General features: G+C 41.5%; 2 protein-coding genes across 2 annotated transcripts in view; one reads left to right on the top strand and one right to left on the bottom strand.

Annotated features, from left to right (window-relative positions):
• The window catches only part of LOC126210579 (uncharacterized), a 178,180-nt gene extending 141,920 nt beyond the window's left edge, over positions 1–36,260 (top strand). Inside the window, exons 4-6 of the mRNA XM_049939844.1 lie at positions 495–580; positions 12,867–13,023; positions 35,701–36,260. Coding sequence (XP_049795801.1) covers positions 495–580; positions 12,867–13,023; positions 35,701–36,125 — 668 coding nt within the window. The 3' untranslated portion in view covers positions 36,126–36,260. The remainder of the gene's footprint in view (positions 1–494; positions 581–12,866; positions 13,024–35,700) is intronic.
• Positions 36,261–69,316: 33,056 nt separating this feature from the next.
• LOC126210193 (D-erythrulose reductase-like) lies at positions 69,317–141,005 on the bottom strand. The gene is made up of 5 exons (XM_049939370.1): positions 140,908–141,005; positions 116,696–116,960; positions 87,235–87,349; positions 86,938–87,148; positions 69,317–69,520 (listed from the first exon to the last, which is right to left on the bottom strand). The coding sequence occupies exons 1-5, from the start codon at positions 140,957–140,959 to the stop codon at positions 69,417–69,419; spliced, it is 747 nt and encodes a 248-aa protein (XP_049795327.1). The 5' UTR covers positions 140,960–141,005; the 3' UTR covers positions 69,317–69,416.
• Positions 141,006–144,179: the final 3,174 nt, after the last annotated feature.

Here is a 144,179-nt window from a genome sequence, read left to right as displayed (position 1 = left end):
ATGTAAAGCTTGGTACAAAATTTCATTGCCGTATCTTCAAAATTGTGGATTTGGTACATTTTTTAAATAGCGCGTTTTTTTCCATCAACGTCCCCCCTTAAGGTACTTCATAAATGAATTATTTAAAAAATTTGGTATGTAAAAGAAAGAAAATGTGTTAAGTGTCTTGGACGCGTGTTAATGTCTCGAATTTGCTGTGTCACTACAGTGGGTAGTGGGTGCTACTCTGGTCCCTGGGAGCCGGCCGAAGTGGCCGCGCGGTTCTGGTGCTGCAGTCTGGAACCGCGAGACCGCTACGGTCGCAGGTTCGAATCCTGCCTCGGGCATGGATGTGTGTGATGTCCTTAGGTTAGTTAGGTTTAACTAGTTCTAAGTTCTAGGGGACTAATGACCTCAGCAGTTGAGTCCCATAGTGCTCAGAGCCATTTGAACCATTTTTTTCTGGTCCCTGGAGTGTCAGGGGATCGCTGACAGGTGACCGTGTGTGATTGCAGAGCTGCAGCCGGTGCTGGTCGCCTCCCTGGTGGTGCTCGGCCTCAGGCTGGTCTTCTCCTTCGTGCTGTTCGTCGCCGAGAAGAGCGTGAGTACTCCCGTGCGTGTGACACCGAAACCACGCAGTATCTTACGAATTAATGACGTCATAAAGTGTTATCACAAATGACAGCAGCTCGGCTGTGCTGTTATCAAATGTTATAAAGAATGTAGCAACCAGTTGCGGAAACATAATTTATTCATCTTGTTGCATTTTTCTAACCGATACATGCCATAACTAGAAGCACTGTCCTTGGCAGATTTCTGTCATGAAGATTCATGCTCTGCAGTCACTTTAGCCGCCGTAGTTTTGTGTTGTTTTGTCACAATTCGTGTTAGCGTGCGACTATCTCTGTCAGATAGTTTCGATTTTGCCCACTATTACTTGTATACGATGATGTCTTTCCATGTTTTCTGTAAGCTGTCATGAGTGTTGTAGCAGTTGCTATTGAATCATTCAATAAGTTGGCTGTCTTGGTTACTGGTCCTGCAGGCAATCGGACCCCCACAATCTGCCCTTTTTTTAGAACTCATTGCACGTCGACCTCGGCCTCTGAATACAAATACGAAGTGTGCATTACTGATAGACAACCTGCACCGATGCCTAGTCCGTATTGAACACGCACACTTCAGCACGACAGATGCCTTACCTGCGTTATTGGCCGCCATTACTACCACTGTTCACATTACCTTGCCTATCCCCTGTATATTGCCGTACAGAGGAGACATTTTAATTAAATGTCTCTTGCTCAGTATCAGCAGATTTATATGATATTGCAGTGCGGGCATGTCCAAACAAACAGACGCAACCACGACTATAGTTCTTATGAAACACATGAAATGTATTCGCAATTGCGAATGTGGACGACCTTCATGTGTATAATAGAATGACGACAGCGAAAATTTGTACCAGGCCTGGGTTAGAACCCAGATTTCCCGCTAGTCATGCACTGCAATATCATAGTTACACGCCGATACTGTTCAAGCGACGTTCATTTAAAATGTCTCCCCTGTACGGGAATATACAAATGAATGTACGACTGCGCATTGTAGACACACGGACGATGAGATATGTAAGTTTGAGTCTGGCTGTGCAGCTCGCTTGGATAGCGGAAGTAGCTAAGGTGATCGTTCGTGACAATTCGGAAATCTGTGTTCGATTCTCGGTCCAGCAAAATGTTTCAGTGCCGTCATTGCATTATACAACTGAAGATTGTCAATATTCGCAACTTGAAATACATTTCATGTATTTCACAACTGCTGTAGGCGCCACACTACATGTTCCTTCGAACATACATGCACTGCAATGTCATATTTTGCTAAGTCTTGCGCTGCTTGAGACGCATTGAGAACACAGCCTAGATAAACAATGGAGAATAGTTTTATTGAAAAGTACATAACCAAAATACACTGTGTGATAAAAAGTTTCCGGACACGTGGCTGAAAATGACTTACAAGGTCGTGGCGCCCTCCATCGGTAATGCTGGAATTCAGCACGGTGTTGACCCACCCTTAGCCTTGATGACAGCTTCCACTCTCGTAGGCATATGTACAATCAGGTTCTGGAAGGTTTCTTGGGGAATGACAGCCCATTCTTCACGGAGTGCTGCATTGAGGAGAGGTATCGATGTCGAATAGTGAGGCCTGGCACGAAGTAGGCGTTCCAAAACATCCCAAAGGTGTTCTGTAGGATTCAGATCAGGTCTCTGTACAGGCCAGTTATGTTATTGTCGTGTAACCACACCGACACAGGCCGTGCATTATGAACAGGTGCTCGATCGTGTTGAAACATGCAATCGCCATCCGCAAATTGCTCTTCAACAGTGGGAAGCAAGATGGTGCTTAAAACATCGACGTAGGCCTGTGCTGTGACAGTGCGACGCAAAACAACAAGGCGTGCAAGCGCCCTCCATGAAAAACACCACCACACCATAACACCAAATTTTACTGTTGGCACTACACACGCTGGCAGACGACGTTCACCGGGCATTCGCCACACCCACATCCTGCCACCGGATCGCCATATTCTGTACCGAGATGCGTCACTCCACACAACGTTTTTCCACTGTTCGATTTTGCTCTCTCATGATATCTAATGAATACTCACGTCGCTGATATGGAGTACGTGGCAGTAGGTGTCAGCACAATGCACATACTATGAAAAACGTATGTTTTTGGGGATGTGTGGATACTTTTGATCACATAGTGTACTTTCTCCATCGGAGAAAAGTTAATCACTACAACAGTCTGAAATTTCATAATTAGAACTAAATTTACGTGAGTTTGAATTTAGACTGAAAGGTGTAATGATGAACCTGTCAACATTTGAAATTCACTCAGAAGGTCGTGAAGATTCCGGTTCAAATGGTTCAAATGGCTCTGAGCACTATGGGACTTAACATCTGTGCTCATCAGTCCCCTAGAACTTAGAACTACTTAATCCTAACTACCCTAAGGACATCACACACATCCATGCCCGAGGCAGGATTCGAACCTGCGACCGTAGCAGTCGCGCGGTTCCAGACTGAGAAGATTCCGGTTGAGACTCTGAACGAAGAACTGTGGGTGCAGTTACCGCTTGTTTCGTAGGTCGACGGAAGATGCCTCAGAGCGGATTATCGCCGTTCTAAGTACCCAGGCAGCATAAAGCTACCAGAGGAAATGTCTGTGATCACATGGCCCACGGAGGCAAACAGGTGTGTTGGGCCGGCGACTCTTGTGTCTCCTACATTGCCACCTGCCGGCGTAAGCAGCGTGTAAGCGGGAGGCTCTTTCGTCTGCTGATGTAACACCTTTGTGGTATGTGAAGGGTTGCCAGACTTCGAGGCACAGGGCACCTACGCAGCACATTTTCTTCTCAGAACGTGTTCTCTAAAAGCCAAATTATTTTATTTTCATTTTTAGAGAACATCCTATCTCACTACAAAGTGTTCATAATCCTTCCTTTTTAAGGCACACTGTCCATGTGTCAACTATGTTTACACATTTCACATACAAGTAAAAATTCAAGCAAGACAAAATTATGTTTATTGTTTTTTTCTAGATTTAGAGAGAGCTTTTGGACTTTTCACCGAAAAAATCCGGCCGTGGTGTCCGAGCGTTTCTAGGCGCTACAGTCTGGAACCGCGCGACCGCTACGTCGCAGGTTCGAATCCTGCCTTGGGCATGGATGTGTGTGATGTCCTTAGGTTAGTTAGGTTTAAGTAGTTCTAAGTTCTAGGGGACTGATGACCTTAGAAGTTAAGCCCCATAGTGCTCAGAGCCATTTGAACCGAAAAAAATTAGTCGTCGGCTCCACAGTAATTTTTAATTTCACGTTACTGGCTGCAACAGATTTATCTGACATCACGAGAAATCTGACACAGGCTTAAACCATAGGTAAGCCAACGTCAAATAAGGATCGAATGAAACTGTTTCTGTTTTTCGTATATACATATGTATTTGCAAAAGTTCAAACGTCTTTGGAAAAACAATCTTTTATATAGTTACAATGGTGGAGTTAGTTACTGCGCCACCTTCTATAACTCAGTACTTTCGTCATAATAGTTGAATATTTCAAGTAAATTGGTTTGATTGCTCTCTGTTTCTATAGGCATCAAATATACACAATAATATGTACCAATTTCTTCTTATTCCCTTATTTTATTTCTATAAATTGGGTTATTATTTACATTTTAACGCTTTCTTGAGGAACCGGGTGGAAGTGCGTATGTCCTCTGATCCGTTTTTTCTTCTGAACTTGGAAGAAACATGGAGCAGTAATTTTATGACATAACTGGTACTAGGGTTCCCTATCCGTACCACAGTTGCCCACCACATCTTAGCTATCATGAAAGAGGAAGCGGGATGGAATCATGGAGTCACAATTTATAATTAAGGCAGTTTATTGACATTATGCCTTTTAAGTAATTTGACAATTAGAAATTGTGGACGAGCCACTAGATAAAGCTTCACAAATACAGTGAGAAACCCAACGTACTCAGTACTCAAATAAACAGTCCCTTAAGAGAAAGTTATAAAAAACTTAATGAGCCAAGCATTTATAGAAACCTGAAGCATAGCAGTTATCAATTACTTCACATAGCCACTTCATCAAACTCCTTAAAACCAGTTATTACATTGCCACACTTAAAACATTCTTCACTAAAATACCCTTATAACTTACTATTTCAATTCGTTAAATAAGCAATTATTAAAAGGTCAATTACAAACTTAATGTTGCCGGGCACAAACACCACTCGCTTTACTTTCCCTAATTAAGAAAACAGAATTACCAACAAACTTCAAAAATTCAAACTCCCAAATAGGATTTCCCTCAAAATACATACGAGAGCTATCCACAAAGTACATTACGTTTTGGAATTAAAAATAAATAAAGTATTGGAATTTTTTTTATTATATACAGATGAAAGCCACGCTTAAATACTACTTTTCTACATAGTTGTCATTTAAATTAAGGCACTTATCGTAGCGCTGGACGAACTTGGAAATTCCTTCGTCGCAAAATTCGGACGCCTGCGCCTTCAACCACGTGGTTACCTCTTCTTGAAGCTGTGCGTCATCATCAAAACGCTGCATAGCCAACCACTTCTTCATTGCTGGGAATAAGTGGAAGTCGCTCGGTGCCAGGTCGGGACTGTACGGCGGATGAGGAAACAACTCCCACTTAAAAGGTTCGAGGACTTCACGAGTGGCATTTGCCGTGTGGGCCCGGGCGTTGTCGTGAATCAGCAAGATCTTTGAGCCCAACTTTCCCCTGCGCTTGTTTTGTATTGCTCTTCTGAGGCTGTGCAGAGTTTGGCAATACCTTTGAGAGTTTATTGTAGTGCCTCTTTCCAGGAAATTCACAAAAATCACACCTTTTCTGTCCCAAAAGACAGTCGCCATCACCTTCCTTGCCGACATTGTCTTAACTCATGTTTCGTCACCAGTAATGATGCGATCGAGTAATGAGTCGCCATCTTTCTTGTAAGCGTCCATAAACGTTAACGCTGCAGCCATTCGCTGATTTTTGTGAATCTCTGTCAAGATTTTTGGTATCCATCTTGCACAAAACTTGTAGTAACCAAGCTTTTCGGTAATGATTTCGTGCAACAAACTTCGTGAAATTTGTGGAAAACTCATATAGAGTTCCGTTATTGTGAAATTACGGTTTTCACGGACCGCGGCATCGACTTTTTCGACAAGTTCGGCAGTCACTAGGCTGGGTCCTCCACTTCGCTCTTCGTCGTGAACCTTAGTTTGGCTATTTTAAAATTTTATGACCCATTGACGCACTCCACCTTCAGTGATTATGTTGTCCCCATACACTTCACAAAGCTGCCGATAGATTTCTATCGGTGTACAGTTTTTTGCAGTCAGAAACCTTATTACAGCATGCACTTCACACTTAGCGGCATTTTCAATTAACGCTGAGATTTCAAACTGTCACAGTAACTCATCGGAGTACAGCACGAACCTTTCACTAACACGGCAGGATGCCGACTCAGCGGCGGAATGCCATGACACCAAGATGGCCGCGCTAGCCCCGCCACTAACGGACACAAACGAAAACGTAATGTACTTTGTGGATAGCCCTCGTATAATGAAAACAGCTACCAATAAAGGGTGACTTAATTATACTTCAACACTAGTGCCCAGCTAAGATCCAATTACATAACATGATAGAAGCACTTACATAAAAAAAACTACAGCAGAAAACTAATCTTCAAAAATAAATGTCCACGTGTTCAGATGTGTTAATAAAAGACTACTAGAAAGACTACTGCACAAGGAACTCAACAGATGCTATGCAATTTAAAGTTTAGCCAGTTGCCAGCCGCTAATATTTAAGGAAACAGGTCCGTATAAGAACAGGTTACATACAATTTATATATCTACCAGCTTAACCCGCCTTGGCGGAAGGAAGATAAATAGTTAACTAAAGAAGGTGGTATGTGAACAACTCCCTGTAGTGGCCAGGTTCTTAAACACTGCCAGGCCTAGACCTTGGATGACATTTCACTTCCTGCCAAGGCGCTGGCACACTCAAAGGTTTTTGCGCGAATCACAAAGACATTCCAATAACTCTGAAACATAGAAACACTCAGCAGGACCTTTGACTAAATATATGGGTAAGCGTGTAAAGGAACACGTTACACTACTGACAAATTCGCAACTTTGACCTTAAGCTTTTTACATATGGGCAACAGTATTAATAGAATGCAGGCGTTGAAAACGCCAACATAAAATCACTTGATTACAAGAAACAAGAGCACTAGTAAAACTTCTGAGAAAGCTTTCAAATAACGGCCACCATTTAACTAGGCCAACTGAACACTTCCACACCATCTTGAAGTTCGACTATGAAAGTCTCACCATCATAATAAAATTTAAATTCCTCTGAGTGGGTCGGTCAACAAAACACAATTACGACCACTTACTCATATCAGGTACACAATACAATGGAGCGGTTTCCACAGCTTCACCACTTCACTTCCAATTATGTTCCCAGCGAAGTCACAGAACTCATATCTCCAAGCTGCCCATTTTGCCAAAACGCCCAACCAATTTGACACCACAACATATGATGGTCATCACGCTCATTCGGCAGCCGTTGACACTCGTCTCCCAGCGAATGTCACGAGATCTCGAGGATTACCTGTCGAAAACAACCTAATCGCTTCGCCTGCCAACCTGGAACATAAGACATGCAAAAAGCAATGATAGCTTAGCTCACCCACAATCGATCTCAACGATACATGAACAAAATAACTGGTACCAGCTCGCCACGGCTCAATAACACTGATAGTTTTTAGGGTTTTACTTACAAAACTATTGCAACTGATCTCAGTGTATCCATTTAATAGTTGGTCGGTCCTGTACATGACTTAATCAGTACTTTGCATTGTTTAGGCTGGTTCAAATGGTTCAAATGGCTCTGAGCACTATGGGACTCAACATCTTAGGTCATAAGTCCCCTAGAACTTAGAACTACTTAAACCTAACTAACCTAAGGACATCACACACACCCATGCCCGAGGCAGGATTCGAACCTGTGACCGTAGCAGCCCCGCGGTTCCGGACTGCAGCGCCAGAATCGCACGGCCACTGCGGCCGGCATTGTTTAGGCAGTCAGGGATTTAACTTTTTAATGTATTCTTCACTCAGTACATGAAACCACACACACATACCCACCCACACACATTGTTATGTACATAGTTCCGCGTAGTCAGCGCGTACACAACTTTCCCACTAGAGCGCGCCCCGCTAAGCACAACAGTGCAGGCGCAGTGCTCGTCCGTCTCCGCACTACGAGATGGCGCTGCCATAGAGACGGACCAAATTCTGCTTCCGCCGATCCGCGTATTAATATGTAACGCAGCCAAGGAGATTGTTGCTAACGTAGAACCTTTTTCCTTGCGGATCACACTCGCGCAGTGATACCTGAACGCATGAGGTATTATAACGAGTGTAGAGACCTCCGATTAGTTAGTCTGCATTAGTCTGCATTTATCTGCACCTGCCTGTACCAGTCTGCATTAGTCTGCATTAGTCTATAGTCAAGTTTCAGTCTGCACTTAATAAGATTATCATATTCCTGTACATAGCCATGAAGATAAATGAATAGACACTTTGTCAAGTATCAGAGATATGCGAGAATAAGATTAACGTACCAAGACCAAAGGAACTTCAGATTGTCAATTGTAAACAGCATCCAGAATCAAGTTAAGTAATTTCTATGCTTTTTATTATTTTAATAAATGTGTGTGAAAATTAATCAAGTTCTGTTTAAAGTTGGTCACCGTCAATCTGCTACTCTAAGCATGCAAGTGGTATTTCTATCATCTGACCTAACGGCAGAAGATAAACACTCCACGATAAGACCACGAGACATATTGCTGACACTCGCCTAGTTCGCTAGAGTGACAAGTCAAATAATCTGATGGTGTGTGTACCAAAGGTCTTACAGTACACTCACAACACACTCATACACACACACACACGTCGATGCGGTCGATACAATTTCATACGACACTCGTCCGACCAGGCAACATGTTTCCAGTCATCAAGAGTCCAGTTTCAGTGTTGATAGGCCCAGGCGAGGCATAAAGTTTTCTGTCGTGCAGTCACCGGGCGTACACGGGTCGGCCTTCGGCTCCGAAAGCCCATATACGAGGGCGGTTCAGAAAGTAACCTCCGATTGGTCACAGTGCGGGTTGTGGGGGGAGTAGCGACGCCATCTGTGCGTTCACGCACTCAACAGTTCAGTCGGCATCAAGCCGTGGTCGAATGAACGTCGTACCTGCGCTAGTTTAGTTTTTGTGGCAGTTTGAAATGTGTGCTGCAATAGAAAACCCCGCCAAATGTGAAGTGCATGCTGTCATAAGGTTTTTTACAGCCAAAGGATATTCTGCAGCAGCTATTCATCGTGAGCTTTGTGCCGTGTACGGACCAAGAGTTATGAGTGAAGGAGTTGTCCGTGAATGGGTACGTTTATTTAAAAGTGGACGAGAAAACGTTCAAGAGAGGAGTGGTAGACCATCATTGGTGACTGACGAACTCGTTCAGACGATGCAAAAGTTCGTGAAAATCGACGTTTCTCAATGTCGGAGTTGTCTACTGGTTTTCCACAGATTTCTAAGACTCTTTTGTACGAGATAGTGACAGCAAGACGACGAAGAGCTCAAAGATGCGGTCACAGGCTGGCTCCAGGCACAAGCGGGTGATTTTTATGCAGAAGGAATTTCAAAGCTTGTGAAGAGATACGATAAGTGCCTCAATCGCTATGGAGACTATGTAGAAAAATAGTGCAAAGATGTAGTTGTAAGATGTATATATTAAAATATTTTTAACTTGGTGTATTTTTTTAAATCAACCGGAGGTTACTTTCTGAACGGCCCTCTTAGTTGAATGTTTCACATGCTGACACTTGTTGATGGCCCAACATTCAAATCTGCAGCAATTTGCTGAAGGGCTGTCACGTTGAACGAGTCTCTTCAGTTGTCGTTCTTGCGTTCTTGCAGGATCTTTTTTTGGCTGCAGTGATGTCGGAGGTTTTGTTTTACTGGATTCCTGATATTCACGGTACATTCGTGAAATTGTCGTACGGGAAAATCGCCACTTCATCGCTACCTCGGAGATGCTGCATCTCATCGCTCGTGCGCGGTCTGTAACACCATGGCTTTGTAGCCGCAGCAACCGATCTAACAAATGGTTCAAATGGCTCTAAGTACTATGGGACTTAATATCTGAGGTCATCAGTCCTCTCGACTTAGAACTATTTAAATCTAACAAACCTAAAGACATCACACATATCCATGCCCGAGGCAGGATTCGAACCTGCGACCGTAGCAGCAGGGCAGTTCCGGACTGCAGCACCTAGAACCGCTCGGCCACGGCGGCTTGCTCCGATCTAACAACTTGTTGTCTTAAAAGAGGCGATGCCGACTGCGGCGCTGTATTCTGCCTGTTTACATATCTCTGTATCTGAATATGCAAGCCTGTACAGCCGGCCGAAGTGGCCGTGCGGTTAAAGGCGCTGCAGTCTGGAACCGCAAGACCGCTACGGTCGCAGGTTCGAATCCTGCCTCGGGCATGGATGTTTGTGATGTCCTTAGGTTAGTTAGGTTTAACTAGTTCTAAGTTCTAGGGGACTAATGACCTCAGAAGTTGAGTCCCATAGTGCTCAGAGCCATTTTGCAAGCCTGTACCAGTATCTTTGGCGCTGCAGTGTATATGGTTTGGATGTGAAATTTTATATCTTTTTGGTGCCTTTCGGATGTACAGGATGGAGAAAAATTGTGTTACCAAATTGTAACCCTGGATAGCTGATGCCAGTGGGAACCAAATTTATTAATTTTGTATAGATCGACAACGCTCCATTTTTAAACTTCAGAAACTTGGCCATGGAATTGCCCTGTTGCCGTTCGTCAGTTGATGGGCAGTATTGTGCTCGTCGATTCATACACACAAATGTCCCTCGCCCTGCCACTGCCCCAACGTGATACGCACACGTGTCGAATAGGCCTTGCTGTTTGTCTCCACCTCACATTGGAGGCATTCACATGTAAGCTTCACTTCGGATCACACACACGTCACCTGCGATATAGTCATACAGTAAACATGGTGGCACAGTATTCGTTTGAAGAAAATCTTTATATGGTTTTTGTTTATGGAAAATAGCCGACGGTAATGCGCATGGAACTCGACAGTTGTATGAGCAACAGTACCCAGCAAGACGCCAGCTACACCCACATACCTTTACAGCAATTCACTGGCAACTTGGCGAAACAGGCTCGTTAGTGGAATATCATGGTGCTGCTGTAAGACCTCGAACACGACGAGATGCTGCATTTGAAGAGACCTCGAGCGCTTCGAGGAAGCACCTCCAACAAGTAATCGAGCAGTTGGACACAACATAGGGGGTCACATGTGTCTGAGAGGTTTCGAGGGAGCCAGCATTCATTTAGTTTCCAACCTGTCCAAAACGTAAATCCTGTCGTGGACTATGAACACATGCTAGGGTTTTGCCGGTGGTTTATGACGACGTATTACACGAGGTCCCAACTTCCCAGCCATGTTGTTTACCAACGAGTGCACCTTCCATCTGGATGACCTTCACAACACTCGAAACGTTCATTACTGGGCAAGGGGAAATCCTCAAATCATGTACTTTCACGGACACCAGGAACGGTTTTGGGCAGGCATTGCAGGTGTACATCTGATTGGATCAGTCCATGTACTTCCTCGACTTAGTGGGGCAAATTACCTTCACTTTTTGCAAGAAACTCTACCTGGCCTACTGGAAGATGTTCCCCTGGACATACGCCTACGCATGTGGCTATTGCGTAATGAGGCGCCAGCATGTAACAATCGTGTTGTGCACGGATATTTAAATGAACCTTCGACAGCTGATTAATTAGCAGGGGTGCCCCCGCGATCATCAGACCGCACGCCACTGGACGTTTTCCTATGGGAATTCTTAAAGGTTCTAGTTCACCCACCGTGCGCGAACTATCTAGAAACGAAGAGGAATTCATATATCGCATTCAACACACCGCCAATCATATCAGGGCAATGCCAGGAATCTTTGAAAGACTTCGGCTAAACACTGTTCCACTTTATCAAGCTTGTGTGGCGTCAGAGGGTCGCCAATTCGAGCAGCTGCTTTAAGTAAACAATATCAAGACTTTCTGTACGCGAACTAACAGCTGTTGACGGGTTTGTCCTGCTACTACAAAGAATGTACAATTTTGGTAAACATTTTTGGAATACAGTGATCAGTATATTATTATATTTTGACTAAAGTTCAGTCTTGATCACACCATTTATGTTTCAATGACATAGGTAACCGGTTTCGGTTATTTTTACACAACCATCATCAGACCCATCGCTCCCTTAGGATGGTATGCGGAGCTCTCCTCAGCTGCTACAAAGTCAACTGATCATTGAAACAAAAATGGTGTGATCAAGACTGAACTTTAGTCAAAATATACAAAGAATGTGTCGGGACCATGGCGGATTCGCCCCCAGGCTGGATCACTACCGCTTTGGATACATCGCGATCTCCAGCAGGTAAAGCATTCGAGGTCATGGGTTGTCCAGAGCATCTGGCAACAGGGCAATCTCGCGGCCTATCGGAGCGCGTGGCGCCAAGTTTCCGTAGTTTAAAAATTGTGCGTTGTCGACCTACACAACATTAGTAACTTTGGTTCCTACTGCCATCAGCTATCCAGGGTTAAAATTTCGTGACAGAATTTTTCTCCACCCTGTATTTTAACGTACTTCCGCCACCACACGTAACTGAGACGTCGTATTTCCTTCTGAAGATGACGTTCCTATAAACGTCGAATTCATGGTCAAGACCATTAGACCCAGAAGAAGGCCGCTGCAACCGTGCCCAAAACATTGGCTTTCTCCATCAGCAGTAGTAGTTTTTTACATTATGATGCGTTACCATACCCAGAAAACTTTTATGTCGACTGACTCATGGTCAAGAGGTTTATAGAAACATTCTATGTTGCAACTGACTGTGTGTATATTATTTCTTCAAGAAGACAAAATTTTGAAGTACTAACTGGCGATGCAATTCCACGACTGCATAAACTGTCACACATACTGTGTGGCCCTTCTGTTCCGTCTTAAGCTGTCTGGCGACTACCTAGAAAGCTGGATACCAGTTCACAATGAGCTATAAAATAAATATTATTGTGGAACACCAATACCGTGAATCTTATTGTTTTTAAACATTTTTACTTGTGCGGACCTCCGTGATGTGAGTGCTATGAAGGCCCAGTGCCTGCTAGCGATCGCACGCGGGTCGCTCACCAGCGCTCTGGCCCGTGTGTTGACAGCGCAGCGTGGTGCTGCTGAGGGTGTGGCTGGCGGCGCACCTCCTCCTCTCGCTGGCCGAGTGCGGGCTCATCACGGCGCTGTCGACCGTCGTCTTCGTGGTCGACCCGGACGTCTGGCCCTTCGTCGGCACGCTGCTCGGAGGATTCGCCCTTCTCGGTACGTCTGCAGGCCAAACGCTCTCACACTCCTGGAAAATGAAAAGCGAACACCATGAATTCGTCGCCCCCACGGCGGGAAATTTTATTGACTCACTTTTGAGAACGTATACAACAAACGACCACAGAAACAGAGCCATACGCACCTGACTGCAGTGAAGAGAGTGCATGCACAGGTGTACCCTTCTTTTGTAGCTATACACGCTGGAATTGTCCCAGGTATACGATCGCAGACGCGCTGAATGTAGTCTTGCGGAATGGCCTGCCATGCAGGTTCCTCCTGGTGCCTTAGTTGGGCCATACTTCGAACCGGGCGTTCAGAGAGCGCAAGATGACGTTTCATCCGGTCCCAAACATGCTCAATGGGGGACAGATCCGGGCATCGTGATGGCCAGGGTAGTTGATGAACAGCTTCGAGAGCACGTCGGGTGGCACTGCATACGTGAGGAGGTGCATTCTCCAGTTGGATGACGGTTTGAATGCACCACGCACTGTTCCATGTTCCCTCAGCGATCACCAGAGGAGTACTGCCATTGTAGGATAATGCTCCCCACACCATGATGGCAAGTGTCTGTGCCTTTGTCGTACACACTCCTGATTTTGGCGCTCACCTGCAAGACGCCACACACGCGTACGGCACCGAGGCAGAAGTGACTCTCATCGGGACACATCTCCATTCATTCTTCCATAAACACCTCTCGTGACCCACCGGAGGGGGGCTGAACGATGTTACGGCGAGAGCGGAAGACGCCGTGACGGTACGCGTGATCGTAGCCCTGCTTCGTGGAGACTGTTTCGAATGGTTCTCGCTGATACCCCTGGAGCTAGAGGGCACTTTGTGGGATGCGACGGTCTCGGCGTCCATCGGTGCGTCGCCGCTGTCCGAACCCAGGTCGACGCGCACATGCACCTTCTGCTGACCACTGGCGACAACACTGACGCACTGTGGAGGCCTCACGCCCCAAGTGTTGCGCAATTTTCCGGTACGTCCACCCGGCCACCTGCAGGCCCACAATACGCCCTCTCTCAACTTCTGTCAATTGCACGAACGGTTTACGTACACGCTGTCACAGTATGCTAACAGTGTGCACACACAAACGGCCTCCCTATTCCACAGCAAACTGTCAGCCACTGGTGTGTCCGCAGCGCTGCGTGTTCCATCATCGCATGCTCTGCCTTCTCGTACTGTCCAGTACAGGTATGGTGGATCTTATTCACTTGCGTCAGTGCGTTCGTTTTTCATTTTCCAGGAGCGTGCTATGCAAAATCTAGCAAATGCTTCGCGCCATAGTCGAGGGTTGCCCAGAAAGTAATGCACGGCAATTTTTTCCCAGCCGAAAAAAATGCTACGAAAGCAAAATGTCACGTATGTATTATTTGCAGTCTCCTGACTGAGCGTTCCAAGTTTCCGTCACTTCCGACGGGTAGCGTACCAGCACCACAGTTTCAAAATGGTGTCTGTAGGTGATGTACGTTAGAATCAAAGCACGGAATTGAATTTCGCACTGCAGAGAAAGAAACTGAGGGGAATAATCACAAACGCTTGCGCAAAGTCTATAGAGCATTTTCAGTCGCGATAAGTACAGTTAGTCGCTGGGCATATAAGGTTAGATAACCAGAAGGCGGTTTGATGGAGCTCCACGATTTGCAGCGGTCGGGAAGACCATCCATGGCTGTCACACCTGACATGTTGCACTGAGCTGATGATATCATTCGCGAGATGACATGGGAGAGGTGATGTTTACCTGCAACACGATAATGCTCGGCTCCACACAAGACTGAGGACTGCTGAACACATTGCAAAACAGGGATGGACAGTGTTACCCCATCCACCCTACTGCCCTGACCTAGCCCCCTCGGACTTGCACGTCTTTGGGCTGTTAAAAGATGCCGTTTGTGGAAGACATTTTGAGGAGGTGATTGACACAGGGAAGCACTGGTTTTGCCACCAGTGCAAGGATTGGTACTGACAGGGCTTACATGCCCTTGTTTCACGCTGGAGGAAAGCTATAGAACGGGATGGAGATCATGTGGAAAAATAGGATCTGTAGATAAAACGCCATTCTTTCATGTAATTCTCATTATGTTCAATAAAGAATTGTCAAAGCAAAAAAAGGCCGTGCATTACTTTCTGGGCAACTGTCATATGTTGCGGCTATCTCTCCTATTCTACATACCTGGCTAAGTCGACTCGGATTCATCAGTCGTTAGTGCAAGCTGCCTGGCACACTCGCGGACTCAACACACAAAAGGCCAAATAATCGATTCTGTGCCCCGGTTGATGATTATTCACATTACTATGTATTAATGCCACTGAAATTTCATTAAAAAAGATCCAGATAACTTTCAACATTAAAAGTAAACTACATGTTTCTCGTTATGACATTTGTATAATATCGAAAACACCTTCAGAGTGAGACTCCAGTTCAGTGACAAGAATCCTCAGACGATTGTTTTTATAAGAGTCACCTCATCAGAATGTTGTGAGAGGAGATGATGGCCTGAGAAAAGTTATTTTCAGATACCCTTACTTATTTGGTCTCAGTCACTATGATTGAAGTTTTGGCTGTATTGAATCAAAATTACTTTTATCAAAAACGTAAATAGCAATATGCTAACAATTTATGGGATTTTCTGGATCACCCGTGTGATGCTAATCGAATTAATGAAAATTTTATCTGTGCAGGAGGCACCTGACTGCTTCCTAAGAATAGCTAGTAGAATCAAATGATTCTACTTTCCCTTTTACCTAATAATAATATAATATAATAATAACTATAATAAAACATTTATTTTATATACATTTCCCATAGGTGAATGTAATTTAATTAAATAAATTAGAGAATTAACTATTATTATAAAAACAATTTTTAAAAAAGCATTTTGTACAACTTTTTCTTAGCCCAAAAAAAGTCCTATTTTTGACTTCTGTGAAAAACGCGTTTTTTAAAATTATATTAAAGAATAAGTACATAAAATTATTTACTTTCTGCTTTAGCAGCTATAAGGTTAAATGAAACAAATCAGAAATCATTTAAAAAAGTAAGATACTAAACTCTTCAGTTTTATTTTTTCTATCTTTCTTAAAATGTTTCAGAAATGTGTATAAGCATGAAGTTAACACTTTTATAAATTTTTAAAGTTTCTCATTATTCATGTAGAAGCAAATGTTAATAATTCAAAATTTTCAGTAAGTAATCAATGTTGTGCATCATAGTAAGTTTCTTTTTACCATACATAAATACATTACTTACATAAGCAAGTGTATCATTTCGAATTTTATCATTACAAGTTGCACAAAGTTTCATAGTAGTTTTCTGTGTAGTTAGAACATTCTTTCTGCATGTTATATTGATCACATAAATTGGAGAATTAGTTATAAAACTAAATGGATTAATATCAATATCTGATTTTAGTAAAGTAATTCGTTTAAAATCTAGAAATGCATCATATGCTTTAAGAAAATTATTTGGCGGATTAATATTCCACATTCCTTGAGGAAAAACTTCGTTTCTACCATTTTTTTCTGTAGTTTAACATGATAAAATAATGACGAATCAACTAATTGATTGTTTTTACGATTTGTTTGAAATATAACAAATACGAAGTATGGCATATCATATTCTGTAGAGTTATAATAATTTGTTATATCTAGTTCAGAACTGTTTTTACCAGATAAACCAGTAGCAACTACTTGTGTTTGAAGTTCATAAAAAGAAATAGAAATTTTCGGATTTTAAGAATAATTTCACGTTGTTCAATTTCATAATTTGGTTCATATTTAACAACTGGTACACGAATTTCCATAGATTCTATAACTATTTTTCCTTCTTTAGGAAGCATATCTTTTATTTCAATTCCAGCATCATTTTTATCAGCCCAACGAAGAATTACGTCTCTAGAAGATGTACTAGATGTAAAAACTAGAGTTAAGTCTCTTTCAATCGTAATTTCTTTATAATCTTTATAAAATCCACCAAGTAATGATAATGGATAAAGGACTTCATTTCATTTACTATTTATTTTTCCTGTATTAATTATATGTCCCTCTAAACTTATTTTGTCAGTAACAGATGAAGTTAGATGAAGTAAAACAGATGAAGAAATAAAAGGATGTTCAGTTCTAGATAACATATTATTTCCTTTCTCTATTCTTATAAAATCAAACAGTTTTGCTACATAATTATCAATTAATTTTTTGTTTGATTTTCCATCATAAGTTGGGTAATCTATACATTTCCAATAATAGTAAAACTCATGTATAAATGTGCATGATTTGGATGAAGCCAAGTATCACCAATATGTATTTCAATTTCTGTATCTTCATTACGAACATTTAAATTATTTTTTGTTTTCTCATTCACAGAGAATGAGTAAAACTGATAACTTTCAATTTTATTCACTATGCAGTCTAAGATTGCTTTAGGTATCGCTGATTTATTAAGGAAAAAATTTATTAAGATATTTCTAAAACAACTGTTACAGTAGCACCATTAAAGTCAATTAAATTATCATTTTCATCAGTTATAGTAACTTCTAAATCTTGAATTGTATTAAAAATAGGAACATTTACAGGATGTTTTGGTTCATAAATTATTGGTCCACCAAACTCTGCATTATGTTTAAATGAAGCAATAATATTAGTTTCTTTACGATAATGATCATTATGTTTTACATACATTCCAACAGCAAGATTAAAATTTATGTTTATTAATTCAAAACGAATTATTTTATGAACATCTTTAGCTACAGCTATTTCATTAGGTAAAACAACTTGATTACTAAAACCAAGTAAACTTCCAATACAATCTTTTATAACTGTATATAATTTTACATCACTTTCAATAGCAAGTCTGTTTAAAATTTCATCTGCTTTAATTTGTATATTGGGCTTTTTCGAATAAATAAATATTTTTAAATTTTTAAACTATATTGACCTACAGGAATTTCTATCGTTTCTCCATCACAATTAAGTTTTTTATTTTTGGTTGTAATATTGGGTGTTAAAAAGTCGAATAAAAACCAACTAATGAAATATTAGTATAATTATCATGTAATGAAACAGTTAATCTTTTTCTAAGTATACTAGATTTATCACTAAGTTGAAAAAGGCGGCTTATTTATTACTGAAAAAATTATTAATAAATGAATAAAACAGATTGGGAGCCTAAAGTAAGAATTCCAGAAAATAACTTAAAAAACAAACATGGTAAACTTTTACCAAATTCTATAAGATGTGCAATAATTGGACCAAGTGGTTTTGAAAAACAATATTAATGATTGATAATTATATTTTAGCTCCAGGGTGGTTAAACTGGAATAAAACTAAACATTTATATCTTTATTGAAAAAGCTTAGATCAAGAATTTATAAAACAACAGAAAGAAATTGAAGATAAAATTAATGAAAATACTGTTAGTTTTATTGGAAACAATGAAGAAATTATTCCATTAGATGAATGCAAAAATAATTCAGTTGTGGTATTCGATGATTTTATTCTAGAAAATCAAGATATAGTTAGAGAATATTTTACTAGAGACAGACACATAGGTATAGATTGTTTTTCTTTAGCTCAAACAATTCAAAAATACCAAAGCAGTTAGAGACAATTTAAATTTTTTAAATATATTTCAAGAAGATGATACAAATTTAAATCATATTTACCATGAGATTGTTGGTGGAGATTTAAAGTTTGATAATTTTAAAGAAATGTGTAGCAAATGTTGGAATGATGAATTTTTATTTTTCACAATACATATGACTAGAAAACCAAATGAAGGTAATTTAGAATTAAAATACCTCATTTCTTAACAACATCAACATTAAATAAAAACATAAACATTAATGTTAAGCATAAATGTTAAACATAAACATAAACATTAACGTTAAACATAAACGTTAAACATAAATGTTAAACATAAATATTAAACAAAAGCATAAACGTTAATTATAAACCTAATCATAAATGTTAAACATAAGCATACACATTAAACATTTAAACATAGTTAATATATTTCTTCCTTAATAAATGTTTGCAAAGTATAATGAAGAAGTTGTTGAAGAAGCTAAACAAAATAGAAGGAAAGCTGAAGAATGAAAAGAAAAATTTAAACTTTGGAAAAAGCAACCAAGAACAGAATATGATAAAATATAAAAAGGAAGATCAACCTGTTGTTGATGGTATTGAAAAAGTAAACAAAGTATTGAAGGTTTAGGTGATAATGTTTTAAAAGCAACTGAAGAAAATAGAGAAGTTGAAAAGCAAAAGATTCCATATCATCATCATATAGAAGTTTTTGGAGATTTATCAGCAATTAAACTATTAAAAGATTGGTCTGATGATATTCCTGGAATATATAATTACATGTTAAATGAATCAGAAATCTAAGAAGAAAATGAAAATAAAAATATAAATGAAAGTAAAAAGATAAATGAAACTAGAAAGATAAATGTTAGTGAAAGAATGTTGCAGTATATTAATAATAGTGAAGATAAAGTATTTGGTTTAAAACCAGTAGGTATGTTTAAATATATTGGTAAATTACATGTTGAATTTAATGGTGATAAACTAAAAATTGGTGTTAAAACATATGACGGTACAGATGGATAATCGAAATTTTAACAAAAAAATAACTTACTGTGTAAGATTTAAATTAAAAGTTTGATGGTGTAGATTATTCAAAATATGTGGATATATTATTTAATTCAGGAGCATTATATTCTGATCATAATCAAAATAAAATCATATAAAGTAATGGTAAAAAATATAATTACATAATAACAGAAATTGTTGATGTTTATTTTCCAAATTTAAGAAGACGAACTAGTGATTATTCAGAACCAAGCTATCCTGAAAAACAACAAAAAATTGGAGAATGTTTAATTACAAAATATACAGATAAATGATGTTATACAATTAATTGGTAGATTAGCAGTTATGCATGGTGAAGAACTTGCTGGAAATAAGAATTATCATAATGAAAAGGTTAGTATAGCACTAATGTTAACAAATAAATTTAGTGATTTTATAATTGATAATCCAAAAGGAATTTCATATTTAATTAGATTTTTGAATAATCTTCCACATACAATTTGGAAAAGTGATAAATATGGAAGAGGATTAGTAAATTGGGTTTTAAATAATGTGCCAATGCCTGCGATGCATCTACCAGGATATAATTACTGTGGACTGTTCACTAAACTTGAAGAAAGACTAACACGATGTGATCCAGGAATTAATCCATTAGATGAAGCTTGCAAAGAACATGACATTGCATACAGAGAGCATAAAGATTTACAATCTAGACATGAAGCCGCAAAAAAAAGAATGCATGCAACTTATGCCAGTTTGAAAGAGAAAATTGCAGCAACAGCAGTTAGAGGTGTAATGTACGGTAAAAGGAAACTAGGTATGGGAATTGATATTCATTCAAATGGTTGGGGTTTATGAAATGTTTGTTATTACTTTTTCTCTAATTAAATTTCCTGTATTTAAATGAATGTACTCCATGGTACAATTTACAAGATTACAATCAGCATTGACAATAAAATATACATTGGAAGTACAACAAAAAGTTGTGTTTAAGAGTGACAGGACATCGATGCAAGAAACAGAAATCGAAAACCTATTTCAATTCATATGAGAAATTTAGGAATTGTAAATTTTCGAATTGAATATGTAAAATCATCAAGAAAAGAACTCAGAATTGAAAAGCAGAATAGAAAAATATGATAAGTCAATATTATTGAATTTGCTTTTAGCATATTCTTACAATCGTGAAAAACAAGGGACCAAGAGAAAAAACGCAAAGTTAGAAGAGATTATTATCATAAACATATGCAAGATCCAGAATGGTGTGAAAAAAATAGAAATAAACTTACAATGCAAATAAAACGAAGTAAAAAAATATTGAATGAAGGTTTTATGGAGTTATGTAGAATTGAAGTTAGAAAAATCTTTATTAAATTTTTAACTGTGTAAACGAATAACTTTACAACTGATTATACTTTGCTACCTAGTGGCAAAACAAAACCAAAAGCAATTAAATTAAAGTTAAATAATGAACAATTAAATGCAATTGAACCATTTTTATCAGATGTACTAAAAAGAAAGAAAGAAAAGAAAGTTGGTGGAGATTTACTAATTACATTAGGAATTCCTGTTGTTAAAAAATTATAAATATTTTACAAAAAAGAAAGATGGTAAAGGACTAACACAACATGAAGGCGGATTTTTACCATTATTATGAGCTGCATTACCTTATTTAGCAACAATTGGTTCTTTAGCTGGTGGACATGCAGCAATTGCAAGTGCAGTTATAAATAAGAAGAAAGCTGATAAAGAATTTGAAGAACAAAAAAGATATAATTAGAAATGGAAAAGGAAACACGTAATCTAACAAAGAAAACAAAAAAATTTCGAAAAGTAACTGATAAATATCCTAATGCATTTAGTAATTTTGATATGGAAGAACTTGCTAAACAATTAAAAATTAAAAACTTTCGTGGTATATATATGATTGATGAATTAATAAATAAACCATTAAAAATTGAATGTGGTACAGTTAATTTAGATATATCTGATAATCCTGGTACACACTGGATTTGTTATTATAAAAGTAATTCTAAAAAGTATGTTTGTGATTCATTTGGTAGTAATAAACTAAAACAACTAGTTAACTATTTAAAAAAAATGAACTATACTACAATACAGAAAGAATACAAATTTTGATGAAGAAATATGTGGTCATTTATGTTTATTCGTTTTAAAATTGCTTTGTGGAAAGTATAATTATAATGATATTTTAGATTTAATAAATGGACATTTTTGGAAATAAGTTAATTTAAACAAAATGAACAATACATCTACATTAAATTTAGAAAATATTGAAAATAGTATTAAACAACTACAATCATCAATAGATCAAAAGATAACTAATGTAATTAAACATTTTTAAAAAGAATTTAATACTATATTTAAATTAAGTAAAGGTTGTATTAGTTTTAAAAATAGAAGAATTGTTAATGTAAATGATCCAATTAATGCAAAATATGTAGTTAACAAACATTATTTTGTTAATGAACTATTAAATTTTGTTAGAAAACCAGAATATACAAGTATTTTAACACAATTTAATAACTATGCTAATGTAGAAGATTATAACAAGATTTGAGCAGATTTAAACAATATTCTTTCAGATTTAAAGCAAAGAAATGGTATTATCGAAAGTGTTTTGGAACAATATAATGATAATAAAATTGAAATGCAAAAAATCGTCATTGAATTATTAAATTTAGTTAATCTGCAAGCAAGTAAATTTAAATCATTAGAATCAACAATTAAAGAAAGAAGGTGAAGATTTAGAAGAAATAGAAGATATGTCATTGTTAGATAAATCATAATTTTATCCTTAATAAATTTTTCAAATTTAAGAAATTTTTCATCTATGTAAAGGGAAAATCATACTTCACATGATTATCATATATATTGTTTGAAGTGTAAAACCTTTACTGATACACATAATCCATATAGAGTAACTACTAAAATTCCACATAGAGTAACAACTAAAAATGATAGACAAAGAATTGAAGGTCTTTGTACCATATGTAAAAGTAAAAAGAGTACATTTGTTAAAAAAATTTGGTAAGTGCTTGTGAAGGTTTAAATAATAATAATAATCTTCGCGAAAATATAATTAATGAATTACATAAACCAATGAGAAAGAATTTTAAAAGAAGAAATGTTGTTTCTTTTGGTATAGATGAATTATAGCAAGCTGATTTAGTTGAAATGGATTCTGGTAATTTAAAAGGAATTTCTAAATTAACAAAGGTTATAAATATTTATTAACAGTAATTGACGTTTTTTCAAAATATGCATTTGTTGTTCATATTAAAGATACGACATCTAAAAGTAAAGTTGATGCTTTTAAAAAAGAATTTATAGATAGAAAGCCATATAATTTACAAACAGAAAATGTTAAAGATTTCTATAACAAAGAATTTAAAGAATTAATGAAATAATACAACATTAATCAACTTTTTCAGAATTAAAAGCATCTGATGTTGAACGATTTAAGAGAACATTTAAAGAAAAAAGTTGGAAGAAATTTGCTTTACAAGGAAATTATAAATGCATAAACTTAGTTAAAGATCTAGTAGCTGAATACAATAATACAAATCATTCTACAATAAGAATGAAAACAATCGAAGTAAATGAAAAAAATTAGAAATAAGTAACGTTGTACCTAGTGAGCAAGCTAAATCTAAAAAAGTTGATAAAGTGAGAACTAGTAAATTTAAAGGTTTTTTTTGAAAAAGGATATACAGTTAATTGGTGAACAGAAATATTTAAAATTGAAGATGTTATTCATTCTAATCCAGTTACATATAAAAGGAAATTTTTATGAACAAGATCTACAAAAAACAAAATATCCAGATGTATACTTAGTTGAAATAGTTTTAAGAAAGAAAGGAGATAAAGTTTATGTTAAATGGTTAGGTTTTGATAATTCACAAAATAGCTGGGTAATTAGAAATGGAGTAATTTTATAAAGATAAAGTAATTTTATACAGACGCAGTCTGAAGACAGCTTTTTGCTGTCACAAAGAAATAGTTTACTATTTTAGTTTAACAAACAATTTGTTTAACCATCAATTACTTTGCAAATTGCGATTTAACTATTTCCATCACTTTTTGAATTTGATCATTTTCTACTTTAGTTATTTCATCTCTGACTTTAATTCTTTCATCCTTTACTTTAATACTTTCATCTTTCATTTTAATTCTATCATCTTTTAATTGAATTTGTACTGGGTCTAATTTATTCATTTCTTCTAATTTTTGTAAACAAACATTTTTATGTTTTATTATATCTTTGTAAAAAGTTCCCATTTATATAGAAAAATTTTACATATTAAAAATTTAATAAATTTTATATAGTAATAATTTTACATACAAATAATTTTATTAATTAATAACTGATAATGGCCGTACAGTAATATATCTATTTTATTTTCCAATACATATCTTTTATTATCATGACGACTTAGTGCTTTTTTGTTTACTTTAATTGTATAGATTTCATGTTTTTCACTTTTACTTAAATTAAATCTTCTATATTGTTCTTTATTGTCAAATAAATAAGCTTTATATTCTTCTAAACCTTTTTTGTTTTTAACAACACGTTTTTTAATTCCTTTAGATTTGTTTTCTATTTTGTCACCAACTTTATACACACACATCTTTGCTTTTAAACCACAAAATTCTTCTATTATTTTTCCATTACATTCATCTTTCATTTTACCAACAACTTTTCTGTTTACTTGTGGAATATTATCTATATTATCTTTCGTAAAATCACTTGTATCAAAACAATCAATCATTGATTTCATATCTTCAGATAAATCTTGTGTTTTAATATTATAAATATAATTATCTGTATCTTGATATCATAATTCTATATTTTCTCCATATAGTGAAAATCGTACATCAGTTCTTTAGATAGATCAAGTATACTTAATCCAACATATATAGGTTTATTAATGACATGTGGAATAATCAGGTTTTCTGCCAGATGTTTGTGTCGCCCTGGCACAACATTTCGGCCATGTAACACGTTGCCTTCTTCAGGTGCTACCTGAGACTGCTGTGTTGGAGGATCTTGTCCAGTATTTATGCCCAGAGGGCGTTGGATGCTCTCTTTGACGTCTGTGCCCGCCAGGCGCTGCTTGTAAGGTGTTGTTTCTTCCCCGGTGCTCCCTCGGACGTCGCTGCCCGACTTGTCTCCATCTGTGGCAGCTCTCTGAGGCCTGTATTTGTTGGGCGCTCCATTCGCGGTCCGCATTCGCCTGGCGCTGCTCCTGCGGTGTTACTACTTCTTGAGGAGCTTCTTGTTTCATTTCGTTGGCCGCTGATAAGCTCCAGAGCCGGACTCCACGTCGAGCTGAGCTTGTAACTGCTCTCTCGGTTTATTAGGTTGTCTGTGACCTTGATCTCGATGGCCTCCTTTATGACACTGTCCCAATATCTTGGCGTCTGAGTCACAATTTTGGTGTTGTTGTAGTCCATTGAGTGGCCGAGCTCCAGACAGTGCTCTGCTAAGGCAAATTTTGTTGCCTGTCCAAGTCTGGTTTTCCTCTGATGTTCTTTGCAGCTGACGTCCACCGTCCTGTTTGTCTGGCCAATGTATGACTTTCCACACTGGCACGGTATGTTGTAAATACCTGGTTTACATAGTCCCAGGTCGTTCTTCACACTCTCTAGCATTGTCCCAATTTTGGAGGTTGGACAGAAGATACTACTCTTTATATCATTTTTGGAAAGAATTCTGCTGATCTTTGCAGAAATAGGTCCAGCATATGGCAGGTATGCCACCTTCTTCGCCTCCTCTGGCTCCTCTTGTGTATGCTGTGGTTGGCTGGTAGTACGAATGCCATTTGGATGTCTGTGGAGGAGTATCCATTTCTACTGAACAGCAGCTGTAGATGTTCTATCTCTGTGGCCAGACTTTCCATATCCGACAGAGCTCGAGCTTTGTGAACTAATGTTTTCAAGACTCCCTTCTTCTGTGCCAGGTGGTGGTAGCTACTGGCTTGATGGTATAAGTCTGTCAAGATCTCGCCGGGAAAGCCTGAAGAGTTACATCAGGTTTATTAATTATTATTTTAGTTTTACTCATATGGATAGGAGCTAGATTTTCAGTAAATACAGTTCTATGTTTAAAGTTTGGTTTAGCTATAAGTTTATCACACACTTTACTATTTGAAACTAATTTTATATCTTGTCTGTTTCTTATATTCTCCATTGTTTTACCAAATACAGAATTATTCATTAATTTATAGAAATCTTTTTCAAAATAATTTTTAGCTTTAGTTCTGAACTGTGTTTGGATCTATACACTTCTTTAACCAATCAGATTGTTTAAATTTTAAAACTTTATGTATTATGTAAGTTTCATCCCTAAAGATAACTATTGTTTTAGATTTCTGTAATCTACTACATAGTTACACTTTTTATCTAAAGTGGTTATTAACTTACTTTCGTTTGTACCTAGATCAAGTTTTGGTTCAGGAGCTAATGGTAAATGTTTATGTAAATTATGTAATCCTTTTGGATATTCTAGATCTACTTCAAGTCTATAAGCATCTCGACTATTGTTTTACATTTCACTTATTCTTGTACAATTAAAATGATTTGGTTCCTCCCATTTAAATCTGCCATATGGTAAATATTGATTCTTAGCATAACCATATAAATTATTTGCATCTAGATATATTATATAATTTGATATTTCCATATCATTATAATCTTTTAAATATTTATTGTTTGCTTTTACATATCTTTTACAACATTGGGAAATTTCACCTCATATTCCTTTTTAAACCATTAGAATCATTTCATAATCATGTAATAATACAAGATTTTGATTAGTAATTTTTAGCATTCCATCCAAAGATAAACCTGGTACTGTAAAATACCAAGAAGGCCCTAGATTATATGTTTGTATACACGTGTTTCTAAAATTTTCAAAAACATCACTTAACAATAATACATCAGTTTTAAGATATAAATCATGATATTCACCAAGATTTTTTTGACTTTTTCCCAAACTAATGTTGCATGTTCATAATCTTCATCAGTTATGTCACTATCATATAATTCACTATAAAATTTATCTTTTGTTGGTAATTCTGTTTCTTCAAATTTTTTCGAAATATCCATAAACAGTTTTTCTAATTACTAAGTTAAATAATTCTGGGGAAACATACTTTTTAATATAAATAAATTGATTTTTCTTTAAATTTGATGAACGTTTATAAAGAGAAGAGGCCATAAATCTAACTGTATCAGCAAATCTCATTTTTAACTTTTTGTATATTTACCAAAAGTAATATATTTATTTTCATTACTTGGTATTAGTTCTATTTCTGTATCATCATAACCAACTTCTTTTACAAAAAGATAGGAATCATAAATTACGTAAATAAATAGGTATAAAATCAGGTTGTTATTGTTTTAAATTACACATATTACATAATGGAGCAATATATTTTCCAGTTAAATGATCGTGATGATGTGCTTTGTTATTCTTTTTCTATAATGACATTTACATAGTGTACAAACTCTAGATTTACGATAATTTTGTATTGATCAAGTATAAGTTGTTTCATTTCTTCAATTTCAGAATAAATTTTTCCTATTTCTTCAACTTCTTGTTTTATACATTCTATAAATTTTTAATGACAATTTCATCCTCTATAAACAACAGGATCTTAGTAATTTCCATATATATATTTAATACAATAACAAACAACAAGAAACAAAGCTGATTTTATACCCCACAGAAAACATTATTGATCATTATTTTTCAGATTAACACATGCTCTTTTATTTTTAATATTATTTGCTAAATCAAAATAAGACGGTCGTCTTAGAGTAACATATTTGTTAAATGCTAATTCTAAACCAAGTATTCTATTTAATGATCATCCTGATCCTTGTGCTTGAAATTTTTTTGTAAAATATGTCTTTTACCATATTTGAATTTTTTATTAAAATCTTTTTCCGATAAAATAGTATAGTTTGATGTTTGTTGTCAAAAATCTTGAACTTTTTCATTTATTTCATTTGTTTGTAGTTTATATTCACTATATAAATTAAAATTTATCTTTACACTATGATGTACTTTCAAATAGTCTTTAAGAATGTAAATTTTTTTTGTTTTTACTGCATGTAAGAAATGATTAGGATCAAGCACATGTATATTTTTTCTAAATTTATAGTTTGTAATCCTTTTGAAAATGCCTTTCCAACTAAGTAATCTTTAATTGTTTTTGTATCTTTTTGTTTTACTAATATATTTGTAGAAAATGGGAATATTCTTTTCGATGGTCTGTCTTCTTTAGTTACAAAAACATCATTAATATCATAATATGGTAACTTTTTCCAAAGATTATCACCTACTTCAAATTTATTATTTTTAACAACATTTGTTTGATTCACACTTACTTCTTCAGGTATATAAATATTAACAGTATTTTTATATGTTTTACTTACTTCAGTTATATAGTTTTTATGATTTTCAATTAATTCAGACATATTATTTTCAAGAATATTTGTATTATTTTCACTTAATTCAGTAACAACTGAAGCAGTCTCAGTTCTACGATTGATTTGCAAGTTGTTCTAGTTGAGCAGCACTGAAACTTTCCATTTGCTCTTCTATTTATTACAAAAATAATTATTAGTTTTTAAATAAATATTGTTAGTAATAAAATTATAATTATTTAATAGATGGATAAGGATTATTATTTGATAAATAATTAATCAAAAAGAGAATTAGTTTAACTATCTATTAGTTTTTATAAGAATTAGATTACTATTTAGTTTAACAATCAATTAGTTTGTTCTTCTATTTATTACACAAAGATTTATTAGATTTAAAAAATATATTGTTATTAATAAAATGATAGTTATTTAATAGATGAATAAGGATTATTATTTAATAAATAATTAGTAAAATTAATTTAATCATCAATTAGTTTTTAAAAGAATTAGTTTACTATTTAGTTTAACAATCGGTTAGTTTGTTCTTCTACTTCTTACAAAATTTTTTTTAGATTTTAATAAATATTTTTAATAATAAAATGATAATTATTTAATAGATGGATAAGTAATATTATATAATAGATAATTAATCATAAAGGGATATTATTTAAAGTCAAAGTTTTCTTATTCTTTATATATTCTAAAGTACATTTCTTACATTTATTATATGTTTATCTTTATGTGATGGATTTACATAAAATCAATTTAAATCTTTTTTCTTGACAAATATATATATATATATATATATATATATATATATATATATATATATATATATATTTCTTTTTTTCTTCACTTATAACTTCTTCATTATTCATTGTAGATTCATTTTCCATTTTCATATGTTCTTCTTTTTTATTTCGTCTTACATGTTCCTTGAAATAATATTTAGCAACACTTTCTCCACATACACAAGGAATTCAATTTTTATTGCAATTTTCTACATGATATTTATTTAAACATGGTCTATGTATAGTTCTATAACCATTTTTGTGTATTTTTGTTAAGTAAAATTAGCAGTTGATTTCTCTGTATTACAATATTTACAAAATTTAGTTTTCACGGAACACATTGTTGAATTTAATGCACACTTAAGCATGCTTCAGCTCGTGCTTGCTCCATTTATAAAGAAAAAAATTATTAGAATTGTAAAAAAGGTATTTTTTAAATTTTTAGTTATTCATATAAAATATTTTAAAAATAATCATCACCAATCTTCATCATCATCATAATCGCCATAATAAGCTACTTTATCTTGAGTGTCAAGCACAGCATAAATATTAGTTTTTTCAATTTTTTCTGGTACTTTATTTTTAATAATAGTGCTACAAAGTTGACAATTTACTTTTTCCTGTAACCATTTATCAATACATTACTTATGAAAAATATGTTTGCAATTTGTTTTAATAAACTGATTATTATTTTCGTCACATAAACAAATAGGAAAATCAATATCTTTTTCCCATACCTCAATTAGTTCATACGTATCTTTTTCTTTATCTTGCATTTCGTTTTGATTCTCCATTTATAAGAAATAACTTTTATTACATTTATAAAAAATAAAAAATTATCATTTAGGTACAATTTCAAAATTATATAATCACATTGAGAACTCTATATCTTGTAATTCATTATTTCTGTTTTTAAGTTTCTTCATTCCTTAATATTTTAATTTCATTTGTCCTCTTTTAATTATATCAAAATCAAAATCGTCAATTAATCTAGAAAATCTATTTGGTAAAATAACTTTAACATCATTATTAAGTTCTAGACAAAGTTGTTCTCCAAATCTAGTATTTAAATATTAACAGTCTGTAATATTATATACTACATTTATCTCTAGCTCATTTACTTTTATAATTTCTTTAGAAATACTTAAATTATTTAGCTTCTTGATTAAAGGAGTCTCCATTTATATAGAAAATTATTTATTAGTTTTTACAAAAATAAATTTGTAGTTTATGTTAAAAATAATTTTTTAAAAATGTACTTTGTTAACTAATTTCTTTTAATTAATTTACTTATGTTCACAATGTAAAATTTTAAAAGTAATTTATTTTTGTGTTCATTAATTTACTTACATTCAAAAAGTAGCTGAAATTAAAGCAAATTTCATACCTATATAATTTAGATTTTTTAAAAAACCAATGTCTAACTTTAGACCCGGAAATCATATTTACTTCATCTATGTAATCTTATGGCTGCTAAAACAGAAAATAAATAATTTTATGCACTTATTCTTTAATATAATTTAAAAAACGCGTTTTTCACAGAAGTCAAAAATAGGACATTTTTTGGGGCTAAGAAAAATATGTAAAAATGCTTTTTTAAAAATTGTTTTTCAAATAATAGTTAATGCTCTAATTTATTTAATTACATTACATTTGCCTGTGGGAAATGTATATAAAATATATGATTTTTATTATAGTTATTATTATATTATATTATTATTAGGCAAAAGGGAAAGTAGAATCATTTTGTAGGTTCTGGATCATTAGATCAATCTTATAGAAAATAAAAAATACGAGTGTTAAAGAGTAATTTCTTATTTTTGATAAGATTGGTCTAGTAGTCCAGAAACTACAAAATGATTCTACCATAGCTGTATTAAGTAATGGAATTTGTATAGGATTGAAAGGTTGAATTCCTATTGGAGATTATACCTGGAAAACTGTAGATTGATGTGCAAATCACTTTCCAAAGTCTAGGCAACTCACAAAATGTACATATACTGAACGGCATCCATTCCAGGTCCCAGTATGATAAAGAAATAACGATAACACACAACCACAAGATTGAAAATTGACAGCTATGCAACGAAAAGACAAACACCAATGCTAAACGTGAACGATACTCAAGCAGGCACCGTGTGCTTGGACAAAAATCGACACCTTCACACTCCAAGCTAACACATATTAGACCGCTCTCACTCTTACCAAACTTACCATAGGAGGGGGAGTAAATTGCAAGGTTTGCAAATGAAAATTTCCATCTCTCTTCCCGGGTACAGGGAAAGCCTACAAAATTTTCTCATCCAGCATTTGTTGTATTCTCTGTTATTACAGCTTTGAAAGTCGCTGTTGTAGAACTCTGGATTAAGAGACACTCAAAGCGGCTTACTCGTATGACCGCTGCCAGTGAGAACATCTGTTGGGAAATCTTTTCCGCTGTTGTCAGGATCACAGGTTAATTGTAACTGTGAGGTAAGCAATTGTGGGATGAAGTTCCATGCCTGTTACATTTGGCTGCTTAATATAGGCACGCTTAATGCTGTTTGACTATGACACTGGAGTTGTTATCTGATGGTGTGTGATATGTGCTGGGCTGGAGACAGATTTGATGATCGAGTAGGCCAAATTAACATGTCAACACTCTGTAGAGCTATTTGGTTCACAACAGCTTCATGTGGGTGATCGTTATCCTGTTGGAGAAACATCTCCTCGAATTCCAGTCCTGAAAGGAAGCACAACATGTCGAATCACCAGACTGAATTACAAAATTTCAGTCAGGGTTTGTCGGATAACAACGAAAGTGCTCCTGCTGCCATATGAAATTGTATGCCAGACCTTAATTCCAGGTGTCGGTCCAGTGAATGTAACAGACACGCATGTCGGTCGAAGACCCTTAACTTGCCTCCTCCTAACCAATACATGGCTGTCATCGGCACTCAGACAAAAGCAGCTTTCGTCAGAAAACACAACAGACCTCTAATGAGCTCTCACTTGACACCACTGAAGTCACAGATGGCTGTGTTTTGAAGTTAATGGAATGCACGCTGCAGGCCGCCTGGCTCGGAGCTGTCCTTGAAGTGACTGATTTGTAACAGTTCGTTGTGTCACAGTGGTGCCAACTGCTGCTCAAATTGTTGCTGCAGATGCGGTATGATGCTCCAGAGCCATATACTGCAGACAATGTTCTTCCCTCTCCGCGATGTTGCATGAGTGTTTGGAGCCCGGTCTTCTTGAGACAATACATTCTGTGACCATCGCTGCCAGCAGTCATGTACAATGGCTACATTTGTGCCAAGCATTTTTGGAATATCGCTGAATGAACGTCCAGATTCTCCTAGCCCTATTGCAAGACCTCACAAGTCACCAAATTAAATCTCAAAGACTGCTCACAACACTGCAGCGTGTATTTCCAAACCTGATTTGTATCCTCATAGTACCACTACTAGCGTCACTCTTATGCGACAGGCACTAAATTGGAATAGATATCGTCTATCAGACATATGAGGGGCGTTTGAATGAAAAGTCCTTGCAAAAATAAAAACTACTTACGTTGTTGGAGTAAACCTTTTTTATTTTTCGACATAGTCTCCTTTTAGACTTATACACTATGTCAAACGCTGTTCTAATTTGCTGATCCCTTCCGAATAATAGGAATTGTCCAAGTCTGCAAAACAGCTATTAGTTGCTGCCATCATCTCTTTGTTTGAATAAAATCTTTGCCCCGCGAGCCATTTCTTCAAATTGGGGAACAAATAGTAGTCCGACGGAGCCAAGTCTGGAGAATAGGGGGGATGTGAAACGAGTTGAAATTCAGTTTCCATTATTTTGCGATCACAGCTGCTGAGGTGTGTGCTGGTGCATTGTCGTGATCGAAAAGGACTTTTTTACGGTCCAGTCGCCGGCCTTTTTCTTGCAGCTCGGTTGTCAAACGGTCCAATAACAATGAATAATATGCACCTGTAATAGGTTTACCCATTTCTAGATAGTAGATGAGGATTATCGCTTGCGTAGCCCAACAGACAGTCGCCATAACCTTTCCGGCTGAAGGACTGGTCTTCGCCTTTTTGGGTGCAGGTTCTCCCTTGGTAACCCACTGTTTAGATTGTTCTTTGGTCTCAGAAGTATAGTAATGTATCCATGTTTCATCCACAGTGACGAAACGAGCTTAAAGTCCTGCAGATTCTTCCTGAACAGCTGCAAACCATCCTTGCATCATTTCACACGATTCCGTTTTTGGTCAAGCGTGAGCAATCGCGGAACCCACATTGCGGATAGCTTTCTCATGTCCAAACATTTATGCAAAATATTATGTACGCATTCATTCGAGATGCCCACATTACCAGCAATCTCACGCGCCTTAACTCTTCTGTCATCCATTAAAGAAATGGTTCAAAAGGCTCTGAGCACTATGGGACTTAACATCTGAGGTCATCAGTCCCCTAGAACTTAGAACTACTTAAAACCTAAATAAACTAAAGACATCACATACATCCGTGCCCGAGGCAGGATTCGAACCTGCGACTGTAGCAGTCACGCGGTTCCAGACTGAAGCACCTAGAACCGCTCGGTCACCGAGGCCAGCTGTCATGCATCACCATAGCATGGATTTTATCAATGATTTCTAGAGTCGTAACCTCAACAGGGCGTCCAGAACGTTCAGCATTACTTGTGCCCATATGGCCACTCTGAAAATTTTGTAACCACTTATAAACTGTAGTCACCGTAATGTTTATCAAGCTTCTCTTTAGTCTCACGAGGAGTTTTGCCTCTGATAAAGTAATGTTTAATTACCACACGAAATTCTTCTTCGTCCATTTTTTGACAATCACTCGACTTCCTTGATTCACACGAATGCCAAACACAAATAAATAGACCAATATGGCTGAAACTTGGTGTGCGTTCTTTCCAAAGATGCTACTAACTAAACATGACCTCGACAGGTGACGGTGGTGCCATCTCTCGGACTTTGCACGGAATTTTCAAATGCCCCTCGTAGAAACACGCTTACCAACTTTCGTTTATGTTCCACAAATCCTTTTTGTTTTTGAGATTTTTTTGCGAATTTTTTGCGAAGTGATATAGTCACTTAGCTTACAAACAGATGTCACAGGATGTTTTGCAGCAATCGTTGGCTGCTCGGTAGCAATTGGCAGATGCCGCTTAGTAAGTGTCAGTTGTTCCTTAGCAATTATCAACCAGTGTATAAACACATCTGCAGGTGTCATCCGTACCACATAAAGTGTGAAAAGTATTTAAACCGACAAGCTCTGGTAGGTTGTAGGGAACATCAAAACAAATATTTTTCCTTAATGTCATTTTTTCCTATGAGGAATATTTAAACCAGTGGAGGCCGTAGTTGTTAGAGGCCGTAGTTGTTAAAGGCCATATTACGATCTTCAGTTGTTAGAGGGCGTATTACGCTCTTCAGTTGTAGGCAACTGTTGGCCACCTGTGTAGTAGTGCATTGTCTCTGTTTACTAATGGAGCGATACGCTTGGAGTGAGTACACTGATATGGTTGGTGCGTTCTACGTAGCGCACCACAACGGACGAGCTGCACAGCGGGTTTATCAACAACAATATCCGAATCGCCGTATCACGCACCATACGACCTTTGCTGCTGTGTACCAACGTCTGCGTGAGACCGGGTCATTTAGCAGATTACCTGGACAGGGACTCCGTGGCACGGTAAGAACGCTGCAATTTGAGGAAGCTGTCTTGCAGCATGTGGAGCGAGATCCTTCAATCAGCACTCGTGCAATTGCACGTAACATGGGGACGAATCAAACGAATGTAAGAACAGTGCTTCGAGAGAAATTGTTAGTCCATTTCAATTACAGCGTGTCCGCAACCTGGAACCAGTTCATTATCCACCCAGAGCACAGTTTTCGCAGTGGTACCTGGAACAGTGTGAAATGGATCCTACATTTCCATCCTCTGTGTTGTTTACCGATGAAGCAACGCTCAGGCGTAATGGAGTTTTCAACATGCACAATTCGCATCTTTGGAGTGAGGATAACCCACATGCCACAGTTACTAGCGCTCATCAAGTGCGGTTCTTCGTTAATGTGTGGGTCGGTGTTGTTGGGGACTGTTTAATTGGGCCATATCTGCTAACTAGGCCATTAAATGGGAGGCACTACTACAATTTTCTCACCAGAGCATTGCCAGAATTGCTGGAAGACGTCCCACTCCCTACAAGACAACGCATGTGGTTCCAACATGACGGGGCGCCGGCACATTTCAGTCGTCGTGTGCGTCGATTCCTGGACCGACGGTTCCCAGAAACGTGGATTGGCAGATGTGGTCCTGTACCATGGCCTGCTCGATCCCCAGATATGTCCCTTCTGGACTTTTTTGTGCGGGGAGAGATGCGCAACCTTGTTTACGCAACTCCTGTTGCATCAGAAGAGGATCTGGATGCACGGATAGTAGCAGCAGCAGGAACAATTCAGGATACTCCTGGGGTTTTGCCCGTGTCAGACAGAACATGATCCGACGGTTTAATCTTTGTTTACGTGTCAATGGAGGCATTTTTGAAAATCTACTGTAATTGAAATTGCGTTGTGTTAATGTGTTGTCGCTTGGTCATAAAAAAATTGAAAAGTGGTTGTTGGTTTAATACATTTGCCGCCAGAGAAATATTCCTCTACCGGTTTAAATACTCCTCATCGGAAAAAATGACATTAGGGAAAATATTTATGTCCCCTACAACCTCCCAGAGTTTGTCGGTTTTAATACTTTTCACCCTGTACAGATAATCTTGATCATCTTGATAATGTTGGAAGTTCCACGCCTGACTGTGTGCTTACTTGTGTGCCTGTGTGGTTTATGCGCAGGTCTGCAGACCTACATGCTGCACGTGGTGCTGTGTCTGCACACGGGACTCATGAAGGAGTGGCTGCTCCGCCGCCAGGTGGCGCAGCTGCACAGCCAGCTGAACCAGCTGGCCGTCAGCACGGGCTACACCCACCCCCTCACCTACGCCACGCTCAGCCTCAGCCCCCAGATTCTGAGGCCACCAGGCAAAGCGGGTCTCAACAACGGCGTCACCACGCCACCCGTCGGCAATACCGCGCAGTCACCACCTGTCGGTGACACCGGAGAGACACAACCTGCCGCCGAGGTTCTGCGACCGCTCGGCAAGGTGGATCTCGACAGCGGCGTCACTACACCGCCTCCTGCCGACACCAGGCAGTCACCACCTGTCGGTGACACCGGGCAGTCGCCACCTGACTCCCCTAGTGCCACACTCCCTGTCTGACGCCATCGGGACTGTGGAATACCGGCTGATGTAGAGACCTCTAGAGTCTCAGCTTCCGCTACTGGCAACAACAGCGTTGGAAAATGGGGACCCCAAAAGGGCGAGATACGCTCTTGGGCTCCTACCTGATGACTCGACCTGCTCCAATGACTGGTCATAAATGTAGCGATCCTGGTGTCCTGTACTCTGCAAGGTTTCTCTTCCAGCTACGTAATGTTCCTCTCACTTTACAGTAACATCGGTGTCATCAGCCAGTAAAGATGATGGTAAACATGATCTCAGTTTAACGTATTGGATCTGTAATGAAGAAGTAGCAAATGGGGGGAGCCATAATAGAAACTGCAGTGGAAGAATAATTTTGCACTATTCCTAATGAACTAATACTCCAGTGCTTCAAGGAAAAGCCTTAATAGCTTGGGAAAGGGTTTCACAAGAACAACATTGGACTTTGTGAATTTCCTACCACCTTCATAGATCACTGAAGAGAATACAAGGACTGCTGAAGAAGACTGCTGAGCCCTTGTTCATGTCTGCAGCCTAGGTCTCTCGCCATCCTGACCATATATAAGACGCAATCTTCAGTATGAGACAACAACCAATTAGAAACTAGTAGATGCACATGATATTTATAAATACAAAGAAATAAGAGCATAATTTGCGAATTAACAATTCGGCTACGTGTGGCATGATGGATAAGTGCAATTGCCAAACGAACCTCATAAAAATTTATCTGCTAAGTGGTTTCGAAAGATGAAGCGATGTAGTATAGTGGAAAGCGTTTTGAAATGGCAAAGACAATGTGAATTGCCCTGCTCACGTCGTTTTATATTGAAACTGCTGTACTAAGCAATGTGAAGCCAGATGTTTTCCACTCTGATAATCATTTGTATGAAGCAAGGCAGTACATTATCCCTACCTCTAAATGAGCACTTTGGTGCTGCTCTGTAAGAATCTGGAGACAGGGGGACGTCGTCCATTTAGTGCGAGCACGTTGAAAGTGATTCGTTATGGAGTACCCTGCACAATAAACTGTCCAGTAGTTTCTGGGAAACATTTCTAAATATGAAATCTCAACTTACGATTTCGCTCATCTGCTGCTATGTCGATAAATCACCCTGAAAATCACCGGGCGCTGTTAAAGAGCTGGGGTTTTGGTCTGTAGAACATTCAGAGCTACCACGAGGGGACGATAGAAGCTTTCAGAAAATACTTAGTTCTACTCCATACTGGAAATTTAGTTCTGGTGTAACTATTGAAACATCGACAGCCGAAGCACTATGTCAAGAACGGTATAGTGATCTGAAACACAAGGTCTTTGTGAATTGAGCCGTCAGCGTTGAAAGGTGTCTCTCTGATGCCAGCACATTGTAGATCTGTAGCTGCTTTTGTGACCCGTTTGTGTATGTTGTACGATTTTCAGAGTAGATAGAATCATAGTAAGGAATCGACATCCGCTTCCCTTACTTAGTATCCCCAAAAGAAATTTGGCAGATACTGAGCTGGTTCCTGCCGTAGTTTAGCATGCTGGCAGAAGAACGGCTGCTGGAAACCAGTTACCAACCATTTTGTGGAAAAAAGGTTATTAGTAAGCGACGCCATATTTCCTTTCTTGAGCTGTATATAACATGGCCATCTGACTTCGATCTCTGTAGCCATTGTCAAGTGACGATGAAGACCTCTGAAACAGAAAGTGAGGAAAAAAATTAACACCGGTGCTTGTTTGCATGACAATGTCATGGATAAGAAGATTAACGATTGGAAGAGCACGCTTACAATATGTACAGATAACATACAAGAATTCAGAGAGGACATATGGACTGAATGTGCCGATGTATTATCGAAATGTCACTGTCCGAAATAATACGAGAAAAGCACCTTTCTTTCTTTTTATCATATGAATATTTCTCATAGAGCCACCTACGTAAGTAATTCATAATGAAGTCTAATTGGTATAGACACAAAAGAAATTGCTAAAGACAAACATTAATGATGATGACATAAAACAAGATACAGAAGAAACTTCAAAAAACATTCTGAAATTAACAAAGTCATTTAGTTTACGTAAGTGGGTTCATATTTTTCTTTTCATTTCCGATGGAAAAAGAGTTAAGTTCTGTGTTTACTGCAAAATCTGTGGTTGCCGATAATGATGGCATTTATGGTGGTAACTGATACTTCTTGCTCAAAACATTAAGCACTCCTCTTAGCTCGCCCTTCCATGCGATATATGGGCGACTAATCTAAATAAATGCCCAGAGGGACAACGGTGGCTTTTGCGACAGTTGGATGTTCGGCACTGTGAAGACAAATTTATGAAAGAAATTCCTAGTCCCCCACCAGAGAGGCGGATAATAAAACTTGTAAGTGAGGGCACTAGGTGGGCTCCGAGAACCCACATGTCTGCATTTGCTTCCCTCAGAAAAACAGCAGTCTGTGTAAGCATTGTCTTTATCGTCTGGACACACTTCACGTTCCCAGGTAACACAAATGCACTGATAGGATTTTAATGCAGTTGAGTCCCACTGCAGACTGTAAAACATGTCGCTTTCTGTACTCTGATATTTTGAGAGTATGAGAGAAAAGTAAGTTCTGTAAGGTTACCTTCATTTGTATCTTACTTATGGCTAAGACGAACTGAAAAGTCAAATGTGTAAAACGTTTTTCTTTCAATAAATTGGATATCTACTGTCTTGTTGTGAACAAAAATAGCTTTGTACAAATCTGAAAATTACTGTTGTGCTATTTTCCAAGTCTTAATACAGCATGTAGAGCAGTTGGTACATCGAACACAGTATTTGTGCCGTAATAAATGTTGTTCTTTTATTACTTATTGTAGATGAGTGGTTTACATTTTTAACTGAAGTGTGTTTGCTTGTAAAATTGTGATGTGTACTCTCTTGCACTAACTTTTAAGTCAGTCTGCCCTTGGCCAAATAGATGCTATTTGGCTTGGTACTGCGAAAACCAAATGTCATTCTTTGCCGAATGTTTAATTACGACTAATAGTGGCGCATTTATTAGTGAAGTAGACACAGTCTGCAAGTTGCCGCACTGCACAACACAACAGTCGATAATGTTTTACATTGTCGAAAATTTTAACTTACATGCTGTAAAAGAATTAATTCCAAGTTCGCTCCATCCCTGGTTCAAAGGGTCAATAGAGGAGTGAGATGCAGTAAATAAATATATAGGGATAATATATATTGATTTCACTGTGGGTACTTGATGGAACATTATTGTATGGTACAAGCACACACTTCTTTTTCTTTTATTTCACTAAATTTTGTACATGGCTGCACGTTCAGAGACCGTCAATAGTTACAATTGAAAGAAAAACAGCCCTTACTCACTATTTTTAACAAATTAACCTGGTTTCAACACTGCTAGGAGTGTCTTCCTCAGAATTTATATCAACGAATGGTCTATATTCTATAACACGGTCACAGAATTCTGCGATCATGTTATAGAATATAGACCATTCTTTGATTTAAAATCTGAGGAAGACACTCCTACCAGTGTTGAAACCAGGTTAATTTGTTAAAAATAGTGAGCAAGGGCTGTTTTTATTTCAATTGTTATTTCACTATTCTTTTTATTTTTTGCGACCTACTTTTAGGGTTATTAGCCAATAGTCTGGCGTTTCTTACAAGGGAACCTCCCCATCGCACCCTCCTCAGATTTAGTTATAAGTTGGCACAGTGGATAGGCCTTGAAAAACTGAACACAGATCAATCGAGAAAACAGGAAGAAGTTGTGTGGAACAATGAAAAAAATAAGCAAAATGTACAAACTGAGTAGTCCATGCCTAAGATAGGCAACATCAAGGACACAACGAGCTCAGGAGCGCCGTTGTCTTGTGGTTAGCGTGAGCAGCGTTCACGGACGTCTCTGTTCACTGTAATCAGTTCAGTGTCTGTGTTTTGCGACCGCACTGCAAAACCGTGCGATTAGTAGACGAAGGACGCGTCTCTCCAATGGGAACCGAAAACATTTGATCGCAAGGTCACAGGTCAACCGATTCCTCCACAGGAAAACACGTCTGATATATTCTATACGACACTGGTGACGTCATATGCGTCACATGACAGGAATATGTTGTCGACCCACCTAACTTGGCGAATGGGTAAAAAGATTCTTCTACCTTGCCCGATTTAGGTTTTCTTATGGATGTGATAATCACTCCCAAAAACGTGATGAAAACATAAGATTTTGTCACATAAACTGCAACAAAGCAACAGTTTCACAGTCGCACTGTTTTCCCTGTGCTCTGTCATAACATGTTTTTAACGTTTTCAAATTTTTCCGTGTGTAGACCGTCAAATCCTGCATCTGTCCAAGCAAATCTGAACATGTCCTAGAATTTTGGAGAGGGAAGTTAATTATGTGTGAGTGCCTGAACTGAAAATTGTCTGAAAATAAAAAATTAAAACTTTTCACTCGAGGGAAGATTCGAACCAAGGACCTCTTCATCCGCAACTGCTCACGCTAACCGCGGGACCACGGCACTTCTGAGCTCAGGTTAACCTTGATGTTGCTTATCCTGCCCATGGACTACTCAGTTTGTATATTTTGCTTATTTTTTTCATACTTCCATACAACTTCTTCCTGTTTTCTCGATTGATCTGTGTTCAGTTTTTCAAGGACTATCCACTGTGCCAACTTATAAGTAAATCTGAGGGGGGTGCGATGGGGAGGTTCCCTTGTTAGCTGCACTAACCTGCTCCATGTGACGTACCTTCGCCCGCACATCTTCCTGTTAACCTTCGTAACGGCTGCAGTAAAACTGGCTCATGCACACTAGGAATGAACAGGCTTACGAAAATTCGTGAGCAACATTTTGAGAGCAACTGATATATTGTTTAAATAAACACAGGTGGTGTGGCTGTCTGCTCACACTAACAACCACTTACTGCTATTAATAGTTGTTGTGGGGCAGTCTGCTGTGCTGCATTCTCGACACTTTGTGTAATTTGCGGAAGTGTTCGGGAACGCTATACCCGTCCATACATACTGGAAATTAAAGTCCCCTGCCGCAGTTGTCGTCTGTGTCTTCAGGCTAATCCCAGGAACTACTGTACAGATTTTGACATGGCTTTCCCTAATAGATAGACAGATTCAGGGTGAAAATTTGTGTATATATTATACTTACCGCTACCAGGGAGAGGTCGCCAGCAGTAAGATAGACTTTTTGAAACTATCTACACCGTTATCAAGGTTACTCGTTTGCGAGTAACTGACAAAAAAGAACTGGGAAATTCGTGTGACTCTGTGGCATAAAAAAGTTGCAGTGCATAGTCTGGTAGCGTGGTATATTGGATAGGAAAACAGTTACGCATGTAGGTGATTGTGGATTCAAATCTCATCAACTGCGCAATTTACTTTTTATTTTTAAATCGTTATTGAAATTACTTCGATTACTATTTTATTCAAGTAATTGCTTTAAATGTACGTAATTTTTTTATTTCTATTCCTTTGTCGCATTATTTGAATCACAGTATGAACTTTTTGATTTGTTTAATTTTTTCTTTATATCATTCTTTTTCCAATCGGAATTTTTGTGAATATGAATTTAATGATATTTATGTATTATAATATTCAATTATTTGAAAATTCAGATCGATCAGTTAAAAACAAAAGAAATTATCTATTTACGTTTGTGCAATAGTGTGAGAAACGTATTTTTGTCACCAGATGTGCAATTTTTTTGTACAGTAATTGTCAAACATACATTTAAAACATAACCTAAAAACCTATTGCACTATGGACAAAATAAAGCATATGACAATTTAAAAGAAGACAGGTTTGTAAGTAAAATTCAAACGAATGAGAAATAGATATAATGAACGCTATCATGTGGGCGAAAAAACAGGATGATATAACAAAAGAAATTAAATCGCAATTAATACATAAAATTAATTAAAAACACGTGAAGAAAGATTTCAAGTGGAGAAAGAATGATAGGAGAAAGAATGAGAACAAATGAAGAAGTTGGTATTGTGATTAAATTGTATGACATAGGAATAGGAAAAAAAATACATTTAAGTCAGTTATTTGAATAAAAAGGTGATGACTCATTCCGATAAGGATTTAAAAATAAAAATAAACTTCTTTCACCGAATGAGATGCGAACCCATCACTTCCTGCACGTAAGAAGCTATTTTCTTATCCAATAGACTACGCAGCCTTACTGTATAACAGCACCTTTTTAATGCTACTGACTGCCACACAAAATTCCGAATTTTTTTCCGCCAATTACTGGTAAATGAAAGCCGACTAGAGTAAATGACTGCAGTGTGTGGTACCTGGGGTCTTAAGCTACAGCACTGTATAGATAGTTCCAAAAAGTAGATCGCACCGCTGGGTTCCTCTGTAGATGTTGTTGCTGTTGTGGTCTTCAGTCCTGAGACTGGTTTGATGCAGCTCTCCATGCTACTCTATCCTGTGCAAGCTTCTTCATCTCCCAGTACCTACTGCAACCTACATCCTTCTGAATCTGCTTAGTGTATTCATCTCTTGGTCTCCCTCTACGATTTTTACCCTCCACGCTGCCCTCCAATGCTAAATTTGTGATCCCTTGATGCCTCAAAACATGTCCTACCAACCGATCCCTTCTTCTAGTCAAGTTGTGCCACAAACTTCTCTTCTCCCCAATCCTATTCAATACCTCCTCATTATGTTACGTGATCTACCCATCTAACCTTCAGCATTCTTCTGTAGCACCACATTTCGAAAGCTTCTATTCTCTTCTTGTCCAAACTAGTTATCGTCCATGTTTCACTTCCATACATGGCTACACTCCACACAAATACTTCCAGAAATGACTTCCTGACACTTAAATCTATACTCGATGTTAACAAATTTCTCTTCTTCAGAAACGATTTCCTTGCCATTGCCAGTCTACATTTTATATCCTCTCTACTTCGACCATCATCAGTTATTTTACTCCCTAAATAGCAAAACTCCTTTACTACTTTAAGTTTCTCATTTCCTAATCTAATCCCCTCAGCATCACCCGACTTAATTTGACTACATTCCATTATCCTCGTTTTGCTTTTGTTGATGTTCATCTTATATCCTCCTTTCAAGACACTGTCCATTCCGTTCAACTGCTCTTCCAAGTCCTTTGCTGTCTCTGACAGAATTACAATGTCATCGGCGAACCTCAAAGTTTTTACTTCTTCTCCATGAATTTTAATACCTACTCCGAATTTTTCTTTTGTTTCCTTTACTGCTTGCTCAATATACAGATTGAATAACATCGGGGAGAGGCTACAACCCTGTCTCACTCCTTTCCCAACCACTGCTTCCCTTTCATGCCCCTCGACTCTTATAACTGCCATCTGGTTTCTGTACAAATTGTAAATAGCCTTTCGCTCCCTGTATTTTACCCCTGCCACCTTCAGAATTTGAAAGAGAGTATTCCAGTTAACGTTGTCAAAAGCTTTCTCTAAGTCTACAAATGCTAGAAACGTAGGTTTACCTTTTCTTAATCTTTCTTCTAAGATAAGTCGTAAGGTTAGCATTGCCTCACGTGTTCCAACATTTCTACGGAATCCAAACTGATCTTCCCCGAGGTCCGCTTCTACCAGTTTTTCCATTCGTCTGTAAAGAATTCGCGTTAGTATTTTGCAGCTGTGACTTATTAAACTGATAATTCGGTAATTTTCACATGTGTCAACACCTGCTTTCTTTGGGATTGGAATTATTATATTCTTCTTGAAGTCTGTGGGTATTTCGCCTGTCTCATACATCTTGCTCACCAGATGGTAGAGTTTTGTCATGACTGGCTCTCCCAATGCCATCAGTAGTTCTAATGGAATGTTGTCTACTCCCGGGGCCTTGTTTCGACTCAGGTCTTTCAGTGCTCTGTCAAACTCTTCATGCAGTATCGTATCTCCCATTACATCTTCATCTACATCCTCTTCCATTTCCATAATATTGTCCTCAAGTACATCGCCCTTGTATAAACCCTCTATATACTCCTTCCACCTTTCTGCCTTCCCTTCTTTGCTTAGAACTGGGTTGCCATCTGAGCTCTTGATATTCATACAAGTGGTTCTCTTCTCTCCAAAGGTCTCTTTAATTTTCCTGTAGGCAGTATCTATCTTACCCCCAGTGAGACAAGCCTCTACATCCTTACATTTGTCCTCTAGCCATCCCTGCTTAGCCATTTTGCACTTTCTGTCGATCTCATTTTTGAGACGTTTGCATTCCCTTTTGCCTGCTTCATTTACTGCATTTTTATATTTTCTCCTTTCATCAATTAAATTCAATATTTCTTCTGTTACCCAAGGATTTCTATTATCCCTCGTCTTTTTACCTACTTGATCCTCTGCTGCCTTCACTACTTCATCCCTCAGAGCTACCCATTCTTGTTCTACTGTATTTTTTTCCCCCATTCCTGTCAATTGTTCCCTTATGCTCTCCCTGAAACTCTGTACAAGCTCTGGTTCTTTCAGTTTATCCAGGTCCCATCTCCTTAAATTCCCACCTTTTTGCAGTTTCTTCAGTTTCAATCTGCAGTTCATAACATAAAGACACTTTCTTAAAATTTATGTATTTGTGTTGATCCGCAGCCTCTACATGCTTAATAAACGTAAATGGGGTCCGTAGTATGCTGTAATGCGATGTTTACTTAATCGTGCGATTAGCTAATTTCGACTAAGCGTCATTGTCAACCACCTGTAAAACCAACATGGAAAAGCTTTACATTTCCTGCATTCATCACCATGTATAAATAACACTTTGCACACCTCACATTAAGATAAAACATTATTGTACAAATTTCTTACTTAAATTGTAACATCCGTATTTCATGTAATTGTCAAATCATTCCTAATTACAAACAAAAAGTACCCATATTCCATCATTTTACTTCAGGATTCAGAGGCGCCTTTTATCTGTACCTTGCTTTATGTACAACAGCACAGTAACTGACAGCAGCTGGTAATTTATTGTCATAGATACATATTCATCGAAAGAGTGTAAGACTTTCGATAGCACATTACATCTATTTCTGGCGTGCCAGACTTAATTGATATCATGCATAAAAACAGTCAGCGACCAAAGACTACATTAAGGGCATACAAATGGAAATAAAATATTATTATGGTATATTGAATACAGTACATGGCGTATCACCGGACAAACTATTATTTTTAACATCATATTGACAAAAGTGTATATGAGGTATGTACAAAATTTCACAAATAATTGAAACAGAATACTCCATCAATTGCTGGCGTACCACATATAACAACTGCCTTACGTCGTATGTCATCAGTGTCGATAGCTATTTCTAGACACGCAGTACATGGTTTATCACCGGCCAAACTATTATTTTAAACATCATACTAACAAAAATATATGTGAGGAACGTACAGAATTCCACAGATAATAGAAATAGAATGTTCCATCAATTGCTGGCGTACCAGGTATACCAATTGCCTTACATCCTATGTTATCAGTGTGGAAAGCTATTTCTAGACACACCGATGCCAGACCTGACTATTGGTACAGAAAGATAATCCACAGAAGTTTTTATTTTTATTTTGAGTAACACCGATACTCAAGGCGTGAAAGGGTGACAACCAGATGTCACTTGCGTTATAAAATTCATCAACAGACGAGCTAATACATACTTCTTATGAAGAATAAAAAAGGTGTCAACAATTGTAAAACGTAGGGAGGACAGCAAACACGTAAAACATCTAACAAGAAGTGTAGGAACAACCATTGGGTATATAATATAACAGGTATACTGTTGTTATTATATAAATTCCGTTATAAAATTTCAAAATACTCTAAAAACATTTTGGTCATTTCACTAAAATACATCGTATTGCAAAATGACGTGGGAAAATAATGGCAAAATAAGAAACTGTCAGAAACTAGAAATGTTACAAGGCCAGTTTCAGTGAGGTGTCTGAATGTCTGCGGAAGAACGCCAGTTCATTGCTCGTCAGGAACTAAAACCAGGGAAGGTAATGATGTTGGATGCTGGCGACTGGCGCAAATTCTATGTTTTAACTCGTCCCAGAGGTGTTCCATTCGGTTCAGGTCTGTACTCTGGGCAGACCAGTCCACTATAGGAACGTTACTGTCCACAAACCATTGCCTCAAAGATGCTGATATCTAACAGGAGTTATTGTCATGCTGATACGATCAACCTCACCGAACTGTTCGTCTACTTTAAGCAGAACACGATGCTGTAACATGTGTCCTTATCCTTCCACATTCAGAATTTTCTCAGCCCGACGAAGAACACCACCATACTTTGACACCAGCTCCTCCGTTGGTTGGTTTATTTGGGGGAGGGTACCGATCAGCAAGGTCATCGGTCCCAACATATTAGGGAAGGATTGGGAAGGAAGTCGGCCATGCCCTTTCCAAAGGAATCATCCCAGCAATTGCCTGAAGAGATTTAGGGAAATCAGGACGTGGGTTGGAACCGTCGTTCTCCCAAATGCTAGTCCAGTGTGCTAACCACTGCACCACCTCGCTCGGCTTCACTGTTGGCACTACACACGATGGCAGGTAATATTCTCCAGGCACTTGCCAAATTCGACCCCTGCCATCGGATTGCCAAAGCCTATAGCGTAACTCATGATTCCAGGCCAGTCCTTTCCAGTCATCCACTGACCAGTGTCATTCCTCCCTACACCACATCAAGTGTCACTTAGCACTGCCTGCAGAAATGGGTGGATCTTTGGGAGCTGTTCTACCACTGTAACCCAGCGCATTTGTTTTAACTCCATACGCACAGTCATTGTGCTAGCTCGACTGCTCGAAGCCAATTGGACCTCACAAGTGACTCCTCATGCGTCTTTTAACAACTGTCCTCTGCACTACTCAATATTCCCTGTCCGTCAGTACGTGAGTAGTACCTGGTCTTCATTTTAGCAGTGGTTGTTTCTTCGCGTTTCACAAACACATCATTGACAGCCGAATTGTGTAACTTTAGATGGGTTCAAATGTCCCTGATGGATTTCTTACTCATGTGGCATCCAATGACTGTTGCACAGTCGAAGTGACTGAGTTCTCCTGAACGACCCATGCTGTTGTTACTGCTTCTCCACTGACATCTACATCTATAGCTACATCGTACTCTGCAAGCCACCTAATGGTGTGTGGTGGAGGGTCCTTCTGGTAGACAAGACTAAACTTCCTGCCTCATTTCATACTAGCGGGCCCAGCCCCTTGCGACATCTAGCGGTCTATTCCGCATGACACAGGGGCGTTCGGATACGTCTGATCGGCTAGTGTTCCTAGAACGAGATTTTCACTTTGCAGTGGAGGTGTGCTGATGTGAAACTTCCTGGCAGCTTAAAACTGTGTGCCGGACCGAGACTAGAACTCGGGACCTTTGCCTTTCACGAGCAAGTGCTCTACAAACTGAGCTACCCAAGCACGACTCACGCCCCGTCCTCACAGCTTTACTTCTGCCAGTATCTCGTCTCCCATCTTCCAAACTTTACAGAAGCTCTCATGCGAACCTTGCAGAACTAGCACTCCTGAAATAAAGGATACTGCGGAGACATGGCTTAGCCACAGCCTTGGGGATGTTTCCAGAATGAGATTTTCACTCTGCAGCGGAGTGTGAGCTGATATGAAACTTCCTGGCAGATTAAAACTGTGTGCCGGACCGAGACTCGAACTCGATGCAAGTGGTCTACCAGTATGAGAGCTTCTGTAAAGTTTGGAAGGTAGGAGACGTACTCGCAGAAGTGATGCTGTGAGGACGGGGCGTGAGTCGTACTTGGGTAGCTCAGCTGGTAGAGCACTTGCTCGCGAAAGGTAAAGGTCCCAAGTTGGAGTCTTGGTCCGGCACACATTTTTAATCTGCCAGGAAGTTTCATATCTGCTAGTGTTCCTGTTTCACTCGATCAACAATCCAAAGCTGCTTGCATTGCGTGCTGTCGGCTCTAAGGTGGCCGCCGGGGGGGGGGGGGAGTTCAGGTCGAGACTTGCGATTTAAGTGTTATCTGTTTCCGAAAACGAACCAACGTGAGGTAGAGGCGAGTGCTACTATTGAAGGAGACGTTCGGAAACAGGTTATTGTCGCGTTTGGAAGTATTCTCTGTTTCCACCTTGAGTGGGTGTTCCTAAGTAGGCCAGGCTACTTTTACTAGCGAGTTCTTAGGGATACTTACTGATCATGTGACATGACCATCAGATATGACTATGTGATATCAGCTCATTTCAGGGCCAGCATGTTTTCCAATTGTTAAATTGGTAGTCTGTTTTGATCTGTGTGTAAGGCAGAGGAAAGCGTCGCATATATCAGAGCATCCTGCTTGAGCAGCCCATTGGTTACTATCCCTGTGTGAACCATGCCTCCACGGTGGGTGGCCGAGCTTTTGGCGTCCATTTCAACCCCACACTCTCCCACTTCCTGTGCGTTGGCGAGCGGCGTCACGGGTGCGCCGGTCGCAGCCTGCCCCACCATTCCTTGAAGATAAATCAGTGTTACATCTTATAACTATATTTTTCCCTGAGACATTAAAGTCTCTTCTTTATCTACGATAATGATTAAAGCAGAAGCAAGGAATTAAAATTTGTGCTACAGCCGGCATTCGAAACCGGATGTTCTTTCTTGCTAGGTAGAAATGCTAACCATTACACCACCTTTCTTTCTTTCTTTTTTTTTTTTTACACCACCAAAGCACTATGGTTAATAATGCTGCACGAACTACCCAAGTTCAGGACCCTCCCCAACACATTGTTCACATCTTCTGCTGTAGTGACAATGTGAGGGAAAATAAGCAGAAGATACGAAGTTTGTGTTGGGGAGGGCACTCAACTTATGTAGTTCGTGCAGCAACATTAACCAAGTGCTTTGGTGGTGTAATGGTTAGCATTTCTGCCCAGCAAGCAATAAGACCTGGGTTCCAGTCCCGGCCACAGGACAAAATTCAGTTCATTTCTTCTGCTTCAATATCGTAGATGAGTATGTTAACCAGGCTGCTCTGTGCTGGCGTCTTGAGGACCTACACTCTTGCAGAGAACGTTGGAGCAGCGCCTCTGTTTTGCTCAAAACTCATTATTCTGCCAACGAGTTAGCGTCAGTTCACCAAGCGTTGGTCGCGAACGAACCGGCCAGTTGAAAATAATTTGGTATCATCCAGTACCAACTTTGTGAAGGAAATAGCGCGTGGTGTACACAGAAAGGGGGAAATTCGCTATCTTTTCCCATATTTTTATAAAATTTTGCGTAATTTCTCGGCCATCATGTTGGCAATAGTATAGAGTTAGACCCCAACTGTGCGGGCAGAAGGAAGGAATTTTTTCGGGAGTCGGGAGTCGGGGACTAAGGTTCGAGCGGCTTGGATACTTGTTATCAGAGACAGTAGCGGCCAACAGTGGCTGTTTTGCACTACTCTTCTAACCTGGAGCAGAGGTGAGTTTTCGCAGTCCGAGGTAACGTGATCCTAAATGTGAGCAATTTGCTTTTCATATCTCTCAATGTGCAGTCTAAGTTGCTGCCGTAACTGAATTTGGAATTTAATTTCTTTAATATTGCATTATCGAACTTGTACTGTTGCTTCCCAGTCTTCTTTCCAGAGGTGCTCTCACACAATGTTACCGTAATCCAGCTTGTTAAGCTAATTCGAAGGGGAATTGATTTATTTCTGTCATTGTAAAAGTTTGGTACATATTTGAGCAATTTAAGAGAAAAATCAGATCGTGCAAAATTTTAATTAACTGTACATTACATTGCCAACGTTGATCTAATACTTGCTCAAAGTAAGGGAAGAATCAGATTTTGTTTACATGGGAAACCCCCCTTCGCATCCACCCCCCCCCCCTCCGCCCCCAACTGCCCCCAGATTTAGTGGTATGATGGCCCAGTGAACAACCAGTCAAAAACTGAACACAGATCAAGCATGAAAAAAGGAAGAGCATCTACTGAAGTGCCAAAAAGAAGCAAAATAGAAACACTGAACGGTCCAAGCTTAAGTTGTGCAACATCGAGCCCATTGCAAGAACCCTGGCTTCGTAGTTATGTGGTCACGCTGTTGGACTGCCCACTGGGAGATCTGTGTTCGAATCTCCCTCAACAGCCCACTTTTTTTTTTTCAAAAATTTATGAACTGTCCGTCCGGACATTGACGTGTCTGTCCTCCTTGTGTAGCCTTGGCAACTGTCATACTGTACATTTGTTACAGAGGATGAGCTATGTGGTAGAATATATTACCGTCGCAAGGTAATGTGGTGAATAGTGAGAGCAGGCGAGATGCCGCATAGACTTCTCATAGAAATGAAAACAGTAAATAAATGGGTGCGAACTGTGTTACAACAAAGAAATTCAAGAGTCAAAACTTCCAAAACTATCAAGTCGTGCTTTGCTGTGTTAGTGTTGTCTGTTGTGTACAGTGGCCAGACTGGAGGTTGGGACATTGTCGTCTCATCACCTGATGATGTTTGGTTTGAGTGGAGCTCAACTGCGCGGTCGTCAGCGCCCGTACAAAGTCCCAACTGCTACACAGTCCAATCTAGCCACTGTCACGAATGATGATGATGAGGATGAAATGGTGAGGACAAGACAAACACCAAGTCCCCAGGCAGAGAAAATCCCCAATCCGGCCGGGAATCGAACCTGGGACCCCGTGATCCAGAGGCAACAACGATAGCCACCAGACCACGAGCTGTAGACAGAAGCAGCTTGAGCACACGCGCTATACCAGAGCCGTAAATTTTGACGATCCCCCTTCAGTCATTATGTGTCACATCCCAACCAGCAAATGTCTCTTCCTTCAAACAATACAACCTATCTAAGGGTCATCGCTGTCTTACTAAAAATTGATGATTATAAACTGCGTGGACTTACACAAAAACAACATTACCCAAAAAATGCACACATGTATAATGGATAATACAATCTAACTTCCGCCAAATAAATAGTTACGCAAACTTTGTACACATTAATTACAATCATATGATCTTCAGTTTAACCTTCTGTGCCGTACGGAGGATGGTGCACTGTTTCCGAGCAAATCACTGCAGTATAGCCTTCATCCAACTGTCATCGTGAGAATGGGCGTTATTCTTCTGCAGCTTATCTGAGCTTGTGTGAACAGCTTTGAATATCTTTGACGGGGGAGGGGGGGGGGGGAGATTACGTTGTATGTTTCCATAGCTGGCTTTGCTGTTTGCCCTTGGGCTCGAAATGCTGACACCGACGACTGCCCTTCTGCCTCCACTGCAAGGGCCCTCTGCCCGTCGAGTTCTTCCAGTGTGGAACAGCAATCAGTGTGCAGCGCTATGAAAAAAGTTTCCAGAAACTGCGACGTGCCATAATGTCAAAATGCCCTGGACTGCTGTCGACAGTACCATTCTGTTGCACAATAATGCCCTCCCCCACACTGCTAATCTTACAAAAGCTACGCTTTAGCGATTTAGCGATATGTCGCTGACATAGAAGATCGCAAACCTTCTTTCCTTCCGGTCTGGGCGACCTGTGCAGTGACTAGGGTACATGTAAAGCTTGCTGGGACATATTAAATGCTAGCTAGAATGAAGCCGATAATTCGTTTGTAATACTGGCTTTTAATTTTTATATTTCCAATAACTGACAAAAATTACAAAAGTGTGAATATTTTTGCGACCACCCACACACTACTGAGAATGGCACACTAACTACACTCCTGAAAATTGAAATAAGAACACCGTGAATTCATTGTCCCAGGAAGGGGAAACTTTATTGACACATTCCTGGGGTCAGATACATCACATGATCACACTGACAGAACCACAGGCACATAGACACAGGCAACAGAGCATGCACAATGTCGCCACTAGTACAGTGTATATCCACCTTTCGCAGCAATGCAGGCTGCTATTCTCCCATGGAGACGATCGTAGAGATGCTGGATGTAATCCTCTGGAACGGCTGGCCATGCCATTTCCACCTGGCGCCTCAGTTGGACCAGCGTTCGTGCTGGACGTGCAGACCGCGTGAGACGACGCTTCATCCAGTCCCAAACATGCTCAATGGGGGACAGATCCGGAGATCTTGCTGGCCAGGGTAGTTGACTTACACATTCTAGAGCACGTTGGGTGGCACGGGATACATGCGGACGTGCATTGTCCTGTTGGAACAGCAAGTTCCCTTGCCGGTCTAGGAATGGTAGAACGATGGGTTCGATGACGGCTTTGATGTACTGTGCACTATTCAGTGTCCCCTCGACGATCACCAGTGGTGTACGGCCAGTGTAGGAGATCGCTCCCCACACCATGATGCCGGGTGTTGGCCCTGTGTGCCTCGGTCGTATGCAGTCCTGATTGTGGCGCTCACCTGCACGGCGCCAAACACGCATACGACCATCATTGGCACCAAGGCAGAAGCGACTCTCATCGCTGAAGACGACACGTCTCCATTCGTCCCTCCATTCACGCCTGTCGCGACACCACTGGAGGCGGGCTGCACGATGTTGGGGCGTGAGCGGAAGACGGCCTAACGGTGTGCGGGACCGTAGCCCAGCTTCATGGAGACGGTTGCGAATGGTCCTCGCCGATACCCCAGGAGCAACAGTGTCCCTAATTTGCTGGGAAGTGGCGGTGCGGTCCCCTACGGCACTGCGTAGGATCCTACGGTCTTGGCGTGCATCCGTGCGTCGCTGCGGTCCGGTCCCAGGTCGACGGGCACGTGCAACTTCCGCCGACCACTGGCGACAACATCGATGTACTGTGGAGACCTCACGCCCCACGTGTTGAGCAATTCGGCGGTACGTCCACCCGGCCTCCCGCATGCCCACTATACGCCCTCGCTCAAAGTCCGTCAACTGCACATACGGTTCACGTCCACGCTGTCACGGCATGCTACCAGTGTTAAAGACTGCGATGGAGCTCCGTATGCCACGGCAAACTGGCTGACACTGACGGCGGCGGTGCACAAATGCTGCGCAGCTAGCGCCATTCGACGGCCAACACCGCGGTTCCTGGTGTGTCCGCTGTGCCGTGCGTGTGATCATTGCTTGTACAGCCCTCTCGCAGTGTCCGGAGCAAGTATGGTGGGTCTGACACACCGGTGTCAATGTGTTCTTTTTTCCATTTCTAGGAGTGTAATTTGTAATAACACACGCCAATTACCGGCAGCTACGTTGATGAATAATCGGCACCTCGCAAGGATAACTACAAGATCAAGAATACCAGATAAGTTGTTGCAAGTGGTTAAGCGTTGGTGAAAATCTCGCTTCTGAGCACACGAAGAGTTCTATGGGCAGAACTCTGCATGGAACGTGTGTCGGTGCAATGCTGCGATGCAGACCGTTTATCTCCTGCACTGAACCTCGTCGTGTAGACCTAAAAAAATGCGCAATCCTAAATCTATAGTGAAGGCAATCACTCAAACTGGCCCTGTGGTAAAGACAGCGATTATTCGGATGGCTCTGCCGTCTCCGAATCACAGCACATCCAGTCTGAACCAATCTGAATTGAAAGTTGCTTCACAAACTTGCACCGGTCAGGACACCACAAATCCTGCAAGTTAGAAATCACATGCCAACTTTTTTTTTTGACAAAAGCCATAACTCCAATACGAGAAAAATCCCTCTCTGCACTATTCTGCACAGACGAACAATTCGCGCCTTAGATCGCGCGGGATGCGTTCTACCTAGCCGACGTCCAAGTCGAAGTCCGCTCCCTTCGAAGACGTCTCCAAGTCTGTACCGCTCGATGGCTGAAGGCGAAGTCCTCTTTCTCCACAATTTTCCTGTCTCCCACGCGTACGAAAACGAGGCGGAAGAATCCTCAGTTTCGGCCACAGTCGAACGCTCTAACATCGCCGAAATCCCTCCGACGCCATTTTTGAGATTCTACCCAATGATCGTGTCGGTCATATAGGTAAACGAAATTCCCGTCTTCGCCACGTGCTGCCCAGCACAGGTGGCTCCGAAGGCCGGGCTTCCCCCAAAGGCGGCGTATTGTCCCGCGTTTCCGGCGACCACTACCTGCCGGCCACGGCGGCTCGCCTATATATGGCCAGCTGCAGACTATATATTCTACAATTCTCAACTTCGACACTTTGCACCAACGCTTTAAGTTGGTAATTTAATCACGTAGACATGCAGGGAATACTTCTCGAGAGTGCCTCATATTCATTATAAGTCAATAAAGTCATGACCTGATGCCCTTGCCAATCCCTTTATTATTAATACTAACGTTGACAAGCTAACGTGTAAGTGCCCAAATCCTGGCACCTTACAAGTAAACACTGCAACATCCTCTGTACAGTGCATATCTTGTACTGTGCGATTTTCACGTCTTCGGCGACCTCAAGAAAGACACGCACGGACGTCGGTTTCAGTCAGATGATTGGGTGTAGTTGTGGATCCATCAACGGCCAACTATATCCTACAAAACAGGAATTGACTGTCTCGCCTGCCTGTGGGATAAATGTCGTGCAGTGTGTGGTGATTATTTTGAATGTAACCATTCTGTGATCCTATTGTGGTGAGAGTTCAGTTTTCATTTGACCGGCCCTCTGGGGTGCTGCTGCACTGGCATGGCATAGCAGAGGCTCCAGACACAGTACAAGGGACACAACGGAGCCCCCGGCACCTGGCATCCACCTGGCTACGGCAGCTCTGCCAGTGGAACCACTGCTGTGAGAAGATTCTGCCAGCCCGGCAGCACAGCCAGTGGAGTGCACAGCAGCTTACGGCTGGTGGTGCACAGGGCGACACCACAGCTGGCAAGTACTGCATGCTACTCACCAGTATGTAGTTTTCATTTCCCTCATGAGTGCAATGGATGATTTCGAAATTGAATATTTCAACTGCTAGACTCAGATGAGACCATCAGTTTGGGACTCTTAATCTCGGAGCTCTTCAAACCACAAATTAAAAAAAAAAGAGTGTTTGCAATCATGCGCAACATAAATGAATCTCATTTCACATTTCAAAGAAGATGCCACACCACATTACAAGTGTATTTAAACTAGTTACAATAATACTTTTTCCAGGCACTGGCTGGTTGGAGAAACGGCACAATTATCGATCTTCAGTTTCCTCACAGGCTCTTCCTGATGTTCCACTCTAATCACAATTACTTTATTATCTGAGATGTATAAGTTTTCCTCAAAACCTACTTCCTGACCAAAATAGCACAGCTGCAACTCATGGTGCAGCAAGTGATTGGTCTGAGACATCATACACAGCTGTATTATTTTAAGAAATGATATGTAAGTAAATGAGGTTGGTTTCAACCTTATTGTCCAAAATATTTATTTTTAATACTGAATTTGCTTTTGTAGTAAAGTACGGGGTGTTCAAAAAGCCTCTACACAGTGCCGTATGATTGTTCACCTGACGTAACGTTAGCGACAGCCCCTGGCGGTGCGCAACTCCCTCCCAATCACACCCCTCCACACCAATCCATATCCTAAGCTCCGCCCATGGTCTGCCGCATGTTCCAACATAAAAGTTGTTCGTATCACAGATATGCCAGTCATAACAAGGGAGAAAATCAGTTGTTAGTACGAAATACAGTTTTTCCGGTACCATTGTGAAAAGAATTAGAAGTATGTTCATTGAATATGCGAGATGAAAAATCGTCAATAAGGAAGAAAAATAAAAATGGTATCCACACTGTCTTTTTTATTTCATGGGCTTTCATCTGCACTGTATCAAAAAATCTGATATTTGTTAACTGCAGTGAGCGCAAATTTCCGTCACCTCGCGTAGTGTAAGAAATTCTGTTGGGAAATATTGCCAAGGATGCTGTCCATTATCTCGATTGTCTAAAGTCAATGTTGTGCATAAACAAGGCAAAGTCGATGTCTTGGTTTGTTTCTGATTACCTCATTAAGACTAAAGAATATAAGAGTAGGATAATGTAGAAATGCGTAATGCAAGCAGTCAGACATTTATACAGTGACATTCTTCATTAATATTTGCCTGTGTAATGGGTGAATTTTTACTTGTGAACTCTTATGACTGCTTGCTTATAGCAGAAACGAGATTACTTTGAGTTCCTCTTCAGTGTTTGAGAGCTTTAGAGCTGCCTATTGTTAAACATATGTACATAATTTCGTCAGTGTCATTCCAACACATCTTATCGCACTTTAATGTCTGTTAGATATCAGTTTTGACAGCAGTTGGCCACAACAGTCAAGATTAGGTACCTTGTGTATGATAACTTTATTGAGAGTGCATATCTATGTTTCATTTTGACAGTATTACACAAACTGCTAAGAAGTTCTAACAGCACAACACTGCTAGTATGAACAACAGCGGTAAAACCGGTAAAACAAAAAGCAACGAACAAAAACACGACAGCGACAAGGACTACCAAAGATCATATTGATGCACTCTTGGTTGGTATGGCGGGGGGTAAATGGGCTGGGGGGGGGGTAGGTGTGGAGGGGGGTAAATGGGCGGGGCTTGTGCAAATGTCCGGGGCTGTCCCTAACGTTTCCTGTTCGCCTGCCTGGATTACTTCCCTTCAAGTGGACTCTCCCAACATTCCACTGTTTCGTTTATCTCAGCCAGCGTCAGTAGTATCGTTGGTGTGTCGTTACGTGTTGACGTGAACGCTCCTTTGTTCGTTTGTTTCGTTTTTGTCACTGTTGCAATGCTAACCGTTGAACAACGTGTGTTTTTAGTCGAACAAGTGTGCAAAGCTGGCGGTAAATACACAGTTTCAGTTCGTCAAACGTTTAATTCATTTTTCCCGCAGACAACACTCCCACAAATGTGCAAGATTTGATTAGCAAATATCGAAGTACGGGTTCAGTGACAGATGCACCGAGAAGTGGTCGTCCTAGCGTTTTGCCTGAGGATAAACTACTCGATATTTCCCATAAAATGTCCATCAGTCCGAACAAGTCACTAAGAAAACTCGCCCAGGAAATCGATGTTAGTGTCGGAACGGCCCACACAGCTGTAAGGCAAAAATTAGAAGTTTTCCCATACAAAGTGACAGTCGTGCAAGAACTGAAAAATACTGATCATGGCAAGAGACTGCATTATTGTCAATGGTTCAAAAATTCCGTTCAACAAAATGGAACGTTTTTCACTGATGAGGTGTGGTCTCGCAAAATTCTGGTATGTGGACTACTGCAAATCCATTGTGTATTCGTGAGGAATCACTTCATTCTGTGAAAACAGAAGTTTGGATTGCAATTTCTAGACGTCGGATTGTGAGTCTCATATTTTTCACCGAAACGATAAACGCACAACGATACTGCAGTGATATTCTGTACCCATTCATAGGAGAACTTGTGTTAAGTGAAATAATGAACGGTTATTTCCAACAAGATGGTGCAACCGCGCATACAGCTCGTGTTCCAATGTCACTGCTTGCTGACGTTTTTGGTGATCGCGTAATTTCACAGGGACTTTGGCCTCCACGATCGCCTGACCTAACACCACCTGACTTTTTCTTCTGGGGTGCAGCGAAAGCAACTGTCTATAAAAACCGTCCAAAACCCATCGATGAATTGAAAACTCCAATATCCACTTTCACTGCTTCTGTTACAGAAGAAATGTTTCAGCTTGTGTTTGGTAACATGATTAGACGAATTGAATCGTGTATTCAACAACAGGGGGGGGGGGGGGGGGACAATTTCAACATTTAATGTGAAAATCTGTAAGTAAAAATGAATATTCAGTAAATTAATAACTTTTATTTCACTGAGTTTCATTTCGGTATGTTCACTGCATACGGCGTGCGCGGCTAACAATCATAGGCACTGCGGAGAGACTTTTTGAACACCCCGTACATTCAAACAGAAACTGAAAAATAACTTCTGTACATACATTACAGTTACAACTGATATTGTAAGTAAAACTGTAAACAAATAAAAGCTACTGATTATACAGGCAGTTTGCTCAGCGTCATGAATATCTTTTCTTCCGGTTAGACGACCTGCCTAGAACTGTGTCCTCTTTATTGAGTTCATCACATTAGATCTCCACCAACTTTGACATTATCTCACAATTGAAAATTTATCGCTATAATTTGTTAGATCATTGTATAATGTGCGACATAACCTGTTTATGTCATGATCATCAATAAATGGATGTACCTAGAACAGCTACTTCTTCTTCTGCATTCTTTTTCTATTTTGACGTCACACACAAAGCGTAGCTACTAGCTCCTCTACGTTGATTTCGATACTGCGTGGGAACTGAAGAAACTACGCTTGGGGTTCTGCTGCCAGATGTTGCATGGTTGCCACATGAGCCCTAACTAATAGTGGGGCATGCCGCTGAGCTGTCCGAGTGGCCACAACAGCCGTTTTTCTTGAGGCATTCAGTGCGTAGCGCGCTCCCGAACAGAACGTTTTATCGTTGATGTGCAACATAGACTATGTGGACAGTGAGGACTTAAATGTCAGTACCAAAATACACGTGTATTTTTGGCGGAAGGTACCCAACTATAATAGGAGGTGCAATGCACTGTTATCAATAGCCATACCACTTAATAAGACAGAGTGGGAGAAAATGAAACTACAAGACAGGAAGATGATAGACACAGAGACAATGAATAAGTTTGATTTTTCTACTTCTCTTATATGTACAAGCACATTCGTCTTCATATTCATAATAGGAAAGCCATTTAAGATTTATTCCTTGCAGCAGTTTCTCCAAGGCACTGTCATGACTAGAACACAAACACTGCAAAATCATCTGTGACAAATTTTCCTTTGTGTTCCTTCTAGCTCCACATGCAGACATACGTATGCACATGTTAGGGTCTCCTCAGATCTTTAACCATCAACAATCTTCACATAATTGCGATTCACACAACACATTGCAACTATGTAACATTTATCAGCTACTGTTATATCCGCCACTTACTTGCTGAAGTACCTTCAACAAAACTGCTAGATCCTGATAATTTTTTAAAAAAGATTAAGTGTCACATTTTTTTCTGGAAAATGTCTTGAGAGATTTTTTGGTTGGGGCAAATGTCTCATCAGCCATAAATACAAACAGGGGTCCGGGAAGGACAGATTGCAAGACTGATAGACCGATAGCGAAAAATTTCCTGTGTGTGTAAATTCTTTTCTCTCTACCAGATGCCTTGGAAAATTTTTACCCCTTCACGACCATAGCCTCTCACATTAATATATGTAAAAAAGTAACTAAGGTCACTCGTACTAGAATGATCGGAAAGAATAATCCCTAACCACTGTATTTGTTACACTTGGAAGGAGAGACAGCATTGGTCGTATTTTGTTGTTTTATTATCCGCAAAATCGATTTTCGGTCACTTAGTGACCATCCTCAGTGCTAGAATTTAAAACGTTTCACATAACGATCAGAGAGTATAAAACAGAAAATCACAACTACATCTGCATATGAACAGAACAGTTGGTAGGAACATACCTGTAATATACAATTTAAATTGGTAGGCACTGCTGTCAACAAGCTTAGAATGACTGAGGCCGCTGTTTACATGCACTTGTTCAGCAGACCTCGGTGTGACAGGGCTTGGAACGCCCTCTATGTGACATGTGTCACGTGAAGACTTAATATTACTGGTTTTGCGAGATATTAACACTAAATAACTCTTGTGAATTTGTGAATCATGAAGTAATTCAAATTTAAAATGTACGTAAAACACATAGCAGACGAAGGGGGAAGGAAACATCTAAAATACATTGGCGTATTTTCTGGCGCTGCAGTCCGGAACCGCGGGACTGCTACGGTCGTAGGTTCGAATCCTGCCTCGGGCATGGGTGTGTGTGATGTCCTTAGGTTAGTTAGGTTTAAGTAGTTCTAAGTTCTAGGGGACTTATGACCTAAGATGTTGAGTCCCATAGTGCTCAGAGCCATTTGAACCATTTGAACATTGGCGTATTGTTTTTTAAAAAAAAAACTTACAAAACATAAAACAGATCGATAATAAGTTGTCAGAGTGCAGGACAGGTAAAAGAGAAAAAGACAATGAAAAAGAATAATATATGAATAACATGAAATGAGGTATAACACAGGTTTTTAAAAAACATAATACCCACCATCTGGCGTGGGAAGTTACAAGACTAAGGAGTCAAATATATAAGAAATAGTAATAGTACTAAACTGCCATTACGTAATAATTAAAATGCCGTGAAACACAATGTTCATTACAAAAAAGTTTGTAGGTGCGTATAAAAAATTTTGTTATCATATTTAACCGACATGCTGATGTACGTCTCGTTTATCCCTTTGGACAAGCTAGCATTGTTATAACAGTGGTTATAGGCTTCCGCATAAGCACTGGGTCAGAACCCATACATACATGACATCAAATATACACGGTTGCTTACTGTAAAACATAGCACCCAACCATTTGGCGTGGGAAGTTAGAAGTATATCGTTCTTGATTTACGTAAATATTACGTTAAAACTGAGAAGTCAAATATATAAAAATAGTAATAGTACGAAAATGCCACTAAGTAACAATTCAAATGCCATTAAACAATATTCATTATAACAACAAAAAAGGTTTGAGGGTGTAGAGTAACAATTTTGTTATCATATTTAACGACGTGATAATGTACATATCATTTGTCCCATCACTGGTTGTATGCTTCCGCATAAGCACTGGGTCAGAACCCATACATACATTCACAGGTTGATAAAACAGTAATAAAATTGCAAAGCAACCGGTTTTGAATATTAATAAAATAATTTGGTTTTACATAACTTATAGTAGCAGTGGGACCCATATGAAATAAAAGCAGACTTAAGAAGTACCTATAATTCTAATTGTGTTATTGAAATAAATTTGCGGAAATGTCAGTTTTGACGACAGATAATAGTTTTTTCGATTGAATTAACTGACATTCGATAATACTCAAAAAGATATCGAAATATTCCCTCAGTTTCTAGTTTATAGGCTGTATTCACCATTTCATCCGCTGTCTTTGACTTCGACATTGCGAGTAATGAACAAAGTACCAGAGCTGAATTGCTATCCAACGGATCACTGTGAATTGCTATTCTCCGGACTTTGCTTCATGGCCCTAACAAGAAAATCACCGTACTATGGGTAAAGGGGCACCATAGTATCAGAGGCAATGAACTCGTCTATGCTCTTGCTATGACTGCTGTCCACCATGAGGTAAAGAAGTGTGAACACATTCCTCACAAGGACGTTCTGCCTGAAAAAAAAGAAATGGAAATGAGCCTACTGCATTGTCTGACGGGTCCCCCATTCGGAGAAGTTAGGCCGCCAAGGGTAAGTACTTACTGCATTCGACGCCACATTGGCCAACTCGCGTGTCGGGGATGTGGATGTAATGATGATGAGGACAACACAACGCTCAGTCCCTGAGCGAAGAAAATCTCCGGGAGTCGAACCCGGGCCCCTTGGCGTGGCATTCCGCCGCGCTGACCACCCAGCTAACGGGGGCGGACTCAGCTTGACGTGTGGCAGCACGTAACTACCTTATGGAACAATACGTAGCACCTGTCGTCTCAGCTAAGTGTACATTATTATGCAACAATACTACCGACCATAGCTGTGTGGCCGTCATATCGCCTTCGTTGTTGTTGTGGTCTTCAGTCCTGAGACTGGTTTGATGCAGCTCTCCATGCTACTCTCTCCTGTGCAAGCTCCTTTGTCTCCTAGTACCTACTGCAGCCTACATCCTTCTGAATCTGCTTAGTGTATTCATCTCTTGGTCTCCTTCCACGCTGCCCTCCAACACTAAATTGGTGATTCCTCGATGTCTCAGAACATGTCCTACCAACCGATCCCTTCTTCTTGTCAAGTTCTGCCACAAGCTCCTCTTCTCCCCAATTCTGTTCAATACCTCCTCATTAGTTATGTGATCTACCCATCTAATCTTCAGCATTCTTCTGTAGCACCACATTTCGAAAGCTTCTATTCTCTTCTTGTCCAAACTATTTATCGTCCACGTTTCACTTCCATACATGGCTACACTCCATACAAATACTTTCAGAAACGACTTACTGACATTTAAATCTATACTCGATGTTAACAAATTTTTCTTCTTCAGAAACGCTTTCCTTGCCATTGCCATCTGCTTTCAGTACAAATTGTAAATAGCCTTTCCCTCCCTCTATTTTACCCCTGCCAACTTCAGAATTTGAAAGAGAGTATTCCAATCAACATTGTCAAAAGCTTTCTCCAAGTCTAGAAATGCTAGAAACATAGGTTTGCCTTTCCTTAATCTTTCTTCTAAGATACGTCGTTGGGTCAGTATTGCCTCACGTGTTCCAACATTTCTACGGAATCGAAACTGATCTTCCCCGAGGTCGGTTTCTATTAGTTTTTCCATTCGTCTGTAAAGAATTCGCGTTAGTATTTTGCAGCTGTGACTTATTAAACTGATAGTTCGGTAATTTTCACATCTGTCAACACCTTCTTTCTTTGGGATTGGAATTATTATACTCTTCTTGAAGTCTGAGGGTATTTCGCCTGTCTCATACATCTTGATCACCAGATGGTAGAGTTTTGTCAGGACTGGCTCTCCCAAGGCTGCCTTCGTACATGCCACAAAAAGTTTCTGGTCATCATGTTCCACCCGCACATCAGCCATGGACTGTTCTGGCACTCCCTTGGTACATACTACAGAAAGTTTGTGGTCACCATGTTCCCACCTGCACTTGAACCATGGACTATACTGAGTGCATCTGTATCGCCTACACCTGTGTGTTTGTGGCGTGGAGGAGGACATCGACCGCATTGTGTTCAGCTGTCCACTGAGAGAACGAGTGGTGACCAGTTTCGTGCAGTGTTTAGTGCTTCATGGCCAACAGCTCCCCAAGAGAATAACGACGCAACTCACAGCGCATAATGCGTATCACTGTATTAACATATACACAAGATGTCTCTCCTAATGTTTTTCATGCACACTGTCTCCAGTGTTTCGGCTGGTATTTGATATTTAGTTATTGCTGTGTGCAGCTGGAACAGCCCAGACAAATGCTGGTCGTCGCGTCTGCCATGCGACTCCCAGCATTGATGGAAAAAGCCTGTTTGTTTCCATTTACAATCAAAATGAATTTTAAAGCGGAATTTAGTTTTACATACTCGTTCGACTGAGGCGGTCCAAATTTAGTCTGGGGCGATATTTGTTGTATCGATACGTATTAACAGGGGCAGTAAGGCTCGAAGAATAACCAGTACTCTAGCAGCTAGCCCGTGCTGCCTGCGACCCCCATGCAGCAGCGCTGCTCAGTCGGAGCTACAGTACTGGCTATTCTTCGAGCCTTGCTGTCCCTGTTAATACGTATCGATACAACAAATATCTCCCCAGACTAAATTTGGACCGCCTCAGTCGAATGAGCATGTACAATTCCGCTTTAACCCTTTCCTAGGTCCATTTTCTGTAGCAAATCAGCTAAGACAATTTTTTTGCTATCCTGTTACAATTGTGATCAACGGACTATATTTATTTTTTTCGTAATTTTATTTTCGGGATTTAGGACCAAAAACTATGGTGGTACATATATCACCACTGCACCATTTTGAGGTATTAAAACTGTGGTGGTAGATGGATTTCCGATACTAAAGTTTACTTACCACAATGTGAAAACATTCCTTGAATTTTTATCACACAAGAAAGGTATGAGTTGATACGGGTCACAAGAATCTGTATTGCAGAAGCGAAGCAATGTGCTCCGACAACAGTAGTGATCCAACGACAAACAGAAACTGATTACTGTAGTAGTTTTCATACACCTGGTTTAGTGTACCATCACAAGATGCGTCATAGACAGAGGTGGCAAGACGTATTCCCAAAAGCTTTGGGTACCCCTAAGTTGGTGGTAAGTATACTTCCCAAGGACCACAAGCGACAAATTAACTTTGTGGTAAGTATACTTCCCAAGTCCCTTCCTGAGACTACTTTGGTAGTAACCATACTTCTTAATAACCATTTCGACACCGTTGTTTGGTGGGATATATAAATCCCACAGTCCTTGAAGGCTATATTTCGCAACAATCAGAAACTGCAACAGATGCAGCGGAATTCCACTAGACGCCAGGAGCGTACAGAAGTGGTAACACATATTCCCTTAAATGCCGTACAGAAATACATTTATTTGTAAGTAAATCCCCCAAGCCCTGCGAAAGGGTTAACTCATTTTGCTTGTAAAGGGAAACAAACGGACGTGTTCCATCGATGCGCGACGTCATCACCAGTATTTCTTTGAGCTGTTTCCAGCTACCCACTGCAAAAACTAAACTACAAATACCTGCCGAAACACCAGAGATGACACGCGTGACGAGTCTTAGCTGTATAACTTTTTAGTGGCTGAGTGTAGAGACGTGCTAAGTACCATTTTTTTGAAAATTTATTTTTTTCATTCTAAAGGCGCTGCATCCATGCGAGTCTATTATACTAATAGCGCTCTATCATATGCCGAAGGTAACGAATCGTAACAGTGATGAACAGGTGTCGCTGGTGCCAGCTCCACGGCCATGTTCATTCTAAGCGTGCTTCGGAATTGAATATATCAGTTAAACGTATTGGCTGCCACTTTGTTTGTCGTGTTGTGTTGGAGTAACACGTGTACATTTGCAATCGATTTGGAACAAGTATTGTTTGTGCCGACTCTTACGCACTCGGGTAGGTTCTACTTACTCCAGCTTTCATATTACAACTTCTGTATTCTTGCTAAGGTCGACAGTGATCGTGGCGTGAGGATGAAGTGTCTCGTGGAGCTAACAGCTTAGCATCATGTCTATGCCATGTCCTGAACTGCGCTAAAATTACCGTCAGTGCAGTTGGTAAGAAAAGGAAACTTGTTATTTGGAGTGACAACTGTTGTGGACAAATCAAAAACCGTGTACTTATATATGTGTGTACATGATCACAGTGTCTTGCGAGATATTGGGCTGCATATAACCCAAGTATCTGGTTTCAGACCACAGTTTTCTATCTTGTGATAGGTATTTTGCCATAATAGAAAAGCACGAGAAGCTAGTCCAGTATTGAGTATCTGATGATTAGCAGGAAGTAATTACTTCAGCACGCCCTTCTTTACCATTCAGCACACTCAAGACGGACAAAAAGTACTTTACTGACTTCCAGACTGCTGCTGATAAAATCATCAACACAACAAAGCTAGAGAACAGTTTTGGTGCACAAATTAAAAGAACCTTACCTGAAATACTGCACATCGAAAGGACATTCCGTGATGTTGAACAGCGGGAAACTGTAAACATCGTAATGAAATGCAAAGCGATATCATTTATACCCAACTGTCAGCAGAGGAAAATATTTCACGATTGTCTGCTGAAAAGAAAGAGGATTTTCTTGATATTGTACCCGTTATGCCACATCACCATCGGCAATTTTTTACTGTTTTGTTTAATGGTGCTGCAAGCTGATGATTTTTGTTTCGTACTGTTCACATGTCTTAAGATATTTGTATTTAAATATGTTTTGTCAATGCTATATTGTCTAAAACTGACATGGTGGGACCGTAGCTGTGTTCAGTTAATGTAGGTTGATGTTTACAAAGAAGAAGACAGCAACCAGTCGCTATTAATAATGCTATTTATTTAAGTAAATAGCGCCGTAACCGGTTTCGAACTGACAAGTTCATCATCATATAAAGGCACATTTGCATGCCGTGCGTGAGTTTCCTCGGAAACGCGAAATCTTAATTAAATAATTAATCTCTGACAAATAAATAAAGCCTATGGCACAGAACTGCAGCGCTATGCCGCTGATAAAACAAAATACAATTACGACACTCTTATGTTTCATTAAGAAGGAGGAGGAGGTCTTGTAGAATAGCTGAGGCTGGAAGCACGTATATTTTATTAACTGGCACACGGCCATTTTTGATGTTATATAAGAACACTGCGAGTTGCAATCTTACTAGGCACTCGATTCTGTAAAGAATTTATATTTATGAAAGTAAGTTGAATTATTTAACTGTAGGTTTATTCGTTGAATATATCTGACTTAACTAACTGTGTAAACGTTTTTATGTTTAGTAGACAGTCACCTCTGTACGACGTATTGACATGGCTGGCAAATTATTCTAATATTGAGATTTAGATTTTGAGTCCGCACCTACCGCAGCAGTCTTTGGAAATGATTTAAATACGAAGTCCGATTATTTGAGTCTTATTTCACGGTCAACTACGAATAACATTGCACTTACGAAAAAGCCATTGTCAAGCGTCTGATACCAAATAATTAAACGTCCACGTTCCAGATAAGCAAATATTAATTACAACCAATCACTATAATACATATTTAATAATTAATATTTTATTTTATTTTATTTATTTACTTATTTTATAATCAGACTGCTGTTCGCAAGATTCACAAGATGCACTTTACGTAATCGTCAGTTTTCGATTTTTATTCTCCCACTGTAGCGAAATATTCTTGGTGTGTTTGCGCCATCGAAAATTCCGCGAAATTTTGCTGCAAAGTTAAAGGATTGTATTTTTGAGATATTGCAAAGTATATGGAGCACTTATATGATTTGAATATCACGATATTGTGCAAAGCACCACACAGACACACACAAACACACCGAAAAGTATTTGCCGCATCTATTTGCCGCATCTTTGTGTCAACTTCACACGTGGCAAATAATTTTTGGTGTTTCCAGAATGAGATTTTCACTCTGCAGCGGAGTGTGCGCTGATATGAAACTTCCTGGCAGATTAAAACTGTGTGCCCGACCGAGACTCGAACTCGGGACCTTTGCCTTTCGCGGGCAAGTGCTCTACCATCTGAGCTACCGAAGCACGACTCACGCCCGGTACTCACAGCTTTACTTCTGCCAGTACCTCGTCTCCTACCTTCCAAACTTTACAGAAGCTCTCCTGCGAACCTGCAGAACTAGCACTCCTGAAAGAAAGGATATTGCGGAGACATGGCTTAGCCACAGCCTGGGGGATGTTTCCAGAATGAGATTTTCACTCTGCAGCGGAGTGTGCGCTGATATGAAACTTCCTGGCAGATTAAAACTGTGTGCCCGACCGAGACTCGAACTCGGGACCTTTGCCTTTCGCGGGCAAGTGCTCTACCATCTGAGCTACCGAAGCACGACTCACGCCCGGTACTCACAGCTTTACTTCTGCCAGTACCTCGTCTCCTACCTTCCAAACTTTACAGAAGCTCTCCTGCGAACCTTGCAGAACTAGGTTCGCAGGAGAGCTTCTGTAAAGTTTGGAAGGTAGGAGACGAGGTACTGGCAGAAGTAAAGCTGTGAGTACCGGGCGTGAGTCGTGCTTCGGTAGCTCAGATGGTAGAGCACTTGCCCGCGAAAGGCAAAGGTCCCGAGTTCGAGTCTCGGTCGGGCACACAGTTTTAATCTGCCAGGAAGTTTCAATTTTTGGTGTGTTTGTGTGTGTGTGTGTGTGTGTGTGTGTGTGTGTGTGTGTGTGTGTGTGTGTGTGTCGTGCTTTGCACAATATGGAGATATGCAAATCATATAAGTGCTGCACATACTTTGCAATGTTTCAGAAATACAATCCTACAACTTCGCAACAAAATTTCGCGGAATTTTCTATGGCACCAACACGTCAAGAATATTTCGCTGCAGTGGGAGAATAAAAATCTAAAACTGACGATTATGTAAAGTGCATCTTATCAATCTTGCGAACAGCCGTCTGATGATGAACTTGTCAGTTCGAAACCAGTTACTGCTCTATTAACATAAATAAATAGCATTATTAATAGTGGCTGGTTGTTGTCTTCTTCTTTTTAAGAATCAACCTGCACTAATGTTTTGTCAACTATTACTGTATGATATCTCTATTGGACTTTGCTCATTTAGTCTGAATAGGGCAATGTTCAAGACACCTTGTGCTCTCAGGTTTTTAATTTTCTTTTTCTACACAGTGTAATGCAATTTTCTCTCGCCTTGCAGCATAGTTGATATTTCAGGCTGATAATAAATGTTTAATTGTATAAAAACGTGGATGCTAATGTTGCGTATCAGACAATATTGCGTTTTTGTTATACCTTAAGAAATTAATCTTGGTCCTTAGCATGTTTAAAAGTTAGGTCTTCAATTACTCTATACAACACATATCGGTGTTCTACGTGATTCGTGGGTGTATGTGACTTTATGATGGTTCTTGTTGTTGTGGTCTTCAGTCCTCAGACTGGTTTGATGCAGCTCTCCATGCTACTCTCGCCTGTGCAAGCTCCTTTGTCTCCCAGAACCTACTGCAACCTACATACTTCTGACTCTGCTTAGTGTGTTCATCTCTTGGTCTCCCCTCCACACTGTCCTCCAATGCTAAATTGGTGATGCCTCAGAACATGTCCTACCAACCGGTCCCTTCTTCTTGTCAAGTTGTGCCACAAACTCCTCTTCTCCCCAATTCTATTCAATACCTCCTCATTAGTTATGTGATCTACCCATCTAATCTTCAGCATTCTTCTGCAGCAGAAAGCTTCTATTCTCTTCTTGTCCAAACTATTTATCGTCCACGTTTCACTTCCATACATGGCTACACTTACATGGCTGACACTTAAATCTATACTCGATGTTAACAAATTTCTCTTCTTCAGAAACGCTTTCCTTGCCATTGCCAGTCTACATTTTATATCCTCTCTACTTCGACCATCATCAGTTATTTTGCTCCCCAAATAGCAAAACTCCTTTACTACTTTAAGTGTCTCATTTCCTAATCTAATTCCCTCAACATCACCCGACTTAATTCGACTACATTCCATTATCCTCGTCTTGCTTTTGTTGATGTTCATCCTATACCCTCCTTTCAAGACACTGTCCATTCCGTTCAACTGCTCTTCCAGGTCCTTTCCTGTCTCTGACAGAATTACAATGTCATCGGCGAACCTCAAAGTTTTTATTTTTTCTTCATGGATTTTAATACCTACTCCGAATTTTTCTTTTGTTTCCTTCACTGCTTGCTCAATATACAGATTGAATAAGATCGGGGAGAGGCTACAACCCTGTCTCACTCCCTTCCCAACCACTGCTTCCCTTTCATGTCCCTCGACTCTTATGACTGCCATGTGGTATAGTATATGTAGTTTAATTGGTAGCATTTCATGTATCAAAGACTGGCTGCTATACATAAGGAAAAAAGAAAAATATTGCTTTTCCGATGCGTGTGTCTGGCTGTCTCACTGCCAACGCCTTCCAATTTTTCCTGCTCTTTGTGACTGGGACACTTGCTGAAATTACGGCCGCGTTTTTTGCAGCTCAGATTGCACTGGAAAAGACGACCACAGCCTCAGTCACGGGATGAAAGGATTCTCTTGACTTCAGACACCAAAATTTGCACGCAGCACCATTTATTTGCGTCACGTTACAGACGTGAGAGACAGGACAGGAGAGACGAGTGACTCCTGGCCGCTGGCTGGTGTGGGGCGGAGCCTCAGGTGGCGGTGAAGCCGCCGTCGACCGGCAGAGAGACGCCGTTGATCATGGCCGCCTTGTCGCTCAGCAGGAACAGCACCGCGTTCGCCACGTCCGTGGTCTCTGCAACACCGCACCACACCATAATCTACCGGTCTAGATTTCCTCCCCATACATCAATAGCTTCTTACACACCGTTACCCAACTGACTATCTGTTAGCTCATGGGTTTGGCTTTAGGAAAGGTAAAGGCACTCAAACTCGATAAGTCAGTGTTGTATGAATTCATGTAAACGATACGCAAATAACTAATAAATCGCAAATGCGCTCCGAGATTGAAATACTCGAAGCTGGCGTACACACACACATTCAAGACACGACAATCACAGGGGCTTTTAGTTCAGAAGACGCAAACCGCACAACGGGAGGCCGGTCCCTTCAGAGGACGAGTCAACGCCAAACGCCGAGGTGACCGCCCGTGGAGCGGAGAGAGTTTGCCTGAGTGAAAGGAAGAACGACCCCGTGTTCGGCTTAAAAGCAAATTCCACTACATTGTGTGGGAGCGCCCAGCCTACGCATTCTTTACAAACAGACCACACAGTTTCAGAGGTTTTCAAAGGGAGACAGCAAATGCCAAACGCCGATGCTACAGATTTCCGGTTGGTCGCCTTAAACGAAACGCCATTATCCCATTTTAGAAGAGCAATGCTGATTGGCAGACGATATTTATGACGCTCTGAGCTGAAGGAGAAATGGAAGAGAACAAAAGATATACCCCTTCACGTCTGGCGTGGAGAGGAGCCGTTCCATTGTCCCTCTTGGAGCGAGAACACGTAACGAGAGCATGCGCGCTCGTACGTGTACTCAAAGAGTGAGGAACATGTCTCTCCTCAGTACTTCACTGGGAGAGCACCTCTGTCGAGAGCGAATCGAAGTGCGACTCTATATTGACTCCTTGCAATTAAGCGTTGTTCACTGTGTTGGCCACCACACGTATTGTGCAGTGTGAATGGACAGAGTTATAGTTAAACGCCTGCAAGCAAATTTTTGAGTGGCATCACGGTGGACTGGTTATCTGACCGGTGTACCACGCCAGTAGACTACGTGCAAATAGGAGTCTTTGTCTTCATCAAAGCGTAGGGTGAGTTTGATTGGCTAGGGTCAATGCAGATAGAATGAGAGTTATCTTAATTGTCAGCAGCGAGCGGCGCAGACAGCCGTCATCGCAGCTTACGGTTTTGTGCGCTACAGCTCTTGCGAGCCCCATATTTCCTCCACAACAGTACACTTCACTGCATTTCACACGCGACAGCCTCGAGCGTACCTAGCAACATTCTAATGGATAATTATTCACGTTGAGTAGGTGCGGCTCTCAGCCATTCTGCGAAGTAAATAACAATCTTAAACTTTGTATAGAAATTTCGTTAGCGAATCCTGTCCTTGAGAGGTAACTTCACATTCCGAAAAGAACCTGGAAATAACTTGTTCAGTTCATAACTGAAGGTGCCATTGTGATTTCTCAGAATTTTAGCAAAAATAAATAATAATGTTCGTTAGTTTCATGTTTTTCTTACACTAACTAGCACTACTCCAGTACCCAAGTATCCCACTAGTTACGTAAGAAATTTTGTGTCATTTCCTGACAGTGGACGACTCCAGAAGATATTTATTGCTGGAAGTTTTTCAGGCTTTTCTCTTTAGAACGTTAGGAGCGTCTGTCTGACTTCTGTAGTAGTGTGGGGGGTAGAAATTGCATTTTGCAGGAGCCACAGGGTAAAGGGTACATCTCAGATTAATCCGTTCCGCAGAGTGACAGAATAGACCCACACACTCACAACGGGATGTATCTGGAACATCATAGGTGATTAGAAATTAGTAGACAGGAATACCATTAAATTCTTAGCTTTAATTCAGTGTGAGCGGTGAACGCCGATCTGGACTTTGTACAATAATTTACAAGTGCAGTTATAGACTGAACTGCGAATACGTCTTTACAATTCTGATTGCTTCACACACATATAAATCAACTAATGCATAAACTGTATGTGGCGCCTGGCTCGGTCGTAGCTTCTGACTCAGCTGAAGGCTATGCTAACTAGCGTCTCTGCAAATGAGATCTCTGAAGCCATGACAAGTGAACTATTGCTATTAAAGTCGGCTGTAGAACTGGCCAGTGCGTCGGCTTGTCTCGTAAGACCAGCCGAGTGGCGGCGCTCGGTCTGCTAGCGTCGACAGTGGCGACTCGCGGGTCATGTGTACTGACGGAACGCGGCCGATTTGGAGGCTACAACTTAGCAAGTGTGGTGCCTTGCGGTGACACCACAGTAACACCTTGTAACATCAACGAAAATGGCCTTGCTGTGCTGGCACTGCGAATAGCTGAAAGCAAGAGTAAACTACAGCCGTAACATTTCCCGAGGTCATGCAGCTCTCCTGTATGGTTAAATGATGATGGCATCCTCTTGGGTAAAATACTCCGGAGGTAAAATAGTTCCCCATTCGGATCTCTGGGTGAGGACTACTCAGGAAGACATCGTTATCAGAAGAAATGAAACTGGCGTTATATGAATTGGAGTGTGGAATGTCAGATCCCTTAATCGTGCTGGTATGTTAGAAAATTTAAAAACTGAAATGAATAGGCTAAAGTTAGATATCGTGGGAGCTAGTGAAGTCTGTGGCAGGAGGAACAGGACTTCTGGTCAGGTAATTAAGGGGTTATAAAAACAACATCACATAGGGGTAATGCAGGAGTAGGTTTAATAATGAATAAAAAATAGGAACGTGGGTAAGCTACTACAAACAGCATAGTGAACGCATTATTCTAGCCAAGACAGACACGAAGCCCACACCCAGTACAGTAGTACAAGATTATATGCCAACTAGCTCAGCAGATGTAGAAGAGAGTGAAGAAATGTATGATGAGATAAAAATAATTTATTCAGATAGTTAAAAGAAACGAAAATTTAATAGCCATGGGTGACTCGAATTCGATTGTAGGAAAAGAAAGAGAAAAATGGTTCAAATAGCTCTGAGCACTTAACTTCTAAGGTCATCAATTCCCTAGAACTTGGAACTACTTAAACCTAACAAACCTAAGGGCATCACAAACATCCATGCCCGAGGCAGGAATCGAACCTGCGACCGCAGGTCCCACACTGTAGCGCCTAGAACCGCTCGTCCGCCCAGACCGGCAAAGAAAGAGAAGGAAAAATTACAGGTGAATATGGACTGGAGGAAAGGAATGAAAGAGGAGGCCGCCTGGTAGAATTTTACACACGGCGTAATGTAATCATAGCTAACACTTGGTTCAAGAATCATGAAAGAAGGTTGTATACGTGGAAGAGACCTGGAGACACCAGACGTTTTCAGACTAATTATAAGATAGTAAAGCAGAGATTTCGGAACTATATTTCAAATTCTAAGACATTTCCAGAGGCTGATTTGTACTCTGACCAGAATTTACTAGTTATGAACTACAGGTTAAAACTGAAGAAGCTGCAAAAAGGTGCGAATTTAGGGAGATGGGATCTGGAGAAGCTGAAAGAACCAGAAGTTGTAGAGAGTTTCAGAGGGAGTATTAGAGAACAATTGACAAGAACAGGGGAAAGAAATACATTAGAAGAATAATGGGTAAGTCTGAGAGATGAAATAGTGAAGGCAGCAGAGGATCAAGTAGGTAAAGAACGAGTGCTAGTAGAATTCCTTAGGTAAGACAAGAGACACTGAATTTAATCGATGAGAGGGGAAATATAAAAAATGCAATTCACGAAGCAGGCAAAAAGGAATACAAACATCTCAGAAACGAGATTGATAGAAAGTGCAAAATGGCTAAGCAGGAATGACGAGAGGACAAATGTAAGGATGCAGAAGCATATATCATGAGGGGAAAGATAGATGCCACCGACGGAAAAATTAAAAAGACCTGTGGATAAAAGAGAACCAGGTCTATGAGTGTCAAGAGCTCAGATGGAACGGCAGCCCCCTGATAAAACAGGCAAAGCAGAAAGATGGAAGGACTATATAGAGGGTCTATACAAGGGCGATGTACTTGAGGGCAATATTAGTGAAATGGAAGTGGTCGTAGATGAAGACGTGTTGGAGATAAAACACTAAAACATTTCGTTTGTACTACTGATCGCCTTGGGAGAGCCAACCATGGCAAAGCTCTTCCATTTGGTGATTAAGATGGAAGAGTCAGAGGAATGTATTAACTCCAATTCCGAAGGAAGCATGTGTTGACAGGTGTAAAGATTACCGAACTATCAGTGTAATTAATCACGGCTGCAAAATACTAACACGAATCATTTAATGGAGGGGCTGGTGGAAGCCGACCTGGGTGAGGATCACTTTGGTTTTCGGAGAGCAGTGGGAGCGCGCGAGGGGGTATCGACCTACGGCTTCTCATGGGGGGGGGGGGGGTTGAGAAGAGGCAAGCCTTCGCTTAGACAAATTATAGACTGGTAAAATTGTTTTCTACAGAACTGACTGGAGTAGCATCTGCCAATTGGCAAACGTTATACTATCACTTCATAACGTGAATTACCGCTTTTGACTGCGAGAGCGCAGCATCGTAAATAACATCGTTGGCTTGTTAGCGTTCCGTGATTTTTAACACACATATGTATTCCGTGACTTTACTAATGATTTTTTTTCTGATAGTAGACTGGACTACGGAAGGAAGTATATAAGAAGCTGAATATATACTGTAATAGTTGAGCACTAAAAAGAACGTTTTTATGAAATAATAATTGTTATCCTAAAAGGTAAAATTTTTCTATTTTCTGAAGTGAATATTATGCTCATCTTTCCTGTTCTAGTAATTGGGATACAAAGTGCAAGCAAGCAGAAGACTTCGAATTCTGAACGCTAGTTAGTACTGTGCGATCCCTGTTTAATAACACGGTCTTTTGGAGTGAACAGATTCTCTTTTGTGAAAAGCGAAAACTTGTGGAGTTTTCCCTACCGACACAGACTATCGTAGCCGTTCAGAATCGTATCCGTCTGACTTGCTCTTCAATAACAGCGTCAAGAATCATTCAGAGCTACATTACGACGCAGATCTTGAAAAGCTGTTTCTCACGCTGGCTGCTAAGAAGAACTTTATCCTTGGGTGCCTTGGTTGCACTCCAGAGACGCCACGCATTACTGAAAAATTAATAATTTACTCTTTTTCACCCAAGAAGTCAGTAATTAAGATCCCCGCAGCACTAAATATTCTATTTTTGATGAAAAGGTCAGTTTCAATATTCACATTCAAAACTAACACCAAAGGCAATATTTATTTAAATCATTTAATACTAGGAAGGAAGGAGGACGTGGAAAAAATGGGGAACAGTAGTTACAATTAATTTTGCAGCGGGAAGTTTCGAGGCTGCCTCTCTGTTCTTTTTGCTCTTGTTGTTGTGGTCTTCAGTCCAGAGACTGGTTTGATGCAGCTCTCCATGCTACTCTAACCCGTGCAAGCTTCTTCATTTCCCAGTACCTACTGCAGCCTACATCCTTCTGAATCTGTTTAGTGTATTCATCTCTTGGTCTCCCTCTACGATTTTTACCCTCCACGCTGCCCTCCAATACTAAATTGGTGATCCCTTGATGCCTCAGAATATGCCCTACCAACTTATCCCTTCTTCTAGTCACGCTGTGCCACAAATTTCTCTTCTCCCCAATTCTATTCAATACCTCCTCATAAGTTATGTAATCTACCTATCTAATCTTCAGCATTCTTCTGTAGCACCACATTTCGAAAGCTTCTATTCTCTTCTTGTCTAAAGTATTTATCGTCCACGTTTCACTTCTTTTTGCTCTTATCAGGAATAATTTATAACTTTTCAAGTGGCCAAGTGAGGGTCATTAGAAGGTTGCATGGGTAAAATACAGGGAGCGAAAGGTTATTAACAATTTATACATAAACCAGACGGCAGGGGCACGAAAGTGAAGCAGTAGTTGAGAAGGGAGTGAGACAGGATCGTAGCCTCTCCCCAGTGTTATTCAATGTGTATATTGAGCAAGCAGTAAAGGAAACAAAAGAAAAATTTGGGGTAGGAATTAAAATCCATCGAGAATAAATAAAAACCTTGAGGTTTGTCGATGACACTGTAGTTTTGTCAGAGACGGCAAAGGATTTGGAAGAGCAGTTGAAAAGATGGACAGTGTCTTGAAAGGAGGCTACAAGATGAACATCAACAATAGCAAAACGAGGATATTGGAATGTAGCTGAATTATACCGGATGATGCCGAGGGAATTAAATTAGGAAATGAGACACTCAAAGTAGTAAATGAGTTTTGATATTTGTGGAGCAAAATAACTGATGATGGCTGGAGGACGTAAAATGTATACTGGCTGGCAAGAAAAGCGTTTCTTAAGAAGAGAATTTTGTTAGCATCGAGTATAGATTTAAATGTCAAGAAGACTTTTCTGAATGTATTTGTATGGAAGTGAAACATGTATGATAAACACTGTAGACAAAAAGGGAATAGAAGCTCTTGAAATGCGGTGCTGCAGAAGAATGATCAAGATTATGTAGGTAGATCACGTAGCTAAGGAGGAGGTACTGGGGAGAAAGGAAGTTTGTGGCAAAACCTGACTAGAAGAAGGTATCGTTATTACGATTCATTCTGATACGTCATGAGATCACCAATTTCGTACTGGAGTGAAACGTGGGGGAAAAATCGTAGAGGCGACCAAGAGACGACTACAGTAAGCAGATTCAGAAGGATGTAGGTTGCAGTAGGTACTGGGAGATGAAGAAGCTTGCACAGGATAGAGTAGCATGGAGAGCTGCACCAAACCAGTCTCTGGGCTGAAGACCACAACAACAACAACAACAAAGGCAGCAAAGAAGCAGTTCTGATGTTGCGCTTGATAATGAAAGCAAGAATGAAGAAAGTCAAGACACCTACAAAGGGTCTGTCGACATGGAAAAGTCGTTCGACAGTGTAAGTCGATGATAGACGCTCTAAACAGGTGTAAGTAAAGACGATCCACAGCTGCACGAAATAGTTCGAAATTTATTCGCTGACTGCATATTCTTTGACATCTACTGTGTTACGTATTCATGTACTCTCTATTAGTAACATATGAAAATTTGTGGCCGACAGGGACTCCAACTCGAATCTCCTCCTTATCGCGAATGGTCGTCTAAACCGTTTCGGCTGTCCCTACACACTCCCATGATCGGTCCAAACTACCATAAGTCATATGTCTACATCTCTATGCCGCAGTCCACTAAATTTATGACCTAATGCTCGCCAACATTATTAATTGCATTCACGCGCCAGGAAGAATGAGGCTACGGGCATTCGAGACCATTGTTATCGTCGTGTGCTCGTCTAGGATTGTAATACTTGCTTGCATTATTTTGTTGTAGAATGGGTCCACAGCTTTTATAAAATTTTTGAAAGATTTCATCTTGCTCTTAGCTGTTAGAACTTTATTTCGCGATTGCTGTTTCGGCATTAAGCCATTTTCAAGCATCTGCAAAAATAATACAACGTAATGAGAGCAATTTACAGTGGGATGAACAGTAGGTACAACCAGTTTTGTAATTTTTCGAGATTGATATAGCGAACTGACAAGATTTTAAAATATAGGCAGAGATAAGAACGTAATATGTACAACTGCACATCAGTGGACAACTAGTCAGCGATATTAGTCCATAGTCCATTTTATTTGCTGCGATTCTGAGTGGATTGTATATATTACAGAAGTACAAGTGTGCACTTACAATAGATTAGAGTAAATGTCTAAAATAGTTGAAGCAATTTTTATTTCTGAGGTATGCTTGTCCACTCAGTACATATTGAGGTTGTTCTTTGAAGGCCCTATAAATTCCAATTTCTTCTAGAGCGTCCATTAATCTGCCTTTCTCTACCATGTGTAGTACCTTTACAGATTGCTCAAGGGTGTTGGTGTTATGACTATAGTTTCTTTAATGTGCAGTTGTACATATTACGTTGTTATCTCTCCTTATATGTCAAAATCTTGTAATTTCGTTATATGAATGTCGAAAAACTACACGATTGGTTGTACCTACTGTTAATCCCACTGTAAATTGTTCTCATTACGTTGTATTACGTATTGTCGATGCTTCAAAATGGCTTAATGCCGAGACTGCAACCGCAAAACAAAATTCTGGCAACTGAAGGCAAGATGCAAGCCAGTCTTTAAAACTTACTTGCATGTCTGAAAACACACATCTTGTTGACGAACCAGAGGTGTACGGTAACAACATTAGTCTGGATTTCTACTAATCTAGCTGCCCTTGAAGTGGGAATCCAATTAATAATGTTGTTGAGCATTACGTGAGGAATATAGTGGACATTGGCTTAAGGGGACATTGTATGTCCTATGCCCCCAATGTTAAATTATCGAATTTTGTGACCCATTATCTTGGAAACTCATTAAAACAGCAACTTACGATTTTCCATAATTATTCAATGCACCTTTCTAGATACACTGAACTAGAATTATCACCGACTTACAGCCTTTTAAATCCGAGCAGTAAGTTCTTGGCCATCCATTCTTATTGTTCTTATACGTATTGTATCAGCTCTATTAGGTATCGAAGCAGTGCACAGTAGTGACTTACTTTTTAGTTCCATATGTGTTGAATGTCACACTTGGCATGCTGTGAAAATTTCATGTCTCTACCATCAGTACTTTTTTAGAAAACGGGTCATTTTATTTACATAAAAAACAACAGAAGTTAGCTTACTACAGAAATAGCCGATAATCACACTACTTTCAACGAAAACTAGTATCAGAAACAGAGGACTGATTTGTTTATTCGTAATGCCAACTTCTGAGAAGTAGCAGTAGGCTCGAAACAAAGTAATTCACAGCCTTCTAGACTGCGTAGTTCCCAAGATATGACTGCTCAACTGTGGCAGTATATGCGTAGCAGCGAAATTTGAGAGTCACACGTCAACGTTCAAAATATTATTTGAAGGTCTCACAATTGTCTGATTTTAATGTATTACATACCAAAATGTTCAACGTACATTATGAATTAGAAAACAGAAAAGTCAAATTTCAACGAATTTCATGTACAATGTCCCCTTAAGCATGTAACACGTGACATACAGAGGGTCAGATCGTTCCAGTGAGCGTGCACAGATAGCCGAAGTGGTCCTGGCGAACGCTCGCAATAAGCGGGAAATCCGGGAGCCAGTCGTGGGGCAGTACAATTTTTCGTAAGTCACTACTGTGCACTGCTTCGATACCTAATACAGCTGATACAATATGTATAAGAACAATAAGAATGGATGGCCAAGAACTTGCTGCTCGGATTTAAAAGGTTGTAAGTCGGTGATGCACCATTGCTCTCCTACTGTTCTATATGTACAACGAAGAAACATTGATGGGAATAAAGGATTGGTTCAGGAGTGAGATTAAATATCAGGTAAGATTCGTTGATGACATTACTAACTGAAGCATTATATGGACAGACACACGTAATTTGTGTAAAAGTAGTGACGGAAAGTACAGAAATGCGCACTAGTCTGTTGTTTTACTGTATATAACTTCGCACCTAAGTAACTTATGTACATTAATTTTGTGAAATGTAATAATTTCATAAATAACATTTAAAATATATAGCCGCAGTCAGCCTGTGGCTGATTGCGATCGATTATAATACGTTTCTTTGTTTTAGAAAGTAAGTGGAGAGCGTTCCTGCTCCGATCTCTCGCTCTTGTCTTTTAGCCTTTCTAGTGATAGGACGCACTATAGCTGCGTTTCGTGCGTACCAGTAACTAACCTTTCTTTTCAGTATACAGATCTGATGTAAGCGTACCTTTAGAACCATTTGTAATTAAATTAATGTAATTTAATTAAGTTTCAAAGCATAAGTCAGGATTTGAATCCTTGTCCCAAGCAGCTGACCTGAAAGTGCCTTGATCTTTGGCATGAAACACTAGATAAAGATTATTCTCTTCAATCCATTCTGCACGCATGCTCCCATTTTCATCATTTTGAGAGTACTTCCAAAGTTCGTGGTGACTACTGAAGTCTCGTGCGTAAATTGCAGGATGTTCTGCTGTGTGTAGGACAAAATCTGGCCATGTTGTTTTGGGTGGTTTGTAAGGAAAGTGAGAGATGCCTTTCCTCACAGCCAACACAGACCTGTAATAATACAAACTGGTTGCACGGTTCGTGTCATACGATCAACCCCGCATGCTCGATGGAATTTCCAGAAAGCTGACTGGACGAAGTTTTCAACGGAACTGGACAAGCCATTCGCTGGATACCTCCATCACATAAGAACTATCAAATCTTCATTGGTGCAGTAACAGCTAAAAAGTGTATGCCAAGAGGATACCGGAAAGAATATGTTCCAGGATGGAATGATGATAGTGAAACACTGTACCAACACTTCCAGCAAAGTGGTGACCCAGAGACAGCTACGAACCTCATGTCCAGCTTGGACATGTCTCGGAGGCAGAAATGACTAGAAACAGTCGAAAATATGGACTTTACCCACTCGAGCAGGAAAGCATGGAGTCTTCTGAGAAAACTGGGAGGAAGTGCACCAGCATGCAGAAAAAATTCCGAAGTAACACCATACCAAATTGCTTCCCACATCATTACTACCTCAAGAGTGCCTCCTGACAAGAAACATACAAGACATATGAGACGACAGCTTCGTGACCTGAAAAAGATGGCATCTCCCTCATCTGAGTATACCCATCCCCCCATTAACTCTGGAGTGAAGGACCTCAAACCTCTTGGCGCCTGGATTCGACGTGATCCATCCAGAATTCCTGATCCATATGGAAGGAAAAGCTAAGAAATGGCTGGAAGAATTCTTCACCTACATCCTGCTACTGGTCAGCTTCCGTTGGAGTTTAAAAAGGCGAAGATAAAATCTGTTCTGAAACCTGGAAAACCCAGCAACATGATAGAAAGCTATCGCCCCACTGCCCTACTTAGTTGCTGCTACACGCTTTTTGAAAGGCTGGTATATTGCAGAATAAGTAGTGCTATCCTAGAGAACGTTCCAGTTGATCAGGCAGGCTTCAGACCAGGACGTAGCTGCTGCGACCAAGTATTGTCTCTCACATCCTTCATAGAGTCAGGATACCAAATGAAGCAGAAAACATCTGTGGCGTTTGTTGATCTAACCGCCGCCTTCGACACTGTGTGGAGGGAAGGCCTTATCTACAAATTTCTCTGCATCATACCTGCAGAACAATGACTCGACTGATTAACAGTATGCTAAGCGATCGGAAGTTCCAGGTAATCACTGGAAGCAACATAAGTAAGGAGAGGAAGCTGAGCAACGGATTGCCTCAAGGATCAGTTATGTCACCATTACTGTTCAACCATCTATCTGATCTACCTGACACTTCGTCCAGAAAATACTGCTATGCCGATGACCTGGCTCTAGCCGTAGGACATCAGGAAATGAAGACAACAGAAGAGATTCTACCCGATGACCTGTCTGCATTAGATAATAACTTCAAAATCTGGAGACTCCAGCCCAGTATGAGTAAAACAGAAGTGTGTTGCTTTCATCTAAATAAGCGGTAGGCGAACGTAAAACTGGAAGTAAGTTTCAGAGGCAGAATTCTTCGTCGTAATTGGAACCCAAAATATCTTGGTGTCATCCTGTACCGTACACTATGCTTCAAACAACGCCTTCTTAACTTAGCTCAAAAGTTGAGGACTCGAAACAACATCCTCCATAAGCTATGCGGAACTACTTGGGGATTAATTTTATGATATGACTGTATTAGCCATACGCTAAATAATAAGTCTCTCGAGTTTTCATTTTAACAGTTCTCCTAATAGATACAAGAGGCATTAAATGTTTCATTGTTACAGTCGACGACCAATAGGAGCTTAACGGATCGTGGCGTGGAGACGCAACGCTCAAATACAATTAGTATTTTGACATTTATTGATTTGCAACTCGCTACAGCGTCCCTGAGGTTAACTGTCGATCATCACGAAGCGTTTTGCAAACTTGAATGCAAACGCGGAACCTTCAATGAACTGGCCACAGTTTCCAAGCTGCGATTCCATTTTGCCTGTAATTACCAGATACCGGCCCCGCAAAATTGATGGTGGTTTATAAGCTGCAATATCCTCTAAATTTTACAGCATTTTTCTATAAGCCAATTTGGCCACCAACGGAAATGCATCCACCATCAACAATGGCCGTCTGCTCCAGTTAATTTCAACAATTTTCTTTCCAGTGATTAATTCCAACTTTTGATTGAAATCAAATTGTAGCCCTCTTGCGTGTGCAGATGCGTCATCATGTAAGCGAAAGCGAGAAAGACTTACGGGAACAGTCTAGTGAACACATTAGATGGACTCAGAGTACACCGAAGAAAGACGGAAGTGATTAGGAAAAGCAGAAATGGAATTAGCAATCAAAGTGCAGCGATATAGCGGTCTTCAGAGAAGACGAAGTGAACTTATTCTACTACCTCGAAAGCAAGATGGACACAAAAGGCAGCCTGCCATAGATTTCTGACCAAAATAGGTCTACTGGTATAAAAGACAGAGTTCAGTTTGATGAAGAAAGTTCTGAGAATTTGCGTCTGATGCACCAGCATTGTAAGACAATGGGTCGTAGCCCGGCGGGGAAGCTGAGAAGAAGGAAAGCGAAGGGTGCTGAAAGTTGGGTTGACTAATGAGAAATGAGGAGGTTCTCCGCAGAATCATCCAGACTAGAAGTCTGATTAGAAGTAGGGACAGGATGATGGGACATGCATTACGAAAGCCAGGTGTAACTTTCCGGTACTGGAGCGAGCTGTAGAGGGTAAGACCTGTAAGGGAAAGCCGAGATTCGAATAGATCCAGCAAATAATTGAGGACATAGTATGCACGGGCTGCTCTGAGATGAAGACTTTGGCACAGGAGAGGAAGTAGTGGTGGGCAGCATCAGACCATTCGGGAAGCTGATTGAAGTAAAACGAAAAAAATCCGTTATGTATGTTGGAACTTCTTTCTTGTAAAATAAGCACACCAAACCCTAAAAAGTTCTTAATACACCGCAACTAGTTTCGACTTGACCAGTCATATCCCAGCAATCAAGAAGCGGATTTCTATCATCGAGGACTTACTGAACGATTGATAGAACGTTCTAAACTTTCTGTAGAGAGACTTTGAGACTGTTGACAAATAGTGTCGTGTACCTGTTTCAAGTGCAGTGTAGAATTCAATATAAGTTACTTGGCCTGCCGTGATAATGTGTAACTTACTTTTTGAGGTTATCTCTTAGTTCTTAGTTCTTGAAATCGTACAATACAAGGACTACTGCTGACAACATTGTTTGACAGTTTCTTCTAAATTGTATCCTGTACAAAGGTATGAAATTATTCCGTTCAGTAACGTTTCTCAGTACCAAATTACAATCACAGAGTTTGAAAAGTGATACTAACAGTTAAAAGTGACAACAGGGTGCCTTGAAGAGTTTAATTACTATGTCGGTTTACATCGACTGAAATTCCATAAAAAAAGAAAAAAAAACAGAAAGGTGAGTATTTGGGCCTCTGTGGACGAGCTCAACAAATCTCGAACGCTTGTAATAAAATGCGTATCTGCATAGCGAGAGGCATTTTCTCACTATCGCCGTTCGTAACAGATTCGTGACGTTTCAGACTAAAAGTTGGGAAGTTGTTCTGCACTGCGAGATTTTCTTTAACTATTTGAACAGTCGAATCGTTGGAGAACTGTCTAGCGTGGCCGCGTGTATTTCAGCTGTTGACATTTGTTATTACTGATCTTGAAAAACTTTAAATAAATATTACGCGATGGAGGTAACTTTGAAGTGTACCTGGACAAAAAATTATTGTAGTAGACATTATTCCTTGAATTTGTCTTCACATTTTTGAAGCGTTACAAATTTTTCAACTTAGGAATTTGCAAGCAAATTGTGTCACGGAAGTTTAACGCTGGATAGCTGATACCAGTAAGAACCGAAATTACTAATGTTGTGTAAGTCGACAACACACAATTTTTAAACTACTGAAACCCCGAGATTGCCCTGTTGCCGGATGCTCTGGACAACGCATGACCGCGAAAGCTTTGCCTGCCGCAGATCGCGCTGTATCCAAGGCGGCGCGCCGGCGTTCCATTCTGGGGGGCGCGGGGGCGAATCCGCCAGTATCCCGACACATCCATTGTAGTTTCATCATGAGACGTACCGGGAACAAACCAGCCAACAGCTGTTGGTTCGCGTGCAGAAAGTCTTTTACAAATTGTGTAAGCCCTGAAAAGAGCCTTTTTTTGTAGCTAGGACATTGTTTACTTAAAGAAGCTGATGGAACTGGCGCCCCTCTGACGCGACAAAATCTCGATAACGTCGAACGGTGTTTTGCCAAACTCTTTCGAAGATCCCAGGCATTGCACTGATGCGATTGGCAGCACGTTGAATACTATCCGTTAATTCCTCTTCGTTTCTAGGTGGTTCGCATGCAGGTGGGTAAACTAGAGCCTTGAAGATTCCCCACAGGAAAAAATCCTGTGGCGTGAGGTCTGATGGTCGCGGGGGCCATGTCCTACGAACACCTCTGCCAATTGCCCGGCCGTCGAAAAGTACATTTAAATACCCACGCACAGCACGACTGTTAAGTGCAGGCGCCCCGTCACGCTGCAACCACATGCGTAGCCTTATGTCCAGGGGAACATCTTGCAACAGGCTGGGTAGAGTTTCTTAGAAAAAGTGAAAGTACTTTGCCCCAGCAAGTCGAGGAGGTAGACGGACCGGCCCAATCAGATGGTCTCCCGCAATGCTTGACCAAATGTCGAGCGACAATCTCCCGATGTCCGTGGACGTGCGTGACGTCAGGATATCCCCTTGCCCAGTAATGACCGTTTCGTGTGCTGTAAAGGCCAGCCCAATGGAAGGTGCAGTCGTCAGTAAACAACACAATGGCTAGGAAGTTGCGACTTCGTGTAATACGTCGTCAGAAACGACCGGCAAAACCCTAGCATGTGTTCATAGTCCACGACAGGATTTACGTTTTGGACAGGTTGGAAACTAAAAGAATGCTGGCTCCCTCGAAACCTCTCAGACTAATCGACATGTGGCCCCCCCCCATGTCATGTCCAACTGCTCGAGTACTTGTCGCAGGTGCTTCCTCGAAGCGCTCGAGAACAGTCTCTTCAAATGCAGCATCCTGTCGTGTTCGAGGTCTTACAGCATCACCATCATACCCCGCTAACGAGCCTGTTTCGTCAAGTCGCCAGTGAATTTGCTGTAAACGTTTGCCGGTGTGGGTGGCATCTTGATGGGTACTGTTCCTCATACAACCGTCGAACTTAATGCGCATTACCGTCGGCTAGTCCATAAACAAAAACCATATCTCGTTTTTCTTCAAACGAATACCGTGCCGCCATGTTTACGGTATGACTAAATCGCAGGTGGCGTGTGTGCGCTCCGAAACGAAGCTTACGTGTGAATGCCTCTGACGTGAGGTGGAGATAAGCAGCAAGAGCTATTCGACATGTGTGTGTACCATGTTCGGGCAGTGATGGGGCGAGGGACGTTTGTATGTCTGAACAGACAACCATACCGCTGCCCGTCAACAGACGAACGGCGTAGCGCGTAACGCCAAGTTTCCGTAGTTTAAAAATTGTGCGTTGTCGACTTACATAGCATCAGTAATTTCGGTTCCTGCTCTCATCAGCTACCCAGGGTTAAAATTTCGTGCCACAATTTTTCTCCACCCTGTATATTGTGAATGCTGCAGTATATTATGAAAAGAAGAGGAGTGTTGTCGCTCATGAGATTGATGGAGAGAATGACGACTGTTGAGTGGATGACCCCTCTAGTGATACCGCTAAGTAAGGTGAAACGATTGGATAAGAAGGCCGAAGTAAGGCTTGAATTTGCTATCTATCAATTAGATTTCTCTACAGCGAGTCAATGGGAAGAGTGGATAATTGAATTATACGGAATACAGATCGACGAAGTACTACCATTGGCTTCTCATCCTTGCTATGATGATAGTAAATGCATGGCTATTGCAGAGGAGGGACTATGATTATTTTGGTGTACCCATGAACAAGGCGAGGCCAGTTCAAAGTTCAGAGATGAAATAGCTCATGCCCTGTGCAAAATGAACAGGAATGTAAGTGGAGGAAATAGAGTAAGACCTTCTTCAAGTGTAGATACTGAATATGCAACGAAGAAGAAAACAGGGCGTGCATCAGAGGCTGTACCCCAGAAGGTAGTTCGTCAGACAGAGTTGGATATCGGTCGGTAGTGTCTGAGAAGAGAAGTAGATTCAAGATGTTAAACTGCAAAGGAAGTCCATCAGTTATCTGCAAGTAGAGTAACGTTAATTTGAGTATAGAGAACAAAAGAAACCATTTTCCGGTCTTTTATAAAGAAAAACATCTATGAAATTCTTAGATATTTCCATCTGTTCAGAAAAGTACTTATATATATATATATATATATATATATATATATATGTAATTATTCACAAGGCAATATTTAATTCATCTGAATCTTTAAATGCCTGACATAAAAAATATGTAACGCTATAAGATATATTATATAAACATTTTTATCAATATATGTTTCTTGTGATTTTTAAGTAACACAAATATAGCAATAATGATAGAAGCTGGACTTGAACCCGGGTCTCCTGCCTAATAGGCAGATGTGTCTGCCATTTCATCACTGAAGTAGTATAGGTAACGTAGCTACATGCCCTCCCCTAACATAAACGTAAAGTCACGCATTTTTTGTTTTGTGTTAGGGAGGGCATTGGACTAGGGTTGTCTGTGTATCTGTGTTACCTATGTTAGTATGATGGTGCAAGCCGGCCGAAGTGGCCGAGCGGTTCTAGGCGCTACAGTCTGGAACCGCGCGACCGCTACGATCGCAGGTTCGAATCCTGCCTCGGGCATGGATGTGTGTGATGTCCTTAGGTTAGTTAGGTTTAAGTAGTTCTAAGTTCTAGGGGACTGATGACCTCAGAAGTTAAGTCCCATATTGCTCAGAGCCATTTTTTTATTATGGTGTAAAAGCTAACTCATTTGCCTAGTAAGCAAGGAAAAAAAAGTAAGCAGGAGACCTGGGTTCAAGTGCTGACTGAGGTACAAATTTTAATTCATTTCATCAGCTTCTATTTCTATTGCAGATAAAGTTGAGAATTGTATGTCTCAAGGAAAATTTAGGTTATCACATTTGCAGTAAAACATTCAGAATTTTTTATCTTTATCGTTTCATAATTCTGTTCATTGGTGGTCAAAATAAATAACTGCAAAGAGTTTAAAATGCTCTTAACGAAAGGTTCTGCTGAATTAATGCAATTTCTAACTGGCCTTATTGAAAACCAGGAGCATGAGTAATTCAGTGGGATCATTCCATACTGGTCTCTCACTGGAAGACTCATGGATGAAGCCCCCAGCCAGTCATACTGACACAGCCTCCTCTCTCCTCCTTCCACTCCTCATCTTCCCCCTACCCCTCCCCACCCCCACCTCAGGATCCCCCAAAACAACTTGTTTCATTCGTGGGCAGAACAGCCCGGCTACGTTGCCCAAACAGAGAGGAGTGGACAGTGGTCTGGTACCTGCCAGCTTCCCGAGCGGTATCTTGGAGATCATGGCGGCGAGCTTGTCAGGGTCGGGCCAGCCCTTCTTGGTCATCTCGGTCCAGACGACGGTGGGGTTGACGCAGTTGGTGCGGATGTTGTGCGGGCCCAGCTCGAGCGCCATGGCCCGCGACAGCTGGTCCAGCCCGCCCTTGGTGGCCGAGTAGACCGCGTGGTTGGGGATGGCCACCTGCACAGAAGCACAGGCCGGTGCTCAGCAGTGGCCAGGAGGAGACCCTGGGGATGGCGTCAAGGTGGCGCAGCTGGGGCACCTACCATGGCGGTCTGGGAGGACACGTTGACGATGCTGCCACCCTTCCCGCTCTTGATCATCCCGTCCGAGACGACCTGGCTGATGTTGATCACCGCCTTCAGGTTAACTTCGAAGCTCCTGTAAGCGACAAAACCTCTCGTTAGGGACCTAGAGCACACGTGGTAGAGTTGCAAGACAGTGAACATGCTACCACCCAACGGAATAAGCAGGCACAGGACTTACAGAAAAGTGGAAGGTTCTAAACATGAGCATCTACATCTGTACACTGAAAGCTACCAAACGGAACGTGGCGGAGGGTGCATACTGTTCCAGATACCTTTTACTCCACTTTTCTGTTGACATCTACCGCTACATCTACAACCACATCTCTTTCAGAATAAAATTCTGTCGGAAGTTGCAAATATATTTTTATTTCGTTTTACCAGTTTCGACATCTTCAGAAGCCTACAAAATCAGGGACTCCATAAATACTTAGAACTTGCAAAAAATGGTTCAAATCGCTCTGAGCACTATGGGACTCAACTTCTAAGGTCATCAGTCCCCTAGAACTTAGAACTACTTAAACCTAACTAACCTAGAGCCATGACACACATCCATGCCCGAGGCAGGATGCGAACCTGCGACCGTAGCGTCGCGCGGTTCCAGATTGTAGCGCCTAGAACCGCTCGGCCACCACGGCCGGCTAGAACTTGCATAAAAATATATCTGAAAGGTAAGAAATCTACACTACTGGCCATTAAAATTGTTACACCACGAAGATGACGTGCTACAGACGCGAAATTTAACCGACAGGAAGAAGATGCTGTGATATACCAATGATTAGCTTTTCAGAGCATTCACACAAGGTTGGCGCCGGTGGCGACACCTACAACGTGCTGACATGAGGAAACTTTCCAACCGATTTCTCATACACAAACAGCAGTTGACCGGCGTTGCCTGGTGAAACGTTGTTGTGATGCCTCGTGTAAGGAGGAGAAATGCGTACCATCACGTCTCCGACTTTCATAAAGGTCGGATTGTAGCCTATCACGATTGCGGTTTATCGTATCGCGACATTGCTGCACGCGTTGGTCGAGATCCAATGACTGTTAGCAGAATATGCAATCGGTCGGTTCAGGAGGGTAATACGGAACGCCGTGCTGGATCCCAACGGCCTCGTATCACTAGCAGTCGAGATGACAGGCATCTTATCCGCATGGCCGTAACGGATCGTGCAGCCGCGTCTCGATCCCTGAGTCAACAGATTCAGACGTTTGCAAGACAACAACCATCTGCACGAACAGTTAGACGACGTTTGCAGCAGCATTGACTATCAGCTCCGAGACCATGGCTGCGGTTACCCTTGACGCTGCATCACAGACACGAGCGCCTGCGATGGTGTACTCAACGACGAACCTCGGTGCACGAATGGCAAAACGTCATTTTTTCGGATGAATCCAGGTTCTGTTTACAGCATCATGATGGTCGCATCCGTGTTTGGCGATATCGCGGTGAACGCACATTGTAAGCGTGTATTCGTCATCGCCATACTGGCGTATCACCCGGCGTGATGGTATGGGGTGCCATTGGTTACATGTCTCGGTCACCCCTTGTTCGCATTGACGGCACTTCGAACAGTGGACGTTACATTTCAGATGTGTTACGAACCGTGGCTCTCCCTTCATTCGACCCCTGCGAAACCCTACATTTCAGCAGGACACCGCACGACCGCATGTTGCAGGTCCTGTACAGGTCTTTCTGGATACAGAAAATGATCGACTGCTGCCCTGGCCAGCAATTTCTCCAGATCTCTCACCAATTGAAAACGTCTGGTCAATGGTGGCAGAACAACTGGTTCGTCACAATACGTCAGTCACTACTCTTGATGAAGTGTGGTATCGTGTTGAAGTTGTATGGGCAGCTGTACCTGCACACGCCATCCTAGCTCTGTTTGACTCAATGCCCAGGCGTATCAAGGCCGTTATTACGGCCAGGGGTGGTTGTTCTGGGTACTGATTTCTCAAGATCTATGCACCAAAATTGCGTGAAAATGTAATCAGACGTGAGTTCTAGTATAATATACTTGTCCAATGAATACCCGTTCATCATCTGCATTTCTTCTTGGTGTAGCAATTTTAATGGCCAGTAGTGTATTACAGAAACTCACTCAGTATTGGTTTAGCAGGTGTTTCTTCACAAAAGCGCAATGCCGTGATATGTCCAAAAATGTACATATTGTATGTGATTACTGCAATCACAGATTGACACTTTACAGTAAGTGAATCGCATCTACATACATGACAAGCTGTTGTGCTAGCAGCGACGAACATACATAAAAGCACATAAAAATTATAATTAAGATATATAAAGAAGTTATATATAATATATTTGAAAAAAAAAACATGGCACACAGATCTAATACATAAAAGGAATGTGATAATTTTCACATTTTATGAGATATACTATGCAATCAACACAGTGTCTATTTTTAATGGAAGTTGATCATTCAACAATTCTTTCGAATTTAAGTGGGAATATTTCTATAAAACTTCCTGGCAGATTAAAACTGTGTGCCCGACCGAAACTCGAACTCGAGACTTTTGCAAAGGTCCCGAGTTCGAGTTTCGGTCGGGCACACAGTTTTAATCTGCCAGGAAGTTTCATATGAGCGCACACTCCGCTGCAGAGTGAAAATCTCATTCTGGAATATTTCTATACTTTAGATTCTTCATTTTATGTTGGGTTGAATCACTTCGTTTATGAGGAACAGTGATGAACAGAAGACCGCCAGGGGCTTCTCACTAAGTATGCATTGCAGAGGATGTTGAAAGAGTTCGGCAAGCCATATTCCGTAGTCCTGATTGATCTGCCAGGAGTGACCTGCTGAACTGAGCCTCAGCGATCGTTCAGTAAGGCGTCTTTTGCATGCTGATCTAGCATTTCATCCCTACAAAATGGCCAAGGTGCAGCAATTGAACCCTAGAGATTATGCACAGCTTTTAAATTTTGCTCAAGAAATGTAGGACATTGTTGTTGTTGTTGTTGTGGTCTTCAGACCTAAGACTGGTTTGATGCAGCTCTCCATGCTACTCTATCCTGTGCAAGCTTCTTCATCTCCCAGTACCTACTGCAACCTACATCCCTCTCAATCTGTTTAGTGTATTCATCTCTTGGTCTCCCTCTACGATTTTTACCCTCCACGCTGCCCTCCAATACTAAACTGGTGATCCCTTGATGCCTCAGAACATGTCCTACCAACCGATCCCGTCTTCTGGTCAAGTTGTGCCACAAACTTCTCTTCTCCCCAATCCTTTTCAATACTTCCTCATTAGTTATATGATCTACCCATCTAATCTTCAGCATTCTTCTGTAGCACCACATTTCGAAAGCTTCTATTGTCTTCTTGTCCAAACTATTTATCGTCCATGTTTCACTTCCATACATGGCTACACTCCATACAAATACTTTCAGAAATGACTTCCTGACACTTAAATCTATACTCGATGTTAACAAAGTACTCTTCTTCAGAAACGCTTTCCTTGCCATTGCCAGTCTACATTTTATATCCTCTCTACTTCGACCATCATCAGTTATTTTGCTCCCCAAATAGCAAAACTCCTTTACTACTTTAAGTGTCTCATTTCCTAATCTAATTCCCTCGGCATCACCCGACTTAATTCGACTACATTCCATTATCCTCGTTTTGCTGTTGTTGATGTTCATCTTATATCCTCCTTTCAAGACACTGTCCATTCCATTCAACTGCTCTTCCAAGTCCTTTGCTGTCTCTGACAGAATTACAATGTCATCGGCGAACCTCAAAGTTTTTATTTCTTCTCCATGGATTTTAATACCTACTCCGAATTTTTCTTTTGTTTCCTTTACTGCTTGCTGAATATACAGATTGAACAACAACGGGGAGAGGCTACAACCCTGTCTCACTCCCTTCCCAACCACTGCTTCCCTTTCATGTCCCTCGACTCTTATAACTGCCATCTGGTTTCTGTACAAATTGTAAATAGCCTTACGCTCCCTGTATTTTACCCCCGACACCTTTAGAATGTGAAAGAGAGTATTCCAGTCAACAGTGTCAAAAGCTTTCTCTAAGTCTACAAATGCTAGAAACGTAGGTTTGCCTTTCCTTAATCTTTCTTCTAAGATAAGTCGTAAGGTCAGTATTGCCTCACGTGTTCCAGTGTTTCTACGGAATCCAAACTGATCTTCCCCGAGGTTGGCTTCTACTAGTTTTTCCATTCGTCTGTAAAGAATTCGTGTTAGTATTTTGCAGCTGTGACTTATTAAACTGATAGTTCGGTAATTTTCACATCTGTCAACACCTGCTTTCTTTGGGATTAGGATTATTATATTCTTCTTGAAGTCTGAGGGTATTTCGCCTGTTTCATACATCTTGCTCACCAGATGGTAGAGTTTTGTCAGGACTGGCTCTCCCAAGGCCGTCAGTAGTTCCAATGGAATGTTGTCTACTCCGGGGGCCTTGTTTCGACTCAGGTCTTTCAGTGCTCTGTCAAACTCTTCACGCAGTATCGTATCTCCCATTTCATCTTCATCTACATCCTCTTCCATTTCCATAATATTGTCCTCAAGTACATCGCCCTTGTATAGACCCTCTATATACTCCTTCCACCTTTCTGCTTTCCCTCCTTTGCTTAGAATTGGGTTTCCATCTGAGCTCTTGATATTCATACAAGTCGGTCTCTTATCTCCAAAGGTCTCTTTAATTTTCCTGTAGGCAGTATCTATCTTACCCCTAGTGAGATAAGCCTCTACATCCTTACATTTGTCCTCTAGCCATCCCTGCTTAGCCATTTTGCACTTCCTGTCGATCTCATTTTTGAGACGTTTGTATTCCTTTTTGCCTGCTTCATTTACTGCATTTTTATATTTTTTCCTTTCATCAATTAAATTCAATATTTCTTCTGTTACCCATGGTTTTCTACTAGCCCTCGTCTTTTTACCTACTTGATCCTCTGCTGCCTTCACTACTTCATCCCTCAAAGCTACCCATTCTTCTTCTACTGTATTTCTTTCCCCCATTCTTGTCAATTTTTCCCTTATGCTCTCCCTGAAACTCTGTACAACCTCTGGTTCTTTCAGTTTATCCAGGTCCCATGTCCTTAAATTCCCACCTTTTTGCAGTTTCTTCAGTTTTAATCTATAGGTCATAACCAATAGATTGTGGTCAAAGTCCACATCTGCCCCAGGAAATGTCATACAATTTAAAACCTGGTTCCTAAATCTCTGTCTTACCATTATATAATCTATCTGATACCTTTTAGTATCTCCAGGGTTCTTCCATGTATACAACCTTCTATCATGATTCTTAAACCAAGTGTTAGCTATGATGATGTTGTGCTCTGTGCAAAATTCTACCAGGCGGCTTCCTCTTTCATTTCTTAGCCCTAATCCATATTCACCTACTATGTTTCCTTCTCTCCCTTTTCCAGTCACCAATGACTATTAAATTTTCGTCTCCCATCACTATCTGAATAATTTCTTTTATTTCATCATACATTTCTTCAATTTCTTCGTCATCTGCAGAGCTAGTTAGCATATAAACTTGTACTACTGTAGTAGGTGTGGGCTTCGTATCCATCTTGGCCACACTAATGCGTTCACTATGCTGTTTGTAGTAGCTTACCCGCATTCCTATTTTCCTATTCATTATTAAACCTACTCCTGCATTACCCCTATTTGATTTTGTGTTTATAACCCTGTAGTCACATGACCAGAAGTCTTGTTCCTCCTGCCACCGAACTTCACTAATTCCCACTACATCTAACTTCAACCTATCCATTTCCCTTTTTAAGTTTTCTAACCTACCTGCCCGATTAAGGGATCTGACATTCCACGCTCCGATCCGTAGATGTATGTAGGACATACTTGTGCAAAATGACAGCATTATTTTGTTTAAGAGTGATGAAGCTCATGTTCATTCGAACAGCATAGTAAATCATCAGAACTATCGTTACTGGGCCAGTGAAAATCCTAAACTAATGCATGAGAGACTATTACATATTACCAAGGTGACTGTGGTGTGTTGTAACTAGTGCAGATGTTACTGGTCCTTACTTTTCAAGAGGATAATGAGAACACTGCAACTGTAACCTCAGAAAGTTATAGAGAGATGATCACTGAATTATTCCTACCTGAATTAAGAAGAAAACGTATTGCTATCCGGCGAGTTTGGTTTCAGTAGGACGGGGCCACAGCCCACGCAACAAGAATTTCAATTGAAGCTCTTCGGACTGTTATTCGTGGTCACGTCATTTACCAGCTTGGTGACAGTAGATGGCCTGGTCATTTCCCAGCAAATGCCGGGATGGTTCCTTTGAAAGGGCACGGCGAAGTTTCTTCCCCATCCTTCCCTAATCCAATGAGACCGATGACCTCGCTGTGTGGTCTCCTCACCCAAACAACCCAACCTAACCCAACCCATCATTCCCCAGATGTGTCCATGTGCGACTGTGCTTCATTGGCTTACCTCAAGTCACATGTATACGAGCATGAACCACGTGAACATGAAGAACTGAAGGAAGCAGTTCGTGCGGAAGTCGTTTAAATTGACAGAGTAATGTTGGGCAGAGTGGAAGTCAACTTCTGAGAGCGCCTTGAGAAGTGCATCGCTGACAACGGCTGTCACCTGGGAGACCATGTTTTCAGGCATTAATTTTGTAAAACGGAAACATCATTTGAGTATTATTTTGCTAATAAATGTTTTTGAAGCACAAGTAACGATGTATATATATATACACTCCTGGAAATGGAAAAAAGAACAAATTGACACCGGTGTGTCAGACCCACCATACTTGCTCCGGACACTGCGAGAGGTCTGTACAAGCAATGATCACACGCACGGCACAGCGGACACACCAGGAACCGCGGTGTTGGCCGTCGAATGGCGCTAGATGCGCAGCATTTGTGCACCGCCGCCGTCAGTGTCAGCCAGTTTGCCGTGGCATACGGAGCTCCATCGCAGTCTTTAACACTGGTAGCATGCCGCGACAGCGTGGACGTGAACCGTATGTGCAGTTGACGGACTTTGAGCGAGGGCGTATAGTGGGCATGCGGGAGACCGGGTGGACGTACCGCCGAATTGCTCAACACGTGGGGAGTGAGGTCTCCACAGTACATCGATGTTGTCGCCAGTGGTCGGCGGAAGGTGCACGTGCCCGTCGACCTGGGACCGGACCGCAGCGACGCACGGATTCACGCCAAGACCGTAGGATCCTACGCAGTGCCGTAGGGGACCGCACCGCCACTTCCCAGCAAATTAGGGACACTGTTGCTTCTGCGGTATCGGCGAGGACCATTCGCAACCGTCTCCATGAAGCTGGGCTACGGTCCCGCACACCGTTAGGCCGTCTTCCGCTCACGCCCCAACATCGTGCAGCCCGCCTCCAGTGGTGTCGCGACAGGCGTGAATGGAGGGACGAATGGAGACGTGTCGTCTTCAGCGATGAGAGTCGCTTCTGCCTTGGTGCCAATGATGGTCGTATGCGTGTTTGGCGCCGTGCAGGTGAGCGCCACAATCAGGACTGCATACGACCGAGGCACACAGGGCCAACACCCGGCATCATGGTGTGGGGAGCGATCTCCTACACTGGCCGTACACCACTGGTGATCGTCGAGGGGACACTGAATAGTGCACGGTACATTCAAACCGTCATCGAACCCATCGTTCTACCATTCCTAGACCGGCAAGGGAACTTGCTGTTCCAACAGGACAATGCACGTCCGCATGTATCCCGTGCCACCCAACGTGCTCTAGAAGGTGTAAGTCAACTACCCTGGCCAGCAAGATCTCCGGATCTGTCCCCCATTGAGCATGTTTGGGACTGGATGAAGCGTCGTCTCACGCGGTCTGCACGTCCAGCACGAACGCTGGTCCAACTGAGGCGCCAGGTGGAAATGGCATGGCAAGCCGTTCCACAGGACTACATCCAGCATCTCTACGATCGTCTCCATGGGAGAATAGCAGCCTGCATTGCTGCGAAAGGTGGTTATACACTGTACTAGTGCCGACATTGTGCATGCTCTGTTGCCTGTGTCTATGTGCCTGTGGTTCTGTCAGTGTGATCATGTGATGTATCTGACCCCAGGAATGTGTCAATAAAGTTTCCCCTTCCTGGGACAATGAATTCACGATGTTCTTATTTCAATTTCCAGGAGTGTATATATATATATATATATATATATATATATATATATATATATATATATATATATATATATATATATGTATTAAACATCAGTCCTTTATCCCTCAGCCGATATAAGCAGACCACAATATTATCGCACTTGGGAGAAAGTGCGCTCTGGTCGAGTAGTCGTGAGTCAGCGCATAGTCGGGGCTGATAGCGTGTACACAACTGACCTGAAAGCATTGACACTGTGATGAATTTTCCTTAGTGGCCTCTGTAGTTGTAAACTGTAACATCGCCGCGTGTTTCAGACAGGTAATAATTTCGCGGTTAAGTGACAGAGTACGCTGAAAGTGGGTCTTAATCGCAAGGCATTGTAAAGAACAGTCATTATCACAGAATGAATTTCTTTTATTTCCATCAGTGGTCACAAAAGTACCGGTTTCGGTTAGCAACGATCATCTTCAGATCTGCAGCAAAATATGGGAGAGGAAGGACAAACAATAAACACTTTACATCTTAAAAGAAAAAAAAAAAAAAACATACGCGATAATGAATATTATTATTTTCATAGAATTGGGAATATGTACTTAAAATATATGGAGGCATACTTATTCTTCAATATGTCCTAATTAAAAGGAAGCAAAATGGCATCGTCACAAATTACACGCAAAGTCAGCCTAGCTTCGTAGTGGATAGACTGATCAGCCAAAACATTATGACGACTGCCCACAGCGTCGTTGGATGCCACCTGGTGGCGTTGCGGGCACATGACACGGCAACAAAAGTATGCAAGTGGAGCAGACACGTAATAGTAAACACCCTAGCTGCGATAGGGACTGAAAACGGGCAAATTGATTGAGTTAAGCGACTTTGACAAAGGGTACATTATTATTAGGCAGAGTCTGTGTAGGAGTATCTAGAAAACGGCGAAGCTGGGCTAATGTTCACGTGCTACTGTCGTGAGCATCTACGGGAAGAGGTAGTAGGACAGTGAAACGACCACTAGGTAATAAATGGCTGGATGTCCATGACTTCACGTGATGCGGCAACAAAAGTATGTAAGCGAAGATATGGACTGAAAATGGGGAAATCAATTGAGAAAAGCGACATTAACAAAGAGCAGACTATTGTTACTCTGAGCCTGTGGAGGAGTATCTAAAAAGCGTCGAAGCTTGGTGAATGTTCATGTGCTACTGTCGTGAGCATCTACGGAAAGAGGTAGTAGAACAGTGAAACTACCACTAGGTACTAAATGGTTGGACGTCCATGACTTCACAAAACGTGGCGTTTGGAGCCTTGTCCGCTCAATAGAGTAGGATAGATTGTGGCATCACTGCCAAAGGCGTACAACGCTAGTGCAGTCACACGTGTTTCGGAGCACACAATTCATCGTACACTGTCGAACATGGAGCTCTGCAGCAGACCACCCTTATGTGTTGACATGTTGACCCAGCGACATCGTCAATTACGACTGCAGTGGGCACGGTAGCATCGGGATTCGACCGTCCAGCAATGGAAAGGCGTCGGCTCTTCAGATGAACCACATTTCCGCTACGATAGCTCGATGGTCTTCTTCACGAACGCCGTCAACGAGGTGGACGACGGCTCGGAACATGCAGCACGCCCTGGACACAGGCTGGTGGGAGCAGTATTATGCTATGAGAGACATTCTCCTGCAGTTGCATGGGATCTGTGGTAGCAATCGAAGACACGCTGGCAGCTGCAAACCACCTGCATCCCTTCATGCTTGATGCCTTCCAAGACGCCGATGTCATCTTTCAGCGGTACAAATGTCCGTGTCTCGGAGCCCGAACGGTGGTGCAGTGATTCGAGGAACATTATAGTGAAGTCACGTTGGTGTTTCGGACAAATTCGCCTGATGTAAATCCTGCTGAACCCATCTGGGCTGCTATCGGGCGCCATCACCGCGTACGCAAATCAACGGTCCATGGTTTACGCGAGTTACATGACCTATGCGTAGACGTCTAATGCTACATAAATCCACAAATTTGCCAGCGAAACTGTCGGATTCCTGATACGCAGAATCAGTGATATTTTTCGTCCCAGAGACATACGAACAAGCTATTAAGCAGATGGTGTTAATGGTTTGGATCATCAGTGTATTTAAAATATGGGGTGAACTAGGCTGGTGGGATCATACTGCTACTAGCGTTACCGCTCATATCAAGCTGTTGTACTGTACCCACAACGTATTTCTGAATCGTAAGCTCTTTAGATGTCGGTACTGTAAGTCTACACATATTACTCAATTATAAAATTGTTCAACATTCAATATAACGAAAAAGTGTAATAGGCAAAGTCATGGGCGTACTCAGCGAGGGGCGGTGGGGGGGGGGGGTGGCAGCTGCCCTCCTAGGAGATATTCGCAGTTTTTCACTAGTTTACTGTTTTATTTAATAAGAAATGCTGCATGTTTTCTCGGATTGTACAAGTGCATTCTTGTACTTAAAATGTTTATTAAAAGCAGTTTTTCACTGGTTTACTGTTTTATTTAATAACAAGTGCTGTATGTTGTCTCGAGTCCTTCTTTCCTGAGACTAGTATGACCTGCCCCCCACCCCTCCCTCCCCCTAGTTCAGATCCTGGGTACGCCCTTGCTTAAAGTCTGTTGTGAGCTTACTCAGTGTATAAGTTATTTCAGTGATAAAATGTAGTAAATTAAAAACGCGAATAAAGGTAGAATTTAAATTGTTAAGAAGAAATTGGCTCTGAGATATTCTTGCTGTCATTTTAGATAAAAGTAATGACATATACAAGAAAAAGATTATGTAGTTAATAAAGTAAATAAAATTGATAAAATAATTAGTGAAAGACGCGAAATGGATGAAAATAAAAGACTCAAGCCACACTCAGATCAACGCCATCTGTTGGTACAGCCATTAGAATGCAGCGTAGGCGAGAAGTCGGAGGAAATTAACCACCAGAGGGCCTCTCGTGCCATGAGATACACCGAACCAAGGAAAGTATAATAAAATATTGAACACTCACTCAATAATGTTATTATATTGCTAATGAACTTCATTAGATATACAGAGAAGGAGCAATCGAACACGAAAGTAATATGTACAGTGTAAGAAAACTAATCCAACACATGATGTACTCTATACTACCGAGTTAGGTGGCGCAGTGGTTAGACACTGGATTCGCATTCGGGAGGCCGACGGTTCAATCCCGCGTCCGGCCTCCTGATTTAGGTTTTCCGTGATTTCCCTAAATCACTTCAGGCAAATGCCGGAATGGTTCCTGTGAAATGGCACGGTCGACTTCCTTCCCCATCCTTCCCTAATCCGATGGGACCGATGACCTCGCTGTCTCGTCTCCTTCCCCAAACAACCCCCCGCCCCCAACCTCCAACTCTATACTAGGCAGCGAAAGGGCAAAATATACACAAGAGAGGTGTTCAATAATTCATCAGGCAATCACCGTAGGTTGTACCACTTGCTCCTGGATTTTTCCCTTACCAGCTGTGCTCGTCCTGTCCGCCTCTCCCCACCCTCACCTACCTTGGACTCGCCATTGACCGTCACCTCATCTGGATCCCTCATATACACTCTATCCAGTCCAAAGCCCACAACCGCCCCCATCTCCTTAAACTCCTCTCTGGCCAGACATGGGGTTTGAACCCCTCTACCATCCTCCACACCTAAAAATCCTTAATCTGTCCCATCCTCTGTTATGCCAGTCCTGCCTGGATATGCACCCTCCCCCCCCCCCAAATTCTATAAGTCCCTCCAGATCCTCGAGCACCATGCATTCCACCTCGCCTTCCATATATGCCTCCCGTCCCCCACGCGGATCCTCTATGACCTGATTCCTTTCCCCAATCTGCTCCTTTTGCTTGAACGTGTCTGTGTCCTCTACACCCCCTGCCGACTTGATCCCCCTCATCCCCTGGCTGCTCCTCTCCTCTCCAACCCCCACCCACTGCTGAACCTTTACCATCGTGTCCTCCCCTTCCCTCCACCTCGACACCCTTCATCTCCTTTCCCAAGGTGGCTTTCGCCAACTACCCCTCCCAGATGATACCCTCTCTCCCTCCATTTATCCCTCCTATCAACTATGATCCTAACCTTCTCCTCCCTCCCTCTGTTCTTTTCCTGGGCTCCCTCTCCTCTCTTCCATTCTGTTTTTTCTGCACCTACCCACTCCTTGGCTCCATTCTCTCCCCCCTTTTTCTTTCCCCTCCACTATCTCCACCACTGTGCTCCCCCTTTTTCTGTTCCCTCTCCCTCCATCAGCTCCCCTCTTCCCCCCCCTCATCTGTCCATGCCCTCCCCCCCCCCCCCTCCATACCCATATGCCTTCGTACTCACTAGTGCAGTGTTTTCTGTGAATGATCAGTGTTTTGCGTCCCCTTTTTAAAGCACTGTGAACAGAACCCAGACTCTCGCCATGTTTTTTAATTGTGCCTGTCTATTTCCTAAGTGTTTTTAATCAGCATCTTTATGTTCAGAAATTTTTCGCCATGTACCAGTTTTAAATAGTCACCGTTTCATCACCTTTTAATTGTTATATCTGCTCATTATGTTTTTTAACTTTATCGGTACGCTACAGAGCGGTGCATTACGCTGCTGCCAGCCCGTCCTCCCTCTGGGGGGAGGGGGGGGTGAGAGTCTAAATACAATAAGGAAAAGAAATTCATATGTTCCACTATGAAATAAAGCAAAGTGGTCATTAGGTACAAAACTGCGTTGCCCATTGAGCCTTTTACTGACTCCTGTTTTTTTGGCTCTGTCAATTTCAAGCTCTTCCAGTTATTTGAGAGGATCTCCTTTTTGCGCTTGTGAAGAATAAGCCTAATTCTGTCATTACTGCCTTTACTATGGCCGGTTTCTGCTAAATTCAACCCAAAGGCAGTTTTGTTACTTGGCTGTCAATCCTCAACTTAAACCTTATATTAAAAGAGCGGCTGGTCTGGCCAATGAAATACTAAACACAATTATTGATCCCGATCCTGTGTACACCACAACGGTCAAATTTGTTATATGCGATTCTCAGCCATTGATTTACGCGAAGTTTTAGAGCTTATTAACTTGAAAACCACATTCAATTTGATGAAACATGTTTCTGTTTGTTGGGCCACATTACTGTCAAATTGCAGGGTGATGGTTTTCATCCTTTCTTATTAGTACTGCTTCCTGACTGAACCAAGCGATTGCCCACTGCCATTTACAGAAAAACCACTGGCTATTGCAATCTGCTTTAAAATACTGAGTTATCTGAGTATTTCATTGTCGAGTGCAAAGTGAACGAAAGAGGTGTAGAAGGCTGTTTTGTATCGTGGACGAAGGAGTGAACTGATGTTGATAAATACAGACTGATTCACGAAGATACGCAAATACACTCCTGGAAATTGAAATAAGAACACCGTGAATTCATTGTCCCAGGAAGGGGAAACTTTATTGACACATTCCTGGGGTCAGATACATCACATGATCACACTGACAGAACCACAGGCACATAGACACAGGCAACAGAGCATGCACAATGTCGGCACTAGTACAGTGTATATCCACCTTTCGCAGCAATGCAGGCTGCTATTCTCCCATGGAGACGATCGTAGAGATGCTGGATGCAGTGCTGTGGAACGGCTTGCCATGCCATTTCCACCTGGCGCCTCAGTTGGACCAGCGTTCGTGCTGGACGTGCAGACCGCGTGAGACGACGCTTCATCCAGTCCCAAACATGCTCAATGGGGGACAGATCCGGAGATCTTGCTGGCCAGGGTAGTTGACTTACACCTTCTAGAGCACGTTGGTGGCACGGGATACATGCGGATGTGCATTGTCCTGTTGGAACAGCAAGTTCCCTTGCCGGTCTAGGAATGGTAGAACGATGGGGTGGATGACGGTTTGGATGTACCGTGCACTATTCAGTGTCCCCTCGACGATCACCAGTGGTGTACGGCCAGTGTAGGAGATCGCTCCCCACACCATGATGCCGGGTGTTGGCCCTGTGTGCCTCGGTCGTATGCAGTCCTGATTGTGGCGCTCACCTGCACGGCGCCAAACACGCATACGACCATCATTGGCACCAAGGCAGAAGCGACTCTCATCGCTGAAGACGACACGTCTCCATTCGTCCCTCCATTCACGCCTGTCGCGACACCACTGGAGGCGGGCTGCACGATGTTGGGGCGTGAGCGGAAGACGGCCTAACGGTGTGCGGGCCCGTAGCCCAGCTTCATGGAGACGGTTGCGAATGGTCCTCGCCGATACCCCAGGAGCAACAGTGTCCCTAATTTGCTGGGAAGTGGCGGTGCGGTCCCCTACGGCACTGCGTAGGATCCTACGGTCTTGGCGTGCATCCGTGCGTCGCTGCGGTCCGGTCCCAGGTCGACGGGCACGTGCACCTTCCGCCGACCACTGGCGACAACATCGATGTACTGTGGAGACCTCACGCCCCACGTGTTGAGCAATTCGGCGGTACGTCCACCCGGCCTCCCGCATGCCCACTATACGCCCTCGGTCAAAGTCCGTCAACTGCACATACGGTTCACGTCCACGCTGTCGCGGCATGCTACCAGTGTTAAAGACTGCGATGGAGCTCCGTATGCCACGGCAAACTGGCTGACACTGACGGCGGCGGTGCACAAATGCTGCGCAGCTAGCGCCATTCGACGGCCAACACCGCGGTTCCTGGTGTGTCCGCTGTGCCGTGCGTGTGATCATTGCTTGTACAGCCCTCTCGCAGTGTCCGGAGCAAGTATGGTGGGTCTGACACACCGGTGTCAATGTGTTCTTTTTTCCATTTCCAGGAGTGTATTTTAATGTTTTATTCTACAAATAAAACTAAAGAAAAGTTCATATAAACATAGCTCCGCAAATGTTTAGTTACGGAGTTACAGATAATAAAAGATTTTGCCAGAAATTTAGCAACTTTGCTAATATGAAGCCATCGAAAAACTGTGCGAGTTTAAAGTAAAGCACGATATACATTTATTTTGTTGTTATTGATCTGGGTAATCTGATAAAACATGTGCCAGACGTGTATCTGCAGTAGGTTTTCAGAACATCAAGAGAAACAAAGAAGTAATGTCGTAAAATTTTTAATTTATTAACCACTTGGCCCAACTTTGTTTTTAAATCCAAGACAATTGCACAAAGTTTTCCATGGAAGTTGTACAGAATTTAATTTTGGAAAAATCATGGTAATAACTTTAACTGAAACGGTATGAAGGTGTCATATAATCTGCTTTTATTAATACCACAGCACACGTGAATTCATTCTAAACCGGAAAAAACAAAGCTCAGTGTTAAGAAAGTTGTACAGTGTACATAAAATTTCACAATACATTCACGATAAATGTTCAAAAATGTCTCCACCGAGTTCAATGCATTTAACTGCACGTGTATGAACAGATTTTGTTGCTCGTTTCAGTTTCACAGGGTTGTTCTTAATTTCGTCTATTGCATTGATAATGCGAGCAAGTAATGCTTAACATGTATTGACTTTGTCCTCATAAACTATGTCGTTCATCCACCCACATACACAAAAATCCATTGGTGTTAAATCGGGGGATATGGTTGGCCACAGACGTGTAGCACCACGACCAATCCATTTCTGGGAAAAATGGTCTTTTAAATGTGTAGAAACGGCGTTGTTGAAATGTGAGCCGGCCGAAGTGGCCGTGCGGTTAAAGGCGCTGCAGTCTGGAACCGCAAGACCGCTACGGTCGCAGGTTCGAATCCTGCCTCGGGCATGGATGTTTGTGATGTCCTTAGGTTAGTTAGGTTTAACTAGTTCTAAGTTCTAGGGGACTAATGACCTCAGCAGTTGAGTCCCATAGTGCTCAGAGCCATTTGAACCATTTTTTGAAATGTGGAGGCGTGCTGTCATTTTGAAAATACGCTTGCAATCGCGTAGCAAGTGGAACATCTTCGAGCAAGCGGGGCATTTCTTCTTGAAGGAACTATAAGTACATCTCGCCAATTAGACGTCCTAGGAAAATGAGTGGTTCAGTAAAGTGTATGTTGATTATACCAAACCACACATTTACACTAAATCGCTGCTGGAAATTGCGTTGCACTGTCGCATGTGGGTTTGCTTCAGACCAACGTGCTCGTTACGTAAATTGTTTATACCATCGCGAGTAAACTGCGCCTCATCAGTAAATAACATGTGTAACTGTCGATTAGTATTTAGTCAGTTGCACAACTCCAAGCGAAGGGCAGGATCTCCCGGATGTAAATGATGCACTTTTGGTTATGGTAAGGACACAGATTATTGTACTTCAGTGTACACCATACCTTAGATTGTGAAATGCCTGATCGTTGAGAGATACGTCGAGTACTGGTACCCGGGCTACGTTGAACAGCATCCATAATACCCTCATCATCGTCTTCACGTATCGAGCGCCCGTACTGATTATGAACACTAGCTAGAAAACCTGTCTCCTGTAACATTCGAAATACTCCACTAATGGTTCTAGCATTCGGAATCCTCCGAGTTGGATGACGTACCCGATATTCGTTAACTGCAGCCGTAGCATTACCATCACATTTGCCATAAATAAACACCATATCGGCGTATTCCTCTGTCGTAAATTTGAAAGGCATCCCTATTTCATAAATAATCTACAAACTACAACAGTTACTATGTGGTTTCATTTAAATACACTGTTGTTGTTATGATATTTCACTGAAAAATACTGAAAACTAACTCGTTTCAAGGTTAGGAAACGACTGAATTAACTCACTAACGGTTGCCAACAATGAGATAAAAGTTTCTACATTCTTAATGGAAAGTAAACAAATTTACTTGTATAATAATCTTTGCTTCTCTGAACGATCTGGAGAACTACTGCAGATACATGCTTGGGACATGTTTTATTAGATTTACCAGACCAATAACAACATAAATGGAAATCGTGCATTACTTTAACCTCATACAGTTTCGCGATGGCTTCATATTAGCGAAGTTGCTAAATTTCAGGCAAAATCTTTTATTATCCGTAGCTCCGTAACTAAACATTTGCGGACCTACGTTTATATGAACTTTTTTTCTTTAGTTTTACTTGCAGAATAACATATTAAAATATTTGTGTATCTTCGTGAATCACCCTGTATATGTGCATGTGGGTTTTTTGAAAATGGAAAGTTTATATTCATTGTTTACTTTTTTAAAGGTAAGGCCTAGGTAATTAGTAGAGTTCTCGTTTTCTACTTGCAGTAAGAGATAGTCTTGGATGCATACTGCCTATTGTTTGTGCAAATGCGTTTATGTATTTGGTCGACATAATGTTTATCGTATAAGTTTTTTTCTTTTAGCTGTGGAAACATGGCAAAAACTGTCATTATAAATGGTTCAAATGGCTCTGAGCGCTGTGGGACTTAACATGTGAGGTCATCAGTCCCCTAGAACTTAGAACTACTTAAACCTAACTAACCTAGGGACATCACACACATCCATGCCCGAGGCAGGATTCGAACCTGCGACCGTAGCGGTCGCGCAGTTCCAGACTGTAGCGCCTAGAACCGCTCGACCACACCGGCCGTCGTCATCATAAATCATTCAAAAAATATATCAAGGTGCCAGCGCATCGCAAGGCTATCTTATTCTTAAATTCTAAAAATTAAATTGTACTGTACATTCTACAGTACTAATCTTATTAAGAGTTATCAGATTACAACTGATAATTTCTGTTACTTATTTTATTAGGATGTTACTGGAGAGGTTTTTTATCTTCAGAAATGCTATTGTTGCATATTTGTTATTTGTATATCCTTGATTGCCTTTGCTATCTCAGAACTTTTTTAATCCTGTAAATAGGTACTAAACCTGTAAACCGATTTACATTTCTTATTACTTCTACAGCAGTAAAACACTTATTCATAATATTTACTGGTGACGGTCATGGTCACATTCTGACCAAAACCTGTACCGTTATAAAGACGTGTTTTATTGCTGTTGAGACGGTTTTAATCCATTTTTAGCCAGACAGCTGCTACTTCAAGAGAAATGTTCTCAAAAATTATTGTTGCTGTTAAGAAAGTTATTTGTTCGTTTTTTGCTGACAATGAATTTACTTTACTATTGCGATTTCGGCATTTGTGCCATTTTCAAGCATCTACGCTATCTGATCAGAAGTGTCTGGACATCCTGTGTATTCCAGAATTGACCACCAGATGTCATGAGAGGTGGACATGCCATTATAAAAGGAGGCGGGTATTGATGCTTTGACTGCATTCCCTTCTAACTTGCCTTCCCTCTCGATCTCCCACTCCATCCCTCCTGCCTCTTCGTGCTTCCCCGAACCCCCCTTTTTTTCTTTTCCTCTCATCCTGGGGCCCCCCACTGCACTTTCCTCTCCCTTCTCCCTCCTCTCTGGCTCCCTCTCTCTCGGCAGTTCCCTGTGTGTCCTCCATCGCTTGCCGTGGCTTCGTTCTGTGTGTTTTCATATTGTAGCCAACTTTCAACTTGTGTGTGTGACTGCAGTGTCTTTCAAATGCTCCACGACTCGCAAACTGTGTTGTTTTAACTTTATGTCGCCTTTTTTTAACTGTCCCACAATAAACATCACTGTTTAAGTGTATGTTTTAACCCCCATTGTCTGCATTTATCATGTTTTTATGTACCCCTTTTTCCACCTCTTTATTTCAGCGTAATGTCACTCAGCTGAAGAGCGGCTGACTGTGCCGCTGCCAGCCCTCCCCTACCCATGTGGGGCAGGGGAATGAAATCAAAATAAAGGGAAAAAATGCGTAGTCAGTAAAGCAGTAAGAACACAATCGATCGGTCAGGAGAGCTCAGTGACTTTAAACGTGGACTGGTCATTGGATGTCACCTGAGTAATCAATCCGTCAAGGATATTTCAATACTTGTAAAGCTGCCCAAGTCAGCTGTTGGTGTTGTGATCGTGAAGTGGAAACGGGATGGAACAACCACAACTAAACCAAGATGGGGGAGACCTGATACACTGATGGGCAGAACCGTCTATCATCGTGATGGGTGGCTGTATAAAGTCGCACGAAATTGGTGGAAGGAATCCCTGGTGAGTTCCAAACTTCTACCAGCAGTCCAGGTAACACAATGACAGAAAGTTACAAATCAGCTACAACGGTCGAGCAGTTACTCATAAGTCAAACATTTCTGCAGCCAATGCTAGGCGATACTTGAGCTGCCACTGGGCAGTGGATGACTGGAAACGAGTTATTTCGAGCCTCATGCTACACCTTGTGACAATCTGATGGAAGGGTTTGGATTTGGTGATTGTGTAGAGAACACTACCAGTCATCACTTGTAGTGCCAACAGTGGAGTAAGGATGTGATGGTGTTGCGGTATGGGGACCTTTTCGTGCTTAGGGTGTGGTCCCCTAACTGCGCCCAAGTAAACGCTAAATGCGGAAGCATATGAACACATTTAACGGGATTGTGTACTAGGGGAACAGTTTGGTGATGACGATTGTTAGTGATTAGCAGCATCTGTGATGCTACGGTTCGTGGGCAATAACAATACAGAAATGGACTGGCCTGTCCAGAGTCTTGAGTCTGGAGAGAGCTAGAACGTCGACTCAGATCAAGACGCTAGCGTCCAATTTAACTATCTCCTCTGGTTTCGGCTCTTGCGGAAGAATGGGCTGCCATCCCTCCACAGAGACTCAGACACCTCACTGAAATAGCTGTCCGCCCCGATAGTTAAATGGTCAGCTGGCCAGAATTCCGTGCAAAGGGGCTCGGGTTCGATTCCCGGCTGGATCAGAGATTTACTCAGCTCAGGGACTGGGTGTTGTGTTGTCTTCATCATCATCTCATCCCCATCGATGCGCAAGTCACCTAAGTGACAGCAACTCGAAAGACTTGCACCCGGCGACTGGCATACCCGACGGGAAGCCCCAGCCAGACGACATTTCATTTCACTGAAATCGCTCCCAGCAGAGTTCAAGCCGCTATGAAGGCAGAAAGTGGACACAGCCCACATCAGTATCTACTACCAGATGTGCGGATACTTCTGATGAGATAGTGCATAGAGTATGATGCAATATATTGAGAACCACACAATGTCAGGTTAACATCAGGGGGGAGTGAAGTGGCCACTCCAACAAAAATTGAATTTTCGACAACTCGTGGTTGTTGCCAGATGCTTGCCACTTCTACATTTTAAATCTGCATATAATTAGGTATCACACCGAGTATTTTTGATAGAAAATGAAACGGTTGTGCGGCATTGGTGGCCACGAGCTCCTTCTGGGAAAGTTCGGCCACCAGGTTGCAAGATTTATTACAGGGACGCCACACTGGGCTACCTGCGCGTCGCTGATGATGAAATGACTATGAGGGCAACACAACACCCAGTCCATGAGCAGAGAAAAACTGCAACCCAGCCAGAGTCGAAACCAGACCCACTGCATGGTAGGGAAACACGTTACCTCTCAGCTAAGCAGGCGGTAGTGTTTAACAGACATAGTGATACATAGAAACAATACACATCGTTCTGAAGGCTTATGCCGGCCGCGGTGGTCTAGCGCTTCTGGCGCTGCAGTCCGGAACCGCGGGACTGCTACGGTCGCAGGTTCGAATCCTGCCTCAGGCATGGGTGTGTGTGATGTCCTTAGGTAGGTTTAAGTAGTTCTAAGTTCTAGGGGACTTATGACCTAAGATGTTGAGTCCCATAGGTCTCAGAGCCATTTGAACCATTTTTCTGAAGGCTTACACACTGATCACTTTCCCTACCCTAAGGGGGTAAAGGCCAGTTGCAGTGAAACAGGATCCCTTGTCTGTTGTTCTGATTTCCGGACATACTGTCTACGCATATTTATGCCCTAATACCTGAAACAATGCGAAGCAGCTGCAGTAGACCGTTTTCAGTCGAATTTTTGTATCAGACCGGGTGTAAGAACAGATTTTAGACAATATAAATTAATCATCTGAAATTCGTCACAAAGGGACAGAATTGCGGATCTGGAGTATTAAGCGTGATTTAGGGAAGTAACTTACAAGAGTATATTTCCGGATCGGGTGCCATGTCGCAATAGTGGTAACAAATGTGAGTACCGAAACGAAAAAAAAAGCAAAAGAAACAAGAAACTACATCTGTAGCGAAAAGGCGTTGTTTGATATAAAAAAATTATATCTCTACTTATCAGTGAGGTATGTCTTTTACCGGTCCAATGGTAGTGAGTGTTTTTACACTCCAAGAGAAAAAAAAAAGACGCACCACGCAAGAATTATACGAATGGGACGGAAATCGGTAGATGTGAAGTATTATGTGAATTGAAGGGGCGTGGGGGGGGGGGAGGGGGGAGAAATAAAAGGAATGGGAAGGAACTCATGATATCAGTTGCATAGGAACTTTCCGCAGAATTAGAGGCGACGAGTGAAAATGTGTACTGGCCCTGGATCCGAATACTGGACCTCCTACACAGCTGGCAGATGCGTTAAGCACTGTGCCATCCGGACACAGCAGTCATCGCAAATCCACGGACTATTTAGGCGCGGCCACCGGCCGACGTTCACTCCCATCTAGCGCCACCTATCAGCAGACCCCATCCACGCTCCCCTTGCTCACTACTTCTAGATTTCCGCTGGAGACCGAACGATGTTGTGTATCTGCGCTGTAGCTTGAGGATTTATTCCCCATCGAGGCGAATCAGTAGTATGAATGCGTTGTGTCTGTTCTCTTGGCCATGTCACGTGAAATACATGTAAAGGCAAACAAGTGATTAGAGTTTCAGAAAAATGGATCACGAACTAACTGTGTGGCCCTGCCTGCTGCAAACGTTCTCAGCGTGGAAGAGATACGTCGGCCTTACCAGGCATGTAAGGATTTGGCAAGAACGAAGACATGCAGGAGAAACTTTTGAGCTGTGCGGACAGGCGTTATTTTGCTGAAATGTAAGACCAGGTTGGCTTGCCATGAAGGGAAAGAAAACAGAGCGTAGGATACCGTCTACATTTTGCTGTGCTTTAAGATTGCCGCGGATGACAACCAAAGACATCCTCCTCGTTGTCGACGCGTACAGCAGACGATAGTCAAGTCGGTATCCCACCGCCGTCTGTGGTGTCTTCAGAAATGTCTTCCCTGGTCATTGGGGCTCAGTTCGAAGCGGGACTCATCACTCTACCCCAATTAATGAGATTCCAGGCCGAATACGTACCGCCGGCCGCTGTGGCCATGCGGTTCTAGGCGCTCAGTCCCGAACCGTGCGACTGCTACGGTCGCAGGTTCGAATCCTGCCTCGGGCATGGATGTGTGTGATGTCCTTAGGTTAGTTAGGTTTAAGTAGTTCTGAGTTCTAGGGGACTGATGACCTCAGATGTTAAGTCCCATAGTGCTCAGATCCATTTGAGCCATTTTTCGAATACGTACCCAGAAAACTGTGGGATAGCAACCGAACTGTCGCCCACCATATTGGCCCGACATCCAGGGGGGGCTGTGTGTGTTTGTGTTGTCCCCATCAGCCGGTTGCAGTGGCCGAACGGTTCTAGGCGCTTCAGTCTGGAACCGCGCGACCGCTACGGTCGCAGGTTCGAATCCTGCCTTGGGCATGGATGTTCGAGATGTCCCTAGGTTAGTTAGGTTTAAGTAGTTCTAAGTTCTAGGGGACTGATGACCTCAGAAGTTGAGTCCCATAGTGCTCAGAGCCATTTGAACCCTTTTGTTGTCCCCATCATTTTATCGTCATTCGGGAAAGTGGCGAGACTGGACAGCGACCGCTGAAAGTGTTACCTGGCTGAATTCCCGGAAGTCAAATATCATCATCATCAAAGTGTATAAATGTGTCGAAGCACATGAATAAACAGTCAAAACATAGCTGACCTAAAGCATTCCTTTTACACTGGTTGGTGAGAAAGAGTCTGGAAAGCTTTTAGAATGTGCTGAGAAGTACATGCTATGAAAAAAACTTCATGAGTTGCGCCGTTTCCGAGTGAGGTAGCATTGCAGTTAGCCAGGCAGGCCGTTGCGCCCGCAAATTCAATTGGCCCACAAGATACATTTAGTGTCACTTGTGACAGCGTAGTTGGTAGCACTCGAGACTGCTCAGCCTTTGGCTCGGGTTGGATCTTTTCCACCGAACTATGTCCAATTTTTGTATCGATCTTTTGTTCGGTTACAAGATACCAAATGGAGAACACATTTGGCGGCACTGTCTCTGAAGGGGCGCTTGAATTTGCATGCACAACGGCTCGGTTGGATAACTTCAGTGCAAATTAACTCGCAAAGAATGCAACATATCGAATTTTTTCTTAACAATTTCCGACTATCCTCTAATACCCTTACAAGTTTTTCAGATTGGTTCTGACCACCCTGTACAAGCAGCACACCCTGCTGTAACAGTGAGAAGAAGGGAGCCAGCTGAAAATTCGTTCTGCCATTGGCAAGAAAAGGTGAATATGCTTCTCTGCAAGGAACTGACAGAAAAGTTGGGAACCAGCTGCATCAAACCTCATTCCACCTTCCTCACCAAAAATTTTGGAATGCGAACGTATTGCTTTTTTTGCGCTGGAAGAGAGTAGCAGAGAGACACTGACGGTGGAAGATAGAGCAGGCACTGCCAGTGGAAGAGGAAGAGAGAGGAGACCGTGAAGGATGGAGATCGAAAGTGACAGTGAAAGAGAAAGAGAGATGGATGAATACAACAGCAGCGGAAGTCAAAGAGGGACTGTGACGCTACAACGCAGTCCTTGCTATGAATTTTTTCGCTTACTTAACACATGAAACTGTTTGTATACGATGTATTGTCTAGTGCAAATATGTATTCTAAATGCTATGATTAAATTATGTAATATTTAACACTGGCAAGTCAGGGCATATTTGGTTAACGTTGAAGTCAGAGAGATTGTTTTGTCGTGCCGCTGGTCGCGGGAGCGCGCCAGCGGGCAGTAGTAGCAGTGAGGCCGTGCTGGGAGTAAGACGTACAGTCGAGTGCTGCTAGTCCTAACGGCAAGTGTGTGGATCTAAGTACGACGGGAAAATAATGGTCGGCATATCTGGAAGCATGGCCGGGCAAGTTATTACGGATTAATGGGCATAGTGCTGAAGAAACGAGGGCTTAAATGTGAAGCGCACCGTGGGCCCAAGTCGCAACAGTGAAAGGCCGCTGCCACATTGTGTCACCGCCGTGGACTTCCGTCGATCCACCGACAACGAGGGAAGTAAGATCTACGTAATTTTCGTAGGATAAAATTGTAGAGGGCTTGCCAGTGACTGTGCTTTTCTCTGAAGTTGAACAATTAATAACAAGCGCTTTACAATCGAAGTGTTGCAGTTACATTCCGCCCGACTACAACACCAAGTAGGTTCCTTCCGATCCTTACCTTATTGAACCGAGTGTGTCACGCCATTATCAAGAGAAAATATGTTAATTATCAAATTATTTGCGTAGACGGTGAAGAGAAAATTTCAGACTGGTTATCGTAGTTAATTGTTGCACTTAATAAGCTTATGCCAACCGTAGTAACTTAATAATAGACTGAAATAATAAACTGCATTATTAAGATTTATTTCAATGCATATTCAGCTGAAGTTAGTTCAAGGATATTTCATGAAACTACAAAGCTTATTGCACCCGACAATCGCCCAATTAATGAATTATTATCATTCAAAAGATATTTAATCAATTATTGGCAATATATTTCATTATCAGTAGATTAAACTGTGCAAAGTACGTAATTTTAAAGACAGAATGACAGTCCATTATTCAAAATCTCCATAGATAATTATCTGTGTTGTCGGCATTGCACTTAGCTGACAAATCAATGTTTAAGTGTAGTTAAATCGTTATGACATTATTTTATATGACTACTGAGCCTGACACAGCACTTACGTAAAAGTTCCCGTTCCACCTGCTGCGCTACAAACAGGTAAACTTTATTTTTGACAATTATTCACGTACTTAACAGTACTGTCGCTCATCAGTCGAGCTGGCGACCCATTTTTTAATTGATTTTACCACTTAATCATGTCTTTCAGCAAAATTTCCACTGGCAAAATTTATTTCCAAATTATTTCCATTATTTCATTTACCGATCGTTATTGAATGAAATTACTCATTCAATAACGATCAAGTTATTACGTCTCCTGTTTCCCGCGGAATAATCATTATTTACTTCGGATTCGGATGCCTTATCCCGACACGGGTCAAAATTCATAATTCACAGTCATGGTTAACTTGTAATTTCGCAAATCCCGGGAAGCAGGGGGGTGTTATAGGGAGGAGATAATGATAGTCAGAGAGAGGCAGTGGCAGTAAAGGAGAAAGATAGATGGATGGAGGCAGCAGCAGTGGGAGCAAAAAATAAAGGTCAGCAGAAATAAAAAAGAGACCATACATTGACTTGGGGGTCGTGGGCTCCCCCATAGCGGTGAACATGAACACGAAAGAACTTGTCATCTTTCGTCTACCCTCTACACTTGCTACAGTTTCCTGGTCTCGGGCTCAAAACCCCTAGTGAACCACCGTGAAGGACGTGTGTGGCGAGGAGACAATGATGGCTGAAGTGGAAGACAGCAGAGCGTAAGCGAGGAAGAGAGAGCCAGTAATGGCACAAAGACAATGGCTGTGGGGCAGAGAGACAGTGAAACTAGCAGAGAAGGAGACAATCATAAGCAGAGTGACAGCAAGGGATTAAGGCAGTGACAGTGGGTGAGACGGATGCGAGAAAAAGGAAACAGTGGGAGAGATACGGATGTAGGCAGTGGTAACAGGAGGGAAATGCTAGGTATGAAGGCTTCGCTACAACACATGCGAATAAGTTCACATGGAAAAATTTTTGATGAGGAAGGAAGAATGAGGGTTCAGGCAGCTGGTTCTCTACTTTTCCCACAGATTCTTTTAAAGAGGAGGGTATTTGCTATTTTTGTGCACCGACACTAGGTTTAATAACAATGCGTAGTAGCAATAAGTTAAATGCAACGACGGATCGTTTCTATTTAAGGGCGACGGCCATATTGGCTACAGACAGTTTCCTTACAGTAATCACTGAAGAAGGATGGGCATAGCAGCGGCAGCTTAACTGATTGAAATTTTTCAGCTAGCACTTTCACGGACTTGAGAAGTTTACTACAGAAAATCTGAAACTTAAAAAGTTTCGACTCCTAGCATGCTGAACTTTAAACAGAATTCTTGATTTGTGTCACCATTTGTCCACATTTGCTTTATAATTATCAAAGGTATTTTAATTGATTCTTTGCAACTACAAGGAAATATGTGCTTTTGTGAGCAAATGGGTTCCGTTTCATTAATATAAAACATCAACTGTGGCCTGTAACGAGAGATATTTATAAAGTGGCTTTGTTTCAAGATTTAAAAACAGTTCGTTGCCTCAAAAACGTGCAAGCAGACGGCCATTTCTGGTAAGAGCAAAAACCAGGCTTGAAATACTGCAAGTAAAATCAGTATGGTTTTTAACAGACGACTTTCGATTTAGAAGGAAAGTCTATTTGTAAATATTTCTCATATAAGAACACCGATATTTTTTTATTTCAATAATGCAAAATGTATTGAGCAACAAAAACACACATTTTCTTGTAGTTGCAAAGATGGAATTAAAATACCTTCAATAACTACACAGAATGGCTTTTGGAATTGTGAATTTTTCGGCAACTAGCTTCAGGAACTTTAAATGGCACTTCGTTTGTAATTGTGGCTTCTTAATGTAGCTTCATGAACTTTGAACATTATGGTGGTGTGCCAGACTTAGCATCATGTGTGAACATATCAATACTTCACACAGCTTCGAGAAATTTTACTCTGAACAGTATTGTTGTGTCGTGGACTTCAGTAGCCCAGCTACGCTGAAGCAGCAAATAAAATGGTAGAGGCATGCGTCTTCAAATACAGAGACATGAAAACAGGCAGAATACGGCGCTGCGGTCGACAACGCCTCTATAAGACGACAAGTGTCTGGCGCAGTTGTCAGATCGGTTACTTCTTCTATAGTGGCAGGTAATCAATATTTAAGTGAGTTTGAACGTTATAGTCGGCGCACGAGCGATGGGACACAGCATCTCCGACCATTTTCACGAGTGTACTGTGAATATCAAGGACCAAGTAAACCATCGAACCTCCGACATCGCTGCGACGGGAAAAAGATCCTGCAAGAACGGGACCAACGGCGACTGAAGAGGGTCGTTCGACGTGACAGAAGTGCAACCCTTCCACAAATTGCTGCAAATTTCAATGCGGGGGCGTCAACTAGTGTCACGTGCGAACCACTCAACGAAACATCATCCATATGGACTTTCGGAGCCGAAGGCCCACTTGTGTACCCTTGATGATTGCACGACACAAAGCTTTACGCCTCGCCTTGGTCTGTCAACGCCGACATTGGACTGTTGATGATTGGAAACATGTTGCCTGGTCGGACGAGTCTCGTTTCAAATTGTATCCAGTGGATGAACGTGCACTGGTATGGAGACAGCGTAATGAATCAATGGACCCAGCATGTCAGCAGGGGGCTGTTCAAGCTGGTGGAAGCTCTGTAATGGTGTGGGGTGTGTGCAGTTGAAGTTATGTGCGACTCCAGATACGTCTAGATACGACAAGTGACATGTCCATTGAGCGCACTCCGACGGACTTGGGCATTTCCAGCAGGACAATGTGACATCAGACACATCCAGAATTGCTGCAGAGTGGCTCCACGAACACTCTTCTGAGTTTAAGCACTTCCGCTGGCCACCAGACTCCCCAGACATGGACCTTCTTGAGGGTATCTGGGATGCCTAGCAATGTGCTAGACATCCCAGCATCTGTACCCCCTCGTATGCTTACGGATTTATAGACAACCCTGCAACACTATCTCAGACATTAGTGGACATCATGCCACATCGTGTTGCAGCAGTGCGCGCTGACGGAAGCCCTACACGATATTATTCAGGTGTACCAGTTTCTTTGGCTGTTCAGTGTATAGTACTGGCCATTAAAATTGCTACAGCAAGAAGAAATGCAGATGATAAACGGGTATTCATTGGACAAATATATTATACTAGAACTGACATGTGATTACGTTCTCACCCAATTTGGGTGCATAGATCCCGAGAAATCAGTACCCACAACATCCACCTCTGGCCGTAATAATGGCCTCGATACGCCTGGGCATTGAGTCAAACAGAGCATGGATGACGTGTACAGGTACAGCTGCCCATGCAGCTTCAACACGATACCACAGTTCATCAAGAGTAGTGACTGGCGTATTGTGAAGAGCCAGTTACTCGGCCACCATTGACAGGACGTTTTCAGTTGGTGAGAGATCTGGAGAATGTGCTGTCCAGGGCAGCAATCGAACATTTTCTGTATCCAGAAAGGCCCGTACAGGACCTGCAACATGCAGTCGTGCATTAGCCTGCTGAAATGTAGGGTTCCAAAGGGATCGAATGAAGGGTAGAGCCACGGGTCGTAACACATCTGAAATGTAACGTCCACTGTTCAAAGTGCCGTCAATGCGAACAAGAGGTGACCGAGACGTGTAACCAATGGCACCCCATTCCATCACGCCGGGTGTTACGCCAGTATGGCGATGACGAATACACGCTTGCAATGTGCGTTCACCGCGATGTCGCCAAACACGGATGCGACCATCATGATGCTGTAACCAGAACCTGGATTCTCCCGAAAAAATGACGTTTTGGCATTCGTCCACTCAGGTTCGTCGTCGAGTACACCATCGCAGGCGCTCCTGTCTGTGATGCAGCGTCAAGGGTAACCGCAGCCACGGTCTCCGAACTGATAGTCCATGCTGCTGCAAACGCCGTCGAAGTGTTCGTGCAGATGGTTGTTGTCTTGCAAACGTCCCCATCTGTTGAATGAGGGATCGAGACGTGGCTGCACGATCCGTTACAGTCATGCGGATAAGACGCCTGTCATCTCGACTGTTGGTGATACGAGGCCGTTGGGATCCAGCACGGCGTTCCTTATTACCTTCCTGAATCCACCGATTTCATATTGTGCTAACAGTCATTGAATCTCGACCAACGCGAGCAACAATGTCGCGATACGATAAACCGCAATCGCGATAGGCTACGATCCGACCTTTATCAAAGTCGGAAACGTAATGGTACGCATTTCTCCTCCTTACACGAGGCGTCACAACAACGTTTCACCAGGAAACGTCGGAGAACTGCTGTTTGTGTACGAGAAATCGGTTGGAAAGTTTCCTCATGTCAGCACGTTGTAGGTGTCGCCACCGGCGCCAACCTTGTTGAATGCTCTGAAAAGCTAAGCTAATCTTCTTCCTGTCGGTTAAATTTCGCGTCTGTAGCACGTCATCTTCGTGATGTAGCAATTTTAATGGCCAGTAGTGTAGTTGGTACACGGTCGGCGTACACTGAATGGCTGCAGCTGAGAGGCGAGCGCCCTACTTGTCGACGTCGTCCTTGGTGGCGCTGGCGAAGTGGTTGAGGCAGGCTACGCCCGCGTTGTTGACGAGCCCGTCGAAGGGCGGCTGGCCGGCCAGCAGCTGCCTGGTGCGCGCCCAGTCGGCCACGTCCACACACAGGGGGGTGATGGAGAAGCCCCCGGCCTTAGCCTCGGCCACCAGCGTGTCCAGGTGGTGCTGGGTGCGGGACAGCGCCACCACCTGCGCGCCGCACCGAGCCAGCGATAGCGCCACCTCGCGGCCGATCCCTGGAAGCCACAGGCAATAGCCCGTCACAAGCAAATCACAACAATGCCAGATCTGAAATCCAAAAAAACAATTATTGTCCACAAACAAGTGTTACCACGGTCTGGAGGCTGCCGTATTGGCCGAGCGGTTCTAGCCGCTACAGTGTGGCACCGCACGACCGCTATGGTCGCAGGTTCGAATCCTGCCTCGGTCACGGATGTGTGTGATGTCCTTAGGTTAAAGTAGTTCTAAGTTGTAGGGGACTGATGACCTCAGCAATTAAGTCCCATAGTGCTCAGAGCCATTTGAACCATTTGAACCAAGGTCTGAAAAAAGTCATAAATCTACAGGGTGTTACACAAAGATACGGCCAAACTTTCAGGAAACATTCCTCACACAGAAATGAAGAAAAGATGTTATGTGGACATGTGTCCGGAAACGCTTAATTTCCATGTTAGAGCTCATTTTAGTTTAGTCAGTATGTACTGTACTTCCTCGATTCACCGCCAGTTGGCCCAATTGAAGGAAGGTAATGTTGACTTCGGTGCTTGTGTTGACATGCGACTCATTGCTCTACAGTACTGGGATCAAGCACATCAGTACGTAGCATCAGTAGGTTAGTGTTCATAACGAACGTGGTTTTGCAGTCAGTGCAACGTTTACAAACGCGGAGTTGGCAGATGCCCATTTGATGTATGGATTAGCACGGGGCAATAGCCGTGGCGCGGTACGTTTGTATCGAGACAGATTTCCAGAACGAAGGTGTCCCGACAGGAAGACGTTCGAAGCAATTGATCGACGTCTTAGGGAGCACGGAACATTCCAACCTATGACTCGCGACTGGGGAAGACCTAGAACGACGAGGACATCTGTAATGGACGAGTCAATTCTTCGTTCAGTTGACGATAACCCTAATGTCAGCGTCAGAGAAGCTGCTGCTGTACAAGGTAACATTGACCACGTCACTGTATGGAGAGTGCTACGGGAGAACCAGTTGTTTCCGTACCATGTACAGCGTGTGCAAGCACTATCAGCAGCTGATTGGCCTCCACGGGTACACTTCTGCGAATGGTTCATCCAACAATGTGTCAATCCTCATTTCGGTGCAAATGTTCCCTTTACGGATGAGGCTTCATTCCAACGTGATCAAATTGTAAATTTTCACAATCAACATGTGTGGGCCGACGAGAATCCGCACGCAATTGTGCAATCACGCCATCGACACAGATTTTCTGTGACCGTTTGGGCAGGCATTGTTGGTGATGTCTTGATTGGGCCCCATTTCTTCCACCTACGCTCAATGGAGCACGTTATCATGGTTTCATTCGGGATACCCTACCTGTGCTGCTAGAACATGTGCCTTTACAAGTACGACACAACATGTGGTTCATACACGATGGAGCTCTTGCACATTTCAGTCGAAGTGTTCGTACACTTCTCAACAACAGATTCGGTCACCGATGGATTGGTAGAGGCGGACCAATTCCATGGCCTCCACGCTCTCCTGACCTCAACCCTCTTGACTTTCATTTATGGTGGCATTTGAAAGCTCTTGTCTACGCAACCCCGGTACCAAATGTAGAGACTCTTCGTGCTCGTATTGTGGACGGCTGTGATACAATACGCCATTCTCCAGGGCTGCATCAGCGCATCAGGAATTCCATGCGACGGAGGGTGGATGCATGTATCCTCGCTAACGGAGGACATTTTGAACATTTTCTGTAACAAAGTGTTTGAAGTCACGCTGGTACGTTCTGTTGCCGCGTGTTTCCATTTCATGATTAATGTGATTTGAAGAGAAGTAATAAAATGAGCTCTAACATGGAAAGTAAGCGTTTCCGGATACATGTCCACATATTTTCTTTCTCTGTGTGTGAGGAATGTTTCCTGAAAGTTTGGCCGTACCTTTTTGTATAAGCTTTTGGTCTGCGTTTTGGAGGACGAGATATTATGGTCGTGGCGTAATCATCCCCACGCGTTCTCATCAAAGGTTGGAAAGATCTGCTCTCCCAGTTACTTGACGAAAGTGTTGCGGACTTATTTAACACTCTGATCCTGGCGCTGGATCGCACAGATCCACTTGATAGTGTTTCTGTGCCTACGTCTCAACGCCTGCGGTGTTGTATACCGGCTGGCCGGTGTGGCCGTGCGGTTCTAAGCGCTTCAGTTTGGAACCGCGTGACCGCTACGGTCGTAGGTTCGAATCCTGCCTTGGGCATGGATGTGTGTGATGTCCTTAGGTTAGGTTTAAGTAGTTCTAAGTTCTAGGGGACTGATGACCTCAGTAGTTAAGTCCCATAGTGCTCAGAGCCATTTGAACCATTTGTTATTTACCCCGCCTCTCGTCTATCCCCCTGACTCGGGCATTCACAACAGGCAATAGTGTGTTTACTTTATAAGCTCCCGTCTTCTTTGAGATTATATGGGTTAATTAATGAATATTAAGTTACATTCCTCTTGTTTTAGCTGACCATGTATATCGAGACTTAGTTCATTGTTAAATGCAATGGTGTTGTTGTGGTATGCATACTGTAAGACCTTCGGTACACACACCATCAGATTATTTGCTTTGTCGCTCTACAAAGCAGGCGTCAGCAATATGTCTCGTGGTCTTATCGTGGCGTGTTTATCTTCTGCCGTTAGGTCAGACGATAGAAATGCCCCTTGCACACTTAGAGTAGCAGATTGACGGTGACCAACTTTAAACAGAACTTGATTAATTTTCAAGCGCATTTATTAAAATAATAAATAACATAGACATTATGTAACTTGATTCTGGATGCTGATTACAAATGACAAGCTGAAGTTCCTTTGGTCTTGGCACGTTAATCTTATTCTCACATAACTCTGATACTTGACAAAGTGTCTATTCCTTTATCTTCATGGCTATGTACAGGAATATGATAATCTTATTAGGCGCGGACTGAAACTTGACTGCAGACTAATGCAGACTGACTAATCGGAGGTCTGTACACTCGTTATAATACCTCGCGCGTTCAGGTATCACTGCGCGAGTGTGATCCACGAGGAGAAAAGGTTCTACGTTAGCAGCAATCTCATTGGCTGCGTTACATATTAACACGCGGATCGGCGGAAGCAGAATTTGGTCCGTCTCTAAGACAGCGCCATCTCGTAGTGCGGAGACGGACGAGCGCTGCGCCAGCGCTGTTGTGCTTAGCGGGGCACGCTCTAGTGGGAAAGTTGTGTAGACGCTGACTACGTGGAACTATGTACACAACAGTGGTACATGGGTGTACCCAGTGAGGGGCAGCTGCCCCCCCCCCACCCCTAGAAGATATTCGCAGTTTTTCACTGGTTTATTGTTTTATTTAATAAGAAGTGCTATATGTTGTCTCGAGTCCTTGTTTCCTGAGACTAGTACGACCTGCCCCCCCCCCCCCCCCCCAGTTCAGATCCTGGGTACGCCCTTGGTGTGGTACTAGCTGATGGACGCATTAAGAACTGGTAAAATTTAATTTATTTCCTTTATCACACTGCACAAACATAAACACACTACTATTCAAACTGTGTGCCACTACTGTTAAGCATAGAGATAAATCCAACCGCCCTTGACTCACGCAGCCTACACCTTCCACAGCCTCTCAACAACTGCCTCTGCTTGCGACTGTCTGCGCCACTGGGCATTGTCGCCCTCCAAAGAACAACCACTTACAGATACTACACACCAGTACCCTCACAACTTCCACAAGAGCGACATCTTAGTTACATAGTATAGCGTCCCCAGTGAGGTAATACGAAAATATTAAAAAAACAGTATTTATAAAGAAGAGACATTTAAAAATTGAATAATATGTATTTTTATCATTTCTCTGTGTAAGTTTCGGTGGCAAAGAAATATAACAAAATTATCTAAAGAGACAAAATACGCTCTTTTGTTAATTTTTTAGTCGTCTTCTTCTCTTGTCTTGGTTGCGTGTAGACGGACATCTTGCGAGTGCTGGCAAATGTAAGCATATTTGTATGAATTAAGCAGATAATATATTAATTTAATATTATTGTGCACTTTTAATTTGTAAGAGGTGATCCCAATTTCATGTCCGCCTTCCTTGAATTAACTTGCATTCGAGTAATTTACAGTTCAACGATCGCAGCGGCCGTTGCAGCCAAAGACGCCATTACGTGGCGATATTAACTTATAAAAATTAGCGGAAGCGAAAAACTCGCCCGCTATTAACATAATATTCATTTTTCTCCACAGCCGCACGAAGTTGCAGAAATACGTAGCTTTAAGGTTCTTATTTTCAGTACCATAGCCGAGAGCCAGAGCCAGGACTCCGACTACAATACAATGGTTAACGGAGGTAAGAAAAAATACTCTCGCGCGTGTGTGGGCCGCAATTGTAATCAATAGCTAAAGATTTTTTGCTTTAAAGTGAACTGACTAGCCGAGGAAATTAATATGAAAGGTTTATTCCATTGTTCAACTTATATGCTCATGTTTTAAGATTCAGCGAGTCTAACATTCATTAACGTAACAAATAATTTAAGATTAATATTGTTAAAAATGAGAACTTCACAAAAGCATTTAATCGTAAATCAAAATTGAATGAAATATCATTTTTATTAAGGCCCACCACGTAAGTCGGCAACAATCAACATAATAATAATATATTAAATTACAACGGACGACGGACGCGAGAAGAGGAGCGACGGATCGCACAGATACCACGCCAGCATCCGCGTAAGCATTCTTGATTCATTGAATTTTCCTCAGTGTCATTCCTCTCTGTGTTTTACCTTCAACCATTCTGCATGTGAAGTGGAAATTATTATTGTGCACTTATAGGACTGTTGTTTGTCTGGACATGCGATCAAATGAAATTCTGGATTCACGCAATCGAGAAGTTACAGATTTTCAACAAATTTTGTTTCAAGGCAGCGATGACGAGGGCGAACATTCTGCACACAGGGCTCCTATTCTCGATCTGTTCAAATGTGTGTGAAATCTTACGGGACTTACTGCTAAGGCCATCAGTCCCTAAGCTTACACACTACTTAACCTAAATTATCCTAAGGACAAACACACACACCCATGCCCGAGGGAGGACTAGAACCTCCGCCGGGACCAGCCGCACAGTCCATGAATGCAGCGCCTAGACCGCTCGGCTATTCCCGCGCGGCGGAGACGAAGAGATAATTACTGATCTCTAAGAAAGCACAGAACAAAGAGACGACTCAGAGGCTGAACAGAATGACACAGACGTAAGTTCAGGTGAGAAAGATGGCCATATGCATCGTTGTTATAGGAAGAGAGGAAAGAAAATAATCAAATCATTCGACTGGTAAAAGGCACAATACACAAACCGCAGGAAAAAAAAATCTCCGCATAAGGCTTCCTGGTGTCACTAGGAAAGCAAAAATAATATTGAAGGAATTTCAAAAACATGGGAATGCTTATTTGACCAGGAAATGCTAGAAATGATTGTAAAGAACACGAACCAATACATTAGAATTATTCGAAGCAAGTCCGTTGGGACTTAGTCGAGATAAAAGCCTTCATTGGACTTCTATACATAGCTAAAATGCAGAAGGCGGGAAGGAAAGGTCTTCAAGATCTGTGTGATTCCAAGGGGCTCGGAATCGAGATACTTCGGTTGACCATGAGTGAGTACAAGTTTCATTTTCTGTTACAAGCTCTGCACTTTTGATAGTACACAATCACGTAGTAAATGCAGAATAGGGGACCGCCTGGCGCCAATTAGAGATTTATTTCAAATGTTTGTGACGAACTGCCAATCTCGTTACGTTGCAGGCCGAAACGTCATCATTGACGAGAAACGCGAGGCCTTCAAAGGCCGTTGTTCTTTTATCCAATATATAGTGTCGAGGCCGGCAAAATATGGAATAAAAATAATTGCTAGAGTTGATTCCAAACTGCTTTACACCTGCAACATGGAGATCTATGCTGGCAGACAGCCAGATGGCCCTTTTCAGCTTGATAACAAAAGCAGTGACGTGGTTGAACGTTTGGTGGCCCCTCTCGCTAATTCAGAACGTAATGTCTATGCTGACAACTGGTTCAGCGATGTAAATCTGCTCCGTGATTTGTCAGAGAACGCCGGCCGCGGTGGTCTAGCGGTTCTGGCGCTGCAGTCCGGAACCGCGGGACTGCTGCGGTCGCAGGTTCGAATCCTGCCTCGGGCATGGGTGTGTGTGATGTCCTTAGGTTAGTTAGGTTTAAGTAGTTCTAAGTTCTAGGGGACTTATGACCTAAGATGTTGAGTCCCATAGTGCTCAGAGCCATTTGAACCATTTGAACCATTTGTCAGAGAAGCACCGGCTGTCATATGTTGGAACCCTGAAAACAAATAAATGGCAGTTTCCAAAAGAAATGAAGGACGTGAAAACCATGGCTGCAAATTCTAGCATATTTGCTTACAGGGAAGAAGGTACGATCGTTTCTTACGTCCCACAAAATTTCAAGTATGCTTTATGACGCTGAAATTGACGAAAACACAGGAGATGAAAGAAAACCTATTATGATAACTTATTAGAACACACACAAAATTGCAGTTGATGTTTTCCACAAATTGTGCTCTGCCCACAACGTTCAGAGGGGCACACGACGCTGGCCCATGGTCGTATTTTATATTCGATACTGAATGCTGGTGGTATAAATTCCCAGATAATTTATATGGGAAATGGCAACGAAAGTCTCCTCCGACGGTTGTTCCCCGTCAGCTCATATGGGAACTCTTGGAAGATCAATTGGTAAAACGAAGTCTGCTTTCCAATCCACGTCAGACCCTGACTAAACACAATATTGAAATTCTGCTGCAAAATCGCCGACCTTTAGTTCTTGTTGGTGAGTGAGCCGACAGTGCCGATACCAGTCAAGGAAGACGGAAATGTTGCAAACCCTGCTTCACAACTAATATAAGAAGGCTGTGGAAATATTCGCGAAAATGGTGCAGACAATATCTGTGTCTTCAACACTGTGATTTTGTTTGCCGTGAAGGATGTGAACTGGGTGCTCCTCCAGAAGATACATGAAAACGCCTCTAATTTGTTTTATTTTTAGTTGTAAGTAGGTTACTTTTCAGAACTTCTGTATCTCGTACATACCATGTAAAACATTTTCTGAACATTATATTTTTCGAAGCGTAGTTCCTTACTTCTATGTTGTTTGTTTATGAAAAATTCTCTAGTAAAATTATTAAAAATAAGTTTCGTACCTGTGAGGCAAATACTGGATTTCAGAAAAACAATCTTGCAGGATACATGTTAAAATTACTAACTGAAAATTTCGAAGTATAAGAAGACAGAAACATTAAAACACTACACAGATAAAACAACAAATAAAAGATATAAAAATCCCAGACACAGCAACACTCTTCTCATTTGTTATAGAAAGCGCGTATTCCAACATACCAGTACGAGAAACAATAGAAATCATAGATAACTGTGGTGTCACCGCCAGACACCATACTTGCTAGGTGGTAGCCTTTAAATCGGCCGCGGTCCGTTAGTATACGTCGGACCCGCGTGTCGCCACTATCAGAGATTGCAGACCGAGCGCCGCCACACGGCAGGTCTAGTCTAGAGAGACTCCCTAGCACTCGCCCCAGTTGTACAGCCGACTTTGCTAGCGACGGTTCACTGACAAAATACGCTCTCATTTTCCGAGACGATAGTTAGCATAGCCTTCAGCTACGTCATTTGCTACGACCTAGCAAGGCGTCATTATCAGTTACTATTGATATTGTAAATAATGTACAGACAAGAGCTACGTTCAACATTAATGGATTAAAGTTAAGTATTCCACCAGTTACCTCCTTTTTTCTGAAGTCTAAATTCCTTGTCCTGTTCCAGACCTCACGCCGGCCTGCGTGAGCTTAAACGCGTGCCTTTCGGCTTCCTCTAAAATTCGTGGGTTGGCTCTCCTGCCAATGCACAACAATAACAACCTGAAAACTTGTAGTCTACTCCTTGATGAACAGATTAAGGAAATACGCACATTAATAAAGCACATAACAGAACAAAATTACTTCCAGTTCAGTAATGAATTTTATTTATAAGAAGATGGATTACCAATGGGGCTCTCAGTTTCATGACCGCTAGCAAACATTTTTGTAAACCACATTGAAAAGATCATTTTCACAAAAGCAGTAGCAAAAGAATACAACATATTATATTGGTTCAGGTATATGGATGACATCCTTAGCTTAATAGATGAATCAAAAAAAAAATTGATAAACTATATACTGTCATCAACAAGATACATAAAAATATAAAATACACAGTTGAAAGAGAACAGCAGAACAACAGAAGAATAAAAAACAAAACAGTAAGCATACGTTTGAAATTTAGCATAAACACACTGCAACGGACATTATCATTCCCAAATCCTCGAGCCACCCACACTCACAAAAGCAAGCAGCACTTCGACACATGCTCTATGGACTCAACACAGTACCACTCACCAAAGAAAGCTACCAAAAAGTGCTGGACATAATAATGCAGATAGCACAAAATGATAGTTATAGTAATAATACAGTCACAAAGCTAAACAACAAAATTAAAAGTAAGATAAAAGCAGAAAGCACCAAACCACAGACAACAACACAACAGAACCAAACACAAACATGCATCCCATAACAACTACACACGATAATCAGAAAAAGCTGAAAGAAAATACAAGATCGTACACAATGACATACAAACACAAACTCACCCATAAAACCACCAACATTTTCCAAAGACAGGGAATAAACATAGCATACACAACAGACAATTCTGTACAAAAATACACCCCAAAAACTGACAAAAAACAGAGACATATACCAGAAAGCAGGTATATATCAACTACAGTGTAACATTTGTGAAGGCAGAACATTTAATGTCAGATACAAAGAACACATGAGAGCGGGAAATATGGGACAAACCACTCCAAATCTGCAGAACATCTACGAAAAAATGACCACAAACCAACCACTAGAGAAGATGACATGAAAATAATTAGGATCAACAATAGAAAGCACCTCCTAACCCTGCAAGAAAAGTACCACATACAGAAAACCAAAGTAGAAAGGAAAACCCTGTTAAACGACCAAGTATACATGCCAAGCAATTCATTATTTACACTAATAGATAAAATAATAGCATAACGCGCCCAAAGAGGATTAATATAATAATACCGAGCAATGTATTAATAATACCATTCAACATCTTTCTACTCACTCATCCAGGAACCCCTCCACAGAATGTTGAAACGGAAAGTCAAATCAGCTGTCACCAAAGTTCTCAACCACTCGCTAACAGCTAGTACAACAACATACAATTCAAACCACCAACCTAAAAACAAATTTCGCACTCGTCGGCTCTCTCTATCTATCTATCTATCTATCTATCTATCTCTCATACACACACACGGTATAAACGTAATGAATAGAAATTAGTCGTTAACATATAATTCGTACTTTGTTAGGTTGGCAACAAGTAGGTAATCGTGCCAAAGAGGAGGAAACACGTATTTGAGTTGCAATACTTGCGTTGTGAAAAGCAGTGTCCGATGAAACAATTATATCGAGTGGCAAAAGAACATAGTACACCACAGGAAAGAACGAGAAACGTGGTGAACAGTATCAAGAAGGTTAGAACGTAAAGTTGTGCTTGTATGGCAGTAATAAAAGAGGTAGTGGGACCTCCAGACCGGATGTGAGGAAACGCAGATCAGCAAATCGTAAGTAATTACTTTTTTACAGAAGATTCGCGACGTGAACTATATCCTTATAGATCCCTCTTATAGATGCCTTAGAACAAGACGAGGCGAAACGCGTATGGGATAATTTAATTAAGCAGCAGCAAGAAAAGGCAGTTTTATTTACAAAACAAATATTTATATGCTTGCTGCGGTGGATGGCCACGCAAACTTGTTACTAGAGAAGGTAATTACCACAAAACCAATTCCAACAACTACTACAAAATCTTACGGAAACAAATACAACATTAACCCCCCCCCCCCCTCCACGTCAGTACTAAAAGATGAAGTTGAAAGAGCGGCACACAATAAGAAAGAAAATGCTAAAATCATGGCAAAGGCATTTAATAAACTTTTGTATCGTGAAGAACCCAAAGAATCTTTCAAATCAATGCAAATATCCAAGTTAAAATTAGACGCTCCAACTTTCCAAGAAATAGAAAGAGTCCTCAAAGGACAAAAAAATTATAAGGCATGTGGAGAAGATCAAGGTTTTTATTGAAACGTGGAAATGTTCAAGTGACACAGCCAAGGCCTTCATACACAAGGCTCCAACAAAAATTTTTGGTAACAGAACAATTCCTTGAACATTCGACGACAGCCAGCATAAAACCACTACAGAAGAAGGGGGATAAGAGCAGTTCAGAAAACTACAGCGGAATCTCTCTCCTAGACCGCACATACAAGATTTTATCCAAGATCCTACTTGAATGATTAAGGAACAACTAGAACAGGAGTTAGGGGAATACCCGGGAGGTTTCAGACTATGGAGAATCCGTGCAGAGTGTATCATTAGTTTAAAATTGATTATTGCATACTACACGAAACGAAACAAACGTCTTGCAATGGCATTTGCAGATTTTAAGAAGGCATATGACTGCCTCCATAAACCTTCAGTACTAAGAATGTTAGGGAATTTGCCGGCCTGCGTGGCCGAGTGGTTCTAGGCGCTATAGTCTGGAACCGCGCGACCGCTACGATCGCAGGTTCGAATCGTGGCTCGGGCATGGATGTGTGTAATGTCCTTAGGTTAGTTAGGTTTAAGTAGTTCTAAGTTCTAGGGGACTGATGACCTTAGTAGTTAAGTCCCATAGTGCTCAGAGCCATTTGAACCATTTTTTGTTAGGGAATTTTGACTTCAAGCAAAACTAATTAAATTTCTAGGACTTACTCTGACCAACACCAAATCGAGGGTTAAGTTTAGAGGAGAAATTTCTGAACAGTTGCTTAAGAAAACAGGCTTAAGATCAAGGTGACTGTCTATCACCGTTATTGGTCAACTGCGCCCTGGAATACACATTGAAAGAATAGTACAGGAATAAGAACATAAGAATTGGTAGTGCTGAAACTAATATAAGTTTGAACTGCTTGGAATTTGCTAATGATTTTGCTCTGCAGCCAACAATGTTCAAGAAACCAGGAAACAAGTTAAATCATTACAAGAAATAGCACAGAAAATTGGCCTCAGAATACCATTTAAAAAGACAGATATTATGCAAACTGGCTCACCACTTGCGAACAAAATTGCAACGCGAGGACGAGAAATCGAAATTTTTGAAAAATTTAAATATTTAGGTGAAATCGTAACTTACAATCTAAGTGAGAAACCGACTTGGCAAAACAGAACAGAAAAACTAAACAAAGGAAATTACATTTCCAATCCACCTATAACAAAAAAACTATCCACACGTGCAAAATTAAAAAAATGTGCAGTAGTTACACAATCAGAAATAACTAAAGTAGCTGAAACCACCTTGAAAACAACAAAATTCTAAACACATAGAGAATAATAATTAGGACATGCATAAATAAACAATATCGAGTAAATGGGCATTGGATAATATCTTCAAATGAAACAGCGTACAAGAAAATAGAACCAGAAAATTATATCTCATTCTTTGGAATCTGATGACAAAGCCAGAAAACAGAAATGGTAAGGGAATAATAGAAAATTGGGGAATAGTAAGAGCAACATCAAATGGGCTACAGAAATTAATGATGTAAGAGAACTCCAAATTACAGTAGACGACCTAAAAAGAAAACAGAAAAAAACACAATCCTGCATGACACACGAACCATGCTACAAAGGAAGATCAGTAAAAGGGCGGCAGGAAGAGTGATCTCAGACGAAGAAAGAAAGAAAGTATCTGAAAGAATGAAGATTTATTGGGCAGACAGGAGAGTAAAATACACTTCATACAATAACAAATTATAACAATCCCTGTACAGCTAACGCTCTGTTGAATTTATTATTGAATTATTATTGAACTGCATTGTATTACTGAGTAGCAATAAACTGTATAAACATTTGTATAAATCACTAGAGGCTATAAAAAATGAATGGAAATGAGTATTTTATTATATTATGTTTATAAATATTTTCAGCACCAAGATTTTTATAAGAAGTTTCATATCAGCGCACACTCCGCTGCAGAGTGAAAATCTCATTCTGGAAAAATATCTTCAATTATAAAAAATTTTTATAAGATAAAAAATCGATTTTTATGTTACAAAAAATCTTTGTGCCGAAAATTTCATAATATATCATACTATAATTAATTTAATTAATTTGTAAAAAATATTGTGCATTAAAAACATGCCAGGTGGGCTCAGAACGCCTCAGAACGCCAGTAGTATATAAAATACCGTGTGAATGTGGACAGCTTTATGTCGGACATATTGTGCGTAATATTGAGCAGGTCTGTGTAGAACGAGAGAGATGTTTTCGTCTATGGCACCCAAAGAAATCCGTGGTGGCAGAGTATTCTCTAGAAAAAGGACATTGTACTGCATTCGACACGATATCTGTTATTAGACAGACTAATAGTTTCTGGATAGCGTAATAAATGAAGCGATCGAGATAAAAATTTGCGACAGTCAGTAAGGACGGAGGCCTGCACGTAATCACGGCTTGGGACTTGCCGTCGGAAGATTGTTGTGTGCGCTGCGGGCGCGCAAACAAAACATTAACTTATACAGCGGTGGAGCGACTACCAGGGACGTCACAGAAAAAAGCGTAGTAGCTATAATCTTATGCAATGAAAGTCGTGGGACACCTCCTAATATCGTGTCGAATCTCCTTTTTCCCGGCTTAGAGCAGCAACTCGACGTGACGTGGACTCAAAAAGTCGTTTTGAGTCCCACACTGCCTCTATAGCCGTCCACAATTGAGATAGTTTGCCGGTGCAGGAGTTTCTGCACGAACTGACTTCTCGATTATGTCCCACGAATGTTCGATTGGATTCATGTCGTACTATCCGAGTGGCCAAATCATTCTTTCGGATTGTTCAGAATGTTCTTCAAACCGGTCGCAAGCAATTGTAGTCCGGTGACAGGGCACAGTGTAATCCACAGAAAATCCATCGTCGTTTGGTGACGTGAAGTCCATAAATGGCTGTAAATGAAGTAGCCGAACATAATCATTTCCCGTCAGTGTTTGTTCCAGTTGGGGCAGACGGTGCAATCTATTCCGTGTAAACTCTGCTCACACCAGTATAGAGCCACCACCAGCTCGCACAGTGCCTAGTTGACAACTTGGGTCCACGGCTTTGTGACGTCTCCCCCACACTCGAACCCTACCAACTGAAATTGGGACTTATCCGACCAGGCTACGGTTTTCCAGTCGTCGAGGGTCCAACCAATATGGTCACGAGCCCAGGAGAAACGCAGCAGGCGATCTCGTGCTGTTAGCAATGGCATTCGCGTCATTCGTCTACTGCCATACATAGTCCATTAACGGTAAATTTCTCCGCACTATCTTAACGAATACGTTTGCCGCACGCCCACATTGACTTCTGCAGTTATTTCACGCAGTGCTGCTTGTCCGTTACCACTGACAACTCTACGCAAACGCCGCTGCTCTTCATACGTGGTGAGAGGTAATACCTGAAATGTGCTTGTCTCCGCACACTCTTGTCACTGTAGATCTCGGAATACTGAAATCCCTAACGATTTCCCACATGGAATGTCCCATGCGTCTAGCTCCAACTACCATTCCGCGTTCAAAGTCTGTACGTCCCGTCGTGGGCCGTAATCACGACGGAAATATTTGCGCATGAATCAGCTCAGTACAAATGATGATCACGTGAAAACTGTCTTGTGATTATAAACATATAAACACACTCACATAAGCGGCCATAAAAAAGTTTCCGTTAGAAGGCCGTGCAGTCCAGAATCGGTATGCCAACCAGAAAAAATCACCGTGAGCAGTGGGGAAATCACCATCTTGCGGATGACATGTAAAAGATGAAGACAGAGGAAATCGCGACTTAAATATAGTTTTAAGCGCAATTTTCAGGAATTCCTTCACCAAATAACAAGAAGTAAATAATGCAGAATTCGTATCAAGAACAACTGTCAGTGTAGTAACTTAGAAGCGCAGCTTAAAGCACTAAATACGTGCAAGTGTTGTGGTCCACATAGCATACTAAATAGTTTTCTTACAGAGTATGCAGATACAACAGCTCCACACTTAGCAATCATATACAACCGCTAGCTCGGCGAAAATCCGTACCAAAAGACTGGAAAGTCGCACATAAAAACATAAAAATGCTAAAAAACCTAATAATATGCCTCGAAAAAATTGGAACTCTGGACGACGAACTGGCGATGAGAAACGGAAAATTATGTTTGGATGCTGGAATGTGCAAGGTATTTCCACTAACATAAATTTACTACCTGCAGAACTTGACATGTTCAACATGGATGTTGTCGTACTCTCTGAAACAAAGAAGAAAGGCCAAGGAGAAGAAGAACTGGATAATTATGTACATATCTGGAGTGGGTATCAAAAGCAGTAAGAGCCAATGCAGGAGTCTCCATTATGATAAAGAAATCATGGAAAGAAAGAATCACAAATTGGACATTCATCAATCAACGTATTATAACTGTTGAAATGACATTATTTGCTAGGGAAGTTGTGATTATTGGCGTCTATGCACCCACGAACGATACAAAAGATAAGGAGAAAGATACATTTTGGGACACCCTCAGGGAGACTATTGAAAAAATCCCAAGAAGAAAGGAACTGATTATCATGGGAGATCTGAATGGAAGGGTAGGAATTAGAGAATCTTGTAGAATAGTAGGAAAACATGGAGAGGACGAATATAATGACAATGGGGAACGATTGATTGCAAATTGTGAACAATTTGATCTAAAAATGACCAACACATTTTTCAAACATAAGGACATTCATAAATATACTTGGCAACAAAACACCAAAGAACTTCGTTCTATAATAGATTATATTATCATTAGGCAAACAAGCAGTTTCAAGGCAGTAGACGTCAGATCTTATAGAGGAGCCCAGTGTGGATCAGACCACTATCTAGTTAAAATGAAGTCTTTCTGGCCATGGAAGAATGCAAGGAGTGATACAAGTAACACAAATAAAACAAACCAGACTGAGAAAGATGAAAATTTACCTTTTAATATTGACAGCCTACAAGACGAAAGTATCAGAACACTCTTTGCGGCCAGGATGGAAAGGAAACTGGTTGAATCATTTGAAGGAAGTACAGAGGAAATATATGACTATATAAAAGCTAATGTGAAAATCATAGCAACAGAGGTGTTGGGTAAAAAAGATAGCAACCACAACCGTGCAGCAGAGTGGTGGTCAGAGGAACTAGAGGTCCTCGTTAGAGAAAAACGAAATGCGTTCCTTCAGTGGTTGAATGATAAATCAGAAGAAACAAGATCAATATACAAGGAAAAGAAGAATGAAGTGATGAAAAAAATAAGGATGGCAAAAAATGAAGCATGGGAAAGAACATGTGCCAAGGTGAATAGCAAATTAGGATTTGGGAGAGCAAAAGAAGCATGGTCAGTATTGAAAGGGCTTCGACAGGATACAAAAAGCAAAACTAATCTCCAACTGATAACACAAAAGGAATGGGAAGAGTATTTCCAAAAATTATTAAATGAGGACAGAGAAGAATATCTAGAAGAAGGAACAGGGGAATATAAAGGACATGAAGATGATGTGATCCAGATTTTAGAAAGTGAAGTACTTCAGGCGTTGAGAACAGGAAAGAATGGTAAATCACTGGGACCAGGCAATATCAATCTGGAGTGTCTGAAATATGGTGGTGACAAAATTGTGAAACTGATAACACACCTCTTCAACAAAATGATACATGGAGATTCAATACCCAACGAGATGAAGCTAGGTTACATTAATACAATATTTAAGAAAGGGGATCGCAAAATTTGTTCAAACTATCGAGGAATTTGTGTTACAAACACATTAATGAGAATTTTTGCGAAAGTAATTAAAAACAAACTGGAAAAAAATTTTAGAACCCAAGAAGAACAATGTGGATTCACGGCTGGGAGATCATGTGTAGACCATATTTTCACATTACGACAGATTTTGGAGAAACATATGGAAAAATCAAAAAAATGTAGGATTAATTTTCATAGATCTAGAAAAAGCGTATGATACTGTTCCAAGAAAATAACTTTGGAGAGCACTACATATGGCAAACATAAACCCTCCCTTGATTAAAATAATACAACAGATGTATAAAGATAACATTTGCCAAATGAAAGTTGGTAATAAACTTTCACAGAAATTTAGAACAAGCAAAGGCCTTTTACAAGGCTGTACCATGTAACCATCATTATTTAAAATCTATATAGATATTACCCCTTAGAACATGGTCTCATAAATGTAATAGTATGGGATTAGAAATAAGAGATGGAGTTTACCTACATCATTTATTATTTGCTGATGATCAAGTAGTCTTAGCACAAGATGGGGAGGATGCTAACTATATGTGCAATCAACTAGCAGTAGCATACAAAACTTGGGGTTTGAAGATTAATTACCAAAAAACAGAATACTTGACTAATGATTCAGATGAGCTATACATTGAAGGAAAGAAAATCAAAAAGATAAACACTTTCTGTTATTTAGGATCCATTTTAGAAATCGAGGGAAAATCAGAGTCAGAGATCAATAAAAGAATTAGTAGCGGACGGAGGGTCATTGGGATGCTTAACTCAGTCTTATGGAGCAGGAATATAATGAGCAGAGCTAAAAAACTAATATACAAATCCATATTTGTGGTTCTGTATGGAACGGAGACCTGGACAATTAACATGAAGCACATTAAAAAATTACAAGCTCTAGAGATGGACTTTTGGAGAAGATCGGCAAGAATCTCCAGGAAAGAAAAGATAAGGAACACCGAAGTAATAAGGAGAATGGAAATAAAAGAAAGAATATATGACGTAATGGATAGGAAGAAATTACAGTGATACGGGCATGTACGACGAATGGAGAAAACCAGAATACCAAAATTGGTACTGGTGTCGGAAGTGGAGGGGAGAAGAAGAAGAGGACGACCTATGACAACCTGGCTCCAAAATGTACAGCACACAATGAGGAGAATGGGCGCAGAGGAAGAGGACACACAAGATCGAAACACCTGGAGAAATATTTTGGGATTATAGTTTAAGAACGTTTATTGTTTGTATTGTAATTTCCAAGTAAATTATTATGTTGGAGATAAGCCTCTGTAATGAGAAAAGCTCAAAATGAAAAATAAAAAAGTCACACTACGACGGTAAGCCATTGAGCAAACAGAAGCGTTATCTCTCGTCCTCCGAGGGAGTGTCATAAACCCTCTGCTGTTCCTAATCTACACTCCTGGAAATGGAAAAAAGAACACATTGACACCGGTGTATCAGACCCACCATACTTGCTCCGGACACTGCGAGAGGGCTGTACAAGCAACGATCACGCGCACGGCACAGCGGACACACCAGGAACCGAGGTGTTGGCCGTCGAATGGCGCTAGCTGCGCAGCATTTGTGCACCGCCGCCGTCAGTGTCAGCCAGTTTGCCGTGGCATACGGAGCTCCATCGCAGTCTTTAACACTGGTAGCATGCCGCGACAGCGTGGACGTGAACCGTATGTGCAGTTGACGGACTTTGAGCGAGGGCGTATAGTGGGCATGCGGGAGGCCGGGTGGACGTACCGCCGAATTGCTCAACACGTGGGGCGTGAGGTCTCCACAGTACATCGATGTTGTCGCCAGTGGTCGCCGGAAGGTGCACGTGCCCGTCGACCTGGGACCGGACCGCAGCGACGCACGGATGCACGCCAAGACCGTAGGATCCTACGCAGTGCCGTAGGGGACCGCACCGCCACTTCCCAGAAAATTAGGGACACTGTTGCTCCTGGGGTATCGGCGAGGACCATTCGCAACCGTCTCCATGAAGCTGGGCTACGGTCCCGCACACCGTTAGGCCGTCTTCCGCTCACGCCCCAACATCGTGCAGCCCGCCTCCAGTGGTGTCGCGACAGGCGTGAATGGAGGGACGAATGGAGACGTGTCGTCTTCAGCGATGAGAGTCGCTTCTGCCTTGGTGCCAATGATGGTCGTATGCGTGTTTGGCGCCGTGCAGGTGAGCGCCACAATCAGGACTGCATACGACCGAGGCACACAGGGCCAACACCCGGCATCATGGTGTGGGGATCGATCTCCTACAATGGCCGTACACCACTGGTGATTGTCGAGGGGACACTGAATAGTGCACGGTACATCCAAACCGTCATCGAACCCATCGTTCTACCATTCCTAGACCGGCAAGGGAACTTGATGTTTCAACAGGACAATGCACGTCCGCATGTATCCCGTGTCACCCAACGTGCTCTAGAAGGTGTAAGTCAACTACCCTGGCCAGCAAGATCTCCGGATCTGTCCCCCATTGAGCATGTTTGGGACTGGATGAAGCGTCGTCTCACGCGGTCTGCACGTCCAGCACGAACGCTGGTCCAACTGAGGCGCCAGGTGGAAATGGCATGGCAAGCCGTTCCACAGGACTACATCCAGCATCTCTACGATCGTGTCCATGGGAGAATGGGAGCCTGGATTGCTGCGAAAGGTGGATATACACTGTACTAGTGCCGACATTTTGCATGCTCTGTTGCCTGTGTCTATGTGCCTGTGGTTCTGTCAGTGTGATCATGTGATGTATCTGACCCCAGGAATGTGTCAATAAAGTTTCCCCTTCCTGGGACAATGAATTCACGGTGTTCTTATTTCAATTTCCAGGAGTGTATATAAACCATTCAGGAGACAATATGAATAGAGTTCTTAGATTATTTGCAGACAATGCTGTCATTTACCGTCTATAAAAGTCATTAGAAGACGAAAACCAGTTGCAAAGTGACTCAGACACGATTTCTGTACGCTCCAAAAAGCGGCAGTTGTCCCTGAATGCCGGCCGGAGTAGCCACGCGGTTCTGGGCGCTACGGTCGCAGGCTCGAATTCTGCCTCGGGCATGGATGTGTGTTATGTCCTTAGGTTAGTTAGCGACTGCCTACACTATGCATGTCCGTCCTCTGGTAGAGTACTGCTGTGCAATACGGCATTCTTAACAGATAGGATTGGTGGAGGACATCGAAAAAATCCAAATAGCAGCAGCTCGTCCTACTAATCGAGTTGGGGTGGTAATCGTTAAACCAAAGGCTATTTTTTTGCGGCGACGTCTTTTCATGAATTTTGCAACACCTACTGTCTCTTCTGAATGTGAAAATATTTTATTGCCTCCAGTCTTCGTAGGGATAAATGATTATTGTAATAAAACAAGAGAAATGAGAGCTCCTACAGAAAGGTTTAAGAGTTCATTTTTCCCACGCACTGTCAGAGAGTGGAACGACAGAGAAACAGCCTAGAGGTTGTTTTACAAGGATGTTAATTTGTGAATCCGTGCTGACTATTTGTTAATACACCATTACCTTCGAGGTAACTCACAACATTCGAACACAGTATAGGATTTAAAATGCTACTGAAAATCCTCGTCAGTGATATGAGTCTGTAATTCAGTGAATTATTCCTATTTTCCACTCACCTTTTTAACATCTCTAGGCCTTTTATTTGAAAGGGGACTGTCCGACATGCCATGTCGATTTTCAACAAGTTTTGGCCATAATTGTGAATGAAGTTGTGAATCTGATAAATGTACTCAACATCTATGGTATCGATGCAAGTCTGTGTTTTCAGACCCAAGATATTAGAGTAGCACTGTGTAGTGTGTGTTAGACAGTCTGGCGATATACTTGGTTTGTAAAGGATGTCAGGTGACCTGACGTGTAATGGAGGCAGCATTACCTAAAAGGAATTTTCTAATAATATATTCTGACGAAAAACATTGTGGAACTCAGATGATATGAATGCAAGAATGTCAAAAGGGAGGTTTTCTAAGGTAATTAGTTTTTATATTCGTTAATTGTGTAGTTTATTTTTAGAACATTGTGTATGGTTAAAGTTTACTGTAGAAATTTTACAGTGAAGTACATGGCTTAGTTGTATAATTGAAACAAGTGTCAAGGAAAGTAATTGTAGACAGGAAAATCATTAAGAAATATTTTGCTAACTTGTCTAGTTGTGAGAAAATGAAAGGGTGTATAGTTGTTATGGTTTAACGAAGCATAGCTATACTTGGAGTCTTTATTCTACTTTATCAATCGTTAAGTTTAGTTCCTCATCTTTCATTTTTTAGCCTTAGGAATGTGTTTGTATATTCGCACTGGACATCGTATCCGCCACGATAGCTCAGTGTGTTCGGTCAGAGGGCTTCTCGGTCGCTGTCGATCAACTTGAACTGATGTCTTGTGACGTCCGCCCAGACCAAACGCAACGAAATACATATATCGAAAAAAAAAAGAGTGGTCAGCGTGACGGACTGCCGTGCTACGGGCCCGAGTTCGCTTCCTGGCTGGTTCGGGGATTTTCTCCGCTCATGGACTCGGTGTTGTGTTGTCTTCGTCATCATTTCATACCCATACGGCGCGCGGATTACCCAACGTGGCGTCGAATGTCGTAAGACCAGCACCGAGGCGGCCGGACCTGCCCCGTAAGGGGCCTCCCGGCCAATGACGCCAAACGCTCATTTCCATTTTACTGCGCATCGTGTGTGCTTTAAAAGCATTTTTTCTGAAAATTTGTAAGATACCATCTTGCATTGCATATCTCAAGTACGGCAAATGAAATTTGCGCACAGGTTGGCCAACAGATTTAATTATCATCAAAACCATGTGCACTATAAAATACAGCGACTGTCGGAATGTACGTATTTGTGAAAATATCATAATAATTCAGAGGTTTCAGATTAGTAAAAGATTTCAGCAAAGTGCTATCTTGTTAGTTTTCAAGCAGTTTATCAGAAAGTCAGATGCGTTTACCTACATGTTCATTTCCTCTGTAATTAGAGTAACGGTTCTGGTACAGTGATTGTTTTCAAGATTAATTGTATTCAGGGATAACATTCTTATCGGAATAATTCTGTTTTGCAGTCAGACAGCATAAGTAAATTCCATTGAAGACGGGTTACTTTTTTGCAGACGGATTGTTTAATATACCGACTAGTCTGCATTTCACATCGTGTAGCGTGAGCTCCACATGTTTACATTCAAAAGTTTAATATTAACACTGTTCTATACATTTATCAGATAGTAACTTGATACATACAGACACGAGTTTAGAAGTATTTCAGAATACCTTCATCCTGGAAGCCTGTGAAGTGACGTTGCACAGAGGTTTTCTTCATAGGCTTGAGTATGTGGCAATCAAAAGCGGAAAAGTCAGGAGAATACGATGCGTGTGGCAGTACCTGGAACCCCATTTCAGCTTTGGCAGCCGTAGTGTTCCGAATCGTAATCGTAAGGGGGCGGGCGTTGTCGTGTTGGTAGAACACCTTTTAATGACGGTGCACACCCTCCACAAATTGCCACGAGCCGCCTACGAATATCAGCCGTGTCTACACCCTCCTTCCACAGAAACCACGTCTTCCAGGGCTGTCTTTGATGATCACGCCACATACTGCGCACTCACGTAATGACAGCATGTGGGACTTATAGCGACTACCCTGCCACCTATGGTACTACATACTTGCAACTATAGCGATCAGTCACATGGCGCGCGCAGAATAATGGGAAAAAAAAGTATAATTCAATAAGGAACGCACCTCGTAAGTCAAGGCATCAATGTCGTTGTTGTTGTGGTCTTCAGTCCTGAGACTGGTATGATGCAGCTCTCTATGCTACTGTATCCTGTGCAGGCTTCTTCATCTCCCAGTACTTAATGCAACCTACATCCTTCTGAATCTGCTTAGTGTATTCATCTCTTCGTCTCCCTCTACGATTTTTAACCTCCACGCTAGCCTCCAATGCTAAATTTGTGATCCGTTGATGCCTCAGAACATGTCCTACCAACCGGTCCCTTCTTCTAGTCAAGTTGTGCCACAAACTCCTCTTCTCCCCAATCCTATTCAATACCTCCTCATTAGTTATGTGATCTACCCATCTAATCTTAGCATTCTTCTGTAGCACCACATTTCGAAAGCTTCTATTCTCTTCTTGTCCACACTATTTATCGTCCATGTTTCACTTCCATACATGACTACACTCCATACAAATACTTTCAGAAACGGCTTCCTGACACTTAAATCTATACTCGAGGTTAACAAATTTCTCTTCTTCAGAAACGCTTGCTTTGCCATTGCCAGTCTACATTTTATATCTTCTTTACTGCAACCATCATCAGTTATTTTCCACCCCAAATAGGAAAACTCCTTTACTAGTTTAAGTGTCTCATTTCCTAATCTAATTCCCTCAGCATCACCGAACTTATTTCGACTACATTCCATTATCCTCGTCTTGCTTTTGTTGATGTTCATCTTATATCCTCCTTTCAAGACACTGTCCATTCCGTTCAACTGCTCTTCCAAGTCCTTTGCTGTCTCTGACAGAATTACAATGTCACCTGCGAACCTCAAAGTTTTTATTTCTTCTCCATGGATTTTAGTACCTACTACCGACATCAATGAGATGATTTAAACATACAACTCACTTAAGGTATGCACTCAAATAGATGAATTTTTCCGTATAGGGTTAAATTTTGATTATATAACCTCAGTGGCACACTCAGGGAATAAACATAAAACCTCGTATTAATATCTCAGCGACAATCAAATTAAAACCAGACAGATGGAAAAAAGAAAGTAAACTAATAAGTAAACTAAACAAGTAATAGGCGTAAATGTTGACAACATTTATCCCCCTTTGCGACAAGACAGTCAGCGCCTTCACGGACAAATATTTGCGGTTGCCTACGGAACCATGACTGCACCCAGGCGTGTACGTCTTCGTCCGAAGCAAATCGACGCCCACGAATGTCTTTCGTTAGTGCTTAAAAATACAGAAATCGTATGGGGAAAGATCGGCACTGTATGGAAGATATGTAACGGCTGTCCAGAGATAATTCTGCAGCACAGTCGAAACAACTGGCACGACAGCTCCGGAAGGTCACGATGAACTTCTTCTTTGATTGCCAGTGCCTGCTGCTCATTAACTTCCTGGAACACTGCGCCTCAGTTAACGCACAGCGGTACGTGGGCTTTCTGCAGACATTGAAATCTAAACGCCCAGAAATGTTGACAGACGGTATCATTCTGTCACAGGATTTTTCTGCCGTCTGTCTCGTTTTCATTTGGCTGCTCCTTATACACATAACTGTAATGCAACTGATGATGGCAGCATGCTACCGGAACGCTTCGTGCTAATAAATACTAGGTTGTCTCGACTATGCTGCAGATGTTCCGCTGGGAAGCCCTTACACATGCTCCACGCAGTCCCGATCCCTCTGCATGTGGTTTCCATATTTTTGGAGACCTAAAGAGAAACGCCGGCCGAAGTGGACGTGCGGTTCTAGGCGCTGCAGTCTGCAACCGCGAGACCGCTACGGTCGCAGGTTCGAATCCTGCCTCGAGCGTGGATGTGTGTGATGTCCATAGGATAGTTAGGTTTAACTAGTTCTAAGTTCTAGGGGACTAATGACCTCAGCAGTTGTGTCCCACAGTGCTCAGAGCCATTTTTTGAATCTAAAGAAAAACATTCGTGGCTGTCTATTCGCTTCGGACGAAGAGGTGCGGTCCTGAGGATCATCAGGGTTCCGTAAGCAACCACAAACATATTTCCATGAAAGGGTTGACGCTCTTGTCTTACAGTGCGATAACTGTGTTAACAGTTATAGCGATAACTTTTGATATAATACTTTATTTTCCTCCCACCTGTCTCGTTTTCATTTGGCTGCTCCTTATACACGTAACTGTAACGCAATTGTTGATGGCAGCATGCTACCGAAACGCTTCGTGCTAATAAATACTAGTGAAAAGCGGTAGAGATTATTAATAAAGTATTGCACTGTCTTTGTCGCTACGGTGATGTACCTCGACCCGCTCCCGTCACCAGGATGCGTTGGTTCTTGAAGCTGATCTCCATGTCCGAAGCACAGAACACGTACACAGAGCGCCGGGCGCTATCGCTCCGGCGCTTAAATAACCGAAGCCGCAGCCTGTGCAGCCGTCATGCGAGAGGTCAACGTGAGGATCAGTCTGGTCTGGCGGCTGGGCAGGACGCAGAGGTCAGTCGGAGATGAGTCTCCTTTACGTAACCGCCACCTCTGAGGATCGGATCGACGGCTGTGTTTACTGACGGCTTATCTGTCCCATCCGGCAGCAAAGAGAGCACCGAGTGTGGAGGTTCCCATTGAGGCATGCAGTGCTGCGTAGATTGCGAGGGACAGCTTGTTTATCTACCACATTTACTTGCTTTTACTAAAGCCTGGTTTACACGACGACACTAGGTTGCAGGCAACTACGCCACCGGCGTGTTCTAACTTTGGCGACACTAGTTGCAGGAGTTTCGACGTTACGTGTGTTCGTAGAGTGTAGACGAACGAAAATATGAAGTGAGGAACGGAGAATAATGTTCGCTTTCTGGATACCTAGGCTTTGCATGGGTGTTTGTGGGATTTCAGTGATGCTGATTACAAAAATAAGCAACATATCAATAAATGAAAAGCACCAGTTTGCTTTTGTTCTACAATATTAGTTTTATTGTAAACCGGTTTTCGGCTTACAAGGCTATCTTCAGACATTAAATTCAGGTTTACAGTAAATGTAATACTGTAGAACAAAAGCAAACTGGTGCTTTTCATTTATTATAATGCTGTTCTACCAAGAACCGACGGAAGATTCTGTTAATATGAAGCAACATATTGTTGCCGCTGACGGTTTGACGCTTTGACAGTATCTGAATTGTAGGGCAAAATTTATTGAGTTAGGAGCACATACACAACTGAATTAAGAAGAATACAAGCAAGTGTAATTCTAGCTGTAGCAATGCTCTCGTCTACAAGACTAAAATCCCATCGTTCGAACTCGCCAACTCTTTGTTAAGGAATATTGTTGACAGGAGGGAAGGCTATACAAATTCAAGAAGCTGCATTTTTTATTCAATATTCAGCTATTTAAACGTCGTTGCAGTGCTCCCCATTCACAAATGTTAGAATTTTGAAATATTGCCATTGTAAAGATCTCTCTTTGAGAGAGTAGTTTGCAAACCATTCTCTTCTTAATACGGCGTGCTTCGATTAATTATTGTTGCTAATCTTAATAATTATTACTGTTAATAATTATTGGTGTTAATGAAATAGCGTCATCAGCAACTAAAACCGCATCTTATAGCATGCCGAGTGTTCTCGATTGTTATGCACGCAATATGATATGTAATTTCAGTTCTGGCGACAGCGCTTCATGCATTACAGTACCTTTATTCCTTATCGTATAATTAACCCTATTTAGAAGAAACGTGAACAGTTTTGGTGACATTCTAAGATAATTAAAAGAACTTCTTGGATCTTCCGATATAAATTATTTCAGCAAGGATGCTGAGCAACCGAGCTGACGTCTTTTCTTCATCCAGTCACGAATCGAAACACGTTTCTTATTATTTTTTTCTTATGCAGCGATTCCACACAACAAACTTTTAACTCCATCACAACTCGTGCGACGTGCACCTGCCAAAACTTTCATTTCAGAGACGACTCAGGGACCCACAAAACGACGAAACTGAAGTGTATACTGGTGTCACCGTGTCTACAGTCATATATCAAACAACTTGCGTGCAACTCATTCCACGCAACGAGTGGCGCAACCCAATGTCGTCGTGTAGACTAGGCTTTACACTGATGACTGCTAAAAATGCAACTCCATTAAGCCATAGCAATAAACGTCAAAATGTCATGATCACCTTGTAACGACGCAGCAACGTCTTGTAAATAACAAAATTGCTATTGAAATGTGTGGTAACTACGTCTGTTGAGTAGCGTAGTAATTGCAGTTTGACTTACTTCGAGATAACGTTTAAAACTGGATAAGTGATGACATTGATGGAAGAAGAGGCCTTCAGTTTTAACATTTTGCTGATCAGTGAATTGCTTTGATGTTATTAATCAGCCAGTTATTTTTGAGATACGATGCACGCCGGAACTGAAACTCAAATTGTTCCGATGTGCGAAAAAGTGGCTGGAGTGCTTGAGATGTTAACTTCTCTAAAGTGGTTTACAAACTGGACTCACGAGAAACATGGAGCCAAATGACGGAAGTAAAATCACTATAAACAAAAGAAAATAACGCAACAAAACTTCAAGTATATAACAGGGAATATCGCTCAAACGAGTCTGCCTGCGAATGTAATATGTTGCTTTACACTGTAGACTATAATCATAATGACTAGTACACCCGTAAAAGACGCAAACCGGCATTTTTCATCAAAACACATCCACCAGAAGCTACTGTTGGGAGCAAGTAACATGGCGGACGTCGTCTTCAAGTTTGAAACATTATGACAACTTCCCTCACTATAGCTCAGTGTGAAAAGTAGTCCGCGTAATCGTAAGGTTTTGATATTACTAGTGAGATATTACGAAAATCAAGTTTCGAATCCTACATTTACATAAACTATTTCGCTATATTTAACAATACTGCAGGATGCGAAACTTGATTTTCGTAGTAACTCAAACAGTAATCTCAGAACCTTACAATTACGCGGGCTATTCTTCCCACTGAGGTATAATAAGGGGAGTAGTTGTCGTAATGTTTCAAACTTGAAGACGACTTCCGCCATGCTACTTGCTCCCAACGGTAGCTTCTGGTGGATGTGTTTTGATTAAAAATGCCGGTTTGGGTCTTTTACGGGGGTACTAGTCATTCTGATTATAGTCTGCAGTGTGAAGCAACATATTACATTCGCAGGCGGGCTCGTTCGAGCGATATTCCCTGTTAAATTTGTGTTGCGCTGTTTTCTTTTGTTTCTAGTGACTTTACTCCTATCCCCGTTTCCCGTCAGTCCAACTTTTAAAGCTCTCCAGGTGAACCGACAAAACATAGCAACATATGTTCTCAGCATTTATAGGAAGTGCACGTAGATCGAGCAAATTTCACAGTCCGCATTCAGGAATACGTTGGACCACGAAAGCAACCTTTCCAAATCACATACTACACAAAACATGTAACAAAAAAAAAGTTACGTCAACGTGGCATAAAGCGTCGTCTTACCACAGTCTAACATAACAGTCGCGACACTCCTCTTTTTTGTTACCCACTGCGACTGCAGCGCGCCAAGCGGCCAGGAAGTTATACTGTTAAGTTCGGCGAGA

The sequence above is a fragment of the Schistocerca nitens genome, chromosome 10, assembly GCF_023898315.1.
Source record: "Schistocerca nitens isolate TAMUIC-IGC-003100 chromosome 10, iqSchNite1.1, whole genome shotgun sequence".
In the NCBI taxonomy this organism is placed as follows: Eukaryota; Metazoa; Arthropoda; class Insecta; order Orthoptera; family Acrididae; genus Schistocerca; species Schistocerca nitens.
Note: the sequence above shows the minus strand (reverse complement) of the source record. Positions and strands in the feature narration are given on the sequence as shown.

Coding starts and splice junctions, on each gene's coding strand:
- LOC126210193 (XM_049939370.1), bottom strand. CDS start 140,959: ATGGAGATCAGCTTCAAGAACCAACGCATCCTGGTGACGGGAGCGGGT. Junction 87,149..87,234: donor TGTCCTCCCAGACCGCCATG/GTAGGTGCCCCA, acceptor GCTTCTGTGCAG/GTGGCCATCCCCAACCACGC. Junction 69,521..86,937: donor ACCGCTCGGGAAGCTGGCAG/GTACCAGACCAC, acceptor GCGGTGTTGCAG/AGACCACGGACGTGGCGAAC.